Source organism: Heterocephalus glaber, unplaced genomic scaffold (assembly GCF_053883595.1).
Source record: "Heterocephalus glaber isolate CG9 unplaced genomic scaffold, H.glaber_assembly_v1.0 deba00000621, whole genome shotgun sequence".
In the NCBI taxonomy this organism is placed as follows: domain Eukaryota; kingdom Metazoa; phylum Chordata; class Mammalia; order Rodentia; family Bathyergidae; genus Heterocephalus; species Heterocephalus glaber.
Window position 1 is genome coordinate 25,917,007 of NW_028258153.1, and position 142,702 is coordinate 26,059,708.

At 37.3% G+C, this 142,702-nt stretch overlaps 1 protein-coding gene and 1 long non-coding RNA gene across 2 annotated transcripts; one reads left to right on the forward strand and one right to left on the reverse strand.

The window, feature by feature from the left end:
- Positions 1 to 11,736: 11,736 nt before the first annotated feature.
- On the reverse strand, positions 11,737 to 110,119 carry Ptn (pleiotrophin). Its single transcript, XM_004851237.4, has 5 exons — positions 109,419 to 110,119; positions 36,721 to 36,836; positions 35,539 to 35,712; positions 33,323 to 33,484; positions 11,737 to 12,500 (listed from the first exon to the last, which is right to left on the reverse strand). The coding sequence occupies exons 2-5, from the start codon at positions 36,833 to 36,835 to the stop codon at positions 12,448 to 12,450; spliced, it is 504 nt and encodes a 167-aa protein (XP_004851294.1). The 5' UTR covers position 36,836; positions 109,419 to 110,119; the 3' UTR covers positions 11,737 to 12,447.
- On the forward strand, positions 84,568 to 95,097 carry LOC110350516 (uncharacterized). Its single transcript, XR_002397119.2, has 3 exons — positions 84,568 to 84,823; positions 85,015 to 85,101; positions 92,670 to 95,097. It is a non-coding gene; the product is annotated as an uncharacterized LOC110350516 (long non-coding RNA).
- Positions 110,120 to 142,702: the final 32,583 nt, after the last annotated feature.

Below are 142,702 nucleotides of genomic sequence, written 5' to 3' on the forward strand. Positions count from 1 at the left end.
TAAGATGCCATATCAGTGGGCCACGATGTACATCCAAGATCCTCAAACAAATATTTCCTGGGGTAAAAGAAGCTTCCAGATAAACTTTCTCAAACCATTGGGAGAATCATGAGACAATAAAATGACTATTGTTTTAAGCTATTAGCTTGTCTTATTATGCAGCAATAGATAACTATAGGTTTAGTCATTGTCTTTGTCTCCCACAGGAGTGTCAATTCCATGGAAACAAGATTTTTGTCCTATTTATTCTTTGTATCATTCCCAGAACCTATAAAAACAATGAGCATTTAATAAACATGTTAGATAAATGAATGCATGTATTTTTTGATGAATTTAAGCTAGTGTAACCTACAAGAGGCAGTTCATGATTATTATTCTAAAGGAGAAATATACTCAAAGAGATTTTAAGAAACTAATGTGTATGTATATATATATATACATATATAACATCTAATGGTATTTGTTCAAAAACTCTTTGGAGCTGTATTTCCTAACAGAATACAATCTTATTTTAGATACATTTAAATTTCTTGATAAGGCTGTACTTACCAGAAAGACTGAATTACTTTTTCCAGCTCTACTTACATTTCCCCATTTAATGAATGGAACACTAAATCAAATTACCTTAGATGGCTGGGTATCTTCTAGCAGAACATAGAGGGAAACAACTCAACATTTCATAATTGATAAATTGGAATAATGATACTCACATTATGCTCTCTCCTAGTGACCATATTCAGAATAGACCTCTAACATCTCTCCCTTTATTCTTGATATGAGAAAATAATTTGGAAAAAAGCTAAATAAATCAGGAAGAATTTCAATTTTCAACCTTTCCCTTGATCTAGAAAACTTGAAATCTGGAGTGCTAGAAATTCAACTGAGGCTTCAGTTACAATGAGTGCCTTTATCACCAAAGGAAGGAGAGAGACTGCTAATCAAGAACAGGCAGTGAATCACTGAGTTAATGTGGCTTGATAAGCTTAAGAACAGGCCACATGATTAGAGTTTCTTTCACTTGCAGAAGATAGTGCTTCATTTTTACCATAAGGCATAGAAAACTTCAACTTGTTGACCATGTCACAATCTAGTTCATCTAGGCTTTGATCCTCTCAACATACCTCTAAAATGACATAAGTTTACATTTATAAGAGTATGCTAATATAACTTGATATGTTGGAAACAGTAAATATCCCAGACACATTGGTAAGATAAATGCACATGTGCAAAGGGTGGGAGATACATTTTCTAAATATAAAGAATGTCGTGACAAAGATGACAGCCTGACAATAGTCAATAAAATTTTATTTGTAATAATTAAAACTGAAGAGATTCAAAGTATGTTGCTCTCCAGGACAAACTTGATGATTCTTTTATAGATCTTTACTATTCTCTTACCCTAGATAAAGAGTGAAACCCCTTTAAAAATTTGAAATATTTCAATGTTATCCCTTCCTAATCCATGTGTTATTCTTACCCTTTCAAAGAGCACATTTGAAGTATTGTAACTGATGATTGCATGGTGCAATTTTCTCTTCCTTGTTGAGCACCATGTTATCAATCTAAGCTTCTTACTGTGACTGATAATCATGACTGTCAACTTGATTGGAATAAGAAATGCCTAGCAAATAAGTAAAATACACATTTAGGTATGTCTGTGGGGTGCTTCCAGAGATGACTGGCTTATAGGCCAGAAAAATGAGGAGGAAAGACTCATCCCAATTGTGGATGGCACTATCCAATATGTTTGATGCCTGGCTAGAATGAAGGGGAAGAAGGAGGAGGTCAGTGTACATTTGTAAAACTCCATTCTGCTGAAATGTGTATACCTTTTACTACTACCATTGTCTATAGACATCTGACCTCAGCTTTTTAATGTGGACTCATAGTAGCAGATCTCCAGGATCTTCAAGTCGTTCAGCTTTTGACTAGCACTACATACTTATCCCTCTTGCTCTGTAACTTACTGAAATGAGCAGCTACTAGAAACACTGGCTTTCTAGTGTTCAAATACCATTGTGGCTTATTCTTACTTTGATCTTACAAGCCTATCTAATAAAATCCCCATAGAAAGCTATAGATAGATAGATAGACAGATAGATAGCAATATACTTATTTAAGTATCACGATGGCCTACTTTCCCTGTTCTCTGTTGACATACATTAAATCTTTTTGGATTAACATTATACTCAGATAATAACATAAAATCTATAGTTTGAAGTGTGTTACAGTATTTCCAAATCCCTAAATGATAAGAATTTCTACTTACCTTCATCCAATGCAGTTCTTATAAATACAAAAGTATCGATTATGTATTTGAGTTTTGTTGCCCTCCATAGTAAATTTCCCCGACACCAATGACCTAGATCATGGGAGGATATTCCATTCAAAATGAAGGCCAAAGTATGGGTTTTACGACTGTGACAGTTCAGCTTAATGGCCAACATAATTGGCTTGCGAACTGCCTAGACAATTAGTAAGGTACACACTTCTGGGAGTATCTGGTGAGTCACGGAGTCTTGACGTTGGGGCCTATATATGGTTACTTTCCTCTTCTTCTCTGGCATTATTCCTATACCCTGCTTCCCCTTCTCCATGAACTAAGCATATTTGCTCCACTAAACCTTTCTGCCATGATGTTTCTGTCCTGAAGTCAGCTAACCATGGACTGAATTCCCTGAAACTGTGAGCCAAAGTAAACCTCTCCTCCTTTAAGTTCTGAGTGTCAGGTATTTTTTCTCAGCAACAGGAATGCTAACTAATACAGAAAATTTGTACTGAGTACAGGATCATTGCTGTGAATGACTGTGCCTGACCATGTGGTTCAAAAGCCTGAAGAATTGATTTTGAGGAGAAGCTTGGAAGGGTTTGGAGATCCAGGCTAGACAAACTATAGAGTGTTGTAAGCAGAACCTGTTGGGTGATTCTAGTTGGACCTCAGAAGACCAAACTGTTAGTAGGAACATGGACTGTAAGGGCCAGGCTGAGTAGGTTTCAGTTGGGAACAAGGGTTTCATTGCCAGTTGGACAAGAAGGTATGTGTGTTACACTCTAGCAAAAAAGAACAAACCAAAAAATTCTGTATATTTTGCCCACATCCCAAGACTTTGCAAAAGACTGAATTTGAAGGCAGTGATAAATCAGTCTGGCAGAGAAAATTGCTAGGCAGGTCAAATTTCAGATGATGTCATGGGTGCTACTGGCTGCTTTTAGCCAGATTTAATTAAGAATAGGGATCTATTAATGACTTTCTCATCACTGGGACACAATACTCGACAATCATAACTTAAAGGCGGCAAAGTTTATTTTGGCTCAGAGTTTTAGTCTGTGGTTGGTTGGCTCTATGGCAGAAGAGCACAGCAGGAGAAAAAGTGATCACTCATGGATGCTAGAGAACAGAGAGAGACTAGAGAAGGTGAAGAGGGAGACACACCCATTCAGGTCATGCTCCCATTGATTGCCTGTTCTGATCAAGCTTTACCTACTAACAACAATCTAGCTTTGAACTCCTCAATAGATTAACCCACAGATTAGTGTAGTATCCCCATGATCTGATCACCTTCCAAAAGCTTCACCTTTGAACACAAAAAGGGGCCATTCTAGACCTAAATCACAACAGGGAGCAAAAAGCAGAGCAGAAATACTTGAAAAACTTTAATTTTGACCTCAAAAGAACCGTGTTGTATCAGAGGCATGGTTGCTGAAGAGAATAGTGCCAACAAAAAATTTAAAATTAAACAAAACAAACACTATGAACAAAGACAAGCATAAAATGCCTTCAAGGCATCATTAAAAGTGTAAAACTATAAATATTTCATTTGAGAAGAAAGTCCTTGGGCCTCCAGCTCAGGAAGGATCTTCTAGGGAATTGGTTCCCCAGGATTCATTTCACTTGTTCAGATATCTAGGTTCTCAGAGACCAACTGAACCCATGGTTCAAGGGGACTGGCTACTGCTCAAACTGGCAACCAACCTTGGTACTGTCCATGTGATGTTGGCTGGTTGTTCAGGCATGCAGAATGCAAAAGTTGTAGGGTCAAAGAGACTTCAGACAAATTTCAAATTAAGGCCTAGGAACCCAGGCAAGGAGCCCCTGAAAAAGCAATCTGAAGCTGTGGAAATGAAGCCAAAAGGCAACGGAGATCCAAGACAGTAGGAGGTGCTAGGAACATGAAATATCTGCAGGGCAAAATTGGAGACCATGAATGGAGGCACCCTAAGTGAGCCACCAGATGGCCTGCAACCAGCAAGGCCATAGGAGGAAGTCAACTAAGCACCCTGGAACTCACATTTAACCACTGTGCATCTGACATTCAGATATGGAGCTACAGGACTTAATGTTTGCCTTGCTGGGTTTCAGTCTTACTTTGCTCTATTTTCTATCCCTGTATTCCTCCTTTCTAAAAAGAAGATGTTCAAATTGTGCAATAGTACACTGGAATTACAAAACTTCTTTTTTACAGGGGTTCACATCTAAGAACTTGCCTGGAATATCTGAGGAGACTAACTTTGACTTTTTAGTAATAGTGGGCTGTGAAGAGTTGGAGGAAGGGATTATAGCGGTTTGGTCGTTGTATTATGTTTTATAGAATTATAATCTTGTGTTTACTTGGAGATTAAGTGTGATGTAAGAAGGTGCATTTGGATGTTACATTCACAAGGAGTGAGACATGGAGGTGAAGACAAATTGTCAACTTTATTGGCTTGGGAACCACCTAGAGGATAGGTAAAGCACACTTTTGGGTATGTCTGCATAGCTCATAGAGGGATGGCCTTGAGGTTTATATATGAAAACTTGCCCCCTCTCTGGCACTGTTCCCTGCTCTGCTTCTCGGCCACCATGAACTAAGCATCCTTGCTCCACTATGCCCTTCTGCTGTAATGTTTTTGTCTTGGAGTTGGCCAACCACATACTGAATCCACACACTGACATTGTGAACCAAAATTAGCCTCTCCTCTTTTAAGTTGTGGATGTCAGGTATTGTGTCCCAGCAAAATGAAAGGTAATATAAACCCTAATACTAGAAATAAAGCATAATATGTTATAGGCCCCTTTATATTTTAAAGACAACATGAGCAGTACTTGGAAGTTATAATCGATATTTTTTTTATTTGTGTCTGAAAAGCTTCAGGTTTGAATGGCTTCCAAAACAAGACACCTACCCTGTCTTGTATGAGAAGATTTCTCAGGTGTGATGTCACAGAAGCTCCAATAGTGCTGGAAATGTAAATCCCATAGAACTGTGGTGAGAGATCCATGCCGAGACCCAAGAGAATACATAAGCAAAGCACTGTAGAGTTTGGGGATAAAATCATACTCTGTGCTTCAGTCACAGCCCTAGCAGGTGAGAAACAGTACACACACATGAAGAATTTAATCCAGGACACACATTTACAAATTTAAATAGGGTACACAGAGACCACAAGTGATAGTGCAGTAGCATGAAGAGTTACAACAAGAAAGAAAATACCAGAGACAGAGACAGAGAGAGAGAGAGACAGACAGAGAGACAGAGAGACAGAGAGACAGAAAGAGCCAAGAACTTCATTCAAGATATATAGCCGGTGCAACCCCACACGGAAAGCACCTGGGGAATAATGCTCACTAGCTCCTCTCCCTCCCTCATCTTGCTAAGACACCCAACTAGAAGCAGAGGATAAGGTAGCCTGAGTTGGCCTCATAGAACACAGCAGAACGCAGAAGGCAAAAAGTAGGCCTATGTGGACAAATCGAAGCCATCTAACACAATTTAAAATAGAAGCCATTTAATACATTTTTAAAAAAATGTCTCCAGATTACTTTTAAGATTTCATGAAAGCTAAATGACTAAGGGTAGGATATCAGGTAACTGTGAGATGTGAATTGCTCAGAGTCACTTTGGCATGTTCTGGTCCAACTGGCCATGTTGAGAGTGTTAGCAACATCTGCAGTAATAGAAGTAATATCCATATTCACTCACAAGCAGCCATTATTTACCAGAAAGGATAATCAGTAGTTGCTGGACTCTCCCCTCTCCACCTCTCTAGCCTCATGAAGGGAATTCCTTCCAAGAGAAAAGGAAAGTCTTGGTTCTTGCCCATGTTATTTGGTCTCAGTAAGATTGACACTGCAAAACAGTGGAAAATGAAAGTCCTTCCAGTGAGCAGAAGTTGCAGCAGTATATTTATTTCCCTAAAAAAAAGATATCCTGAAATCAGTTTGCACACCCATTCCTGCATAGCAAATAAAATTTTTCCTAGATGTCAAAAATCTTGAAAGTAAAACCTACTCAAACAAGGATTTTGATCAGTCATACATTCGATTTAATGGATTGTGACTAGCTACTTTTTAAAAAATGAGATGAAAGAAAAGATATGAGTGTATAACACAATATAGATAAATATCATTTTATAAAACTTGTATCTCAGTATATATGTATCTGTGTGAGTGTGTGTGCGTGTGCATGCATGTGGTGTGGTGTGGTGTGTGTGTGCGTGTGTGTGTGTGTGTGTTGGAGGAATGCTGCCTCAGCTGCTTAACTCAACTTTACATGATGTTATAAAATGCTTTGGAGATACTACCTCAAACTTTAGGTAAACTGTTTGAGCTAAACTAAACAAATATTGTAAACTGCTAACATTTTGTTTTTAATTTTCTTTTTAAACACCTATAAGCATGTAATTGCACTCATCTGGGGAACTAGCGCATATACTTTTTGCATCTTAGTAATTTTCTCTCCTCTTCCTAACTGCACCTTTTTATCTCCTCCCATCCCTGAATCTCTTTCCTATCTCCACAAAGTCTACCTGCCTATCATCTATCATTTGTTTTTCTCTTGCAATTATTTGTATTTTATATTTTGAGGTTTCTCCATAATAGAAATCATGGAATATTTAACCTTCCATGTTTGATTTATTTCATGTAGCATTCTGGTCTCAGAGTGCATCCATTTTCCTACAAATGACTCAAATTATGTATTTCATGACTTTGCCATTAGAGTTCCCTTATATTTCCTCCAAACACAGTCCACCCTTAAGGAAGCACACTGACCCTTAACTCTTTTCTTTGTAATCCTCTAAGTTCTCCAGCCATCCTAGTGGTTTGTTTGAAATTTTTAGGGTTTGCCTATACTTACTCATTAAAAACATTAGAATTCTATTAAATCATTTTATTGACTATTCTAATTTTAAAATTCTTTGTGTATTTAGAATCTACCAATGAATGAGGTTGAGGGTCATGAACTCCAACTTTTATTTCTTTTCTTCCAGAGTAATTAATATGGCATTATCCAGATAATTATAATTTAATCAAATGTTATTACATAATTAAAACAGTAAAGCAGAAGAATTATTCAGGGCCTGTTAGTAGTTTTACTTTTCTCCTACCTCGTAATGTTGTAATGTTACAGTGAGTCTACCCTTTTACTAAGGTATTTTTCGATTACAGCATACAATTACAAAAAAGTTTTCAAAAGAAACTTACTACATGTTTTAAGTTACATATGGACTTTCTACTAGCAAATCATATTTCCACTGGCATGGCATTATAAATGTTTCACTATGGCATTTTTTCTATTAGAAATGATTATTTCAGTGATTAGTAATTTTCATATATTCTCAAAATGACTAATGTTTACTAGTGCTCTGTAGCATTCAATTAACATGTGAAATACAATTGAGATTAAAAGGAGGGCTCTAAAAGAAAAAGGTTGTTTATGCTGGTGGTTACTGATATAGAAATCATATATACTGCTTTGAATACAATAGCCAAGTCCAAGGATAAGAACAGTAAAGATGAGTTTTTTTCTAGAAGGCAAGAAAAAAGTTTTAACAATAATGTATTTAATCTTGAGATTTAGTTGTGTAATTCCATTGGACTATCATCATGTTATGCTATCCTATGTCTCAGGGAGTAGCATATGCTTCATTCCGTCTCCATTAAGAAACAAAATGTTAAAGGTGCAACATTATTTCTTTATGTTTTTGCGAGTTTTTCTCACCTCAAATCAAGTTCCAGGTTATACACTGGCACACCATCCATTAATCCTGTGACCCATCAGCAACACGTAAGAAAAATTCACAGAGTTAGTATGACAGCAAAAGATAATAACCTCATATCCATGGTGAGACAAATAGTCCTCCAAGAGAAGCTTAAATTATATTTACCATGTTCTTCTAAACAGTAGAGAGATACCAATTTACTTTAAGAAAAATAATCAGGCAAAAATGACTACCTTCAAAACACAACTTTGGGATTTAGAAGTGTAAAATTTATCTCATTGTAAATATCTCAGTCTATTGGCCATTCATAACAAGAGAGGCATTCATGTAATTCTCCCAGAAACTCATAAACTTAGATATTTTAAGCTTTACCCTGTGTTTGATGGAACTGACAATCAGTAGACAGCGGGAGAAAAAAATCACTCTCTGTGATTAGTTGGCTTTATGCAGTATTTCCATCTCCACTGAGAACAAGTTGAAGTGCAGAAGCAATCTGTCTATATCTGTACATTCTCTAAGGCATCCTTTACTCCCAGGAGTTTAAGGATATGATGTCAGGATTTTCCATGTTTTCATTTTCTAATAAGGTATGGCTTTCATGCCCATTTCCAAAGAACAAAGGCAAATGGGTAGCAATAATCAAAGTATATAACCTCCTTGGCAACCCTGCAAGTATCTAATTGCAGTAGTTGTAACAGATACATGTGTAAGAAATAGATCAATATATCCCTATTAAGATTTTGTACTTTTAAAAAATCACTTTACAGAAATTAGATACCATAAGTGAATTCTTCTTTCTCTGCAATAATAATTTTAAAACTGGATAAGCATTATGCTTTTCTGCTTTCATTCATGTTGTAATATTCTAGAATTACACTGATTTCCTTGTGATTCCAATAAGATGGAGTATTTGCCTAGAAGAGTGAAGTATTGGGAAGAACAGAAAAGCAGAGGAAGGGAAAATGTCTCAGGGTATATTTGTCTCTATTACAGTACTCCACATCTTTTATTTATAGAAGGTTTAAAATCACCAAAGTTGAAGTAGGCATTACTTCTGGATGCTCAGTATTGTGCTATGCCTGCTTATTCTTACATAAAAGTATTCCACGATGCCATAAATTTTTAAAAAGCAGATTGAATATTTTCATTAGTTTTGGAAAAGATTAATAGGAAAAAATTCAAAGAAATCCCTTTTGTTTCAGTGCATCAGAAAGCTTCATGTCTAAGTTGATAAAGTTCAAGTTTTTATACTTGGGAACTACTTTTAATGATTCAATTTATCAAAGACAGTACTTTCTACTCCCTCCTTCAGAGGTTTTTAAAAGATGTTCACTTCTGTTCTTCACTGAAAGATGTTACAAAGCAATTTATTTAAGATTTTAAGAATTATGGAGCCTTTATTCAATGTTATAGAAAAATTTATCCTATTCCTAAAGAAATATCGGCCTCCCCAATAGGCAAAAGACAATGGCTTTTCCACTCAATAAGAGTTTTACTATAAAATGAAGTTCTTTAATTTTTTATGCTCATGCCTTCCCACACACCCGAATTTGTATGACTTCCCTTGATAAATATTCAGAGCATGAAACTCCATTGGTGTCAGACTCCAAGAGTTAATAGCAGGTGACAATGTCATTTCTGAAGAGTATGAAGTCACGGTGGGTTTATCTAAGACCCTCTGCTTCACAACCTCTTCACACCTGAGGATACAGCAACCATACATTCAAAAGCTCATGGACAGTGTGAGGAATGCAAATTCTGAGCTGAGCAAGAACACTTGCTACTCACTGGATGGTTGTTTTTACTAAGGGCTTGGGCAGGCTTCTTTGTACCCTCCTTATTATTGTATGGAAAGCTTGCCTTCACCACACATCTATTTGAAAAAATACAGATGACTTTGTCACATTTCCCTTCCAGTCCTACTGAAATTTTGGGTAGCAATCCTAAAACTCAGAATATTTGGGAAGAGACAGTTCATTTGGGAACTCTATGTTGTTCTGATAACAGTCTGGGTTTTTTCCTATTTGTGAGAATCAGTGATTTGGAGGAGGTAGTTCTTTTATATCTATGTTTCAATGCTTCGGTATGATTTAGCAAGATGTTCAAAACTGAGACTGGGGAAGAATAATTTTCAAAACTTCTGGGAAGATGAATTTAAGGGAGAGAGATTAGTATTCCAAACCTGTTCTAATGGAGAATCAAGGAGTTGTTATACAGTTTGCTCAGAATCATAGTTGACATGGCCGAGAAACCTCGCCTTTTTGGCCTCCTGGATGTCCTGTGAATAAAGGAGTCTGCCACGGTTATTTACAGGACTGTCTTTTCCTTGGAAGATTTTGTTCTAGTTCACCTTGACTCATCATTGATTCATGGGCTGTTGTTTTGGGCTAAAAGGCAATAGAAGAGCAACAGTAGCTGAAAGTCTGACAAAATCCGTCCAGACTCTTCCGTCCACTTGGAAGTTTGCTGTTAAAAAGTCCACTTAATACACTTCTTTTCTTTCATCTTTTCCATCCAACCCCCTGAGTACTTTTTCCTATTAAGCACATCTTGTAAAAGGATTATATTTACTATTCATGTTTCTGTCATTTGCACTTTGCCAGAAGCTTTGTTTTCATTAAGCATACTTCCATAAGATGCTTGTACATTCACTCCTTTTGTTATTCCCACTGGCAGGTGGCTTTGATTTACAGGGAGAAATGGACCTCATCAATATTTTAGCCCAAGTGGGTCTTAGACCAGATGGCCAAAGGAGTTTAGCTGCCTTGACATTTTGGCTCCATCCTTAGACCAGTATGTAATTATTTTACAAATAGCCCAGGGATGTGTGGAAACCACCAATTCTGAAAACAGATTGTGATTATCTTGGTAGATAAGAATTTGTTTACTGAGTTTTATAACCTTAGATTTAGAGGTGGGTATGTCAAGAGAATACTTTGCAGCTCATCTCAGCCAACATTCTGAGAGTTTAAATCTTTGAATAGTAGAAGCATTACCATCTCGATAGACTTATTTACTTAGACTGTACTGAAAGACTAGCCAATGAGACAGTTATAGGAATCGTCTTTGGTACCAATGGTACAGCAGAAATTCTTGGTTTATGGATGTTAAGTACAAACTACCACTTTGTATTGCCTTACTTGGATCCTAATTTGTAATATGCTAGCCCAAACTCATTCAGTGTAAGAAGAGCATTTTTGTGTTCCATCAAACCAAGACTACTTTAAGTCTTCAGTTGAATTCAGAAGGACCAGTAAAATCTACTAAACTGATTCAGGTTGATTAGTTCTTATGTGAAATGCTTGGGATGAGAAATGTTTCAGATTTAGAATACTTTTAGAAATTTTGAATATTTGCATATACCTAATGAGATATATGGAGGATAGTCCCCAACTCAACGCTAATTGTGTTTGCCTCACATGTACCTTATACATATAGCCTTAAATTAATTATATACAATATTTTAATTTCTCTGTAACTTGTCATATGACATCAGAAGCAGAATTTTTCCACTTGTGTTGTTAAATTCATGCTTAAAATTTTTCAGATTTTGAAACATTTCATATTTGGGATTATTTTAAATTAGGGAATAATTAGCTTGTAGGAAGTACCCAAATCAAAACAAAATAAAACAAAAACTCTTGTCTAAGATGTGTGTCCAAAAGAAATTTAATTCATTTGTATGGTGAATTCTCACTCCTGACTAAAGGAATCGGGACGCACAGGAGACAAAAGGAAGAGAGTCACAAGATCAAATCATTGCACACAAAAGCACCTTTTATTCAGCATCACCTTGATTTATTTCTCCTAGTATTGTTTTCCTCTGATGGAAAAATAATTTCATCAAGATAACAGATGTTTTTGCCAAAGTGAATTTCACGTTTTAATGATTTTCCTTACAAAGGGAAAGTCAACTCTGCACTGCAACTTTGCTCTGCCTCTTTTCTGCATTTATTTGGATGACTAATTTTTTAAAAAAATTTTCTCAGCAGAAAACAAGATACTTCCCTCAAATAGAGTTATTATATTTTATTGCTGCTTTATTTAGTATATATTTTTCTCAATTGGAAAAAAATCTAGGTGATGAAAAAACATGATAAGAGAAGTAGTTTACATGGTCACAACATTTAAATTGCTGCCAAAAGAAAACAATGTAAAAAATTTAAATGTGAAATATTGTATAACTTCAAAAAAAACTTACCTCAATTGTCTATCATTTATCATGTAGTACAAGTCAACTTCAACTTTCTAAATAGGATGACAATTCTTTATTATAAGCCCCTAGTGGTACTATGGTATACATTTTTTAAAACGCTACTACAAAAATTTCTTGCCTCTTTGTTTTTGCCTATTGTGTACTTAAGCTATACATAATTTTGAATAAAAGCCTACTGTAGGTATAAATGCAATAGTTAACTGATCCTGTTTGCTGATGTCCTGCTCGTATTCCTCAGAAGGTGGCAGCTTTTAATCCAGCATCTTCTCCTGCTTTTTGCCTTCCTTTTTCTTCTTCTTCGATTCTGTTGCAATTAAAAATGGAGAGAAGAGAAAAATAAGCACCCAGATATTGATCTATTGGGAGAGAAAGTCATTTTATTTGTAATCGGCACATAACTACAAGATAAGATCGATAGAAAAGCTGTTTGCTCTTGGTAGTTCTCTTGGTGAATTGAGAGGGGGGTGTGTGTGTGTGTGTGTGTGTGTGTGTGTGTGTGTGTGTGTGTGCTGTTGCCAAGGAAGTACCTCTAAAATTAGGCAGGTGTAACACGCCTACCTCTGTGTGAATACCTACAAATGCCTGTTACCTTGTTGGTCGCTCTATTTGGCATTCAAAATATTGTTTGAATGTCTGCTTAGAAAACAAACACAGCAGGCAGTCATCTCTTAGAGAATTAAACAGGTTGCTGCTCAGTGAAGAGCTTAAAGAGCTCTTCTTAGCCCCTCACTTCTCACTTAACTGTTTAGAAGCATTAGCACTTTCTTTCTGAGCAAACAATTCCAGAGTGTTCCCCCTTTGGATGCCCCATCTGTTTATATATTCAGTTAGTGATTTACAGAGAGCAAGAAGCAGCTGTGAACCCTACATAGCCTGTCTAGAGCCTTGCCTAGAGGCCTCCTGATCTTGCAGGAAGCAAACAGAAGGTGCCGACCTGTGTTAAACTAAACAAGTAAAATCCCAAGGATTTAAATTAAAACTCTCCATCCTTTTCCACTCAATCATCTTGCCTTTCCTTTTTCTCTAATAGAAAAATGTAAGAGAGAACAGGATACATCTGTTTTAGCTCCAAAGACAAAAATAGTGAGGATTGCAGGGCTGGCAAGTGAAAAGATACTCCTAATTGTTTCTGTGCTGCCTCCTCCATTTGGTCCACAGCAATGGCAGAATTGTGCTGGACAGGCCCAGACTCTGGAGACAGGCTGCTGGGGTTTAAATGCAGACTGCATCACTAAGTTACTGTGACACTTTGGGAAAGCTAATTCATACATCTGTGTTTCAGATTAATCATTTTTGAATGGGCATAACAATGGTACCAAAACATCTGATGGCAAACAGAATTACTATCCAAATTTATATAGTTGTGTAAAGCCCACAGAGAGCAGAATATGGCAAAATAGCATTTGCTCAATAAAAGTATGGATTTATCCTTACTTGATAATAAATTGAAACTATTTCTGTGTATAACTAAAATACTTCATCATGACCAATGTGAATTGACTGAGCATTCTATGAAATATGATGAACATCAGAGAAATATTGGGACAAAAACAATGCCCAACAGAAATTAGGGCATTGTTCAGGAGATCATAAAACTTAAGTCCAAGAAGATGCCCTGGCTTATGGTGAGAGAAGACATGACATGATTTCAATCAGAAATATTGTACATTTTTCAAATAACACTTAAATAGAGCTAGAGACCCTTTAATTCTTATGTACTCTCCTCAGCAGTAGGTTCCAAAGTCTACTGCACACTGGTTAAGAGGTATTGGTGTTCATTATAATTTTCCCAAACCTCTGGCATTCAGGTTTCTCTGGTACACCATATGCAGTTTGGCCAGCAGTTTCCAAAATCCTGATTAATCGTTGTCTTTATATATAGCCATTCTGTTCATGGCTATCCTCAGCTTACCCCATTTCTAAATTTAAGAGGCTTGATCTTTCATTCCTTCTATATTTTCTTATTTTTATGAATGTCTCATTAACATAGGAAGAGTGTGATGACATGTTCTTAGTTCAAAGATGGCTGTAAGGTTAAAGAAGGTGTTCTATTTAATATCTGAGCAAACAGTCAGTGTTTAAACATTTCATGATTCTTAGACTTTGGTTGACATTTTAGGCAGTAGCTGTTTATCAGGAGGATACCCTTAGGGAACAATCTGGATGTCAAGTGTGATCTAACTCTGGGTTCTCTTGTCTCAATTTCTTCATGTCACCTACTAGGGACGTCTCAGTAATTTTCAGTCCTTTATCTCTCAAGTAGAGAATAGTTTGTGGCAATATTTTCATATTTTGGCTAAAATCTATTTCATACATAAGACTGAAAGGAGGCCACTGTAATTAGGTGTTTTATATAGATTTATTTCATCAAACATGAAGTTATTTTTAGTATTATGCACTATTTGATTGAGCTCATGTAGGCTGTCATCTTTATGGGCACTTGAGCATGGGGATCTCTCCCCAAACCCATTGCAGTTAAAGGCATGGGCAGCCCTTTTGCCTGTTGTCTAGGCCTAATGTTTCTTTTTCATTAAGTAACGTGTCAAATGCCAGCAGATCAAACACTTGCCCCTTTAATCTGCACAAGGACAATTAACTTATTCTTTTGACACAACTGGCAAATCATCACAGCATCATACAAACACACTGTAGACACTAACCACCCTGTGTTCAATCCAGATTCAAAGGTGAAAAAGCCTTCAGAAAAAGTCAAAGAAAAGTAAGAAGAATTTGCATTTACAGTGAGTCAGTTTGACTCCTCACATAAGGAAGTGTTTGACTTTTTGCAAATAAAAAAAATGTTGCTTACAATCAAAAGCACAGTTTTCTGACTCTTATTTACCCTTAACTGGCAGACTAAAAGAGCTTTGTCATTGTTCATCCCTGTTGCCTGAAAATTTATTAACAACCTCTCAATTTTCATCTCGTATATGTTTGGAATTTAAAATAGTATTGTGTGGGGCCGGGGATGTAGCTCAGTGGCACAGCACCTGCCTGGCAAGAGCGAGGTCCTGAGTTTGATCACGGATGTGCTCCCCCCCAAAAAAAAACCAGTGAGTAAAATAGTATTGTGAAATCTATGTTCTAGAAAAACTTGGTCCAACTCTTTAATAACAAATGAAGAAGCAGACACAATGGAAGAAGGTCAATTTGCTTCAGTCTCCAAACTGGGGCTGATTTCAATTTCCCAAGTCTGCCTTTTTCCCCCTCTCTGGCCTTTGACCTTCAAGACCACTCTTCACAGCAACCCTACGCTTCCACCCTTAATTTGTCTTGCTGGTTCACCCCATCCTTCAGGTGCCAACTTTGGCATATCTAGTTTATTGGCCTCATGGTTTGAGTTAGAACCTTTTCTCTTCAGTTCCCTTAGTATAGTGCTTATCATTGGTATTGCAATTGACAGTGAAGTATAAGATACAAGGGGACAGACTATTGCTACTGTACCTCCAGGCTGTGCACAGGGTCTTGTGCATGGATACTGATTAATAATACTTCAATGAAATAAAAAAAATGTTTAACCACACAAACCTATCTCATGCATTTTCTTTGCGGAGTTTCTTTGAATTCCTTTATTTTTCGTGTGTGTTCCTCTTTCTATATCAGCCTGCACCTATGCCTGAGTGTTTTTTTTCCTATCGTCTCTATTCTGTTTAGCCAATCCCTGTTTATCCTTAGGATCTTAGCTCAATTTTACTTCCTCTGAGAAAACTTCCCAAAGACTCCCAGACTAAGCAGATTCCCTCACAGACATGTTTATTGTGACTTTCATTGCTTTTTGCAAAATTGGAACTGAAGTATTAATTGAGTTTCAAATAAATATGCTTTTTCCTCTTTCTGTGAAGGTAGAGACCCTTTTCTCTATTTTGCATCTGTATCTTCTGTGCCTGGCCCATGACAAGTATTCATGAAATATGCATTGATGCAGACAAGACAAATGAATATTTGAGTGAGAAATTGAGTACCCACTCATCACTATATAGAAAAATAGTATTTTTCATAGAAAGCAAGCAGTGTCAATTCATTCAGAATCTTAGAATATCTTTAAAGATGAGTATTTTATGAAGAAGAAAATCACAAACATACACACAGGCAATGTATTTGTATTTCTTAACACATTTTCTTGTTTTTAAAACAGATGCCTGAACTAGTTCTGTGGGTAAAACTAATGTTCCATTTTGGGGCTTTTTAAGGTGACTGCCAGAGAAACTCTGCTATGAGCATGAGAGTCATGAATTGTCCTAGAGCAGGGCAAAGTCAAGTGCTTTATATAATGCAGTCAAGAAGTGGCTATTCTTCCAGGTATGAAGAGCCACAAGGATCCCAGCTCTGATGTGAAACTGTAAGAACTTTCATTCCCACTGAACAGAGCCAAGTCAAGTGACAGGCCACACAGAAAGCAACTCCCCAGGCATCGTGTCACTCTTCTCCTGGACTGAGGCCGTGAAGCAGAAATGAATGCAGGCAGGAAGCGAGCCCTTGTCAAATGTGAGAGTAAAGAGTTCCTGCCCATAAAGTGACTTCTTCTCCTGGCATAGTCCTGATGAGGACATTGTCACTGTGCAGCACAGTCTCTGTGGCATGTTTCAGTTCCCTGGAATTCAAAATTTCAACCTTTCTTTGTCCAGACTTGAGCTGACAGTACTCATAATAATTCCGATATATACATGAGAGAGAATGGTAGGTACTGAAAACTTGGCATTATTTGAAAAAAAATAGTTTTCTTTAAAGATACATTTCAAAGTATTCAGAAAGCCCTAAGACTTTCCAAAAAAAATTACTCTAGTAAGAATTCATTATTTTTATTTAAATATTAGCATTTTTCCAAATGAGAGAAACCTTGTAATGTTTACGCTGGTATGTGTCTGATTTCATTCACTTAACATTATGGTCTCAGGGTGCATACATTTTTCTACAAGTGACTCAAGTTTATTATTCTTCATGGCAGAGTAGTACTCCATTGTATATAAAGGACAGATTTATTTTTTTATCCATTCATCTCCTGATCATCATCTATTCATCACCTTGGACATACAGGCCACTTCCAAGACTTAGCTTCTATGAATCATGCTGCTATAAACGTGGATATGCATAGGTCACTGTTATATGATGTCTTTAGCTCTTTTGGGAAGATACCTAGAAAGGGAATTTCTGGGTAAAATGGAATTTCTACTTTTAGTTTCCTGAGGAATCTCTATACTGATTTCAGTAGGGATTGTGTCAGTTTACATTCCCACCAAGAAAAGATAGATAGCAGGAAACAGGGAGACAGAGCCTCTGCAAAAATGGAGAGGACTAAGAGGGGGACAAAGGAAACAAGGGAGGGGAAGAAGATTAAACAAAAGAATTGAGATGGGTTATTTCAGGTACCAAGTCCCCATGAAAAATGTAATCATTACGTCCTACAAACATGTACTAATCAAAATAAAAATTTATTTAAAAAGAAGCCATTGTCTTTCATTACAAGATCTCAAGTGTCACCGTTACCATATTCTCCAGAAAACTCAAAATTTAAATTCAAACAGATTCTATCAGTGCATAGCAACTTCTGAATGAAAAGAAGAAAGGCACCGCAAGGAATGAGTAAGAATGTAAGCCACGCTACAATAAATTCTGAGTCTCCCTATTTATTCTAAAGAGAAAACAAAATCTTGATGAACAGTGAAGTAGTAAGTGGCATGAAGTCTATGGTTCAGTGAGACAATGAGGAAAGAGTGAAGCTTTGTTAGGATCATCAGGAGGAACAATTTCTATCTTAGAGAATTGATCCTAATGGACATCTACCACTTATTAGCTCTGTGATTTGGAGGAAACCAATCATTCTGTATCTGGTTCCTATAAACTTGTGGTAATAAAACCAATAACTTCTCATAGTGCCACAGGGAGGACCATGCGAGATGGTAACCTTTCAAATCCCATTTACCATTGATGCCTCCCCCAAATTCAGGTATTGATTAAGAAACTATGACTCAATCTCCATTATGCATCAGGTAAAATTCTAAATACTGGCATATAATGATGAACAAAACAAAATTGTGCTTTCATAGAGCTGATATTGCAAGTAATGTGTTCAAGATTGCTCTATGTGAGTCTTTTGAAACCATAAAGTATTTAAAAGCATATATTTATCTTAAAGATCATGGATAAGTAGCTGCTATTTTTATGGCTTGAGGCCCAGTTTTCTTGCTGCAGATTTATTATTATAATCCAGATGCATGTGATATAAAAGATAGAATATCCACAGGAAGAAAAATGATAGCCTAAAAGAATAATTGATAGCCTAAAGAAAAAATAATTTCTCCTCACTGAGTTTTCTTCTTTTTAAAAATATGAATTACTTTTCTGTTTGAAATGTAAAAGTCATACAGAAAATATATACATATATTAAAATAAATCACCTATAATTTCATAATATAAGAACATGTTTACCAAGTGTGTTCTACTTATATTTTCTTTCTATGACTTTAATTAGGAATATATTGACAGTTGATGTATTTTATTTTAAAAATTCAACTGCATTGATTTTCCATGCTATTGCCTATATTCTAAAACATAACTAAGAAGGACTCCTTTATGTCATCTATGCTGTATATTCTTGGTAACCTTTCTTCTTTGGTAGGTCATTTGAACTGCTCTCATATGTTGTTATAAATAATGGTGCAGTGCTGTTTTGGCTGTCAAATTATTGTATATTTTTTTTAGTATATAGATGACTACAAGAAGATTTACTAAGTCGAAGACTACGGTGTTTATAACTCTCTACATTTATATTAGCAAGTTTATTTTTTGAAGGAAATACTAATGTGAATTCTTATTAGCAATTTATATGACAGCCTGTAACAGCAAACTTGCTCTAGAAAGGCAATTAATCAAACAATAGGCATCATCTCTTTTCCAACTATCCTCCATCCTTTAACAACAGGGTTATTATGCAACTGGCACAAATTAAAATCTAGAACTAGGGAACTCTGGAAGAAATCAGGTTGAATGTGGGTGGGCCTAGAGAGAATGACATCAATTTAAATGTGTTTTGAAGGGTGATGCTTTTCCAAGAAGTGGAAGGGCTGAGAATTCTGGAACAAGCTTATCTTGTTTTCTTAGCAAAAGGTCTTCCTTTGATTTTTTTTTTCCAGAGGGCCTGCTGTATACACAGAAAATAAAAAGAGAAACTAGAAGATAAAATGATTGAGAGCTCAGATGTTTACTGAGTCAGACACTGTTTGCTGCTGATTTAAGTTTAATAGCTGTGGGTCATTAAAGCAGTGGGAGGAAATACTGATTAGAATAGAAATAAGAGATTTGCTCAATCTAGGGGGTAAAAATTTATATTTTGAGGAAGCTAAAAACACTCAGAAATGCAACCCTGATTTTCAGAGGTCAAGGGACCCATGGATGAGGACATTGGAGGTCTGCCATAGACACCACACAAGTTCATTCTGGGGATGGTTGAATAGGGCATAAGACTGAAGGAAAAGGATCAAGTCATTACCAAACACAAAAATCACAATGTAAACACATTCCATTGCCTGGATAGCATCAAGATCCTTTTCATGTTAATTAGCTGCATAGTCACCCAAAAATACTTAAACTCTCATACCACAGCACCTTTGTCTCAGAACGGTAAGTCCCGTTGAGTCATAAATGTATCCACTCTGAGATGCACCTAGAATTCAAGTACTAATTGGCTAGTCTTGACATGCATTATATTTCCAATATTTCCACTTAAACTGAAGTAGCATATAGCAAATGTCACAACATAGGAAAAAAGTTCTATCTACTTGGAGCCAAGGATTAACTCAGTGGTTCCATAGCCTGCCTTGGAAGCACAAGGTCCCAAGTTTGATCCCTGGTACCAAAAATAAAATAAAATAAAATTCTATCTACTTGAAAATCAAAAGAATAGTATTTTTTAAATTTCTTAAATATGTTCTTAAATATGTTCTTCAAAGATATGGTTGTGTCCAATGCCTGTGTGATCATTTTGCTTCTTCTTTGATTTCTTATGTTGCAGTACTAGCTCCATTTCCTCTGTATCCCTTCTATCCATTGACTTCTAGGAGTATAAATAGAATACATGCAGCATGTATACATATATAAATACATACACATGATACATGATCAAATATACAATGAATGTTCAAATAAAAATGTCTACAGTAAAAGATACATTGGTATCAATCCCCCTCAAAACACACCCCCTCACTTCCCATCCTTCTTGCACTTCTGAAGCAGTTCTGGAAGTCCTCTTTCCTGAGTGTCTTCAGGAGACATGATCAAAAATACAGGGAATGCTCCTGCTCAGTGCCATTCATTTCAAAGGCAGGCTTATAAAACCTTTAGTGTGTCCTTCGCCAGCTGTGTGTACTCTAGCATTTTGAGACTTCTGGCTTTGCTCCAAAGTAAAAATGACTGTGAAAGGTAAATGTTTTGAACTGATTCAGGACATCGAGGCATCCATGACAGCACAACTAAGGACACTCATGAAAGAGGACTTCTAGAACTGCTTCAGAAAGTGGTGACAAGCAAGAAGTCTTTCCAAGTGTGTTTGAAGTAAAGGGCAGTATTCTCAAGGGGATTAATTCCAATGTGTCTTTTACTGTAACAATTTTTTTAAAGTAAACATTCACTGTATTTTTTATCACACCTCATACATACAGGATTGACCTGTACATACAGTAGGATTGACCCTCAGTGCTACCCATGGGCTGATGTCCTCCCACACACCTGTTCTTTCCCTCAACAGCCATGTGTCTTGTCACTCATTTACTATTTCCTAACACCTTTCACATCTTCTCAACTATCTGCTCTTCTACACGTGTTTGTTTTCTGCTAAGTGTATGCGATTAAAAAGAGTCGTCTATGTCTAGACACAAACTAAACATATTTTTACCATTTTAGGAACCTCTATTTTGCTTCTACTTGTTTCTCTTTGAAAGATGCCTCAGCTTTTAACAGCATCTTCTCAAAATAGAAAGTTCAGCTGTGTGAGTGTCGGTAAGTAATGCAAATATAACTGAAATTTTAGTGGAGGAAATGAAGAGATGTATTTCATCAACCAAATAGCATAAATTTAAAAGTCCCCAAACATGTCAGTTGCATTCCAAAGCAACTCACCCAGCATCAATAAACTAATGTAAGGACATAATAACCCATATATAATAATAGTAACAAATAATAAATAATAATAATAAATGAATCAACTAATGGAAAGTCAAGTAAACTTTGGGTAACCCGATTCCTGTCTACCACCTTTTGGGCCCCTTTCTCCTCAAGTCTCTCCATTTTCCTTTCTTTAGGGAGAACACTTGAAGTACCTTTTTGCTCTTCTAGTTCTTCATGATACACTGCTTTCATGCGGTAGATTCAGGAGCAGACAAACCAGCCATGCTTAGGTGTGTTGGTAGAAGGTTAGAAAAATCACCAAGTTAGAGGGAGGAGGATCATGAGTTTGAACCCAACCTGGGGAACTTAGCTACTTAGCAAGATCCTGTCTCAAAATTTAAAAAAAAAGGAAAGAAATTAAAGTCTGGAGATGGAGCTCGGTAAGAAGGCCCTGGGATCCAGCCCCAGTACTACAAAAAGAAAAGAAGAAAAAATTACCAAGTTAAGCTCCCATTTTTAGTTCAACACATTCACATCATCCATATATGTTAGTCACACCTGTACACAAGTACCGACACGCGCACGTGCTATAGATGATAAATTAATGCTTGGGTTCTCTTACCCTGCAAAAGCCTGTGCCACTTCCTCAATCTTTGGGTCCCTCTAGAGACTTTCCCTTGTTGACAGTGACCTCCTAGGGAACACTCATTGACTTCTTCCACCTCCAAAAGAATGATTATCTCTGATATGACATCTAAATATTTAAGAAATTACTTCTGTAATAATAAGGACATGGGTAGAAAATTTGCCTTTTATATATTAGAAATTATATGGTAGCCTGTCTTAGGAAATGTGTTATAATCCATAACAAGTAGTTCACACTTACACATCATTGTTTGCATTTATCATGCTTAATGCTCACTTCAATATAACAGGAGCAGTGTTACTGGGAAAGGCTTGTATAAAATTTTAGTAAGTATAGCGTCATAAATTGTCCCTTTTTGCTTCCAAATTGAATGTTTGAAAACTTAAAGATATAGAATCAGTTGCTATGGCTAAATTAGTCCCTCCCCAAATTCTGTGCCAAAATCTTAACTCTTGTACTTCACTTTGTGAATGTACAAGAAAGATACTTTGTAGAGATAATTAAGTTAAAACAAAGTCATCAGGATGAGCTACAGTCCAGCAGGGCTGGTGTCCTCAGACGAGAAAATCTAAGCCCAGACACACATATTTGGAGAAACACAAGGAGAGGATGGGATGGGCCGTCTGCAAGCCAAAGGGAGAGTCCTTGGCACACCAGCCCTGCCGACCCCTTGATCTTGTACTTCTGTCTCTAGAAAGCTGAAGAAATACATGTGTGTTGTTTAAGACGTCCAGTCGGTGATGCCTAGCAAACTCATACAGCAGTGCATTAGATTTCAGACCATCTTCTTTTTGTACATCTTTCAATCCTCATTTATTTCTAAAGTACTTATTCATCATTTCTTATTTGTGCTCCAAAATTTGCACAATTTAAAATTTCTAATCTTTTAAATGTGAGAGTGGCACTATATAATAAAGACTTTGTGCTCATGAATGGCATCCTAAATGCATGCCACATTAATCCTTTCAGCCATTGACACACCTGTCCTCCACACCTGTTCCAAGCAGGAGAGATGCCCAGTGCTGTCCACAGCAGCAGCACAAGCTACCCAGGAAGGGCTTTCCCCGAGCTTCCTCACAGTCTTTCCACAGAGGTTGAAATTATGAATTTATTATCCTTGTGTGTCTGGGTGAAGTTCTGAAAACAATGTTTTTCTATTTTCTGTAGAATGAAAATGATTCCTGAAAGCCTTGCTGGAAAGAGTGGTGTGGATGGGTTAACAGTCTATAAATATCTCTGGGTCTCATCTCCTACGTGTCTGAACAATGGGCCCCAGGAAAATCTTTACCTGCTTCTCATCCTTTGTATATTCGATGAGCTCTTCTACCAATATTGTTTACTCTTCTAGAAAAAGTCTTTAGTTTTTTTCACTGCCTCTGTGAGCTGAGCACCAGCCAGAAGCCAGCTTTGATTTCCCTGTGGGCTGCTGGCGGCTGTGCTCCCATGCAGAGCTAAGGGAGGAGGTGCACCGTCCCCCTCGGCAGCACTAGTTACCAGGACAGTGGTGCCTCAGGTCCTAGTGAAGCACCTGAGTCAGGGTGAACCTCACAGAGGAGAGGAGACAATCACAATTCCAGCCCAGTGTCCAACTTGGGAGGACCCGGGGTGAAACCGTGTGCTCACACCAATGTTTCCTACTTTGAAGAAATGTAGACCGCTTGTAGGAACTCAGCTTGAGAAATAAAGCATCAAAAGTTGTCATATGACTTCAAAGCAATTGTTATACAACTGTAAAGGTGAGCCAGGAATTATCCTATAGGATTTAATAGTACATGACCCCAGCATATGAAAGTTTAAGGATTATAATTGAAACAAAACTCAATTATTATTATTTTTTTAAATATCCAAAGAGACTCTCAGGAAGCATTCAGCTTTGGAAGCATTGATATAAGAGGGGAAAAAAACCCCTGAAAACCATCAGTCCTGACTTCAGGTCTGAGTGAACTTGTACAGGTTGCGATCTTAGTGTCCTATATTCTAAAATATGAGTAAGATTCCTCTGAGCTACCCTAATGAATGATTAAGAGAGATGATGCCTTCTAAGTGCTGAACTTAGATGCCTGTCTCATTGTAAATATTTAGTAACTAAGAGCTAATTTTTTTTGATGTTCAATAAATGAAAATAGACACTATCTACAACAACAGGAGAAATTCTCAATTCAGAAGTTAGAAGGAAGATATGCAAAAGCTGTGGGGAAGAAAAATCAGCTTCAACAACTTCACAAGTAATTAGTGTGAACATTGTTCTATTACACTGCCTTCCTTATTACTAATTATTATATAGCTGTTTTCTGTGTGCACAGATAATGAGCCTCCAAGCATGGAATTTTCCCAGGGAGATGAAAGCAGACAGTGTGAAGTGAACCCTACAAATATTTAGAGTTCTTAATTCTCATATCTACCCTGAAAATTAGGACCAAAAATTTTTTACTAAGGATGGAAAGGAAACACCCAGATAATTTATTATAGTTTAGATCTAAAATACTCCTTGAAGGTCTCATGTGTTCAGAGGTGGGCTTTTGGAAAGTGATTGGGCTATGGGGCACTATGCTCATCAATGGATTAATCCATTGAAAAGTTCAGAGATCAATGAAGTGTTAGGAAGTGGGGCTTGGTAACGGGGAGCATGACTTGAAAGGGTGCTTCCTTGTTCCTCGCTATACCCTTCTCTCTCCACTTCCTTACTGTCAAGGGTTGAAGAGCTTTCCTCTGCCATGCCCCTCTGCCATACTCTCTACCTTGGAGCCAGCTAACCATGGACTATTCTCTCCAAAACTATGAGCCAAAAATCCTTCAAATCATGGGTGATGGATATTTTGTCCCAGCAACAGGAAAGTGACTAATACATGATTCTTTTCCTGATGAACTCCTGAACTTTAACACTGAATTATCAACACATATTTGAAGCCTGTGAATGAATAATGTGCTCTTAAGAGCCAGATCAGGACAATTTAGCTGGATATGTTATTCATTCATTCATTCATTCATTCAAGTCAGTACCCTTCATTGAGTTCCTCTCATGGACTACAGCCTGAGGCATAGTAATTTCACAGAATCTCCAAGTTACGTGAGGCAAATATGCCATAATACAGTATAGAGAAGGCCTTATCCAAGGAGTGATCTCTCTCAGAGAAGGTAGTGACTTTATGTTTGGAAAGAGAAGTCCGGCAAGTTTTAATTCTGATCTCTTTTTTAGTCCTTGATCAAAAAGCTTTTTTTGGCTTTAGGGACTTTGAACTTTCCATTGTTTCATCCACATTAGCATGGCCATCCTTTCTCTACCTTTGAGAAGTTCAAAAGTTACTTTCTCAAAAAAAAGACTTTCTCTGGTTACTCTCTCTAAACTACTCCTTCCCAGCACTCTATGGCTTGGCCCAGTTTAGATTTTAAGGTTTCTCATTCTAATAAGAAACCTTATCATTGTGATTATTAATAATTTCCTTTGATTTTCATTGTCTACCTACCACCCCTGGAAAATAGCAGTCAGAGGAAAAGACAGTTGTTTGATTAATATCACTAACACTTGGTGCACTTCATGTGGAATATTGGGATACATTCCTCTGCTTCTGCTGCTGCACTTTAAATCCATGAAGGTCATTAAAGCTGACGTTAGAACAGAGCACTCACGTGGTAAGTATTTAATGATTGAACAAGTAGGTCTTATAGATTCTGCAAGGAGGTATGAAGAATAAAAGGAAAACAGTTCCTGATTGTGAGAACTACAGGTAGAAAAAGATAGATCTCAAAGACATCATGGTCTATTCATGAATCTCCTGAAGGTTGAGCTTAGTAGAGAAGAATATACCAACAGTGGGTCCAGTCAGCATGACTGATGAGCAGCTGTTCCACTACAGATTCAAGATGCATCTGAAACTCATGACCATTTTTGAATAAGAAACCTGATATCCATATTGGATAGAATCAGGGAAAGGAGTGGTATATAATGCAGGAGATTCAGAGTCAGCTTGCCTGTGTTGAAACCCTGTGCTCTCTCATCATTAGCTGCACAACCTTGCCCTAGGCAGGTAGTTTCTCCAAAGCTTCCGTTTCCTCATAGAAAAAGTACAGATGACAACAGTAACTATTTTAGAATTTTGTGAATATTTGGTGATACCATGTATAAGCAATGTTCTAAAATATTCACACATTAGAGTCTCAAAAAGTATTGACTATGGTTAATATTGTTGTGAGCATCATAAATTCTTTTGCCTGAAAGGGACTGAAACACCTACCTCAAGAAATTCACTTGGCAAAAAGGAAGGAATCTCAGAAACACTGCACATTTACTAAGCATTTTAACCTACAGTCCTATAGTTCATCTTAACAACCATACAAGGAGGGATTCATTGTCAATTCTAATTTACAAAAGAAAAAACATATTCAGGTAAGAAAGGAACTGGATTCGATGCTCTCCTTTTAAACATAATATCATAGGACAGGAAATAAACTATAAGGGCCAAAAGACATCTTCTAGGCAGATGTCCAAAACACAACAGTGAGATGGCAAAACTTTTAGAAATAGTTGGGCAGGGCCGGGGGTGGGTAGGGTTACTGTGAGCAGTAACATTCAGCAGGGATGATTGTAGCCTAAGTATTGTGGATAACAAGAAGGGTGAACATTCATTCCTGACCCACGGTAACAAAGACATCCGTCCATGTTCTCCCACCTCCGCCTGTCCCAGGAACCATTTGGGAATGTCCCTTTGTCAGAGACAATCAAAAAAAATACAAACTTTGAGTCCAAATGGAGAAAGAGTTTTCCCTCTGATCAAGAAGAACAGAACAAAGTACATTGTTGCTGACTCTTCCGTCTAATGCAAGGTCAGAAGACATCCAGCACCCCTCATCCCACTCCTACTCAGGGGCAAGGGGAAGATCCTGGGTTAGCCTTTGCTAGGGCTCTGCCACCTCAGCTCTCCGCACAGTCCCCCAACTTAGCATAATCATCTACATAGTGCTACCATGTTCCTTCCCAAAGAACATCAGTCCCCAGAACATAGAACAGAATGTTAGAGAACATCTTTTATGTTTAAAAGAACTAACAAAGTAGTCTATTTAGTGGGGAAAGAACTGAGGATGCTGGGAATATTCCTTGTCTGGACCCTTTGCCCATTTAATAGTTAGCTGCCAAAAGCTGTGTCCCACATGCAGTGAAGCCTTGCACTGAAACTTGCTGTTCTTTTGATCTTTAAAAATGAATCCACAAACCTCTGAGAGGGCTAGGCAGCTGTCCAAAACAGAGCAGCAAGATGGCAAAACTTTTAGAAATAGCCGGGGGGGGGGGGGGGGATAATGGGATCAGGGACATTTAACAAGGATGATTGTAGCTTAAGTGTTGTGGATAGCAAGAAGGGTGAACATTCATTCCTGACCCAGAGTAACACAGACATCTGTCCATGTGCTTCCACCTCTCCCTGTCCCAGGAACCACTTGGGAATGTGCCTTTGCCAGACAATCCTAGAGGCTAACATACACACTGTTCTGGCTTTTCAAAACTAAAAGGAGCTTCACAAATACCCCTTAGTTATACATCTTACAAGTTGTACATCTTATTTTAAAAAGCAACAACCAATAACTCCCATGTGAACAATAATAGAAAACCCTAGGATGTTCTGAGACAATCATGGGGCAACAGCCCTTGTGGTGCCAGGAAAAATCTGGGTTCCTTGGAGCTCTCCCAGGAAGCCCAGCTCCAGTCCCAGCGTGGCTTTGCACTGGGTATGTCTGCTCCAAGAGCTGCAAGGGCCACAAACATGGGGCTGGCTGGGGAGCTGTGGGTCCCCTGCACATGAGTCCTTCCTAGAAGCCTGCTTGTCCCACTCATTTTCTAACTCCACAGTGTATGCATCTTCTAAGAGAACAACCGTGAGATATGTGTTGCTTGGAAAAGAGTTATTTGCCCTCCAAAGAGTCCTCTACTTCTACAGAGCTGCCAGTATAGACTACTTTTGTTTTCAATTTTCTTCACTCCACAGATCATTTAGCCCCACAGGGAAAAAAAATATTGGTTTCCCAAAAAGAAGAAACCTAACTCTCTCTACAGTGGGGTACTCAACTGTTCCAATAAAACTCCTTTGGACAGCTTTTCCCTTTACGGTTACAGAAATGCTGCATCTGGTCCAAGGAAGGCAGTTAAGTCTGCTACATATATTAATTAGCAATGCTGCCCACTCTGGCAGATCAGCTCACTATAGCAAATCAAGACTCTTTCAGTACCCTTTCTTCTGCTTAGAGATGTAGTCTGGAAAGTCAAATACACATGCCCCAGCTCCTCTTCAGCAGGATTTCCTATAAGGCCTGGTTTCTATCAAAAAGGTATCCATAAATACAGGGATCTGAAGATGATAAAAGTGAGAAGTGTACGTTATGATCCAAATTTGGAAATACTAGATATTTTGGCAAGAAAGGAAGTGAAAGTGTCTGGGTAGGAGGGATAGCTATGGTGGAAATTGCAGTGTTTGGTTCTTTACATTGTACTGCTGAGTGGTGGGTAGTTTCAGCAGAAGGGTTTCTGCTAGAGCAGTCACATATGATGTGATTCAATATTTCCTCTGAATCTGTTGCCTTTGGCTGCATTATTCCTAGCCTTGATGTATCCAAGTGAGATCCTCTGGTCCTCCTGGAGAGTCTTTGAACTATATGATAACCTTAAATGGACCCCCTTCTACTTAACTAGCTAGCGTTTATCTTGCTGCACCGAAAAACCTTTGATTAATTAAAACTCTTCATCTCTTTTCCTAAGAAGATAAATGGTGCAGTTTCTAGCACAATGATTCACTAATTTGTCCATGCTAGACTTTTTTAATAATTAAGCAAATTCTGGTTATACTCTATCTGTCAAACATTGATTCTTCCTAAGACCAATATTGCCTTGATTCAGAGGAAAGCTATAGGCCTCTTCCTGTTGTTATTTCTAAATTTCTATATTTAGAAATTTCCCAGTATTTAGATGGCAACTCTAGATATTGAGCTTCCCTCTATTCCTAACCAAGTCTTTTAAATTTTTACCTTATTAGTAGTAGTCAAGTCACAAATAATCTGTTCAGTCTTCCCTCAGTGTAATGTGGAATACTCACAACTTACTAATATCTTTATATTCCATTTTAAAAGTATATGTTTCACACTGGAAATCAAGCAATTTTCATATTAATCCAGTTCCATTTCCCAAAATGAAAGGGGTATAAAGTAAAATAGGTAAATCTTACGAATTTTCTAAAACAAAAACAAACAAACAAAAAATACAAACAAAACTGAGCATAATCATGTGTTTAAAAGGACAGTTAATGATATTGGGATAGGGTGGGACTTTTAGTTATGAATCTATATCTAGATTATATCAAAGAATTAACCTTATATAATAATAATAGTAATAATAATAATTGGTGATTTTCTTCAAGATCATAATATCTTAAAATGTTTACTTTGGAAAGTCTGACAGCTGTGAAAAGTGCCCTTCTAGTATAGTAGATGCCATGTATGAAATATGACAAAAAAGAAAGTAAATCCCACCAAACAGAACAAAACTTGGAACAGACTCTACCACTACACAGCAAGATGGGCCTGGCTAATTCACTGGCTTTCTCTGTCCTCATTTGTGTAAGAGCATTAGATCCGATAACAGACAAGCTCTAGAAGCTGGACCATACAATGATTCTAAGAAAAAGACCTAGAAATTTTGTCATTTAACATGTCAAAAGTTTCATGAGTTTATAGTTCCAGAGGTAGTATGGTGTTATTGAAAAATCACAAGGTCTTTGACATCAGTCTGACTATGGATTCAAATCATGGATCTGTCAGGTACGAGAAGTGTAAGCCCCTGATAAGTTGCTAAACCTCTCTGAGTCTATGCTTTCTCATCCTAAGTAGGATAAATATAATTTACTCCACACAGTTACATAGAGATGTATTTATTTACAATTTACTGCATAGAGACATAAGTTAAATGATAAGGAGCTCATATCACAGGGCCAATATGAAGTCAGTGCATTTCTGCTTCTATCTTCTTCCTGTACTGAATGAGAGGAAATAAGCGAAGACATTGATAATTTATTCTTTCCTCCATAAAGAGAGAAAAATCATTTGTAATTGTATCACTTTGTGAAAAGTTTGGTAAATGGATATTGCAGTTTCTACTAGGCTTTGGTAGATTTCATGAGCAGAACTTTTTCCATTTAGCATTTATTTATTACATAAACATTTTTCAGCACCTCCTCTGTGTTACTACTTGTTCTAGGCACAAAGGACACAATAAAGAATAGAACAGTCCAGGCCCTGTTGTTGTGAAACTTAAAATCTGCAGCTGTCTCCCAAAATTGTCTTAGAAAAAATACAGAAAATGTCTTCTTCAAAAAAATAAAATAAAATGAAATAAATTTTAAAAAAAGAAAATGTCTTCTTCCATTTGGCCTACCAATACTGGGCTTCAGAAAGCTCACTTTCTCCTGCTTCAGAAGAAAAGAATACCCACTGAAGTCAGCTCTTAGCAATATGAGCTGTCAGTAAGACATTAGCAGTGTAAAAAGGAGAATATAAGTTTAAAGATAGCTAAATCTTGGCTCTTGTTTATTACAGATAGACCCATAGGCAAATAAATTAACCAGTTGTCCTCAATTTCTTTATGATGAGATTAACCTGTAAGTATATATGAGTCTTTATGAGATAATATCTGTAATAAACATAAAAGAAATGTACAGAAGTAGAAACAGAATCATGATAAGGACAATACTTTTCTATGTTAGCTTTATTTTCCTTTCCACTGATTGGAAGAAAATGAGCCATTTCAAGATTACAGACTCACAAAAAGAAAACTGTTATATCCATCCAGAGTTACTTGTACAGAAATATGTACAATTCACATATGCCACCTGTTGCAATTTATTTAAAATACAAAAAAGTTATCAAGCAATGAATGTGCTATCATTAAGAAAATCTGATACATCCTTCTGGCTTAATTTGTACAATAATATTATTCTTTTTGCAGACTGTTTAGTGTCAAAATGACACTTATAAAGCCCTCCACTGTTGAGAGGGAAACACTGGTTACTTTTAACAAAGGTATATTATGCACCGAAGGAAGATTACATTTTAATTACCTATACAATGCATAACTGGTCGTTTGAAACATTGTATTCACTCAAGCTAATCCATTTTTTCAATTAATTATACACCTTCCTTAATATGTGTGAACTTTACAGAATCTCTACTCACTTGAATATTTTTAACCATCATTTTCAAGCTGAAAGTGTAAAATGGATTCTAACCTTCATTAAATATTACTAGATGGGAAAATGTACAAAGATGATATATCTACCATTCCAATTAAAAGGAAGAGTTTATCTAATGTATTTACCAGATATTTTTGTAGGTCTTTATTAGTCATTTCCTGTTTATTCCAAACTTTTTAATATTTTCCATAGTCACTGAACTCTACCATCCCCACCCAGTGACTTTATCACTTTTCCCCCCTCTTAGCCAGTGACTTTACCACTTTCCCTCCCTCTTATTCGTCTACAATCTTTCTTTCTTACTGTCCTAAAGACACTGTGTCTGTGTGTGTGTGTGTGTGTGTGTGTGTATGTGTGTGTGTGTTCTCTTGCCAATGGATAGCCTACTAGAACATTAGTAGTTCTCAATTTTTGCCTGCATATTGAAACTTTCTAGGGAACATTTAAGTTTTTAAAACCACTGATGATGATTTTGCTGGTCTGGTTATACCTAGGCACTGGGAATGTTTCCATTAAAAAAAAATGAATTTTATAGCTGAGGTTGAGAACCACTGTCCTAGAACATGGAGACGTCCTTAATTTGTTTTATGTTCTATACGTATGTTGAATTTTTTGACTCAACACCTGATTTGAAAATAAATTAACTTGAAGGGTATCTCTGAGTTTTTCCATTTATGGAAGTGTTTTGCTGAATGACTATTGCTCCTGATTTTAATACAATCTATGTTGTTGCTTCTGGGTAAGTGACACTTAGAAAGTTGTCCCAAGTCCCACCACACTGATCCCAGACATGATCTATGTCTTGCAAACACACAGTGCAACAGAGATTTCTGCAATCTGCAAAGGGCAGCCTGAGTCCTAGATTCATCATCTGCAGGTCCTGCCTGTTCCTGGCAAACTTGAAGTTGAAGGTAACCACTTGCATGGACAATTGGCTCAGAGGACAGAGAGTCAAACACGTGAAAAGAACACTTTTTTACCGTCAACAGGAAACCAGCCAATCAACCTCAGCTTCCAAAGGGTTTCTTTTCTTATTTTCACTTATTATTAGCATTTACTACATAGTCACTGTTCTAATTTCTCCTTAAAATTAATCTGGAAGCATGAATTCCCAGGTTTATTTTAAGGCCTCAAATATAAGGCCAAGAGGGTATTTAGGTTTAGAGTTAATTGAGGCTTAACGCACTAGTTACATAGGGCTGCCATAACAAACTACCACAGATTTGGTGGCTTAAAGATAGACATTTGTTTTCTTAGAGTTCTAGAGGCTGGAAGTCTGAGATCAAGGTATCAGGATGATCAAATTCCCTCTGAGGTTTCTCTCCACAGCTTGGAGATGGCTGTCTTCCTGTGTCCTCACAACTGTGGTGTCCTAATCTCCTCTTCTTGAAGAATACCAATTCTGTCTCATTAGGGCCTGTTCATATTTATTTTAACTGAGTAACCTCTTCCCAGACCCTATTTTGAGATCCCCTTCCCATTTGAAAAAGGTCTATTTCCTCGACTTCTCTCAGCTATAATTGTATTTGTATGAAACCACATCCATATTTTCTGGTTTACCTTCTCCAGCATGAGAACAGATTCTGACCTTCTGGAAAAGAGTACTGTACATAATTTTTGAACTCTGTGATGGATATATTTGTTAAACTAAACCATTTCACAAAAATTTGTGAATCTCCAAAATAAGGTTCAGAAATATGGAACTTATCAAGTCATGTGATGAAGGAAGGAAGGAAAATGTCAAATAATTTTTTAAGCTCATGAAAATAATATTTCAGATAATCTTGAAGAGGTTGGATCTAAAATTTTCCGCCTCATGAACTCCTTAAGTTCGTTTGTCTGGTCAGCATCTATTTCCCATTTAGGATTCAGAACACAGGTTCATCCTACAACAACTATCTAAATTGCTACATCTTACTAAGTTGTATATTTGTATTAGAACACCACACCCATACCCCTAGGCAGAGGACTTCCATTTGAACTCTTTGGACTCATAGACTGCCTGTTATAAAGTACATTTGTGATGCTCCATACACAATTTTTCAATCACGTTTTTAAGGTAAATTGCCTACTATTTCCTTCTAGAAAATGTGGGCTTCCTCATACTGCATGAGTCCATCATCCCACTTGAATTGTGGCATAATGGCAGGAACCCACCTTGAGGCTTGGGCTTGGTCAGTTTGCCGCAGGGCTTGGAGATGGTGACTGTCTTCTGGCAGTCAGCATTGTGGAGGGCTCGCTTCAGACTCCCAGTTCTGGTCTTCAAGGCCGTATTCAGGTCACATTCTCCCCAGGCCTGGAACTGGTATTTGCACTCCGCTAAAGTCAGGAGAAGATCAAAAAGAAATCTTTGAGATGGCCAATTATGGTGGCACTATAATAGCAGCACACTTTTGTTCTTAACCTTTTGTATTTAGATAATTGTAGATATCCATGAAGTTATATATATATATATATATATATATATATATATATATATATATATATAAACACGTACTCCATACATTCTTCACCCCTTGCCCCCAGCCAGCTGTGGTGTCTTGCATAGCTATTGCCCAATAGCACCACCATGAAATTGACATTGACACATTCCAAGAACTTGCTGAGATTTCATAAGTTTCATATGCACTCATTTGTGCATTAGAGTGTACATTTGCTTCTGCACAGTTTTTTATGTGTAGAAGCACACGATCGTCAAATATTCAGAACCATTACAACACAAGGATCCATAGTCTTCCCACCTCCTTCATCCATGACAACCAAAACTCTGTTCTCTGTATCTATAGTTTCATCATCTTAATTATGCAGTATGTGAACTTTTGAGATTAACATCTTTTAACTTAGCACAATTTCCTGCAGGTTCACCCAAACCAAGAGTATCAACAGTCATTCTTTTGCATTTGTGAGGACTATCACATAAAATGGGTATACTACAATTTTTTTAACTACATTTGGTTTATTTCTAGCTTTTGAGTATAACAAATAAAACTGCTATCTACACTCATGTATGGGTTTTTATGGAAATATGAGTTTTCCTTTCTCTGGGACAAATGCCCAAGAAATTACTGGATTGCATGGTAAACTCATGTTTCGTTCTGCAAAACACTGGCATCCATTTTTCCAGCACAGCTGTGCCATTGTACATCTCTGGCAGTACATGAGGGATCTAATTCTGTTTGTTCTCCCTAGCATCTTATCACATTTTTTGTCTAGCCACTATGCTAGGTTTATAGCAATCTCACTATAGTTTTAATTTCCATTTTCCTAATGGGGAAAAGAAGTTGAACACCCTTTCACATATTTGTTTGCTTTCTATAGATCAGTGATAGTGAAACTTTTAGAACTTTCAATGATAACCAACAGCCTTTTGCAGCATGTATGCCATTGGTTCGCATCTTTTAAGACACATCATAAAAACAAACATTGTATAGGTAGGTCTTGAAGATGCCCATATACAATTTAGGAGCAAATGTATCTGAATAATATTTAGGGTCACTCAAAAACATGTCCCAAAGTTTGTAGAGCATGAAAAAGATTCATATGGACATACCCATAGTCCTGTCTCACTTGCCAGCAGGCCATAATGCACTTCCTTATAGCTGAGGTAGAATATTTGGAGCATAACGTCCCACCACGGCCAAGAAAGGCAAAAAGACTGGAATGCAGGAGAAAAGGTTATCTAGGAGTTGAATATTGATTTAAAGTTGGAAGTTTTGAGAGAACTTGTCTCTCATGGGTAGATCAGGCCATCCCGAGGCTGACAGTGGTCAGTGAGAGAAAGAGAGGTCTCTCAAAAATGACTGTAACCAGCCCTGCTGGGGTCAGCAAGTAAATCCACAAATGTGTGTGGATGGTGGGGAAGAAACAAAAGAGAGGAGGCTTGAAAGTGACATAGATAATGGCAAGGATGAGAAAAGTGGAAAGGAAAATATAAGGAATTTGGAAATAGAAGGAAAGAAAAGGGAGAGAACATAGACAAACAAATATTACTGGGAGGAATTACATGCATATGTCCCTCCAAGGTAATGGTTCTCAATCCAGGACAGTTTTGACATTCGGGGGACATTCGCTCAGAAATATTTTTAGTTTTCACAACTAGTGTGGGTGGGAGTGTTACTGGAAACTAGCTCACAGAAGCCAGGGATGGTGCTAAATATCCTGCAGCTCAGAAGACAGAACCTTATGTAGCCCAAAATGTCACCAGTGCTGAAACTGGGAAACCCCAGGGTTAGGTGAAGTATCTGCTCACCTTTTGTATAACAAAATTAACTTATTTAAAATAAGTAGTACTGATTCCAAAAAGACATTTGGTGGAAACATTGCAGAATTGCCTCAGAGAGGGAAACTGACTCAATGGACAGGGTGAGACTTACCTCCGAACTGCTTTTTCCAGTTGCAGGGAATCTTGCACCTCTGGGTCTTCATGGTTTGTTTGCACTCAGCTCCAGTGCGGGTGCCCTCCCGGGTGCCCAGCCCACAGTCACCACTGGTGGGCACACACACGCTCCACTGCCATTCCCCACAGTCCGACTTCTTCACCTTTTTTTCTAGAAGGAAGTAAGCAAAAACAACCAACATTTAGACAACTCCAACTTCTGGTTATAATCAAGTCCATTCTTGAGCACCGTGATTATAGTGTGTGGTTCTCCCATTCTCCTTACTGTTCAATAAACAGCAGGGAGGATACAGAGATCAGGCAAATGACTGAATGAATAACCCATCAGGAGGAAGGAGAAGAAAAACTAAGGAAGGAACTAGAACCAAAAGTAATTTAACTTTTATATGGGCCAAAACTGTTCTAATTTACTGACATCTCCTTTCAGGACCAATCGTTTCCATGAAAAAATGTTTAAAAATAATTCTACCTAAAAAAATGAGAAAATATTCTATTAGAAGTAATAATAATAATCAAATCAGCTCTTTCCATGTAAATATAAAATCCTTTCTTTGTCTTGAAAAATAGAAGAACATAATAGAAATATGATTCATCATAAACTTAAACAGAATCCTAACTTCACAGATTACATATGGCTGTGGGAAGGGCATAGATAGGATGCTTTGTATCCATTTCTTCCTTTGTAAAGCTAAGATTAAAAAAAAGTCTTTGAATGACATAATTTGAGGAAGAGATGTAACACAAGCAAATGGCTAATCTAACCACTATTATTTCTAACAGAGTGTTTTCTCATTATTTTTAGGCTTAACTATTTTTGCATATCTCTTCTTTAACAGAATCACCTGATTGTCAGTCAATAGTGTCTATATAGTAGACTCTAACATGATCACACTCCAGGACTTACAGTGGCAAAAAATTAAGAGGGCTGTTTCTTGGGTTTCTCAAAATAATGAGAAGGAAGGAAGGGAGAAGGAGGGAGAAGATGGAAGGAAGGAAGGAAGGAAGGAAGGAAGGAAGGAAGGAAGGAAGGAAGGGAGAAAGGAAGGAGGGAGGGAAGGAAGGAGAGAGGAGGGATGGAGGGAAGGAAGGATTAAAAGCATGTATCTGGGCTAGATAGACACTAAGCACCAAAGCATCCCTTTACAACTCTGCTGCTTACCTGCTTTTTCTTTCTTTCCTGCCTCGGCAGTGTCCACAGTTGCCAAAATGAAAATGAATGCCAAGAAGACAGCTGCAAATTTTCGATGCTGCTGCTGGGACTGCTGGGACTGCATTCTAGGGATAAACAGAAAAAGAGGTACTGTCAGCCTAAGTTAGTGCAGAAGACTCACTTATCTCCTTGATGAAGAGCTCCACTTTGCACTTCCAGAATGCTGAGTTTTGGGAAGAGTTATATCAATTATCCTAAATAAAATGTTATCTTTTCCCCTGAACAGTCACCAACATGAGTGCTCTTCTGCAATTAGTCACATATTCACTGACAAAATGTAACAGCTCTCTCCACATAAGACTTCACAGCCACTGGGCAAGTATGACTCTGGGATTACAGAAGCAGAAGAATTTTAAAGGCATGTTTTTAAGCAGTCTACTACAATAAGCCTTGATGGTAGCATTACCTGATAATATCAACAACTATAGCCAATATTCAGAACTCATAATATTTCCTAGAAACCACCAGGGTCTTGCAGTCCACAGACTTCATTTCATCATTATGCATGGGTGGCCTACAGACGAACATGCTTATTGTTTATTTTTAGATGCATTAGTAATGGCTAACTCTCTAGTTTACCACTTTACATGATCATTTCTATCACCATATAATTATTCCACTGTTCACTAGTCAACCACAGGGTGAAGCACAGAACAGCAGCAGAGTTTGCACACCTGTGAAACATCCCAAGCATAATTATAGACTCACATGATCTCAAGATCCTCTAAACTTTAAGACATAGTGAAGAGTCATTATACTCACTCAGAATTTGAACATCTTACATTTAATAGAATCCGAATCTCCAGATAGAGATTAGAAGGCACCCCTGAAGACATGTGTGATAACTTCCTGTCAATATGGCCATCCTGCCAAATGGCCTTGAGGAAGTTTTAGTAAAGCCCCAGAAAACACAATCCCCAGTAGCCTTCCAAGTCACTGACTGTACCTCAGGAACACCCAGAGCCCACTGAAGAGGACATGGTTACCTGGCAGAAGTACAGGGAATACTACCTCCCATCATTAATGCGCACACACACACACACACACACACACACACACATGAGTTATTAACAGAAAGGGGGTTTCTTTGGTGAGTTCTAATCTCAGCATTTCTAGTTTTATATTGCTAAACTCTTACTTTCAGCATTGTTTTTTGAAAAAGGTTTGTCTTACTCAAGTTACATTCATTTCAAGAAAAAAAGCATATAGCCTAGAATTTCCTAATCATGTAAGTTTTTACTTTAAAGGGATCCACTAAACAAGCTATCAAAACTGAACTATGATCTGAATAGAAGGAAGGGAAAGAGAGAATGGGGGTGGAAGTTGGAGAGACAGTAGAATGGAAATGTGCTCTGTCTCCTTCTAATATTGACTCAAAACTATTCAAATATTTAATAAGTAGGTAAGTAGTGATGTACAGCTCTTAAACATTCTGAGGAAAAATGCACACAGGCCCATGCTTACGGTGAGACACTGGTGTAAAATACATTATTGAGCTTTGTGTTGGACAAAGTCTCTCAAATCCGTCTCTCATCACCACCACCACTACCCCGCTCCCCATCATTCTGCTGAAGACTTACATTTTCTGAGTAGAGAAAAGGAATAAAGCTTATGTGAAAGAGGAGAGTAGGTGAATTCAGACACTGGATCATTAAAATAATCGAAAAATTCAAGTGAGCCCAAACAATACCCACTTAGCCTGCTGTTGCCTCTTTGCTAAAGTAAATATTGGAGTAATTAGGATACATGTGGATATCTGGATACCAGTTCCTCTTGCTTGTGATATTTGATTTGTCCTTAGCTTCAAACAAAAGCTAAAGCTCTCCATACACTTTAACCCCACTTGTTTTCCAACAAAGTGGGTGTCAGATGAGTGTGAAGGCAAAAATATTTAATTTAAAAAGTGATTAAGATAGTGATACATTTTCTCATACTGAGGACAAACAGTGAAGAATGAGAAATGAGAGATAGATAGGATGGATAGGTGGGTGGATGAATAGATAGATAGATGATAGATAGATAGATGATTGATAGATAGATAGATAAATAGATAGAAAGAAATACATACATACATACATACATACATAGTCAGAGACAAAGGCCTGAGCACTTAGCTTAGTTGATGCTCATTAAATGTTAACACCAACACAAGACCTTATACAGAAGGATGAATCTAGTCATGCTAATACAGAGTCTTGGCTCTTTGGCAACATCAAATGTGCAATCACTGGAGAAACTGAGCCAAAAGCAACAGTCAGTGTCCACGTGAACAAGAATGATAAGTAAATGATCAGTGATTCTTCTGTATCGTGTGCTCCCATCACTAGACCATTCTGTATATTTTGTGATCTTCTTGCCTAAGCTCTTGTGAAATTGTATTTTTTGGACATTTTTATTATAAAATAAAACTCAAGATATGGAAGATCGATCATTCAAAACTACTGAAGAGCTTAATGAATCATTATAAGACAAAGTACTTTTCCTGTCACATCAGAAGTCTTTGTCTTCCTCATTCCAGTCACAGCCCGCTCTCCTTAAAAGTAACTTATATGAAAATTATTCCTTTGCATTATCTGAGGGCTTTATTCAAGCATGTATCCCTAGACTTGCCTAATTTAAAAATTTTACATGTATTTAATCTGCTTTTAGCTTCTAGGATTATCCTCTATTTCTTTCTTTTTTTTTTACTTTTTATAAAACTCAGAACATTCCATCAAAACTATCCCACATTCTGGATTTTGATGATTGTAAATTCATCAAGAAGAATTTAATATTCTTCTTTTTAGTTGCACATTGACGGTTGCAGGCAGAGACTTACTTGACTCAGGTGCATCTTTGACAAGAATATAAGTGGCACCGCACTCTTTCACCAGGAGCAGCATAATATTTGGTTCTCGCCCTTTTGTCATGTTAACAGCCACTGGTGTGAGATGGGCACTGATGTGGGTTGTAAAATAGTGATATTAGAATTCTATCCTTTTATTTTCATTTATTAATTCAGCTAACACCATAAGGAGATGTTTCCCCCCTCACTGAATATTCTGTCATGCAACTTAGAGTCTGTAAAGAAATATTGGAGAATTGCTTGACTCTTTCCTTTTATTTTTCTCCCTTTCAATATTATGAGTTTGTTCCCTACTATTATTGGAATATGGTCATTTCCTTTTTTAATGCTTCGAATTCATGGATTTGTTCATATTTAATGGTTTCTAAGACATCCCATTTCTTAATCTTTATTAATTCTTCTTAGGAAGCCACTGTAAGCTTCACAAATTGTATCTTACATAAATTCTTATAATTATGGTCTTTATAATCTTTGATGAGGTCATTGGTATCCAGCAGACTAAGATACTCTGGGTCTACTGCACCTCAGATCTGAAATCAGCCATTTATTTAAAAAATCCTTATTTGTTGTTTTGGTAATAAAAGATACTTCAAAACCAAATCCAGGCACTAAAGATGTTCAACTTCATTGAATTGATCTTTATTTCCAGGCTATGTTCTGTGAGCAGAGCTGAGAAAGGACACAGGGAATGACAGAATTAACTAGCATAAAATTAATAATTTGCTTTTTTCATATTGCACAAGAATAGTTTCATAATAACTTATGAATCTTGAAAACAATTAAAATTATTTTGCACTTATTATTTCATTTTAGCCCTCCTTTCAGAGTTGCCTGGTATCTGTGTCATCAGACATGGTAGTTTTCACCTACCATATCATCTCCCTTTGAATTCTCATGAACTTTAGTTTTATGAATGCAACAGTATATTCATGCCCACCATTAGTTCACATATGAATGTTTCTCTAAGAAATTTGTTGGCCAAAAGCTCATTCTCTAGTAAACTCCTTATAAAACTCAAGGAAATATCATTACCCCTGAATATTGACAACACATCAGCCCTTTTGTCCATCCAGTTTTGCTGAATGTAACATCCGAGATCCAGGTATTCGTTCTTTAAAGTACCTAAAATACATTGCTCCATTTTCCCTCATTATAAAATCATTCTGGTGGAAAGTCTAGTAATAATCTAATTTCCTTTCCAGATAGAGTTGTGTTTGCTGAGATGCCTTCCTTCAATTAATTTCTTTATAATGCAATAATTTTGCAAATATACAGCTTGGTTTTGGTCATTTGAAGTCAATATGCTCAGATATTGATGGGCTCCTTTTTCTAATTTTCAGTATTAATTATTTTATCTCAAATCCTTTTTACATATTTTAATTTCAGTGAAAACTGTTATTTTATCTTCTATTAATCTTAAAGCATTACTTGTGTTTATTCACTCCTGCGTTCCTTCCAGTTGCAGCTTCATTTTAAAAATATTTGTCTTTTATTTCTAATTCTTACTTGAGTTTTCTCACATCATTCCTGTGGTTTTCTAATGTAATTTATGATGTTCCTTAATATTTTATCTCATTTCAAAAAATTTTTTAGCTTATTTTGAAATAGTATGTCATTGGGGTTGTGTATCTGTGTGTGTGTATGTGTGTTACCCGAACACATTAAAAATTCCTTTATTCCTTGTAGGGATAAGAGTTCACTACTTATTTTCTTTTTCTTTTTTGGTACCAGGGATCAAACTCAGGACCTTGCACTTTCAAGGCAGGCGCTAGAACCACTGAGCTAAATCCCCCAGCTACTGCTTATTTTCTTTATTCTCTCTTTTTAATAGTCACTTTGTAGGAAAATGGATGCACCTCATGACCATAATCTTAAGTGTAATAGATCAGATGCACAAGTTTAAATATTGCATTGTTTCTCTTGTGTGAGAAACCCAAAAAGTAAATGAGGAGCATAAAGGAGGACAGATATTGGGAAGTAGGAAGAATATGTTCAAGTGGAAAGGGGAGTGGGAAGGGAAGGGGAAAAGGAAAAAAATGAAAACAAACCTTGCATAAAGGGGGAGGGGACAAGTTGAAGGGAGGAGAGGGGAATGGGAAAAAAAAGAATTGACATGTGTTGTGTGTTGTGTACACATCCATTTAATGACTGTGATCAATATGTATGACAAATACGTAGTAATAAAAAGAATAAAGTTGAAAATAGTTACTTTGTACCATATTTTAATTCAGTACATTTCTCTTGTTCATTTTATGTTCAGATAGCTTTCCTACTTGCACACAATTCCTTCCTCTGCCCTCTGATGATTACAATGACAGACATCTTTCTGAGATTTCCTGCTTCTGTTTTCCTCTCCTTGCTTTCCTCTAGACTTTGTTTCTTTTGCTCTGCTCCTCATCAATTTGGATTTCATTCCCAGAATTTCATCCTCGCAGGGTTCCTGCCCTAGAAGGGAGCCTCGGGGGTCACTCTGTCATCTCAGATTGGGTGACCCTGCCTTAGAGTGCTCCCCAGACTGATGGTGCGCTCTCCTGCGGTCTGCTCTGTGACCAGTGCTGTGACTTCCCTGCACCTTCATTTATTCAGACACCCACAGGCTGAAGGGCTTCTGGTTATTAGGGCTTTGTTCTCACTCACTTTTTATCTTCAAGTTTGTCCTGATTTTCACTTCAAATCTTTTCCATTGGTTTGGATTTTGCTGTCCATCAAGCTGCTCTGTTCCTATATGGGGATTCAGGAAACTCCTCACATGATTCTCACACTTCCTTTCTCCCAAAATGAAAATATTTCACCGAATGGGGAGGTGCAGGCACTTACCCTAGGCCAACCACGGGCCTGTGTTCTCAGGATACAGAGCATAAGTGCTAAGTTAGACATTTTGCTTGTCCACATGTAGCTTGCATTCCTATAAAGTGCACAGCGACAAAAAATAGTACACTTACAATACACTGATAAGAGTCACAGAATGTCATGAAGTATAAGCAAAAGGGAACTATTTTACATTTACCTCTCTTTGTTGTGAAATAATTTAAAGCATGTTAGGGCCAAAAGATTTAATTTCCCTGATTTCTCTTTAAGGTAATCAAGTCATTTATAGACAGGAATTCGGATATGGAACACTATTAATTTTTTTTATCATTTTAGCCATAGACTCAGATATACTGTATATATTTTTGTACCTATCAGAAATAATATCAGTTTAATTTAAAGAAAATTGATCATGATTTATAAGTCAGGAAGATATTTATTTAGTTGGTCCAGGTATTTAGCTCAGTGGCACTCCACCTGCCTCACAAGTGCAGGGTCCTGAGTTCAACCCCTAGTACCAAAAAGAAAAGATATTTATTTAGTTAACAAATATATTTGTAGTATTTATTATTTCAAGTACATTTTTTAAGTATTTTACCTATATTGACTTATGTTAAAATTAACATATATTTGAATTATCATCAATAATGTATCCATTCACTCAAGTATTCAAAAACTACGTATACAAAAGTGTTGCATTCTTCTTGCATGAATTTTCCTGGACAACTGGAGATAAGGTATTGAACAAGGTGGACAAGATTTCTGACCTCATGATGCGGATACTCTGTGAACCAGCTAAATAAGAACATGAAAAGCAAATAGATAAGTAAGCACATTAGAAAGATGATTACCCAATTGTGGTAAATTTGTGAAAAAATTAAAATATGTAACAAAGAGTAACTAGAGGACGTACATTTGGGAAGGTTGGTTTGGATAGCATTACATATGTGGCTAAGAAAGAGCCAGGTGCATGGTAACTCTGATTGATACATAGTTGTGGGTTGTTGTTGCTGTTGTTGTTTTATTCATTAAGTTTATCAGTACATTTTAGGTATACAATATGATGACATTCATCATTGGGAATTTGTACCTTTACCCGATACATCTGGGTTCTTATTTTTTTCCCCATTCCCCTTGCCCCCCCTTCGACCCCTCCACCCTTCCGTATTTACAAAGATGTTGTTTCCATTTTTTCTTATTCTCGGATTTATTCCTTTCCCTTTTTTCCCTTCCCTGCCCCCTCCACCTACCCCTCCCCTTCCCCTTTGGACCTTTTCTTCCTATTTCACACTATCTATTATACATTTTGATCCTCATTTACACTTCCAATTTATCACACCAGAGAAACTATTTGGTATTTACACATGTGTGTCCTATTTATTTCACTTAAGAGTATGGCCTCGGGGCCGGGGATTTAGCTCAGTGGTTTCACAGCCTGCTGTGCAAGCGGAAGGACCTGAGTTTGATCCCTGGTACCAAAAAAAAAAAAAAAAAAAAAAAAAGAGCAGGGCCTCAATTTGCATCCATTTAGCCATAAATGTCTCTAGTTTATCATTCTTTATGGCTGAGTAGTACTCCACTTTATTTTTTTTTGAAAAAACATCTTTATCCAATGTCCAGTTGAGAGGCATTTGGGCTGTTTCCAAGATTTAGCTATTACAAACTGTGCCACTATAAATGTGGGTGACCATATATTGCTGTGATATGATTCCTTTAATTCTTTTGGAAAGATACTCAGCAGAGGAATAGCTGGGTCAAATGGGACCTCTAATCCTACTTTTTGAAGAATCTCCGTACTGATTTCCACAGTCACTGCACCAGTCTACACTCCCACCAACAGTGGAGTTTTGTATTACGGGTCCCCAGTTATCACTTTGCCTTCTTCATTATTTTTTTCTGAGTCTCAATAGTCATTTTTTGACTCATCTTTTATAATTCTAGAATTCAATAATTAGCCATCTCTTCTTATTGACCTTGCTCTTCCCTTTCTGCTTGCTATTCCCTAAATCCACTTAATTTTCCTAGATTTAACCAATATATCACTCCTAGTGGTTCACTGATAGTCAACCTAGTCAAACATGAAGGCTTACCAGCTTATATTCTAATAAAAAAATCATAATTTCTAAATTAAAACTAGATTATAGTTGCAAGTAATAGTTACTTTCCCAAAGAAAAATATTGACTACCACTTATTTAATTAAACATTTACCACAGGGTTCTTCTCTAATATTTTCTGACTTGGTAATATAGTTAGAAAATTCACCTTGACTAAAAGGATGTACCATTTTCTTCTAATCTCTTATTAGTCTTTACAAAGATGGGTACATTTATTGAAAATTGCCTTCCATTTCAAACTCCAAATGTGCACAGGCATGTAGAAATGAAGAAGAAAAAAAAATAACTCAACTGAAACAAATATTCAATGGAAATGGATTTTGTTTTCCCTTTATAAGGTGACTGTGATATAAAAGTTTATCTGTTTAGTTATTTTGGGGTGAAAATGAATTGACAAAGAACTCAGGTTGTTTGTATTAGTCCTTTACTGTCGTAACTTAATTATAATCAAATGGAACAGAACATGGTCTTTTAGAACTCTAAAATATTCTAATTTCCTTGTTATCCTTGTAATATCTGTCTGCTTTGATTTATTGAGAAAAAGTAAGAGTTCTGGAGGAGGACAGACCTGGATTAGAATTCCAACCCTATCTGGACAATGTGAAGCAATATATTTAATTTTTCTAACATTTATTTTCCTTGGCAATACACATGGGCATAGTATCTGCCCCACAATATTTTTTGATTAGAAGTCACAAAAAGTAATCAAACTCTTTCTTCTACATGCTTTCCTACCTTATATTATGTCTTCATCTTTAATTATACTAGAGCAACAAATTGACATTTTGTATAGACTTTTCCTATAATAGAATGCAAATGCTGAAATTTCACTGGATAAAAAGAACAATCTAATTTCCCCCTTCTCCAGACTATAGTTCTATCTCCTGATTCACCGTGTTGCCTCTCTTCCTTCATTTTAGTTTGTACTCTTCTGAAACCAAGATTTCCAGACTATCTTAAATCTTCCCTTCTCACAGGCACCCCTTCTACACTGGCCTGTCTCCTCCTCTACCCAATCAATATATCTTTAGCTAGAAAAAAAATACTTATTCTTCAAACCCAGGAAAGTTATTTTAACCACCTTATCTTTGCTCTTGCTGTCCTGCGTAATCAGAGGTCCTTCCCCAGATCCCTCAACCTGCCCTATTTTATTACCTTGGAAGGTTTAGCTCCACAATTTTTCAATTTTAGCTTAAATGAAGGTAATCATGTCTTCTTTATCTTTAAAGCACACTGCTTCATACCCATACCACAGGCTTCCTAGGATTATTAAGTGCATAAGTGGCATTTTATTGATTGCACACTCTACAGTATACAAAGCCGAAAAGAACCTGGCATGAGTTCTCCAGACTACTATATTTGGTAACTTTCACATCTTTGGACTCCTTACATTTCTCTCCTTTCATTACGAGAACTAGCTGTCAACCTTTTTGCTGTTATCTCTTTCTCAAAAACTAAGCTAAAAATAAAATTAAACCAAAAAAAGAGAAAATCACACATTAGAATTGTGATACATCTAACATATATTAAATAGCAAAGCTGTCCCCAAGAGGCAGCTACTGAAAGGCAATTACAGAGCTTTGCTAGCTCATGGACATTGCCTGGGTTCCACACCAGACTCGAGTAACTACCAGCAACCAAGGCATGGACCTTTGAGGTCCTGTAAGAGTCACTGACTTTCAGAATAACCTCTACCGATGGATTTGTAGCAAAGCCTTTGGATAATATATGTGTGAATGGACATGGGGATGTGACTGTGATTCTTAAGTATATATACATAATAAATAGCATGAGTGTGTACACAGACACTTACATATGTCTTCTTTCCACAATCAGTAAGTCCTTCAAGGGGTAGAACACTACCTTTCTGTTCTTACTCATTAGCAAGCTTTAGAACCACATTTGGCACATAGATGTCACCTATGCATTTGTTCAACAAATAAATAATCTAAGTAAAGAAGCAAAAAAATAGCCTGCTATTCAATAAGACAACTGACCATGGCATCCAAAATAGCATTTGCTTCCTCACCTTTGTTCACTCATCTGGCTTTACCTTTTCTGCAGCACAAATTAGTGCTGAACATATTACAGATTTATTTTTATTTGCTAACTATCTCATAGACTAGGATTGTGAGGAACAGTAGTGCACACTGGTGACTGAAATCACACTGATACCTGAAGGTGGGGGCACACAGAATTGTAGGAGGACATCCTGGGGCTCCTCAGCACACTGGGCATTATGTGTCACAGTGCCTAAAATACAATCTAGATTCTTACTCTTTATTTGAAAGCTAAGAAGTCTTCATGTTTCACTGAAGTCCACTTTCTGCATGTTGTTTATGAAGTGCAGAGGATTGTTAGAAGTAGTTTAATTCTAAGTTTACAAAGTCTGTTAGACAAATACAACTTTTTTGTTTTGTCTTTGCACTGCATAAACTTACTGAGTGATAGTAATTTCTTGTTTCCTATGTTACATTTGAGAGACATTTGCTCCTATGAGAGATTTAGTAGTTTCAATTTTAATTTTCCTTACTTATGGATGACTTTGCTTTCTGAATTTCCATTAATTTCATATTGGTTTATTGTCAAATGATTTGACCATTGTGTTAGATTCCTATTATGTTGCATAAACAAGTATGATGTCTGTAATGCAATCTTGCTATATCATCTGTTCATTTTGGTCTTCTTAAACTGCCTTATTTAAATAGCCAGTAAGTCTTGCCAAAAAAAGCAGCTGGCATATATGAGCACACAACCTCAGGTGCACCCTCCAAAGGTACAGAAAGGAATCCAGCAATGTTCCAGCTCTAAGTGCACATCAATTAGACTAATAAAGTAGGGCATTCATTTAAATTTTTAGGGTGCAATGTCTTAAAAGCAGAGAACTTTCAGATAAATATTTCAATGGCATGGTGGCACCTGCTGGAGAGATGTGATAATTTAGGATATTTTTCTTGAACATATATTCACGAACACTTCTGTCATATATGAGTAGCAAGGCCTACACACTGGGGTGGAAATATGAGAAATGACTGGTATAGCCCTTTCTCTAAAAGAGTTCTGTATCATTAATTAGGAGAATAGAAAGGCAAGTGAATTGATGTTTCACCAGAGTAAATATGAAAAAATTATGATACCCACACTGCTACCTGAGCACATAGGCCCAATGTTCACTTTGCTTAGTAGGACGGGGGGTGGTAGAGAATTGGGGTGTACTTTATTTCTTCTTAAGTTCAAATCTTCTAAGAAAAGCAGAAAGAGAAAGAAGGAAACTTCAAGCAGAAGAGACCACATAAGGTCACGTGTCTGCAGGTGGCATTTCTAAAACATTCAGTGACGAAACGTGGTTTCAGTGTAGATAGTAGCAGATAGCAGGGCATAGACACCGAACAGAAAAGAAGAGATGAGTGAAAATGAATGAGTCCTGGGATCTGTGAGACGGAAGATGAGAAGGCAGAGTCCTTAAGCAAGTCCAGAGAAGAGGCAAGGGTGGGTCCTAGAAAGAGGAAAAGGTTGTGCACTGCATCAGATATGGCTGAACCACAAGTCACCACCACAGCATCAGCCACCATGGGCAACAGCTCCATCCAGATAACTTTGCACTGTACTTTTCCTAAGGCTTTGACATTGTTTTTAGTTTTATAAATCAATCTTGTGGGACCGGGGATTTAGCTCAGTGGTTTCTCCGCCTGCTACGCAAGCGCAAGGAACCGAGTTTGATCCCCGGTACCAAAAAAAAGGTAAATCAATCTTGTGACTGGTTTAGAGATTTCTGCTCATCTTCGGTAATTCATTACAAAAATACTGTCATTTGGAATCAAGACAACCCCCAAGGATAAAAAAAATTCACACTTATGCACATACAAAAAATAAATAAATAAATCCCTTCTTCCTCTTTTTTTAGTAATACAAAGTTGGGCTGAAATTGATTTTAGAGCACTGGTGTTTCCGTAGAGATCTCTCATGGGATTCTGGGAAGGATTAAGAGGGTCATGAGTGTTGAAAGACCTGTCTACCCTCCGGCATTCTCTCTCCTTTGTCTCAATTTTTGCTAGAGTAGCCCCTCTTAAACTACTTTAATCATTGACTTCTTTGAAAGCTTTGACTTGTCAAAATAATAAAAATGTATCAAAGTCACTGGTCTATTCGATCTCAAGGTATATTCAGCAAGGCATATGACAATGACACAAAACTATACTTTTAAAAAATAGAGAAAATGCCTCAAGTATAATGAAGTGTGGGAGTCATTCAGAATTCTTCTAACTTGGATTTATCACTTTCTGTATCTGTGATCTGGACAAAGTAATCAATCACTTCTATTATTAGCACCCCACCTGTAGAAGCATAGAGTTTTATAAAGCAGGCTCACAACTTCTGGAAAATTACAATGAGATAGCAGATAAAAATGCCTGCTGTTCTGTCAGACACCCAGTAGTTGCTTCATGTGTGGTAGCTCTGGAAGTTCTTGGAGAAAGAAACCAAAGTGGGAGAAGTGTTCATCTCCCTGAAGGAGGAGATCAGAGGCAGGTTCATCAAAAGGGTGGAAATGCAACTTCTTAAGCTGCTTTGTGTTTCGATAACTAGATCTGCAATGGAAAGTACTTCCAATGGGAACCTAATGGAATACACCAGCTTCAGGAGAGAGATCAAGACACCAATTTGAATTTAATAGTTCAATTTGGTAGTAAAAGAAGTTGGTGTGGTGTACATAAGCCAGCACCATAGCAAGGAGAGCCTCATATAATTGGTCTTTATGAATATTTAGTGATTGCATATTAGATGCAAGGTAATATTCTAAGTGATGAGGGAGACACAGATAGGAACTGTGTCCCATCTCAAGAACCTACAAGATTGCAGACACATTAAGGATAATGAGATAATCATGGCAGAGATCAAATTTTTGTGTGATTCTATAAAAACCCTGTAAAAAATCAAAAGTGTTTATGATAAAAGAAGAAAGTGTAATAGTTTTACCAAAATCTCTTGTAGAAGATTAAAAGGACATGTCTTAATTTGGAGCTGTGAAAACCAAAAGAAAGTCATTGGTACTGGTAACTTTCTCAAAATACAGATTTCTAGTATTAAAAAGTCATGGGTATAGGAGGAAAAAATGGAAACAAAACTTTTGTAAATAAGGCAGGGAAGAGGGGTTGAAGGTAGGGGAGGGGAATAGGAAAAGAGAATCAAGATATATCATTTACAGGTACAAATTCCCCATGATGAATGTGATCATTATGCATATCTACAATGTACCAATAAACTTAATTAATAAAAAAGTCATGGATTGATGCTCCAAGTTTACTGAGAACACAAATCTATACTCACTCAGCCAGCTCAGTAAGAAACCACATGAAAAATCTCAGTTCAAATGAACAGAAATTTCTGTTAAGATTGCTACCACATTTTCATACTCATCAAAACAACTCAGTGCACCTTTATTAACTACTGAGTTGAGGTGGCATTTCTAATAACTGGTGACTTTATTTGGTCAGATGGAGTGACTCAAGTAAAAGCATAATTAAACAAACAGCACATGTATTTCACCACTAAACAAATAAAGAGTGGTGTCCTGTGTTAGCATATATTTGGGAGAAGGAAAAGAATAAATGTTATGAGGCTGATCTTGGTTATGTGAGACATGGGACTGTCTCAGGGATACATCAAGCACCAACTCAGAGAAAAAGCTCTTCTACCTTTACCACAGCATCAAGTAGCCCGTGGAAATACTCCAAGGAGTGACAATTTTGAAAAGGGGTCTAAATCTGTTGATTGTTTTCTTAGAAAATATTAAACTCATATAGAAAAGGTATTGATTATTATAGGATAAGTCCCTGATGGCCCTGGAGGCCCTGCTTTTCCTTCTTTGTCACTTGTAGTACAAGAATAACTGTAAGTCAGATAAATAAGCTTAAATATTGCATGTCCTCTTCTATGAGAAACTCAAAGTATATATGCAAATAAGGGGCAAAATGGGAGAGAGATAAACAGAGAGGTTCAGATGGTTCCCAAATTACCTATTCCATTGTTTCAAAAATATTTTAATACATGGGCCAGGGATTTAGCTCGGTGGTGCCCCTGCCTGCCTTGCAAGCACAAGGTCCTGAGTTTGATCCCTGGCACCAAAAATAAAAATATTTTAATACATATACTAATTTGTTTCACTTATACTACTAGTTTCTCCTAGTTCATTGAAAAGAAAATTTTATGCTAAGTTTTTTCTTTGTAAGACAGAATCTTTTTGTCTATGTCATACTCTGAGTAACTACTTTTAAGATAATGATACACCATGTATTAGGTATTGATTTTCTCTTATTATTTTGTTCTATTGTCTCAGAAAATAAAATTTTTTAAAAAAAGAATAACTGTAAAATGTGATGGCAATACAACCTCCTGAGGTAAGAACTGACCAAAACTACCCAGGCTCTCTTCCCATCCTTCTAGAACATGAGGTTTTGTCGACTATTAACCCAGACAGTCCAGTTGCTTACGTGTGTAAAATCTAGAGAAGGGTGGGTCTTGGGGTCCCTTGCTGGAGCAATGTGGGGCATACATAGATACAGCTCCATCTGCCCCGAACAGTTCTCATGAGCCCTGTGGGATAGGTTTGGCATGAATCCTAGGTTTCTGTTATTCCTTGATGCTATATATAAAAAATAATATTGCTTTGCCAAGGTGAGCAAAATGAAAAACGTGTACACAAATATAAAGTCAAATATAAAATAAATATACAAATATACAAATATATAAATATACATAAATATATAAAAATAATATAAATATATTATAATATATAATATAAAATAATATTAAAATATATAAAGATATACAAATATAAAACTATAAAGTGTTTTTTTAAATATGTAACTTTTTAAAGCAAGGACAATAAATTGAGTGCTTTAAAGCAAGCCTAATAAACACCATGAAAACATTTAAACTCAAACATGGTTAATTGCATTAAATACAAGTGGACTAAATGTATCAATCATAAAACCAGATTGTCAAGGTAGATATACAAGCAAGACTCAACTCTATGCTGTCTAGAAGAGACATATGTTAAATATAAAAATGATTAAAAGTTAAAGGATTGGAAAAGTTATTTTACAGAAGCAGTACTTACAAAAAGCTGGTGTAGCTATAACAATATTACTCAGTTTAGACATCAAGGCAGGGAGACTTAACAAAATAGAATCAAGCTATACTTAGAAAGATTTCTATTGATCTGGAAGACATACTGCTGAAGTTTACAAAGAGCAAAATTTGAAAACACATGAATTAGCCACTTCTAGAACTAAAGAAAGACAAGAACATAACAAGAAGTTGTATCCTGATATCTTAGTGAACACAAACATTAAAATCATTTGCAAATATTATTGAGCCAAATGCAACAAATATAAAACAAAATCTAATACATCATAAACGAGAGGTATTTACTTCAGAATGCACAGTTGGTTTAACAATTGAGTGTAAGCGCATGTCACCACATTCACACCATAGGTGAGTACCCTTTATCCAGAATGCTTAGGATCAGGGATGTTTTGAATTTCAGATTGTTTGGGAATTTGAAATATTTACAGTTACATGATAAGATACCCACTGTGGGCATCCTTTCATAGGAGAATTTGGGCATGCATAGAAAACAAAGATCTCAGCTGAGCAAGGAGGAAGTTTTTTCCCTTTGGATACTGAATAAACTCTGTTCTGCGCTGATATTTTGATAGTGAGCTGTCATGTAAGATTAAATGTGAAATTTGCCACTTATGACATCATGTTAGCATTCAAAAAATTCCCAGGTTTGAAGCATTTTGAATTTCATATTCTGGGATTATAAATACTTGACTGTACCAGAATCATTGGAGAAAATCATGGGATCATCTCATTAGATGAAGAAAGGTAATATGGTCAATTCTAACCATATCTCCTGATAAAATTATGACACACTAAAATGAAAAATTTTCCCAAGAAAATCTCTATTTAAAAAAAATATAGGAATAAAATGTTCCTTAAGCATGTTCCTAGGCTTTAAGGAAAGCTCCCAAAGAAAGTAATCATAAGTTTAGCCTTGGATACCAGATTAAGTGAGGGAAGGAAGAACATTCAGAGAAAAAGATGTGATTCATTCCAGAAATCACCAGTCAGTTAAATGTTGCTGTACTGCCCATGATAAAAGATGGGAAATAAGAAAGGAGCGGTAGAGATAGAAGACACAGATCTTATGTTTCTTGCTTCTCATATACAAGGTGCTACGTGAGAAACTAACTGTTGTGTATACTTCAAGAGATACGGAGCCACAAAACACTGAATAAAGGAAGTCCTGACCAGATGTGAATTTCTGAAAAACCACTCAGCAGACAATAAGGAGAGCAAATGTAGGATGAATCATTTTAAAGCACCCATCTAAGACATTGCAACAATCTAAACTGTGACATATTATTTTTTTGGTACTGGGGATTGAACTCCAGACTTTGGGCTTATGAGGCAGGCTCCGGAACCACTGAGCTAAATCCCGGGCCCTAAACTGTGACATTTTAAGAGTATGAAAAGATGTAAAAAGATAAATTATTTAGGAGATAAAATCTACTGGGCTTTTTAAATAAACTGAATATTCTGTAGGAGGATAAATCTAGACAGTATATAAATAAGATGTCAATATACAGAATGTTGGTTCATAAACAGGTTTAGAAGTAATATGTATAAAGAGGATCTTCCTAACAACAGTTTTCTCAGCATCTGATATATGTTAAATGTGGTTTCATCTTCAGATCTGATTATTTATGCTCTTATACCAACTCTACACTGCAGAAGAGTAACTGAAGCTTTAAAAAGTCGAAGTTAACGTGAAGGAAAAGTGATCAAATTCTGCTTGGATATGTGAAGCTTCAAGTACCAAAATGACACATGGGGTGCAATAGATAATAGAATGGATCTAGAAGAGAGGTCCAGTCTAGAGAGAGAAATTAAACCATAGTCAAAGTAAATTTTAGTAAATAGGAGGATTTGTGATTGCCCCAGGAACTGTAGGACAAGACATAGAGTAAGGACTGAAGAGGTTCGCAAGAGGTCAGAAGTCTCAATTCACATTTTTATGTAAGTAATGGGGCCTCCTTGAAATTAGAAATTTAAGGTGGGAGCTGTTTGTTTCTTTGTTCTCTCATCCCAGCCTCTATCTTTTCTAACCTATTTCTCTGTCCCAGCTTTCACCAGCCATCATCTCCTGCTGAGAACTCAAGTGGAACAGAAAATACTTCCCAAAGACGTAGGGTTGCAGGGGACACAGGATGGGACCAGAATTCCAGGAACAACCAGAATTGTAACATTTCTCTCCTTTGACTTGCAGATCTATAGCATGGCTGAATTTATGTATAGATTATCTATATACATATATACATACACACACACACAGTATATCTATGCCTATACCTATCTACTTATCTATCTATATCTATCTCTAGAGAAACAGACATAGAGACAGAGCTAGATATTTGTGTCTAGATGTCCTCCCAAAGCCTCATATGGTCCTAGGTGGGGCTTTTTCAGAGGTGGCTGGATCTAGCGTGAAATTGTATGAAATAATGTTTATGATATAATTGTATAAATAATTACATATATAATTAACTTGATATCATGTATATAATTTAAATAGACAAATTATATGTAATTGTTTGACTAAGGTTTTATAGTCCAGCTTCTTCTAAGAAAGCATCTTTTAAAGATATGTACACTCTAGAATGATTAAAAAGTTAAAACAAATTCAAGGAGAAAATAGAAAAAGGAAAAGAACCATCATATGTTAAAGGCTTTACTATGTGCTAAGAGCTTTAATTAACTTTATTCTCAAAACTTTAGAAGGCAATCAATATTATATTAATTGTACAAGTGAAAGAAAATGCGTTAGAGAATTAAGATAACTTGCTCAAGACCACAAAGTGCTAGAACTCAGATTTGTTTAACATAAACCTAGACCCATGCCTTTAATCACAAGGCTAAATAGAGAGGTTAAAATATAAAATTCCTGCTATGGACTTTAATATATTTAGTATTGATTTACCCTACATCTGAAAGCTGATATGAGTGGAGAACATAAGTGATTACATTCACAGAGTTTGTATTTAATTTTCTGCCTGTCAAATGTTATTTGTGTGGTAGAGGCAGCTATCACATTTTTAGAGAAGCTATACATCCTTGTAAAAATGACTTATATAAATGCTCAGCAAACTGATATGCATATCAAAGATTTAAGGCCCTATTTCGTAGCTGTGTATATAAAGCATAGCCAGAGAGTTTTCCATATTGTAGTAAAATCTTATACGAACTTTAAAGGGAAGAATGATAATTTATTATTCTGAACTAGAATATGGGGTAGAGTGGAGTAAGTGGCAGTAAAGAAATAGAAAAACTTCTGAAACTAATCTCTCCTAAACATGATGTTGTATCCACTGTTCACTATATTGAGAGTTTCTAGCACAACAGCTTTCCAAAAAGCCACCACAAATATCTGCAGTATGAACAGAGAATATCTTCAAACCCAGACAATAGCAAAAGTGAGGTTAGTGTTTAATAATGGCAACATAACAAAGCATTGTGTCAATTAAAAAAATAATATTAGGCAATCAAAAACTCACTATATCTAAAAACCACTTTTAGATTAGATTTTTATTACTTTGCAGGATTACATTTGGTGATGATCTAGAAATAAATTACTAGAGGAAAATAATTTTTAAAAAGAAACATTGCTGATAGGCTTTACTTTTCACCACATGAGTGTGTGTATGAATGGATTTGTACATACATATAACTCCCCCGAGAATATTAGATGAACCTAACCCTTAGCATAGATATCAAAGTGGATGCCTGTTTCCAGAGCTCCTAGATCACTGTAGTTTGAGCCCTAGGCTAGGCTGAGGCAGAACAGGAAATAGCAGAGCCTGCAAACTGCCCCCACACCCCTAAGTCCACAGATGATGTAAAATCTCTTCCCACACAGTTCCCACAGTGCTGGGAAGAGTTTAGATGGCTACTAAGGCTCCACAAGGTACAGATGAGATGTGTACTTTCTTGGTTTAGTTGGCAAATGCAGAGTTATTAATGTCTGGTTCCATACCAGGAACAATTGCCCAGGAAGCCATTTGGATTGAAGTTAGTCTCTCCTTCAAGAACGGAAGAGCTGAAACTTGCCAACTTTGATTTGCACGCCTTTCAGCTACTATTTCCATCTGATTCAGTCCATACAACTCTAGCTTTCATTTAAGGCTGAGCTCATTGACTAAAAAATAAAGAAGAATGAGGGAGGGGGAAGAGAAGAAAAAGAAAAGAAATCAAGGAAAGGCTTAATAGATTATGCAAAGTGTTGCTTTGGGAAAGGAGAAAATCTTGTTAGAAGCCTGGCAAACTTAATTCATTAGGGACTTAGTGGCATCTTCTAAAACCAGAACATTACATCAGATTAGTTTAAAACATCAAGTGGCATTGAAGTTGGATAGGGTACTCTATCCCCATGGGCTCAGTTGACTACATTCTCTGCGTTCTTCATCTTACTCTTAAAAATGGCAAAAAGTTAGCTAATAAAACTATGTTGTAAATAAATGTGACTTATCGGAAACTAGAGACACTAAAATCAGGGCTGATGATTCTGATCACTTATTCTGGCATCCAAAAGCCTGTGTCTTTCTCTGCAAACATAATCATTCGGCCCTAATTTCCACCTTCCTTTTCTTGTTCACAAATAGCCCACTCAATACCCTTTCCTCTGATGATCCTCTGTATCCAAGGTTGGTAAGTGAATGTGAACATTAGCATAAGATCCCATAATGTTGTGTGAGAATCAATCCCTTCTGATTAGAGATCCTCTGACAATCTCTACAGCTTCCATATTAAAGAATGAGGTTGTTTTCTCTTCCTTTCTTTAGAAGTCTCAAATTCTTCCACTCACTGACCTCCTCCTTATTAGATGTAATGAACCGAAGCACTAATCTCAGTTACTATTGAGATTTAGTAGGCTAAGATTTCAAAGTGATTCCGCCATGTCAGATAAATCCTAATTTTGAGAAAATGGCTAAATAATAATGATTTTCTTGTCACAGAGTATCTGATTTCAGGAAATTGTTTGGCAAACATTTTAAATATATATACCTGAGTACAATGGTAAATTAAGTACAATGGTTATACAACAATAATGTGGTTAAACTTAGATGACTACAGTATAGAGATGTCAACTTGATGAGACTGATGGAAGATTCTCTCCTTAAATTATCTCCTTAAAAGATCTTAATAATTAAAATGAAAGCATCAAAAATTCAATGTGCAGATACTAAAAATTGGAATACATGTGAAGTTACATTGGTGATAGAATCAAGATTAATAGTATTTCAAATGGAATATAATACTGAGTTGAAATAAGTGATGAAAATTTAACAATATCTGTAGTCTTGTAATTGAAAGCATTTAAATCAATAGTTTAAATAACAAATAGAAGATAACTTTATTCACAGTGGTGTACAAGGTATGGCAGAGATTTTACTTGACATCAAGCTTAATAAGTGCAAATGGTAAATGTAGAAAAACAAAGTTAATGAGCAAATCGTACATCCCACATCTGAGAAGCTCAAATTGTGAAGACATTTGTCCTTACATTGAGCTGGAAAATATTCTCTATAAATTTCATTTCATTTTTCTAAGTAAGGAATGAGGTTGGATTCCTGGCACCTAATACATATAGACAATAGAATTCAGAATCAACTGATAATCATGTGTCTGATATGGCTGTGGTGGCAGGGACCTACCCTCAAATAAATTAGAAATCATTAACTTAGAGTTGTAAATTTCAACTGGATTTAAATTGTAGTAGTTGCTAATCTACATACTAGTATTTCCTTAAACGAAAAATAACATGTCTTTTTTAAATTCAGAAACTACACAGACCTAAAAAAAATTGTATTCTATAAAATCTTTTAATCTGTATGGTGAGTAAAGTACCCATTTGGTTGGCAAATATTAAATGGATGAATGAACAAATGAATGGATGAATGAATGAAATTTAAAAGATTGACTGACCAAACCTAATGAAACAATATCCCATGGTTAATACTCTTAGGATGGTCATCATTATTTGAATTTTACATATGATTCTATAACCCTGGATATCTGGCTTTCCACTCTGTAGTAAATTAGAAGTAAGAAAAATAAATATTGTAACTAAGAATGCTGTTATCTACTAAGAAAAGAAAAATATGAAAAAAATTGTTTTTAATATCACATGCACATAATAGAATCAAATACCTCCCCATACCTTCCTTTGTCCTGATGAGAGAACCCAGGACCTTCACTGTAATAATATGCATTGAGATAGCTGAGATAATCAAGATAAATTTTTATTTATAAACCATTCCATACTCAGCAAAATAAGAATATGTGCAATACTTTTACGATGCTTACAAAGTTAATTAATTGAAAAAGCATTAGTACATTAGGCATAACCCCTCAGCTCTCTAAGCAAACAGAACTCTTCATGGTTACTTGCTCCCTCTGGGATACTGACAGATTCAAAATGTTAGGCTTCTGGAAACCCTCATAGCAACTCATGTTACCAGCTTTCAGCAAGAGATCTCCCTCATGAGAAATTCCTGTTTTTACCTCAATGATCATGACAACTCAAAGTGATGAAATGGCATTACATCTAGTTTATGGATAAATAAACCAAATTAACATGAAAAGAATAAAAGAGTTGAAAAATGAGCTACTCTACTCTTCAGAGGTAATGATTTTATTTTGTCACTTTATCATCCATTTAGAATGATTTATGTTATGGATACACACTAAATAGACAATGTTATGATAATGCAGAGGTAATGTAACTCTCTTGGGAAATAAACACATAAATATTTGGAGAAATATTTTCCTAATAAGTTAAGAATAGGAAGGTTTAATATATCCAAAATATCATGTATGTGGTACCAAACTTTCCTCTATAAGTCATGTTTACAAATTTAGTCAGGCTAAATAAGCATTAACTACTTTTCTACCCCAAATAGTATCATTTTGTCTTACTAGTCTAAAAGTCACCATGATGTAAACATGATAGACATTGTTACATTGTTAATATTCAGTTAGTTGACTATAAAATTGAAGATCTAATAGAATGGAAAACTTACTCCAGACCTATAGATGGTTAAAATAGTAAAGCCAGATAAGAAGTTATTTGAATCTAAATTAATAATTATTTATTATATACTGTCTCTCATTCATGTTTCATCATAGTAAACTATCAGCTATTCTACTTCATAGATTGAAATCTCATTCTGTTGGTATGAATGTTGTTCTCCAAATGGTAAAACATTTAATGCTTTGCTACTAAAATTTTTCCGTCTCCTCTTTTGGCATTTCCCATACAGAATTTATGGATCAACTGCTTGTCGCCTCTATTAGAGTGCTTCTTTGAAATAACTGCTGTTTCCAAAAGACTTGCAAAAACATAACTTATGAATACCCCAAGCCTGATTACCATGTATTTTAAAGCTCATCAGCCATGTTTGGTTGGGATAGCATGGAAGTCCTTGGGGTCATTGAAGATATGATCTAACTACCAAAACAATGTTAATTTTTTTCAGAGAATTTTCGAAAGGTGAGTGATATTAAATTCATCCTTAAGTTCCTAATTCATCAACTAGAATTGATTTAATAATATTCAAGATGCCATGGTCATATAAAATCAATATAAGATATAACCTTTGTTTGTAAAGGTTAAATTAAAACCTGGAGGCTTTCATGAAAATGCAGATCCTTCACTCAGTATGACAAAATGTTACATAGGATTAAAAGTCATATAGAGTATGCGTTCACAAAATGTTTATGGTGTGGTCCTTCTGAAGCCAAGGAAATCTATTGATAAATTCTTTTTTAAATAAAGGTGGTTTTTTTCCAGATTTTAGAAGACATATATGGTAATTGTAGTCATCTGTTGACTAACTTTAGCAGAAAACTCTGTTGTCAAAGCAAAGCCAGTTTTAGGGAGCCTTTTGCAGTAAGACTATAACCTTGGTGGCTGTTTATTGTCTCAGGAATAGGTCAAGGTGGACTTTTACAGGGCTTTAGGGTCTGGTTTCATGAGTCTGCATGGATCATTTGAGATGAGGAACTGATTAGGATTGAATATTGAAGTTCATAATATCATCTGAGGAAGGTGTGACAAGTGAACTGCCATTTTATAGGCAAGCTGTTTCCTCACGTAAGTAAGCAAGTGTTTTAATGAGAGAACAATTAACCCAGATGAGTTTGTTTGCTTGGACATTGGTTTTCAGGATTTTTACGAAGGCCAAAGGTATGGACTGGTTCAACTGCCTTATCCTCCTGGCTGAATATCTCCAAGAATAAAGGGAATAAACTCAAGAGCTTAACCTGGCATGAATCTTGGTTTTGTTCCTCAGATCCCAGGTGACAAGGGATGATCCAGTCCACTTGTATGTTAAATGTGATTTATGATTATTGTCTCTCCTTTAAAGGATATCTGACCACCTTCAAGGGGCCTACCAGGTATTTATTTATTTATTTATTTATTTATTTATTGTTGTTGCTTTTTGGGTTTTTTTGGTTTGTTTGTTGGTTGGTTAGTTTGTTTTGAGACAGGATCTCACTTTGTAGTTCAGGTAGGCTGGACCCAGTACCCACAGTGACCTTCTTGCTTCACCCTAACTAGTGTACCATCATGCCCAGATAGGGCATCTAGTTTTAAAAACCATACAACAGGGCTGAGGATTTAGCTCAGTGGTGCAGCGCCTGCCTCACAAGTGCAAGGTCCTGAGTTCAATCCCCAGTACCAAAATAAATAAATAATAAATAGCATACAACAGAGAGTGGTGGTGGATGTTTGTAATCCCAGCATTCTGGGAACCTAAGGTAGGAGATTCTCAAGTTCAAGCCCAGCTTGAGCAAGTTAGCAAGTTAGATAGACCTTTTCTCAAATTAAAAAAATTGGGGTACGTAAATCAGTGTGAAGGCCCTGAGTTCAAACTCCAGTAGCACCAAAATAATAATAATAATTGAAATAAAATAAGAAAGCACTCATTATTTTATTTGTATTAACTTAATTTTACTTAGAGGCAAATATTTTTTTTTTAATTTAGTATGGGGTCCTAACAATCAAAGAATAAATAACTACATAGAGATAGAATGAAATAGTTATTTAGGAGAAACATCTTTTATGTAGAGTTTGGGAAGTTTGGGCCTATCATTCCTCAAGAAAACTGAAATTATACGTAACATATTCACTAATAATGATGTCATTGGCAGTAAAAGCACTAAAAAGGCAAAATCAGTCCTTCTGCTGGATGGTGGATTTAATTTATAAAAGGACAAGAGAAGAAAATAATATAAATGTGAAAATAACATAAACCTCTCCTCTGAATAACAGTATGAGTCTCCCATGAAAACCAATAAGATCACTATTCATTTTTACACCTCTGTGCAGAGCTGAACTAAGCCAAGTCATGTGTGTTATTAGGTCACGGTCACAACCTCTCAGCAGGGCCCGTACTCTCGTCATCATTTTAGAGAAACCAGAGTGGAACGAGTTCAGCCCGCTGCTTAAATACATACAGTGAATGGAAAAAACAAGATTTGAACTTGGTAAATCTTATTTCTAAGCCAAATTACAGTCTTGGTATTGAAATGTGATCTCCCTGCTCCTTAGAACTTGAACTCTCTGATGGCTTTTACATCAGGAGTTCTCCTTTCTTCAGAGGGAAGGAAATAGCAGTATGCTAGGAGAAAGGAGCCTTGGATTTCAGGTGCTTGGCAGGCAGAATTCTAATAAGCCCCCAAGAACATAGACCTTCTCTTCTAGTCATTTAAGCAACCAGTAATCTAAATGTTGCTGTAAAAGAATTTTGTAGATGTAATTAAGGTCCCAATTACTCAACCTTTAAATCAAGCCCTGACCTAATCATATGAAGCCTTTAAATCTGAGTCTTGTGGCCAGAGATAGAGTAAGTCACATTTTGAGATGTGAGAGGCATTTGTCCACAACTTTGAGATGGAGGAATCGAGTGGCAGAGAATGCCAGTGGTCTCGAGGAGCTGGAAGTCCCCATCAGAAAGCAGTAGGGAAGTAGATTCTTCAATCTACAACTCCAAGGAGTTGACGATCTGAATTAGCTAGAAGCAGGTTCTTCTGCAAATCTCCAAAATGAACGAATACTTTCCAGCCAACATCTTGACTTCAGTTGCAAGGCTTTGCCAAAACCCCAACTACATCATGTCTAGATTTCTTACTTACAGATCCAGCCGTGAGCTAACACGGGGTATTGTTTTAGTAATTTGCTACATGGTAATAGAAAAAAAAAAAGAAAGTTTCCAAAAATACATTTATAAGATAACAGTTTAACCTACGATTAAAACTTTAATGAGTGTTTCAAATTAATTTGAAAATGACTTGCTTTATTTGTAAATAGTAAAATTAATTTTCTACAAACACATTTGCAAGAAAATACCAATGATGTATAAGTAAACAGCAGGCCCCTTAAATTCCTCTGATCATATAATCATGTATGTACATTTATAAGTAAATAGTGATAATATTATTAATAATAATATGTAAATAAGGCTTTAGTGTGTTCAACATACTTCCACATTCATTTTATCATTTGAGACTTATCATAACTCAATTGGATAAAAAAAAAATTTACTTTCTTTTCCTAGAGTGCAAGAAATAAATATGAAGAGAGAACAAGTAATTGACTTGAGATCACTCACAAGAATTGGGGGTACGGTGGGGTAGCCAGAAGTGACAATCAGTATCTTTGAATTTCCCTCAAAACTACATTTACTTTCAAGGTTGACATAGTATTTTGAAAAACAAGGAGTTATGTTCTTTCCTCCTCTCTTCTTAATTCAAGAAATAAAAGATAACTATAATACTGTTATAACTGGGAAAGTTGTTTATTTCCCACATCAAACATTCCTACCCCTCACAAAATATAAAACATTTTAAAGATACACCTTTTAATACATTCTAACTAGTTTTGTAAAAGTTTAAACAAAGTTTCAAAATTATTGAAGCTGTATGATGAAAAACTGTCCTCAGCCAATATGGGATTCATTAAATATATCTGTTAAAATGTGATCTATTGTTATCCATATGAAATTTGTGATACTCACATGAGAATTTATTTATTCTATTTGTGCACTACAAACCCATTTTGTTAAAAGAACACACACAACCACACATATTCACACATATGTAATACACCCAAGTTCTGACAGAGGTTATCTATGGAATGTAGTTTATTTTCCCTTTAATAGTTTCATATATTTTCTATATTTTTATAAATATTCTATTTTATATAAAATTGAATATCAGGAAAATGATATCAAACTCAGTTTCATTTTATAGAATAATTGATTAAAAGTGTCCCTCAGAATAATTGTATCAAAGCAACTTGATAATTATTGAAAAAATCAAAGAATCTATATAAGGTTGAGAATTAAGTTTTAGTAGCCAGTGCCTACAATGCTCCAATGCTTCTCTCTCCCTCTCTCTCTCTATTCTTGACTACCTGTTTCAACTCCATTAGCAAGTGAGGTAAGTGCAGACACCATTTTTTCAAACATCCAGGTGAACAAAGTTGAGGGAAAATTTTCCTTCTTCATTTTCTGCTTCGTGAGCTGGAAAATGCCAGGCTCTTTTTTGATCTTCTGGTCAAAATTGCTGAAACCTATATATTTCTAGCAAGAGGCAGTGAGATAAAAATGTGGTGGATTCTTTCCACACACATAAGAAGCAAGAATAACTTATCTGGGGTTTCAAATGCCCACCCTCATTGGGATTCTGGCTGTAGTCATTCCTCTTCTATGTCATTCACTCCCTGTGTTCCTCTCAATAGGGGAGCACAGAATAGAATAGAAATCATGATTCCGACAAAGCATGAGAAGCCTGGGGTCTCTGGCCTGCCCTGAACCTATGAAAGTGTATGTCAATGCTATACCCTCATTTTAATCACCACTGATGGAAAATGCCCCATTTGGGGACAAGCAAGCAGGTAAGTTTTGGCATGTTGGTGGACTCTTCAAAGAGGAGGAAAATATAATCAAAACGTAGAATAATACAATATTTAAAAATTTGAAAAAAACAAAAAACTGAATCCTTAAGCTTAATATGCTCTCAAAATTATTGATTATTTTCAATCTTTTACCCACATACAGCTACAATTTTACAAAACTGCCATCTTATAATATTCACCATTTTACATTCTACTTGAAATTTAGCAAGCCATAAAAATGTTCCCTTACTCCTATGCATTGTCTTAATGTCTACTTTTAATGTTGGTACAATTCATCAAATAAGATATACTACAGTTTGATATATCAATTATTTTCCCCTTTTCACCAACTTCCAAAAATGAATATTCTTGCCCAAACCTTAGGCAAAGTTAGCAAAGCCATATCAGCAGTCCACTTGCCTCAACCTAGCACCTGAGGCTTCTGTTCTTTGTTAGAGATTTCCTGCTCTTATAAATGGGTTAAAATGAGTTAGGTCTTGGGACAGAGCTAAGGAACAAAGCCAAGTGGAGAGATTGTCTTAGTTACTGTTTTTGTTGCTGGGACAAAATACCAAACACCCACAAGTGAGAGGAAGAAAGGTTTATGGTAGCTCACAATTTGTAGAAGTTTCATTTCATAATCAGTTGGGTCCAGAGCAGGATGGAGCATGGCAGAGAGGAATCACAGAGGAGAAGCAGTCCATGGTAGAGCAGGCAGGAGGCAGTAAAGCAGCAAGGCAGCAGCATGGAGCCTCCCTCTCCCTTTTATCCTATCCAGGCTACAAGCCTTTTGGGTGGTGCCACCCACACCCAAAATGGGCCTTCCCATTATCTACCCTCAGATATATGCTAAGACAATCAGTGTACTCATTTAGGTATCCACCCTTAATCTATAGCCCCACACCCTAGGCCCACCCACATCTGAAAATCCCCACCTATGAGCACATGAGGTTTTAGGGGAAGATCTAGATGCAAGCCATAGCAGAGATAAACAAGAAAAGTTCGAATTTATAAATAGATCAACTGGTACCAGCTCCTATTTTTTGACTTATGGACTAGAAATACTACTTTGTATTGAATATGGGGCAGGGATTCATCCACCTCCCAAATCATGTAATTATTTACTGAGGAAGAATCAAAGAGCAATGACCCCTAAATACTTTTATAAGCCATCATCATACAGTTGACAAAACTTCTGCACTACAATATTTGAAATCCTAGGGATTATGGATAGAAATAGTTGTACAAGGTGCTGGGGAAGACAGAAAGATTTTACCTACCATACACAGTGGCACAAAGATGACAAACTAAAAGCTAATTTATTTTTTCTTTTAATATACTTTCTTTATAGAATGATTTTAGGTTCACAGCAAAATTAAGCAGAAAGTATAGAGATTTCCTATACATCTCTCATCTCAAGCATGGACAGCCTCCTCCAATATCAATACTCCCTACCAAAGTGGTCCATTTATTACAGATATTGAATCAATACCAAAACCATTATTACCCAGAGTCCACAGTTTACCTTAGCCTTCACTCTTCCTACTGTGCAGTCTAAAGATTTGGACAAATCCAAATGACATGTATCCACCCGTACAGTGTCATACAGAGTAGTTTCACTGCCCTAAAAATCTTTGCTCTGATATATATATATATATATATATATATATATATATATATATATATTTTTTTTTTTTTTTTTTTATTGTCAGTACTGAGAATTAAACCCAGGGCTTTTGTGCTGAACTATATATCCCAAGTCCCTATTTATATTTTGAGACAGGATCTGACTATGTCACTAAATTGCCCAGACTGGGTTCATCTGATCCTTTTATTTAAACTGAAAAATTTGTTATGGAAATAGAAATAATGCTAAGAAAGTGCAGAACACAGGATGCTGTTTTATTAGTTATAAAAATGGTACCATGACAGCAATTGTTAAAAAGCCTTTATCTTGACATTTTCAGATGAAATAATAAAATGTCTAGAATTTACTTTAAATACTTAAGTAAAAAGTTTGGGTCCACCATGCAAGCAAAAATGTTGACAATATTTCCCATATATCTTGAGCCTGTTCCTGTGCATGCACTTACAGAGTTTCAATGCCCCTTTTTCTGCCTTTATTTTACTTCTTAAAAAGAGGAACTATTTATAGTTTGGCACATGTTCAGGGCTTCCATATTTTAGGCTAGCTGCAAATTAATTTTTTAAAAAAATTATTGTTGTTAGCTGAGCCCAGTAGCACAGGTCTGTAATCCCAGTTACTTGGGAGGGTGAGGTAGCAGGATTATAAAGTTGAGGCCAGGCTGGGCAACTTAGCAAGTCTTCGTCTCACAGCAAGAAATAAAAAGCATTAAGCATAGGGTACAGTGTTAGAGTTCCTCTGGTTTTGGTCCCTAGTACCACAAAAAAAGGGGAAGGAAAAAGAAAAAGAAAAAAAAAGTGTTACTTTCTATGACATAACTAAAGGGAGTTCTTCCTTCTAGTCTACTCATAGCTTGGGTATTGAACACAGTCTTCCCAGGTCCTAAGGAAGGCTGGTAAGGAATACCTAGCACTCTTATTTAACATATAGTGTTCAAATTCAAGAAGGGACCTCTTCCTTCCGGTGAGCTCAAGCACACACAGGGTGCACTGGCGGAGTGCCTTTCTCTCCACTGTCCTGTTGACTTGGGTGTTCTTGGACAGGACACATTTCGCATCACGGGCTGGTGTGCAGCAACCTTGGTCCTGAACATTCAAGTTTCCTTTTTAAAGTTAGTCTCTAGTTACTTTTTGCTTGGCAGTGAAGTGCTAATCAGATGCCAAATTAGGATCACTTGCTCCCCACCAGGACATCTCATACCCCACCAAGAGAGTTTGGCTTGCTAGCAAGTTTCTTTGCCTTCTAACCCAGCCACGAGAAAACAGGCCAAGTTGCAGTTACTGAAAAGCCCATTATCAATTGTGTCTTAAATTCCTCCTCTCAGTGTTTCTAGGTATGTGCTGTTTTGACACTGCACATTGCATAGTTGGAGGAAAGAGAGAATGCAAATGAAAATCTTAGCCCTTTCTATTAGCCAAATTATTTGCATTGATAATAAAGGTAATAGTTAATACATGCATGGCATTGAGTGTATATTTCATTCATTTTTGCTGTTTTCCTTTTTATAAGATGACTCACCAAATTTCAAATTGGAGCTCATCCTTCCAGAGAATTTGGCAATCACTAAAAAGAGAACTTACCCCAGGTCGTCCATCTGGTGATTTATGTTTATATTAGTGTCCGTCCTGCATCCCAAAACTCTAGACCTCTCCTGTCTAATGCAGTAGCCACTGACCACCTATGACTGTGCACATGAAATGAGAGAGGAAGGGATTGAGATGTGCAGTAGGTATGAAATGCATGCTGAAATTTAAGACTTCACATGACCAAAAAGAAATATAAAACTCTCTGTTATTCACTGAATCAATAATTCATTCATTTATTGAAGAGTTGGTCATGTGGTATTCAATAGAAATAGAAGAATGAACCACACAGATTTAGTCCTCAACCCTGCAGTCCTTAAAGATAAATATATGTTACTCAAAATTTTCTTCCTTTATTGCTTAGCCTTTTACACAAATACTCTGACTGCACCCTGATGTTCTCGAAGCAGACACCACCATAGCCGCACTGCAGTGTGAAGTAGAGACCTGAGCTAGGAGGCCACCACCAAGTGCAGCCTGGAAAAGTATAATTTTCATTGCTCTAGACTGGAGGCTCCTTCAATGAAAGAACTAGTCCCGGGTGACTGGACACTTGAAATGAGTCAAAATAAGTATAAGTATAAAAATGCTGTAAGTATAAAAGTACACCCCAATTCTAAAGATTGTATGGAAAAATTAAAATCAAATATCTCATTCATAGATTTATATTGAGTCCATGGTGAAATGATATTACTAAAATTAATTTCACCTGTCTCATTTGAATGTTTTTATAAGGAAAGTTAAGATTATATAGATGGCCTATAGATGTTTGCATTAGGCCATTTTTCCGTGCTAATGTTTTCCAGGCTGTCAGTGCCAATAACCACACTAACAGGAGCTTAGCCCTCTAGGAAACTTGGAACTGATGGAGGAAGTGGTACTCGGCCCCAGTGAGGGAACTATAAACTGCCTCACCCCCACCACCACGTTTTCTTTTCTGCTTAAGGGTCACTTCTCCCTTGGTGATTAGTGAACGTGATTGAAAATATCGAGGTAGCATAATGCATTAGAGAGGGGACATTTGTTAATCAGAAAACCTGATTCCTCTGGTCTTAGAGTCCTCACTACAAGATCATGAGAACATCATGAAATCTTGCAGATTATCTCTTTCACTTTGGATATGAAAGTAAAAATGATCCATCCCCTCTGTTTCAGACAGTATTATAGCAAGTGAGGTAAATCAATGTAAAGTCAGCTGATAAACTGTTAACTCTACTGTCATTATCATCATGTATAATAATCATCATAACTACTTTTATAAGCAAATCAAGAAAAAATGTGCGATGTAGAAGATTAAAATAGAACAGTTCTGGAGAAATTCCAAAACCAACAAAGATTTAAATAAGAATTTTAAAATCCGAATGAGTAAATAGCAAGGCTGCAAAGGAAAGAGAGAATTAAAAGAAGAGGGATATAAGTGGAGGCATATGAAAGAGTACAGGCAGTTTGGTTTTGTAGCTCACATATCCATATCAATTGTCTGATGCTAGCAGAACACTTTGATATTATCTGCCTTTCTGAAGAATATTCTTTCAGAGGAGCCATTAGAATATTGCTGATTAAATACAGCCCCTCTCCTTATCTATACTGTGGTCAGTGGAGAGTTTCTGTGGCAGCAGGGTGTGGAAGGTAGGGCTGTGACTTCACACTAAGTAAGTTGAAGCTTTTGAAACAGAGGGGACTCTGTACAGGTCTCTGGCTGAGCAATACCAGGCATCACACCACTGAGCCCGACATGGCACACTAGCAAAACACAGAGGCATGATTATTTTCCTGAATGTCTGAGCTAGTTGCAACATCCCCAGTCTCCATCAGACCCTGAAAATCAAGGCAGGACAGAGGGCTTCCAAGTCCTACTTTGGTTGTATTTGCTATAGTCTCGGAAATTTACTATAGTGTAGAGAATGTGGCTGTTTTATGTTTACTGGACTGCACAAAAGAGTCAAAGGGATTCCAAACCAGAGGTATTTAACATCAGTGGGTATATTTTCTAATGTGCATGAAGAACACATTCATACCACAAGAAAATGTGTAGAATTGAAAGAAATACCCCACAAGAAGCTCTCCAAAGACACGGGTAATGTCATTCCAAAAGAATAATGTTGAGGAATAAAATATATTTTCATGAAAAAGGCATAGTATAAATTAGTACATGTCATTTTCCCCAAAGAAGCTACCATAATGTCCCTCATGGGAGCATGTCAAAGTGTGGTTTGAATGTGGTTTTGTGGGATGAAAGGGCATGGGACATTGTGCATGAGAGGTGACAAGGCCACATGGGTATTTGGGACCAGTGAGTAAATCTGTCTGATGGACTGGAGATTCCATGTAGTAATTTAGGGACAAGAGTCTCAGTAAGAGGAGATAGCACACTCTGGTGGGTTTAACCCAAAAGGGTTTAATCATTGCATTTTTAAAAATTATGTGAGAAGGGTCACCAAGGAGAGATGTTGGAATAACATAAATGTTTCCCCACCTTTAAGTCTGAGGTGGGAAGTGGAAGATGTAATTGTCAGAACCTGAAGAGAAGAGAAGTGTAGGAGAGCCAGACTGAAATATCCCAGAATCATTCTTTTCCAACTCTTTGATTTCTTTTCAGTGGTTCCCTTTGGCCAATGCCAACTAGAAGCCACATGGCACAAGAATCCATTGATTTTTTCTATAAAGTGCACCTCCTGGTACTCAAAGTGGGTTGAAGGAGGTAGGAATGCAGAGCTAGAAGTGAAATACAGTCTTTCCAGAAGAGCTGACAAATTAGATGTCAAGGATATTTATAAGGCTAGGAGCTTCCAAGTGGTTCATAGAAATGGGGAAATATTCATGGGCACTCCTCACTGTCCCACTTCTGTCACAAGCTTATTCTGACTATCTTCCTTCAGTTGCGTACATGTCAAAGGTAGATCACATTGCATATGAAAGAACTTGGTCAAGAGCAACTGTTCTCCTGAGTTCCAACAGGAAATACCTACAGCAAAGCTTAAGGAACACTGATGGAGAAGACAGAGGCTCACAAGCAACTTTTATGAGAGTACCTAAGAATTCTCAGCTAGAAAAGCATTATTGTTTCTAATCTTGAATATTCTATAATCATGAGATTTGAGCTAATCCAAATTTTGATTAAATTTTGATTGAATTAATCTCCAACTCTGTAATCATTGGCCAAGTAAATATGCTTTAGGTTTGCTTTTTGTTGGCTTAGCTAGATATTGACCCTAACTTTTCAAAAGCTTACTGAGTCTCTAAATAGCCATTAAACAAACAAACAAAAAAATGCATCCCAGACATTTAATATATTAATTTCTTTAATGTGCAAAAAAATCGAATTTCTAATCCTTCCTTAGGATTTCACATACAAATGTGAATAGAAACTTCTTATTAAAATTCATTATTAGAAACGCATGGCCCCTCAATGGCTGGTCATGAGGCACAGTGAGACCTGGGGAATTCTGGACACTTTCGTGGTGGTTCAGCACACTATATTGAGCACAGAGTTTTGTGTGTGTGTGTGTGGTGGCCCCACTTTATTTCCAGCCCTATAACACATAGCTCTTATGAAGCAGGCTCATTTCCTGCCCCATGCAGCAGGAAGCATTTAACTCTGTCAACCCTTGGCCATTGGCAACACCTTCCTGAAGGGGTTGGGTTTCCTGCCAGTAATTTCAAAAAAGAAATTCTGTTTTGGTTTCTTATCCCAAACTCAGCTTCTGAGCAAATAAAGGGAACAAGATTTGTAATACACACAGGGATTCAGAGGAGGGATATGGCTGCAGGCCTAGTTAGCAGCACTGAGCTGGGGCAAGACAACACCTCTGCCTCTCCCATACTCAGTCTCTCCTAGACTCAGGAGCTTCATATTAGACTCCCTGAGCTTCAGATTCTTTGGAAACAACTGTGGAATGCTGGGGGTTAGTGAAAATCTGCTCTGAGCTTTTCTACATGCTTCATCCATGGGTCTTTGCTGCTGACACATGAGTGTTCACAGCCATACCACCACGCACCAACAGTGTGTCACAGCATCACACCAGAGTCACGAGGAGGATGCAGCATGATGTTATCCTTAAGTAAATCATAGGCTGGTGGATGAAACTGATCAATACCCTAAGGAAACCTCCCAATATTATGGAAGGGGACAGGAGCAAGAACCCAGGTCTTTCTTAAGAATGGAGATGAGTTGGAAAGGCTTTTCAGAGGCAGTAAAGTGGGGTGGCACCTGGAAGGACAGTCAGTCTTTAGCTGACATGATGGTGTGCTTGGGCCTGCACCTACTCAGCACGGTGGGCTTCCTGACTGTAACGGGCTCCGGGGAGCTTCGAGAAGGCTGTTGCACTGAGAATGTGACAGCAGATCTTCTCTGTGTCTCAACTCATCATAAGAGGGATTTGGTTTTTCTCTGAATCCATCCTGCCTCAGCTCTGAGGAACTGTAACTCCCTACAATTGCTGAGCACTCCCCTGCTCAATGGAAGTTTTCCCTTGAAAAATACCACTCTGAACATCGACCTACTCATTAGTGATTAGCCCTTTTAGGTCTTCCTCCTCCTACCTATACCTTGAGATGAATTCTCATTCATCCTCCACTTAAAATGCTATGCAAACCAGCTCTAAAGGGAAGTTTGGGATAATTCAAAGAAATCAGAGCTGGGTTTCAGAGTACAAAAGCTAAAATAGAATGTCTGGGAAAATGTGGCTCCTATAAGCAGCATCTTTAGATGACCAATGTCTCCTGAACAATGTTCTGAAAACTTGTCGCATTCGCCAAAGAAAGTAATAAACCAAAGCAACTTGGGAGAATCTGAAGTGGGATTGTAGGAAAGGCAGATATCGGGGGAATACAAGAGGGCAGGCCCTGACTGTCCACGAGGAACACTCGGGCATTGCAAAGTCAACTGGAAATGTCAGCTAGGATGAGCTGGTCATAGCAACTCTCTACATGCCACAAACCCACCTGGAGAGGGCGCAGTGAGAGTTGTAATGGTGCAGAAGGTGAACCAGCTCACATAAAGATGTTTAAAAAGAGAGGAATAATGTACATATTAGGTCGGTTCAGATAGCTAAGAGTTACCAACAGAAGGATCCAGCTTGTTAGGACAGACAGAATGGTGCCTGTGCCTGTCTAGTGAACAACAATGCATAGCAAGCTTACTTAGTACAGAAAAGCAGGTGAGAGGGAAGCTTAAACTGTGAGATCTCATGGAAAAGCAAGAATAAGGTCTCTTGCTAAATGAGCAGCACTCTGGGAAGTCAGATTAAAACAAACAAAAATGCAAGACAACAGTTTTCTTGTCCTTTGGACTCAATAGAAGTATGCTTTGTCCACTCTGTTTTTTGTTAACTAAATCATAATTGACAAATGTATGTCGCCATTTGAAGATGGCGATCTAGCAAGGTAGAAGAAACCCCAAGCCTCTTCACTCTTGCATGTCAAAAATTTGGAATAATAATTACAGTGTAAGTATATGTTCCCTAAGAGTACTAGTTGCTTATTATTGTTGCTATTTTTGTTTTTCAACAATATATCTTAAAAGTATTCTTTTAAGAAATAAATATTGTATTCTGCACAAAATAAAAGTTATCTGGAGATTTGAGAAGTCATAATGATGAAGAAAGTCTAGCAACTCTATATTTAAATAGTAATTTATGGTTTGCCAATTTATTGTTATGGTTTGGCCAGAATGTTATGCATATTTTTGTAGTGGGTGCCAATCATTTTGTGAAGAAAGCAGGACGGTTTGAGTTATCCCTATCTTTCAGACGAGAAACTGAATCCTCGGTGATGCTAAATGTCATCAAGAAGTAAGAAATAAAGCCGAGGCAATGCACCATACACTCTGATCCTTGGTTACTAGACTGTTAGAATGTTGTTGGTGTGGTGATAGGATGCACAACTGCTCGTGAAAGGAAAAAATGTGTTGCTTTTAAAAGGCCAATAAGCCAAGTGAAATTCAGTGAAAGCAAGTCAGAGGGGTAGGCTAGAAACAGCAAAGAAATCAGAAGTGATGCAAGGAGTTGTATTCACCACAAACCTACACAGGGTATTCCATGGAAGGTCCTGGAGCACCAGCAGCCCCTCCTCCAATCACTGCCAAGAGTGTTCTCCAACTTAGCATTTTGATAAGGAATTTCAGGAAGTGTCCGATGTTGCTGTTGCATTTATTATAATGCAATTTTGTGAACAAGTTAGTCAGAGTGGACCCAATTTATGTTTTTCTGATGCTTTTAAAACTCTAAGGCCTTTCTATCAGAATTATTTCATTTTATTGTCTAGATGGGGATAGATAGAATATATCACTTAATGGTAGAACACAATTGCATAAAGAGTTCAAAATAACTCAGAGGGGCATCAGCTGAGACCTGCTCTCCCTGTCCTCCACGTAAACTGTGTGCACTTTAGTTCCTTCATGAAACAATGCCTACTACTTATATGGCCTCAATAAGAAAGCACTTGATGTTCATGTTTATTCATTGTATAGTATTTATTGTAATCATATCAATAAAGCACTGTTTCTATGTGCCAGCTGCATGAGGCATGGAAATCTCTTTGTTTTACAACACTCATGTTGTATTTTTTTGTCATAATGAAATTTTGTTCTATTAAGCATTTTGGACTTGGAGAATTTATTTGCAAGACATATTTCCTCTTTACTTTCCTTGTCCCGCACCAGTAGTTTACAAAATGAGTCACATATCAGAATACTCTGAAGCCCATGAAGAAAATGTTTCCCAGGTAATTCTGATGAGACACTCTACTTTAATGAGTTATTTTGTGTAAAAATCTTTTATTTCATTGTAGACTCAGTTTGAATTTTTGTATTTTGAGGAATCAATCAGACTATTATTATTTTATTAGATTGCAAACTTTTCCCCAGACAAAACTAGAAGCTAATCACATGAACACATCTCTTTTTGTATTCACAATTGGTATTAGAATTACTGGCTATAAAGCAAGTCACTTGTGTGGGGATCTTTTGATACAAACCATGTACTGTAATTTTCTGGTATATAAAGAGTATTTAAAATGCCCTATGAAAATTTAAATTTCCCTTGTTCATCATCCACACTTTTCACACACAATTAGAGAATACTGCAAAGGTGTGGGGTAGAGGGATAAAGACAAAGAAAATAGAGATTGACACTTTAAAAATTCAGTAGGAAGCCGGGGATTTAGCTTAGTTTAGCTCAGTGGTTCTGGCACCTGCCTCGCAAGTGCAACGTCTTGAGTTCAATCCCCGGTACAAAAAAAAAAAAAGTTCAGTAGGAAAATTATATTTCATTGAAAGTGTCAAAACAGCACATAGGACTGAAAAACCAACAAAATCTCATTCTCTAACTCTTTCTATAGAATTGCTTTCACTTTCGCCATGAGAACATCATTAAGACACTAAATCACTAGCTTACTGTATATGTAGTTCCCAATAGGATTCAGCCTCTTGAGTGTTGGCCTTGCAAAATATCTGAGGAGTGATAATAAATTTCATATACAGCAGCACAATTGCTGTTCTATAAAAGAAAGGTTTTAATGTTAAACCACAATTTTCCACCTAAACTGTTTTAAATAAAGTTGTCTATAAGGGGGAAAGCTTAAATCCTGTGTATGTAGATGACACAAGGTATGCCAAGTCAGACTCTTGTGAAGATATTGAAGTGATTCAATGCACAAAGACTCTCAAATGAACTCACCAAACACTATCTTGAATAACACTGCAAATGATGTGAACTGACCCCGGGATTTGTATTCCACCCTCCTCTTCCTCTGATCTTTCTTCCTTCTTTGGCTCCTCCCTCCCTTTGTGCTGAGCCTTCTGAGAGCCAAGTACTTGCATAGTTACTTTGGGTTACAATATTTTATCCTCAGTGGAAATCAGAAGCTTTAATTCAAAATGTGACCACTCTTGACCTCTGACCCTGGTGCCTCCCACCCTGTGGCTCCTCTCCATTTTCTGTCTCCATGGAACTGAGTAACCAAGTGAAAAAATGGGAGCAGGCAGAGTCTCTAGCTATTCATAGACTACCCCGCTCCCACCTCCCTCCAATAAAAAGAGAGAGAGAGAGAAAGATGAATGAAACTCATTCATCAATAAGCAGGAGATGAAGAAGAAAGCCCTACTGGCTGAAAAGTAAGCTGAGAAATGGGGAGGGAAAAAGAGAAAAGGTGCCAAGAAAAAAGACAGAGGGGCATGAGGAAGTTAAGGTGGAACGCAAGTTATAAGTCAAAATTAAAAATTTACAAGATGATAAGCTGTATTGCTTATTTCTCCAAATTGAGTATCTGTAAAGATCCAGCAGTTTCAAAAGAAAGCTAAATCTGAGTTATTTATAGGAAAATAGATGCACCTTGAGACCATAATATTAAGTGAAATAAATTAGACCGCAAGCTTAAATAGTACAAAGTTTTTCTTATATGAGAAACCGAAAGTATAAAGAAAGATTAAAATAAAAAATAATGATAGTAGCAGGGAAATAGATCAAGAGATGGAAGGAGGGAGAGGGAAGAGAGGGAAAGGGGAAGTAAAAATAATTAAGATGTGTTATGTACATGTACCAACTCCCATAAATGTAATTATTATGTACTGCAAATATACACTGATAAAAATTTTTAAAATTGAGTGTCTATAATTGTGTTATACTTTCTTAAAAGAAAGTAGTGCACCTAACAGAGAACCAGAAGGAAACTCCACCAAGCTTCTGGGGTTGTCTTTTCCTAAGTTGTACAGTGGCACCATTTGAGATCTGGTAGGTATGGAACCAAGACACCTGCTCAGAGAGTCAGGAATGAAGAAAATCCAACACTTCTGCAGGAAATATTTCTGCATCTCAGAGAGCCAGATATGGCAGACATATTCGTTAGGTCACTCACCTAGTCAATCTGTATTCCAGTCAATGTGAATGTTAAACATTTCAGTGTGCCTAGAACCAAACCACAATATAAGAAAGTGATCCAAAATATAAGAAAGTGTCCAGTGGTCTCGCAGTCAACCAATTTGGTAACAACATAGAGGCTAACAAGGTATTTCCTCCTAGTTTAAGAATGTTGGGTGTGAAAAGTAAAAACATCATTAAATTCAGATCAAACTCAAAGCTCAGTAGATTTCAATAAGTCTTCAGCATTTACTATATCTCCTCTTTCCCCATAAAAATATAAATTAATGTATTGGTCATATATCTAAAGCCATATTTTTATCAAATGAAAGCTAGTTCTGACATTAGTATTCTAAAGAATTTTCATTTCATATGAATCAAAGCAACCACAACATACTTCAGATCAAATATGTTGAGGCACGAAGATATTTGCATTCCCTTTCAATCTTTCTCTTACACCAAAAGGACATCATTTACACCATTATAGGTTGAAAAGGATCGTGCTAGGGAGAAACAAATCCACCTGTTTCCTTACTGACATATTCCAGCTACATTTACGTAGAACTCTAAAATTATTTCCCAGGAAATTTGGCATTGATCCCAAATGTCTGTTTGCACTTTCCCTTTTACTTAATCTCTCATGTCACTTTGCTGACTACATTTTCTAAGACTGTCAGATTTCAAGCAGAAGAATATGCATGAAGGAGTTGATGTATTGTGATCGAAAAAAAAAAAAATAAAAGGCTTACAGTCAGATTGGTAAATGCACTCAAGCCTGACTCAAGTGAAGACCTCATGGACTTCAAATATATATACCTACCACTGTCAGGGACAAGAACCTTAAGCACCTCTAAAAAATCACAAAACGAGACACAGAAATAAAAATGAAAGAATTCCTCATAGAAGAAATGATCAGAGGCTCTATGCATTCCTCCTGTACTATCAAGGACACAGAGATAAATCTATAACAGAGATGAACTCATAGATGAACCCTTCAGATTATCCCCTGCCTGCACTCTTTGCTTACCTCCTCCCCTTCATTTCTGCAGATTCCCATGAAAAGTGCAGAAATGGAGACCCGAATACACTGCCAAGTAGATTCAACTGCTTTTGGGTCTCTGCCAGATTCTCATTAGGTCTTGGACATGTGAGCCAATGCTGATTTCCATGGTTGATCTACCCTAAATCTGCCCTTCCTGAAACACTAGTCTTTATCTTTCCACTCATAGCCTTTAAATGGAGATTTGGATGACAGCAATACCAAGGAGACCATCATTATTCACCCATTATTATGAAATTGATGGGCTCTAAGTCTCTCTGGCTGAAAGCTCTGACAGGGTGAGATCACATTGGATTGCAGAGTCATTCCTTTCCCTGGTAAATGGGCTTGCAAATGAGAACTAGATTTGGAAGGGGGGTAGGAAGGAGGATAAAGGGAGAATGTTTTTCCTCAAATTCACCTCACTTCATGCTGGAGTGAGAGGCCATCTATACTCACGAAAGGCTAATTATATAAATCAGATGCCCTGGCCGAGTTTCCAACCCCCTGGGAGCAGGGAGAGCTAGGAATAAATGATGTCTTCTGCAAAATGAAAGAAACCCTTTGAAAAAATGCCAAAGCCAATACAGCTTAACTCACCATTTTTTTTTTAATAGAAGCAGAAAACTCTGGACCAAGAATAACAGAAATAGCTGAGTTTTCATCTTCCAGCAGATTTGGAAATGTATTCACAATTTATTTACCTCCTTGCTAGTATCTACTTATCTTTACTTTGCACTGCTAAATATGACAACTCCTGAACTATTCAGATATGTAAATACCTCCTCAAAATGAAAACTAACATTCCTTCAGAAGACCATATTCAGTGTAGAAGATTAGGGTAATAAGCCTTTGCTAGGTATCCAGGGCTATGTGTGATGGGAAACAGTTACAGGACTAAGAAATAGTCACCATTAGTTTGGGCTCTGCCTCTCACTAGCACAAAATCTGGATAGGCATTTCATTTTCTGGGGCCTCAGATTCCTCCTATGAAAATAATGGATCTGACACACACTAGCAACTAGCACCTCTGAAGCATGATTTCACTTTTCTATGCATCCCCCAAACAGTCAACACTCAGCTGCAAACCTGAAATCCAATCCAGATATCCATGGCACACACACCAGCTACTTTGAATACCAGATTTAAATACTGAATTTTGGTGCTGAATTTTTAAATTCCCTCTGGATAGTCTCAGATTCCATGGAAGTTCATTCATGTTCTTATCGCTCTTCGCTCACCTTACCTCACACTGGACCCACTGCGGTGAGAGCTCTTTGACCCCTGTCAATGTTAAGTTTCTTTTTATCATAGATCAGGAAGGGCTATTCATTTTACCAGGAAAGGTACCATTCACTAAATTTCCAAACCTGGCAGCTGGAAGTTATTCAACAGTTGTCCGATAGGATAAATAATTACAAAAACTTTTGAAGATAAAGGACACACATTATAAAGAATACCTCTAACTAGATGGAAAGCTGAGTAATTTATACCAATTCATCTTTCCAACAAGTTTTTCTAACTCTTATTTATGATCCGAACCAGCAAATTAAAATTCGTTCTTGCCTGATTAAAGAAGCAGACTAAATCTATTTAATGTGGGTAGTCCAGGTTGGGACATTCTGTACATGATATGGGTTATAGTTCTGAGATTAGAGTACAAAGTATACTTTAACAAACACCATCTATACCAATGCTGCCACTCAATAGAATGGGATGGTGAGGGATTTGCCAAGTCACTGGAGCAGAAGCAGAAGAACACATGCTGGATCCCTCTGCTCCCACCTGCATAGCTACTTCTCTTGTTCCATGAAAAGTGCTCTGAGTTGGAGCAAAAAAAAAATTAATATTCTCACTGTCTTCTTTGGCAATGAGATTCAGCTTCATCTGTCAAGGAACCTCTAAAGTGTGTAGGATTTTGTTTTCTGTTCCTTTTCACCCAAAGAGAGATGGACAGGGTCCCTGCTGAGGAACCCAACCATGTTTTTACATTTTTGCACTTACTTGCTTTTTCTTGCAGCCCATAAAATTTTTATCTAGTCCAGGGTGAGAACTACCTGTCACTGAGCCAGTTCATTGCTTATTATTACGATTTTTATGCCCTGAGTCCTCCGCGGCTTTGGAAGCTCCAAAATTTATTGTTATTCAAAATTCATGAATTTCATTCTCTTTTCCTATATTTTGCTACAACCTCTTTCTCCCCCTCTCTCTCCAAGCTTACATTATAGTTTTATCTAGCTACTCAAAGGAAGAATGGCGAAAAAGAAACTGGCTTTATAAGTACAAAAAAAGAAAACCCAGTACAGAGCCCATCCTGGAGTTTCACATCTCTATGCCCCAGAAGTGCAGGCATGCATGCACACATGCAGACTCCCAGTAGCCAACAGCTTCTCCAATGCAGTTGACCAAAACCTGTGCCATCAGGGCCATCTGCCATAGCCATTTTCCTTGCTTTCTTTCAGAGATCACATCAAGGTGATCTGATCAATCTGTATCCTAAACATATTTTAAATGTAAAGGGTAAAATTTTTGTGATAAGCAGATGAAGGCCTGGGACTAGATGTTCCTGATCCAATCTCCATCTCTTCATTACTATCCAGCATGCTGGTATTCCATAAATCCCAGAAGCATAAAGAGTATTCTAGAGACTGTAAAAAGTGAAGAAGGGAAAGCAGATTGAATCCATTAGATAAGTCTAAGTTGACTGGCTCACTCTAAATCATCTAAGATGGATATTTTGGTGCCTAATAGGCTCAAATGGAAATCATGTTACCTCTGGAACTTAGAGTTGAATTTTCCTATCTGTTCAAAAGGCCACATGAAGCTGGATTGAGGGAGAAAATAAGAAAGATGGGATTCAAAACAAAACACTGAAATGGATCACAGATCAGAGTACAGAATAAGGGTTGAATATCATTTCTTTGTAATCTGAAGAATGCCCAGGACAACTAGTCTACATCATCACTAGTCCATGTCATAGAAAGGTAGACAGGGTTTAAGATAGGGTGGCTTTTGAAGCACATTATCTATAAAACCTACCAGACTTTGTCAATACAAGAAAATCATGGTGTTTCCCTGTTTAAAGACTGGGATACTAATTATTGTGTTTTTGTAATCAATTGCAAAGACAAATTTTAAAATCATACATCTGTAATCATTTTCCAGTGAAAATGTATAGAAATTCAGATGTGCAGCCATGAAGCAGCCCAACAAATCCATCTCTTCCTATTTTGGGAGTCTCTAGGGTGCACATTTCTTAGAATTTTGTTCAAAATTGCTTCCCTTGCTTTTTTCCCTATGACAAAGAGGACAAAGAGACAAGGAAGGGACAGTGGCAGAGGAAATCTATTAACAGGAGAAGTAGAAAATGCTTTTGTCAAGGTAGTTTATTCTGCCCCTTTGCTTCCTTGAGTTGATGCTTAATTGGAATCATTGCTGTTTCCGAGCCACATTTTCATTTTTTTATCTCAACCTTCAAATTCTGTTAAATGCCTACTTTTTGGAGAATTGTTGCTATTTAATTTTTTAACCAGTTCCCCATCCCTCCCATATATAGAATGAAAGTATGGACCACTGCAGAGATTTCCAACAGCTCAAGGGAAGACAAAAAACTATGCTAAAGAATAAAACTAGTAAATTCTCCCTGCTATCAAACAAATGTTTAAAACATATGAATTGGAAGTGAAGGAATTAGTTGGCATTGAAACCAATCTAAACTCAACAGTTTACCTATGACACAGGATTGTTGTGATAATTAATGAAAAATGATTCACCATAATAAAAAATGAAAAATAATTTTGTGCTATGATAGTTAATTGATATTTCCCACAATTTGTTAAGTGATATGTATAATGTGATATTATTGCAAAGAACTTGTAGATGCTTCACTAATGTGTTTTAGTGACTTCTTTTCCTTCCTACCTTCTGGTTCCCCCATGCCTCACCCAATTTGCAGGATTCCTGTCCACCTATTTGCCCTCACTCCCTGTGTATGTCTCCACAGAGACTCTTTTGAGGGCCATCTATCCAACATCCTCATTTCCAAGTCTACATCATGCACTGGCTTGCTCAGTCACTCCAACTCTCTTCCAGCAAGGAGAATATAGAAAGAAAAAAAAAAATGTAAACAGGGCCGGGATTTAGCTCAGTGGCACCGCAGCTGCCTGGCAAGTGCAAGGTCCTGAGTTCAATCCCGGCACACACACAAAAAAAGTAAACAACTCTATTTTCCAACCACTTTTATAATAATTTTGGAGGTGATTTAGGAAATTGCCAGTTAGATGTATTCACAAGAGATGTGGGGAACAGTCACAAGGAGACAAAAGCAAGATGTGCGGTGCTTGGTGTGTAGCTGAGGTCTGCAGCTCTCAGTCTGGAAAGAGCAGTGTGTCTGTGGCCCTGAGACTCAGCCAGGGGTCTCTTACTCCCCACTCATGATAGAAATAACGTAGCAACAGCTCTGGTAACAATTTCCTGAGTCTAAACTTTCTGACCATGGCAAAGTCAGCAACCCTTGTGAGATCCAGCTCTACAGTGTGTTCTTAGGAGCCATTGCAGTAGCTCAGCATAGAATCTATTTCTTGAGCTCTCTCAATAATTGTGGGAACTATCGCTACTCCTTAATCAATTTCTCAAGGCTTAAACTAGCCAGAGGGGATTTTGCTGTTTTCAATTTTAAAATATTGACTTGTATTCATTCTTGCCCTTATTACCAAATTCTGCTCTCATGCAAATCTTTCATAAATGACAAAGGATGAAATAAATTCTAACTTTTTAAATTTTAACTCACACATGTGTAACAATTCACCAAGTTTTAAAGCAAGATTCTCTCTATCTCTGGAAAGGTTATAAAATCTAATGTACTACAGATGTTCTATCTATTGGATTGAAAAGCTTTACTTAACCCACTCAAGAGCCCACAAGAGCTATACTCTCTGGAGCAGAACATCTCCTCAGGGTTGGAGGATCACCATGGACTGGGCCAGAGGTAGTTTTATTATTCAGCCTTTTAAATCAGCTGCTGGATTATATGAGCAGAAGCCAGGAAATCACATTTGGAAATTTTAAAATAATCATTTATTTTATTTTAATTCATTTGTTATTTCATTTTCTTATATTTTCTATTATTCAGCTGCTGGATCACCAACAGGAGTGGAAAATCCCACTAGAATAGCTGAAGAAAATTCTTATTTTAGAGGCATTGAGGCTCAAATTTGAGCTACAAACCAGAGCCAAAGTTTTCAGAAGACTGCCCAGTGCATTACATGACACAATTCCAAGACAGGCTTTCTAGCCCTGAATGTGCATTAAGTCCTCCATTAACTAAAGCCATTTCGGCGGTACCATGGCTCATTATTCTTTTCCGTATTATGCTACTTCATGCCATGTTTGGGGATGTGAATATGCTGTATATCTGCCAGGAGTGAACAGGGGTTATCGATGAGGTTCCCATAGTTAACATAAGGAAGTCATGTATAAAATTATTTATAGCCCAACTCAATGTATACATTCTGAACGGAAAAGAGCTGTAGGCACAGACTCTGCCTAGGGAGGATAGACAGTCATAGGAATCGGGGAAATTATATACACAGATGTACAGTATACTTCATGATTATTTTTAAGTTATCCCTCATGTCCATACCTAGCTATCTCTATGCTACCTTGTGATACTTTATAACTCCTCAGTGTTTTCAGCTGCTTAATTGATAATTTCATGCATTATTAGCTTATCTGTGTTTATCTTTTCTTTTAAAATGATTGAAATTGTTTACTTCTTGGTTGATAAATGAGGTCAGGAATCAGACCCCAAAGCTAGGAGTCAAGGATTGGCTCAGTGGTATCATTAGACTTGAACACAGGGATGGGCTCCTTACCACTGGAAAATAGGATGCTAATGGTTGATTATGCAATAAAGTGACATTATTGCTAAACCGAGGAACACCCATGCTTAACTGTGATAAAGGCCTGCTGATGAAAGTGCATGAGCCCAGCACAGTCAGAAAGAAACTGACCTTGACCGTCACAGAAGTAAAGGTAACTGAGGACTGTGAAGTGCACTGTGGCTTTTAAATACCCTGGAGCAAGCACTTACAGCATGAAGAACAAGCTCTCTGCTAAATTCCTCTGGAACATCATAGAAAAGAGTTTAGGTGGCAGCCCTAAAAGAATTTTATTCCTTGTAGCACTTGGGCTGAGACTGTTGAAAATTAAGCACAATATTTAACTGTGTTTGTTACAGAACTACATGCTAAATTGATCTCATGCTTCACCAATTCTCTCATGTGACGATTAGGACAGTTTTTGGAAAAGAAAGTTCCTAACACTCGGAAAGGGCAGATTTAGCTGGATTTAGATAAAAACCAGGGTCTTAGACCACGGAGTCCCTTTGAGTTTCCCTCTAGATACCCTTATTGACAGCCAACTTTGGAGCCAACTGATACAAGAGGAATATAGTCTGCAGTGTCTTCACCACAGACTCAAAAGGTAGAGAGGAGCAGGGATGATCTGGAGCAGAGAGATTAGTTCATGATATCATGCATCCAAGTTCTGTAGATTATGGGAAGCAACACCATATGTTGGAAAGACCTAGTTATGCCCTTCTGTCATTTTAGCTCTACTCCTGTTTCTGCATCTGCATGTAAACAAAATAATGTACTAGACTGGTAGCCTCACTTTTATTTAAGTAGCAAAACTTCCCTCAAATAAAATGGCACTGTAAAACTTTAATATATAAAACAAATAAAAATAAGCTGGAGTCTCCTGAGAATGAACACTTAGGGTTCTGAACTCATACTGCCTCAGTTCAGCTCAGTCTGCCCTGCTTTGCTGTGTAAACATGGAGGGAGATGGGCCCCTTGCTTCAGTTTCTACCCTGGAATCTCCATTTTGAGCCCATTCTCTGTATTAAGGGAATCCATCTCATTAAAAAATCCCAGCAGAGGACAACCAAATGTTCCTGAGAAATTCACATTGAAGAATTTTCTGTGATCATATTTGTAAAGTGACACAATGGGAAAGAATTTTCCAAAACCAGGCTAAGGTCACCCACCTTTCATTAATAGCAAGTGCTTCCTGTCTTTCCAACAGGAGGGGCTGCCTTAGAAATGACCCAGGTGGGAAGCCCCAGGAACAACCAGCCCCCAATGAGAGCAAAGAGTGCTTTCTTTGTAATAGAAAATGGCCAGACTTTTCTACAACCACGGAAGAGGAGACCAAAGCCCTCCTGGGGAGCATCGGGTTGCAGACCAGGCTCCTGAACCCTTACATTTGCTGCAAACTAGCCAGCTGCAGACCTGGTGAACGTCTTAAATCTCTAAGAACACCACTGCACTCTTGAGTGAGCCCAGGTGTTTGACCATCTAAGGTGTTGAAATATGCAAGGCCAGCCCCGCCGGTGCCAACTGGGTCACAGGCACCCCTCTGTGCTCGAGTTTCCCAGGCCCCTGAGCGGAACTGCTCACAATTAGCTGCTTTGTTTGTCCCCAAGCCCAGCCTCTCTGGACGTGCAGTTCTTCTCAGGTTGGTTGTCTCCCCTCTCTCTCTTCTCTCTGTCCCCACCCCACCCCCACCCCCCACACCTGCACAGTAATCCTACCCAGAAGGCACAGGCATCACCTGCCCTGTGCTGTTCCTGCTCTGAGGCTGTCAGTGGCTCCGTCTCTCAGGCTGTCAGCCTCCATCAGCAGCAGGGGCCCAAGGGCATGTGGAGAGCAGGCAGTGGGGGTGCATATCCTGCCTCTGCTTGCTCTCCTCCTCTCTTACCCTCTTGCTGCCAGACATTCGTCTTTCCACCCTTTGGTCTCAGCTCAGGAATCAGAATATGATTTTTTAGGTTTCTTCCCAGGGGACTTGTGAGGGTTAAATTGGAATAGCAAGAATGTCATATATGTCCAAGCGCTGCCAGAGTCATAATTTCTTCTTGACATCTTCCAGCCTAGCTGTGGATGTGAGCCTGGGGATCAGAGTGGAGGAGGAATCCCAGAGGTCCCCGAAGGGACAAGCCCTGTACCTCAAATCCCTGCCCACATACCTGGGGTCCCATCTTTGAGAAAGCCTATAGATTCTGAACTTTACTCACTCCCTTTTCATCTTAGGAACCTGAAAATATTCCAGTTCAACATCAATAAATGCTTTAACAGGTAACCAGGTCTTTATCTTCTGTTTCTGAATTTCATGGGATGTTCTTGAAAGAATGCCTTACTTAGATATAGTAAAGGCAATTATACACAGGAAACTCAATCTGTAAATTAAAAATGTTGTCTGAAAAAGTGCTGTCCTATACTGGGGGGAAAGCCATAACCTTTCCCTCAAATAAATTATAATCTTGCAGGAAGAAGACACTGACTGATCCAGGGCGTATGAGTAGCACACCTGTGAGCAAGAGTCCCAGAGCACTGGGTAGAGCAGCAGATGCCAGGTAGGCCGCAGTATTTAGTCTTCCTAGATGAAATGCATATGGGCTTTCCTCACTAGATACAAGTCATCTGGTGGCAGATAACCCCCCAGAGAGCAAGCTTTGAGATGTATAGAGGATTTCTGCAACTTCTCCTTTCCCTGTTGGCTCTGATAGGAAGTCAGCAATTTCAGAGACCTCAAGGAATAGCAAAGTTGGGTAGAACCCTACAGATTCTTTCATATACTATTTTATTGTCTGGGTCTCCACATTAGATATTAACTTTCTAAAAAGGCAGTACTGGGATTGAACATAGGGCTTTTTCCAATTGAGAGCTATATCCCCAGTACTTTTTTAGATTTTACTTTGAGACGGAGTCTCGCTAAATTGCTGATGTCCAGACTGGGCTTGAATTTTCAATCCTCCTGTCATAGCTTCTCAGTGTGCTTGGTGTATAGGTATGCATCATCATGCCTGGCTCAGATAGCAACTTTTTAAAAATACATGTTTTTAGCTTATTGTATGTAATTTTAAAGCAACAAATGGTAGGCTCTAGGTTTCATTTAACTCTGTATTCCCAGACACCAGACTAATAAACTGTGCTAATCTCCAGGATTTTTCTGAATGGTGTGAGCCCTCATCCATCTCTTAGGTGTTTGCCCTCACCAGCCTTGACATTATAAATGACTGAGCTTTGGAGACAGACAACCTGAGTTCAAATCTAGCCTTTGCTAACTACTGGCTGAAATCTACTTAACCTGTAGAACTTGTTTCCTTCTCTGTAAAATAGAACAGTAAAGTTTCGAGTGACATAAGCCATAAGAAAGCAGTAAACATAGCACCCCCTAAATAGAATTAACTGCCTCTTATGGGTTCCCAGGTTTCCTTATTTTCCTTATTTGATCTCTAGCTTTTTAGTAAACGATGTCCTGTGTCTCCCCTTTTGCGTCATTGTAATCTGATTTATCTATCTACTATCTATTTTTCTATCAGTTTGACCCCATATCTAAGTCCTTTCTACTGATTTTGCATAACCACAGACTACTTGATTTCTAGAAGTGATAGAAACACCTGATTGTCAAAGTGTTTATTTGTCAACCTTGTGCAGTTTCCTTGATACCTTTCAGCCTCAATTTCCTCAGGTATAAAATGGGATTAATTAATTTCCACACATTAAAAAAATTTGTAAGGATTAAGTCACACACATAAGGCATTTACCAGAGTTTCTGCCTCAAAAAAGTTAAGTATTACAAAGTAACCCTTTCCTCCCTTCCATTTGATCTCAGGAAGCTGAAGTCTCCAAAAGGGACATCACTTTGTTACCCATAACTGAGAGTTCTTACTTATATTTCCTAAAACTTGACATTCAATTAAGAGGCTCCGTGGGGCTGAAAGCAAGCCTCTCTGTCATTTTTCCAAGACCGAAGTCCTTCCTCATTCACCTCAGTTCTTTTTCTTGGCTGTTCCATTTGCTCTGTAGTCATTGAAATGGAAAACCCAAAATTTCTCCCCTGGGGCTTTGCTTTCCATTATATCAGAATGCAACTGACTCTCAGATTTTCAGTGCCCACAGGGGGTATTCAAACCTGTGCAGATGGGGTTAAGATCAAGCTGCCCAGTCCTGGGGTCTCAGGGACATTGCACAAGACTGGTGTTCTTTTGCTGGGATGAGCCAGGACCTCTGCCTGTTCTCTGGCTTCAGGCAGCTTTGCTAGGACTCCTGGACTTCACTGCTTTTCACCTTTAGGATGGTATTTAAGTAGCTTGCAGTCTGATGTCCAGGGGTCAAAGGAACCATAGTGGTCTAGGCCCCTTTTCCTTGTCGACCCTCCAACTATGGCCCTCCTCCACACACCCCTCTAGAACACTCCTCTCAGAGTCCACACCTCTGTGCTCCTGTGCTGTCTGAAAAATTAGCAAGTATCTCCCTCTTTCCAGCTGCACATTCCCTAGCACAATTTATATGTGCTCAATACATGCCTGTTAATTTTGAAGATATACAGATATACACATTCATGTTTAAACAACTGCTGGGCAACTTCAATTTTATTATTATTATTTTATTCCTTGAGGGAGTAGAATCAGCTTTTCTTTTCTTTTTCTGCTTATCTTTCACTGTAATTTACCCCCACACTCACATGCACCCTTTCCAGCAATGCTCAGACTCACTCCTCACTTATCTGGTAGAGTAAGAGCCACAGTAGGGGCTGTAAAATCTTTCTGCAAAGCAGAACACTTCACAAATGAAGACTACAATCCAACTGTCTGATCTGCCATACTGCAGCTCTAACTAGATCCTTTCACACCTAGGAAATTTAGCACTGCTGTCTTTCTCTCAGACTTTAATATCTGGCCTTATGTGAATAGTACATAATGAATTGTATTTCTTAGAGATTAAGAATAATTTCCCTCTGTGTCAAACTTAAAGCAATTGCTGAGAGAGATAAAGAGGGAAGAAAAAAAAAATCCCTTGAAGGTATTTTAGATAATAGAAAAGAACCAAGGCAGGATTCAGGAGTATTGTAGAGAATTTAATATGACTTTGGACATTGAATAGAGAAAAATAAACAAACATGTATGGCACTGTGGGCTTTTTTTTTCTTCAAGCTCATATTATACACTTGTGCTTGATTTTTTGACATTCATTTGTCAAATGAATTTCAATCCTACCTGAAGTTGCCTTACATAAACCAGCCCTCTGCCTTCTCTGGTCCTGCAGCTCATTGTCAATCTACCCCATAGGACTCCTTGTTATTCCTCTTCACATCTCTGGATGTGGCAATTATTCTTCTTGCAGAGCAAGCTGGGGTTGATCTAGGTTATAACTTATGATTTTATTTTTCACACACTCAACGTGAGCTCTTCCCTGGACCACATGTGGGGTGGCTCTATAATAAGCATTCTGCAATGTACCTTGTGCCCACAGTTGTGCCATTCAAAGTACCCAGGCTAGTAGACAGTTAAGGAAATGACCCACCAGCTGTTAGGACTCCCTTGCCATAGCTGATGTTGTTTTCATGCTTCAAGTGCTATCAAATTATGTAACACAGGCACAGCTAAACAACTAAAGAAGCTTCGAGGTCATACTCTCTCCCTCCGGGGAGCTCTGAGGTTAATGCCATTTATCAAACTTGCTTACGGCTAAGCTTTATACCTGCTTGCAAGTTGGCTAGCAATCAAAAAGCTGTTTCCTTTGTAAGAATAAAACCCTTTAAACCAAATATGACTTGGATTTCACTTTGGTTTTAAAATGATTTTTAACTCAGTACTTTTACATAGATTTCTCTTTCTCACAGTTCACAATTTGTATCTCATCACGTAACTCAATTGCCTGTAATCATACCTACATAGTAATTACAAAACTAGTTAATAGCAGGATTTCTGCTGTAACTGACAGTTTAACCACTATCAATTTCCAGTTCTTAGATGATTGGTGCTAAAAGACATTCTACATATGTATTTATAATTTCTCTAACTGCTATTTTTGCTTGGTAGTGCCAAAAGTTTGAGACTTTTATTTTTTTTTAGTCAACAGTAGAACATAATTTCTTCTTGTTCCAACACTATTTAATACTCATTTCTTAATTGAGCTATGACTACACCCTTTGGAATTCAAATGCATGACTCCAAACTTTAAAATATGTCAACAGCAAAAATAAAATACTGTTTAATGTTTAAATTATGAAAGAAAAAGTTATCAGCCCTAAAATAATTAGCGTTTTTTATTTGTTTTACTTAAAAAAGGCTATCCAGCTGGGAATTTAGCTGAGTGGTTCTGGTGTTGGCCTCGCAAGTGCAAGGTCCTGAGTTGGATCCCCGGTACAAAAAAAAAAGGCTATCCATTAGTGACTAAGAAAAAAACAATATTTTTAATTTCCATAATATTTATTTAATTTTCATAAATATACTGTATTGCAAGTTCAAAATAAGAAATTTGGACTTTGTCACTGAAATTGTATGACATAGTTTTGTTTTGTTTTTTAGTACCAGGGCTCGAACTTAGGACCTTGCACTTTTGAGGCAGGCAGGGTGCCACTGAGCTAAATCCCCCGCCCTGTATGATATAGATTTAAGAATGGTTTCTTCCTGTCCTAGGAGTAGAAGCAGCCTTGCTTGAAGCTCAGAGGTCTCCTGATACCTCCTTCCTAACCCAGACTCCTTCCCACACAGCCACTCTCAACCTCATTACCTTATTCTTTGTAACCCACTACTAACTGAAATTGTGTCTACTTATTTGCTTTTCATATACTGAGAATGAAAGCAGGAGCCCTTTGTGTTTTTATCCCGTGTTGTCAGGGCTTAAAATAGTATGTGGGTATTCCATAAATATTTCATGGCTGGGTAAATGGATGGATGTTTTCAACTGATGACCTCTGCATCCTATTGTAAACATGTAAAAATTGTATAGTTGTTTTTCAGAAGTGATATTTAGATAAATGTATGAGGGTAGTGTGAAACCATAGAAATGATCATGAAAACCAACTTTAGTAATTAATGGAGAAAATTATGATTGTTTTGTGACCTTTTAAAGTTTTTCTGCAAACATTAAAAAATCTCCTATACTTATAAATTTACAAATTAAAATATAGTAAAATTAAATCTATTTTCTGTACTGTTGTATAAAACATTAGAAATATGGAAATTTAAGCATTTTATGGATTTTTGTTTGGTAACATCTTCATCAAGAGCAGTTTGGACAGCTTGCTTTCTCTTGTTCTTGAGGTACACGTCACAATACAGAGTAGGCTCCATTTCTATGCTTTGGAAAATTATTATACACTCTCCCAGGTTTGGTTAACTTCCAACATTTTACTCTTTCCTCTCATAAAGCTGTTAAAATAATTCTGAGAGTGCCATTAAAAGATGATTTTGTTGCCAGCCTCAGTCCCTTTGGTAGAAGTCTGTCTTGCTTGCATATCCACTTTCTACACTGCATGGATCAGCGGCACCTCCTAAGCACCTTGGCAGCACAAGGACATCCCTCTGAGGGCAGCACAGCCACCCTTCTGACCCGCATTTACGTCTTCCCTGAGTCCATTTATGTTTGATTTGCATTTCATTTCTAGCATTCGATTATGCCTCATTTCTTGTCTGCACTTTCAGTTTTGTTAGCCAGTTTCTTCTTGAATTATTCATTTTTAAAAGATGTCTTGCAGGTTTATCACCAGGAGGCAAGAAGGCAACCCAATCACCCACTTTGCACTTGTTCAGTTTGTCTGATGTCAAGCCATACTGACAATTGTCGACATGAAGGCCCTGAAGCCCCCAATTCTCTTGTAAAGCAGGTTACTTACTATAGACGGGAACCTTAAATAAGATAAACATGTGTTTCTGCTCTAATCATTTTTACTCAGAATCCTTGGGATAGAAAAAAGTTAATCTTTTCAAGGAAACATCTTATTTTTTTATTTTTTATTTTTTTGGTACCGGGGATCAAACTCGGGTCCTTGCGCTTGCGAGGCAGGCAGTGGAAGGAAACTTTTTAAAAATACTATATTTTGAAAAAAATTGAAGCTCATCAAATGTAATTCAACAATGTGAGTGTAAAAATTAAATCCTTGTGGGAGGGGAAATTATTAGTAAAATGCCTAATGTGAATAACAGATATGCAGTGATCAATTGCAGACAGATGATACAAGAAGTGACATAATGGGTCACTGACTATGAAGCACTTCGGTCATTCATTGAGTGATGTGAGACTTAGTAGCTTGCAGTGCACTGTGTACATTAGGCAAATGCTTTACCTTACACACTAACAATTGAACTCCACGGTTGAAGGACTGGTGTTAGTCAATTCAACTGTGGTAACTACAAGGAAGGTATACTAGAGTCATGCAGAATCCAGATGTCTGATAACTTGAGACTTCATTTGTCTGCCAAGCTTCAGATGATCTCTGAATATTGTTATGTATGGAAGAAACTAGACACGTGTGAAATTGAGTTCTTACACTTGAAAGTCATGTATTAAAAACAAAGATTAACTCTCTTTATGGGTCTGAGACACAGAGTAGGTCTTTAGTCACAGCCAGAATAAAGTGTGGGAAAATAAAATGTAATTATAGTTACGTATTTGCATTTACTGAGCAGGATCGAGAATGTTTCAATCAGTGGTTCTCACAGCTTCTCAGCTTCTTATCTTGTAGAACGGGGAGGGCTTACTAAATCACAGATTGTTGCCTTACTCTGAGAGTCTGGGGTGCCCTCCAAGGACATTTCCAGTAAGCTTCTAGGTAGAGCTGATGCTGCAGTTCTGGGAACCACATTTTGAGAACCACTAATGTACACAGTCAGAAGGGAAGTATGGAGGGAAGGAAGAAAGAATTGGAGATTCCAGGGCAAGAGCATGAACATAGAGTCAGAGACTAAAGGGATCTTTTAATGTGGGCCTTTGTTTCACAAATAAGATGTGAAATCTTGAAAAGTTCAAGTGACTTTAATTAAAATACAAAGTTAGTGATGCAATCTGCTTCTTTCTCTAGAATCTGTTTTAAACAATATCAAGAGATTGCTAGTGATGGAGTAGGCTCTCTCTATTTTTAATAGATATATGATAGAAATGTCAGAGAGAGAGCTATAGAGAGAGGAAAAACAGGTTCTCAAACTTTACCATTCATGAAAGTTCTATGGTAGTAAAAATTAGCATTCACGGAGCCTGCCTTGCAAGCGCAAGGTCCTGAGTTTGATCCCCGGTACCAAAAAACCACAAACATAAAAATTAGCATTCCTCAACTCTCACCAGGGAGTTTGGATTTTGTGGAGGATTTACTCCATTGATTCTAATGCAAGTAAACTGTTCTTTAAGAAATAAGACTCTTAAATTGTGTAAGCAAAGTTTTAAGCCACTGAATCTATACTCAAGAAAGAACACAATGCCAACGTTTGATTTTTTTGTTTTACAAAATACTTCCACAGTCTATGATAGTTCTACCCAAAGATTCTATGGGTGAATGAAGCAATGCCACTTTGCCTCCTTGGAGAAACCTTGAGTGAATCCCCTCCATTTCAAAACCTTATCTTTCTCAGCTAGAGGGTAATTACAATAAAACTGATCTCTTGGAATTCTTTTGAGAATAAAATAAGATATACAAAAGTAAATTGCAAATAGCAAAATATTAGATGGATCTTTGTTGTCAAAGTCACTAAAGAAAAGACTAAACAGAGTATGAATTTCTTTTTAATATATCAAATGGGTTATTTACAATTAAAATTTTCTTGATTATGTTATAGTAGACTCAGCCTGGCTGAAGATTAGTCAAAGGAAAGAAAGGAGGCAACCCTTTGATAAATCACAATATTGTACCCTCCTGGGCCCCAAATTACCTGCACCAGGAAATGTTGGCTAAACTCTTCCATGTGGGACAATATTAAATTTATATATACTGAGCTAAATGGCTTTCTTAGAAAATATCTTGTCTAATCTCTATCTGCAGGATATTTCCTGCCTCTTCTGATTCACAATTAAATTGGGGATTGGAAACCAGACAATTTTGACTTACAGAGCTTTCTTTTCTTTTAGCACACCTGAAAACATTATTTTAAGGAAGATAAATGAAAATGATCCATTTGCCCTCAATTCTGCCCTCTCCATATAGGAAAATCCCTAGAGTGGAATGAAAAAATACCGAAAAGTAAAAGAGCTTTGCATGTCCCAGGAAGACCAGCAAGGAAGCCACCGCCTTTGAAAAGATGGTTCCAGGACAGGAGTCTTTTCAACTGAGAACAGAAGAGACCTTTTCTGCCTTGGAGAGAGAACCCAGCACTTTGTTTATCTCACATGTTGTAATCAATATTTATTGAGCCATAACCATCTGGCTTTTACTGTCACTCTGGGGTTGAGTTTCATGAGTAACTAACTCCCTCTTCCACTGGCTGCTGAAGTAATGACTCTATACATGTCTGGCAGTGGATCATTCATCTAAGTGTAGGAAAATGAGCAATTTCAAGGAAAAGCTGGCATCTCCATTTGAGTGAATCAATGACCAGCTAAAGTGTGGTTCCTTAAAATGCAGAAGGCTCTCCTCAGCCAACTGGCTTCTTTTGAAAGATGAGGCCTCAAGCCACCCACATGCATCTTAAATGTGCATGTTACACCTAATTACAGTTTTCTTGAGAGTCCATGCATCTGAGTACTCCCTAACTAAGGAACAAAGTCATAAAAACAATCCTCCAGAAATAAAGTGGTTTTATCTTGTTCTACAGAAAGTATGTTCCAAGAGCTTTTGTGGAGAAAGGTAAAGATTGAGCCTGAAAACTTGGAGATTAAGTGGATGCTGGTTCATGACTGACAGTGCTACTTGCCTGAGGCTGCTTCTCATCACAAGGTCCCAGGCATTGAGGATGACCAAGTACCATGATAGCAGAATTCCCCTAAATTTCTATATGTCCTTTTTTGACTCATCCTATGTGCACCTACCTTCTATTATAACATCTAGAATCCAGACAGCTTTTATTTTCTTCAGAAAGGATCCTTCTTAACTACCTACTTATACTCAAGCATCAGAAAGTCCTTCCTTTGTTCATTTACTCACTCAATGTTAGTGTGCAAACCACTGGGCTAAAAGCCATAGACAACTACAGAAAGCGGATTGTTTAAAATATATGTTATATGAAAAGGACGAGGTAAGAATTCACACCATTCCTTTGACCTAGAGCTCACACTTTCTCTTTTATAGTCTTCAATATTTAAACACAAGTTGGAAGATACTTCCTGCTAGAGGCCTGCCCTGAATCCACCCTCTCTGGCTTAGATGTCTTTCCTACATGCTATTAAAATGCATATCTAGAGCACTGCACTGATTAGCTCTTATGTGCCTATCTGTTCCCTGCAACTGGACCATGTGATTTAAAGACAGAAGCACTGTCGTATTTGTCTCCATATTCCTGATATTCAATATAGGGCCTGGCATGTTGTGCTCATTACATAGTTTTGAATGGATGGATAGAAAACTATAAAAGGAAAATCATAGGAAGTTATAGAACAGAAAAATGAGTAAGTATTCATTCTAACAAAGTTAAAAAAGAAAATTTTTATGGAGGAGATAATATTTAAGCAAAGCACTGAAGCATGATCAGGATGTCCAGAATTCAAAAAGATCTAGGGCTTGGGGAAAGGGGTGGTACACAGAGGATTACTTTCCATAGCCCAATTCTTTCCACCTCTAATTTGTTACTTTAAACATAATCTTTCATATACCCTAATTTTAACCAAGTTTTTTCTGTTTTCTTGTGAAGGACCTTCAGTGATTCCTTACTAACATAATAATATTCAAGTAGGTTAGCTTGCACTTGAAGGGTCTTCTTATTATTATCCAACGTTTATCCCTAACTCTTAACATCCATTTGGGGCCATTCTACACAAATCAGGCCAATCTGTCCTCTACTCCCCAAGGTCTTGCTTGACATCATCTCATTATTCATCCCTGGTCTGAGAAGCTTTGCCCTACCTTTTTGCCATTTATAACATAGCTTCATCTTTGAAAATCCTGTCCCCTTCAGTAACCCTCCCTTTTCCATGCTACAAGGCCATCATCTCTAGAAACTGATTGTACAATGTGCTTGTACCCTGTAAACATACGCTATGGTTTCTAACTGTAAATTTTCTCTGTCTGTCTTGTGAGATGCCCATAATTGCATCTACAGGCTGGGGTAATAGATGGGGTCTTGTTGTAACATGTACAGTGTCTTAGCAAAGGTTCTGTGAACTAACAGTCCTCACCAACTAAAACTATCCTGATAGGATAGAGGAAGTGTTTTTTTTTTCAAGCAGATACTTCATTATTTAGCTTCCAGAAGATAGAGGCTACTTATAGTAGATTTAAGACTTAGTTCAGTGAAAAGAATGAAAATTTTACTATCAGTTTGTCTAGAAATCCCTAACTTTGTCTGTTATAAAATAATTTCCCTTCCTAAACTGGTGTGTTCTTACACAGCAGGGTGTCCATAGATAATGGCAGTGTGCTGTGTATTTCAGAAAAAGCTGCAAGAAAGGGCCTTGAATGTTTTCGCCATCTATAAAGAATACATGCTTAAAAGATGTGTTTGTTTTGTCTTTTTTGGTACCGGGGATCAAACTCGGGACCGTGCGCTGGCGAGGCAGGTGCTGGAACCACTGAGCTAAATCCCCAGCCCAAGATAGATATGTTTAATGTGATTTAAACATCACATAATATATCCATTATTGAAACATCATATGGTACCCCCAAAATATGAACAACTTTTATGCTTTTATGTATCTGTTAAAATAAATTTAAATTACAAAGAAACAACCTTCCTACTTCCCTGCTTCATTGATAGAATGATAGCTGTAGCTATTTTACCTCTTCTGGGCAGCCAGACTAGTGTCACTTTTTACCTATGTGACTAGCGCTTTGTGCTAGTGGCTTCATTTTCACTGCTTTTGCCCTAGTTCTCGCCATCCCGGGGTTTCTTCATGCTTTTCAGCCCTCCCGGTTTTGCCCCTCATCAAATGCCGTTAATATCAGTCTCCACCCTGAATCATCAAAGACATTTCGAGGGACAGAGGCTTCACGCTTACGCAAAGGAGTGACATCCTTTGCACCAGGCTGCAGAGCATGGAGTATCCGTTGCCTAACCTTTCCCAGCCTCTGTTCCCGTGTGTCCCACTGTTGGGTGTCCAGGCTTGATAGTGAATGCTTTCCAATGGGAAACTGTAGCAGGATTTTTTTCCATCCTCTGGTCTCTATTGTATGCTCAGCTGCACTGGAGCTAGCTGCTAATCAAAGCAAGAGACTCTCATACACAAACAAATACAGCATTGTGGCCTCCCTCAGGGCTGGAACTCAGCAGTTCAATAAACAATTTAGTCAGGTGATAGGAGGCTGGAGGATCAGACCTAGCAGCTCCTAAACTCCCTCCTGCCCACACTCCCCACTGAGCCAGTTCCCTGGCACTGGCAGGTTAAACCACTGTGCCTGGCAAACTGATGCTTGGAAGATAATGGGGAATAAAGCAATGTGCAGTAACTTGAAAGCAAACAGATCCAGTCTGATGATAGCATTCATTACCCAAGAGTGCATACCCAGACTGTGAGGAGGTAGTAATAAATGACATAGTGTGAGTGTAGTCCTGGGTACTGGCTGAGGGGAAGAAAGAAGGATTGAACCAAAACATCTTCAAATACTCACTGGACCCTTGTCACTGAATAGGGGGAGGAAAGTCAGAAAGAATATGCTATTGAAGAGGTCGTGGTTAGATGTATTTGAGCTACAAACTCATTTCTATTCCTTATTAGCTTATGATCTTAAATAACTTACTTAAACATCCTAAAATTCAGTTCTCTCATTTTAGGGGAAAAATATTTTTACCTCATAAGGTTGTTGAGAGCATTACCCCAGTACTGGATGTAAAGTTCTAGGAGAATGACACTGTCAGTATAGAAAATAAATACTATTACAACTAATGTTGGTGAATAGAATGCAGAAAGGAAAAGGGCCACAGAGTCAAACAAACAAAAAAAAAAGTAAGGTCTTCACTTTCTAGACATAGCTGGTAAGGGACAGTCTCCTAATTGTTCCTGGTAGCTCCTAGGTACAACGTGGAAGGGCACCAGGGGCCCCTCAATGTTTGCTTTCTGTCACAGGTTCCCAGAGCATAGCAAGGGAACTAGAGATGACAGCATGAAGGCAGGATGCATTCTCATGTAATAAGAAGAGAATGGGTTCAAGACACCTGAGCAATGAAAATGGAAATATCTTCTACAAAGGATAGAGTGTGTGTAGGAGGGCATGTCAAAGAATGAGTGTGCCTGTCCTCATTTTTGGCTACAGCAGCCAGGCAATATTTTATGTTTCCAATGTTGGTGAAGAGCTAGGGTGAGTGGGGTGAGAGATTAAAAAACTAAGTAAAAAGTTACACCCATTCTATGCAACAACAAGCATTAACTGAGCATCTCCCATGTGTTCCATTTCAGAAGGTGGCCCAGTGAAAGAACTAGATGCAATTTGGTAGCCATACAGTAGAAACAATGAGCTTCATTGAAAAGGTACATGGGCACTGGACCTCTTAATCAACACAGTGACTTCCTTTAAATAAGAAAGGTCAATAAGCAAAGATTATTTAGCAATCAAAGTAGCTTCATATACAAGTTTCCAAATGGAAATAGCACCAGTTAAATTCTATCTGGTGGATATATTCTGAGATCTGCAGATAAATTTTAGGAAACACCAATGAACACTTCTATGCTTTACTCTTTCTAGTATGTACATTGAATTCTACTCAGATGCACATGATGTTCCTCACTGGGTTTTCCCTCATCTTTATTTCAGTAAAAGTCATACTTATCTTATAAGCCAGTCCTATAGTTTCTCTACTTACATCGTTAAAGCAATTTTATTACTTGTTCCTTAAAGACTTCCTAATTGTTCCCTATACTTCTCTACTCCTCCAATTCAGAGTCTCAAGCTCTGTTTGGATCTAAAAGACACTCCAATCTCTCAGCACTATGATGATGAGTAGACACCAGTTTATGAACATTGTCCAGGGAGAACATGTGATTTTTCTTAAATGCCACCAAGAGCCCAGATCAGCAATCTCATGCCAAGATAGAAGAGCAATGGAATGCACTCCTGTTTGAGGAAAACAACCTCTAACACTTATGCTGGTCTCCATTGCTAAAGCAACACTAAAATTACCCTAAGATGACAAGTTGCACCTTCTCCTACACTGTACTTATGTCCAATTGCTGTTGCTGGTAGTCTCCTGGATAATAATGATGAACTTACGTACATCTCGGTATGGACTTGGATATCAAACAAGGAAGGAGTTGATTTGAGATCAGAAGAAGATAAGATAGTAATACTCATTCTTCAAAATGATATCAGATGCCTAAATAGAAATGGCCAAGCATAAATTATTTCTGAATTGAAACAAGATGTTTCACATTATGCATTACAGCTGGAAAACAGCAGTGAAGGCAGAAAACCAGAAAGCCCTGGCAGCTCACAGCCAGGATGCAGCTGAGCCCTGAGCTGAAGGGACCCTGCTGTGCTCAAGATCCTCTGCTGGGGGGTGGGAAACACCTGGATGAAAGTGATGGTTAGAAGGTGGGCAGCCCTGGGGAAGAGCTGGCTCCACAGACCCAACTATCTAACTCCAAGTCCCACACCCATGATTGTACCGGTCCTCTTTGGGGCAGAAACTCTTTGCTGAAGCAGCTGATGTGGCATTGCCTCCAAACACTCCTTGTATAGAGAACAAGGAAAGCTTGAGGTTGCTCCACAGTTGGATCAACTTCATGAGATTGTTGCACAAGAGGCATCTGGAGCTCAGGGGACTAAAAAAGTGAACAAGGCAGAGAAATTTCCCAAGGAACATTCCCACAGGTAGAAGGGACCAAAGGACTCAAGGACATTGGCCCAATTGTTCATCATGCTAGAGGAAGTCACCCTCATCACTATCTAATAAAATTTTCTCTGGAGTCTGAAATGCCTCTCTCCAAGCAAAGAGCTTGCACCCTCTCCTACATATTCTTGGATGTTTTCCATAAGCCTTATTTCAAGTCCACTTTTATTTCTTTTGTCTTCTTCTTTCAGCTGCCTTTGAAGTTAAGAACTCTTATTTAACCTCTTGCAAGAGAACATCACTGGATGAGACATTAGAAACCCACAGATTTAGCATGCAGTGAGGAAATGTGGATCTGTTTAGCAAAAACATTGGTAGAAATCCACATCTCCCCACTTATTCTTGCTCAGTAGCTTTTGATCTACTTCTGCAAACCAAATTTGTTTATGACAGCCTTGAAGTACATGTTCAAATCCCCAGATATCACATAACAGAAGGCCAACTCTGTGACTTCCTCACCACTAGATTCAAAACCGCTATTTAAAAAAGGCTAAAAATCACTTCAGGCTAAAGTTGGTGGGAACCCTAATACTGGCATAGACAATAAAGGCATTTGACTTTCACCCCTCCTCTGTGATCAAGAATGTGATTGTCAAACCCAAATTTGATCTGACTTACTTTCAACTAGAGCCAACTGTACACTAAGTCATTCCAAATAATAACAGAGCAAATAAATAACTCCCCAAAGGGTGCCAAGCCCTAGAGCGACCTGCATCAAAGAAGTCTGCTGGCCCTGCAGCTTTCCCACCTGCAGTGAGTTAGGCCCCCTCCCTTGAACCCCAGAGGAGCTCAGACATTTCCCAGGCTCTTGGGACCAGCTGAGCAGTTAGATGGCACTAGGGAGGACCAGCAGCTGTGTCTTCCTGGGGGAGATTTTTACCCTTGTCTATATGCATGTCTCCTCCTGGGTAAGAAGGGAAGACTGTTTACTCAGCTTGACCTTTAATTGGAACATACTAATCCTTCTAGATTATTTGTTCCCATCTAAACAAGATATCCTTTGCTGAGGCAAAGACATTATTTTATGCATGGGATGTTTATTTGGTCTTTTTTGTTTGATTTTTGTTTTGGGTTTTTTTTCTGTTTTCTATTTCCAGCTTTTTAATGAGAATCCATGACATTACTAAGCATTTTTTTGTGATTCTAATCTACCCTTATAAATCTAGATAAATTGAATTTCCATCTTAATTGGTTCATTTGGTAGAAACAAATGCACATGTTAATGTGTATATTACTCTTAAAAATTCTTCATGCATCCATTAAAATATCGATAGAAATGAAGGACACACACACACACACACACACACACACACACGCATAACTGTCTTTTAAAGTTACACCAGAAAAGGTGTAAAAGCATATCAGTGTTAATGGTGATATCTATTTTGAGGAAGTTTATTTTTCATAAATTTGAAAATCTTTTATCATGAACAATACATATCTAGAATGGAAAAAAATACACTGTTTCCTCAAATATATGTGTGCTCCCTTTCATTATTTTTCATAGAGTTTTTCATTATATGTGTGTATTTATGTATTTTTCATTATACATGTGTAAATGTAAACTCTTTCATTATTTTTCATGGAGTTAACATTAATCATACTATTCACAATTTTGATATGCACTGAGCTCTATTTGCGATTCTGCATTTTCCCAGAGATATTATTCAATAATGAAACATATATTGCTAGCCAAAAAAGAAAGCCTTTATTTTATTGTTGCAAGACTTAAGCACATACACTTGTTTTAAAATAATCTAATAAATTACCTGCTTTCTTCAGCCTTCCTCATTTGACGCCTTCTAAGGAAATGCATTGCACACATAAGGCAGTTTTGTAGTAAATATTTTTTGAAGAATTAAAGTAACTACTAAAATCTGATTCTCCAAAGTTGCAGGGCTTTTTCCTAAAACTAAAGATCCAAGTTCTAGCTTACCACGGACACCTCGTCTGGTTAGTTAACAGATGCTCACTATGTGTTCTCAAGATTTTATGAAGGTCACTGCAGGTTAATTCCTCAGCCATAATTGTACTGTTGGAAGCAGTGATCCCACAGCTAGGCCTAGAAAAGGCCATACTGTCAGCAACCAAGGAAGCCATTATAAAAAAATACAGTTCTCAGTTTTGTACGGTTTTCATTTGTTTTAGCCTGAATGAAGACGTTCTCTGTTACCGAGATTGTTAGCAAACTAAGTTCCTTATGAATTAAATCTGGATTCTGAGACAAAAAGCTCTGGCTTTCTCTGGGAAGCCCAATGTCTAGAGCCCATCTGCTCTTTTTAGTTATGGTATGGAAGGGGACTGTTGAACAAGGTAATAGGTGTTAAAACCCAGAAGATAATAACACTAAGAACTTATCCTTTTGGTACTAAAAACGAAGTCTCCCAAACACTTTTCATCAGCTTTTAAGGCAAATTAAGAAGGCAACATTTGGATCCTGTCCACCCTGTCCAGGGAGAGATCTCACCAAAGCAAAGGTAAGAAAGCCCCTTGCACACTGAGCCAGGGGCCCTGCAATCTTAGGTGGTTTCAGTTATGTCAGGACCAAATCAGGAGGTGTCTGCAATTTTCTTTCATAAACAATCAAACATTTTAAATATTAGAACATAAAGATAGAAATGGAAGTAGCTTTTGCATGTGGTAAAAAGTGTTATTACCAATGACTCTCCTAGCTTTTATTAAGCTATGCAGATTGTGACTGATCTTTGTTCTTTCCACTTCACTGAACTAAACTGCTGCTTTGCTCCTCTAAGTGAGGTCTCCAGGACAATAATGTGCTATCACCCTGAGCCTGTGGAAAATGTAGACTCTGAGAGTTCCTGGGAGACCTACTGAATCAGAATCTCCAGGCTTGCAGGTGAAAGGCAGAGAATCACAACTATTGTGTAGACAGGTACCACTCAACAATTATATAGATCTGAATTTAGTGAAGATAAACAACAGAAAAATTGGTATGTGCTTTTTTAGACTCTAGAGAAGGAAGTGTAAAACAGTATTTAATTTTTTAAAAGTCATAACTGCTTTAGCTTAGCCTTACTTAGAATCATCTTCTCATTTAAAAAAAAATATGACTCAGACTTCTTTTTCTTCATTCCTGTCACACATCTTTTCTCCTCCTCGCTTCACTGGGTCAAACTTACCTTTGGGCATCTTAAGTAATCTCTAGGTATCCTGAGAAAATAACAGTGACAGAAGCACAATTGAGGAATGAGAAAGACAGAACTTGCCCCATTGGATTTTAATAGTAGTAGCTCATGTTCAGTACAATGATTTACAGTTTAAAAATGTTACATTGTAGCAATTTATCTTTACCACCAACTTGTCAGGTATCCAAAGCAGGTAACATCATCATGATTTCAAATTTAGAGCTAAGAACACAAGTTTCCAGAAGACTCGGTGGCACACTCAGCTTTATATTCTGAACAACAGGCAGAATGGTGGAGAAATGCTGGTTCCTGAATGCAAACCCAAATTCCCTCCTCTAGATTGAAGCCTCCAGGAGCAGAGTCAAAGAGAAGGTGGTTATGGGTATTAACAGTGTCAGCCATAAGAGAGCTGCATGTTGCATGGGGAGTCCCCTGTACACAAAATGTTCTCCAAGACTTTATGGGAATGGTCAAGGTCAAACAATTTGCACAGGAGATTTTATGTGTCAACCCTGTAGGCCTTATATATGTTTATATATTCTGTGCATTTTTTTTCAGAACAAAAGAATTTTTGATTTGCACTTAGGAAGGGAGTAAATGACCTAGGAGAATGGAGGGGTGAGAACTTTCAAGAAGCAGGGAGCTTCAAATAGGTTTCTGCTTCTGTGTTTGTTAGAGAACTGGGAATGAAAAAAAGCAGTAGAGAAATCTGGGGAAGGGAGAAACTTTCACCCAGTGCTGGTTCACTATAATCATGATTTTGATCATCACATTAGATAACACCAGCAATCAGACTCTATGCTAGGGATTTTAATTTAGTTGCCTCCATTAATAGTCATGTGTTAATCCTAGAGGGCACGCATAGGTGCCTCTATGATAACACAAAAGGACATTGGAATGAGAAAGACCACAGTATTTGCTCATGTTCACACACCTAATATGCTATAGTGGTTTGTACCTCAATTTCTTTGAGGCCTTACAGTTTGAACATTGGACTATATGGACTAAGATTTCTAATGGGTCCTCTGCATCCAGATTTTCTGTCATATGTCCAAGTTCCTTGATACCATCTCTTAAGTGAGAATCTCAGGTGGACCCCAGGCATCTGGATCTCAGACATGACACTACTTAATCTGTTCAACATTGCAGACAGGGTTATTTGGCCTCTTAGTCCACATACATTGATTTTAGATTTGAGGTGAGAGGAAACTGGGATATACAATCAATTTATTAGCCAAAGAGAGTGAGATGGTGCTGTGTAATAGAAGAAGAAAAAACACCCCAAATAGGAATATGAAGTTTTTAATTTTATTATCCATATTATGGAATGGGGCCACTTTATGTTTTCTAAGACCAAGTTTCTTTATCAATGTTTTTAAAATTCCAAATTAGCCTGAGTGCACAGTTGTTATGTGGAAATACGATGGGAAGTAAACATGGAAAATTTTGAGATGCAAAGGCTTCATAATTACTTCAATGTGATGATGAAAATAATCCTTCAAATAACCAGTCCTGTCACTTTATTTAATTTTTTTAATTTTTAATTTAAAAAAAAATTTTTTTTTTTGGTACCGGAGATCAAACTCAGGACCTTGTGCTTGCGAGGCAGGCACCGGAACCACTGAGCTAAATCCCCGGCGCCTCCTGTCACTTAAAATAATATAGTTTGTTCTGGAAGAGGGAGGTTTCTCTCTCCATTCTGGAGGTAGCTGTGAGTCTGAAACCTTGAAAATTTCAGAGTGATCAAGGTGTATGGAATGTGATCAGGAGATTCATGGCATTTGAAACAAAAAAACAAAGCTAGAAAACTTTCCTCTGGCGGTCTTGGGCCTCACTGGAAAAGTAGTACCAGATGGTGTTTGTTAAGGCGGGAAGACAGGGTACTCAAGGAAGATGCTCAAGGGAGTGGATCATGGCGGCTGAGGAGAATGAATGGTATTCAGAATCATCTATGTATTGTTTCGTTCATTTGGTCGACATTCACGGGGCACCTCCAGTGGCCCTGTGGCAGATACTCTGGAGTCCTTGGGATGAATGAGAGAGGCTCTGTTGTCAAGGGATGCATGGCACAGGTGGTGGAACTGGCACCGATGGAGTCCTAGGGTAAATAAGCCACATGCTCCTCCAGTGTCTGACCTGTTGGGAGAGGAGCTAAGAATGGAGACAGAAAGGCTTACAGAAGGGAGGAAATCACAGAGCTCTGAATAAAGAGAGCCTTTGCCTTGGAGATTGGCACCTTCAGTTTCTGGCTCACTCACAGTTCACCCAAATCCCAGGGCCTGAGCAGAAGGACTTGCCTTCTCTTCTTCCCTGTCCATGGTTCACCCGAAGGACATTCATCTCATGTCTTAAATTTCCTGAAAAGGACATCAAGGTTAACATGACATCCCTTTGAAATTGTATTTATTCTAAATAGACTCAGGGTGAATTGTTCATAAATTGCCTAATAAACTTTTTCTGTTCCATTATGTGGCAGACGGGAAATGATAACACCAAGAAACTGAGAGTTTAATCTTTCTTTTAGAAATAAATACTTTAAAGAAACAAAAAGATGGTGATGCTTCTGAAATATTTAGTGTCACTGAATCTTTCATGAGTTCTATTTATCTTCCTTTTTATTTTAATAAAGCAGAATATTTCTTTTCTATTTTGATCTTCTTACACATACACTAAGTGGATCATAAGCTACCTAAAAGTATATTTAGTTATCGTTATATTCCCTATCAGTAAGATAATCAATATCTGTAGAAGTCTTTTGGGGATAAAAATAAAATTATAAAAAGCCCTTTACTTCCATCTCTTCCACCAAATAGGATTGCATCCAAATGATTCCCTCCAATATTTCAAAACTGAAAGACCAAAAAATTTCAAATGCAAGTCTAGAGCTCAGTAGCGAGAATGGAGGTGTTTGAGGGTTTTCCTAATCCAAGTTAGGGGTGAAGTATCGAGGAACTGGGTTGGATTTAGAAATGCATGTCCACATTTGGAGGTTGAGGAAAGAAGGGTGAGAATATGAGTGCCCAAAGAAATTAGCAACAAAATAAGGTACTAATATGTCAAAGTAGATAGAGGGATAGAACATCGTGAGGAGGCAGAGTAGTGGCACCACTGCTGTGTGGTATATAAAGAAGAAATGCATAAGAGTCATTGGCTTCATGAAATGACATATAATTATTTTTTTCCAGTACTAGGGATGAAATGCAGGCCTTCATAGTGAGCTACATTCCCAGCCCTATCTTATTTTTAATTTTTGAGACAAGGTCTCGATAATTTGCCCAGGTTGGACTGGAACTTGCAATCCTCTTATGTGTTACTTTTAAAGCCTTTTTTTTTTCCTTTGCTTTGCTTTTTCTTTTTCCTGGAGGTATGTGAAGGAATTAACAGACTGTTAATACCTCTTTGAGGTATCTTTCAAATTAATTTCTAATAAAGGATTTTACAAGTTGACACCACTTATCAAACATAGAAATGTTTGATGTTATAAAACTGTGAGCTTCCAGAGAAAAATGTTAAATTTCTTAAATATGCTAAATTGTCCAGCACAGTATCAGGCACCCAACAAAGACATAATAAATATTGTTAAGTCAGCTGCTTACATCAGCAAGAAAAACGGTAATGTCTGATTAGAACCTGGATGGGCATGATGGAAATTAGCAACCTTCTGTGCTCCTCATCTGAAGTTGGGATGCCAGAGGAGAATGAAGTTAATGTTTACTGCCCTGATGAAAGTGTGCGCTTACCTTACCAGAATTTGAATCAAAAAGAGAAAATCTGGTTGAGTAGCAAGAAAGTGCTTTGGTGTTAAAAACAGAATTGAGGGCTGGGGATTTAGCTCAGTGGTTCTGGTGCCTGCCTTGCAAGTGCAAGGTCCCAAGTTTGATCCCCGGTACCAGAAAAAAAAAAACAGAATTGAGTGGACCAGTGTAAAAACAAAAATGTCAAAATGTTAGGTAGCAACTTCCAATCTCCATGAATCCCAAATACAAACAGACATTCCTGACTGATATCTACATAAAGTGATATATGCCATCACAAACATGAGAAAAGGCTTGGGAAAGACCTTGTGACACATGCTACATAGAAAATAATGGCCAACTGCTTAACGAAGGAGGAATGAGAAAAGGAAAGAGAAGTAAGGGTAGAAGTTGGAAGAAATGAGAAGAAAAGCTTGGAGCCACCATACTATGTATGTTTTAAATGATGTTTTCATTTTTGCTAAAAATGGCTCTTAGAACTAAGATCCCATTCCTTTTATTACTACAACTCACTTCTTTCATGATTAATATACACCAATACATTTCCTGTTATGCTTTCAAGAATCTCACTATCATGAGTTTTCTTTTCTATTTGCAATGTTACTTTGTGTAAACCTACCATAAAATTTCCAAAATAAAAAAAAATTAGAATAAATTAAGATGTATTTTTCAAAATATCTCAAGGATGAACTATTCACCTTATCTGCTGCCTATTCTTAAGTCACGGGGTTTTATGGTTAGTGTGATCTACATAATTAAAACAACAATATGAGCATCACTTTAATTCCCTTCGAACATGTTTCATCATAGCTCCTCCTTTAAGCTACAGAAACCTAAATTCTTTTCAAAGGTTTCTCATATTTTACCTCTAGATTGTAATGACAACATGAAAACTACACCATATATGAGACTGGCTTGAAGTGGATGGAAAAATGGTCTGGTGAGTAAAAACTTGAATTGGCAATGGACATCAAGAATGGGGAGAGGGCTGGGGATTTAGCTTAGTGGTTCTTTGTGCCTTTGCAAGCACAAGGTCCTGAGTTTGATCCACGCTACCAAAAAGAGAAAAAAAAAAAAAAAGAATGGGGAGAATGGCTTTCCAACATGAGCCCACAGCCCAAATTCCACTCGAGCCAACTGAAAAAGGCAGTCCCAGCTCCCAAAGAAGGTTTGTATCTGAATATTACTTTACCCCTCCTCTCAGAGCAATGTTATGGCCTCATGCCAAGAGGAGATGAAAGCATTTCAAAGCGCTTCAATTAAATAACTCCAACACAGCCAGAGGAGATAACATTCCCCACCCTTATAGAGAAGCCCAACTCAGCATGCGCAGCACACCAGGGAAGAAAGGCAGTTGGCTTGGCGGGCTCTCACTCTGCCTGGCCCAGATCAGCCAGGCCTCCAAATGGGGAGGCGCACTGCAGGTGGAACACCTCTGCTCTCCCATCATGCTGGCCAGTCCCAACCTGGACATGACCTCCAGGACAGAAGCCAAGGACAGCTCTCCAGTCACCATGCTGCCCTGCTATGGAGCATCAGTATTTGCAGAACTTCAGTTTCTTATTTGCATTTCTGGCACTGGCCTTCAATGTACCAATAACTTATCACACCATGTTCAACATGCCAACCAGAGTCAGTTTGCCCAGAAAATTTTGAGCAGTAAGAAAACTACAACATCACAAATAGGAGTCGGAGCAGAATTTGTGTGAGAATGTCATTTAAATGAGAGGAATATCTTCAAAGGAAAATAAAATATCTAAGCCTCAAATACTTGATTTCTAAGACTAGTTTTATTGGTAAAAGTGGTGAAAAGTGTTTGCTAATCTTATTTCTCTCATGCTATTTTCAATGATCAGTTTTTGTGAAAATTCAAACCAGGCCATCGGCTTTTCTGGATCTAAAAAAAAAAGCACATTAAGAAAAAAAGTGCAGGTTTTGCTACATATTGCTATATGTGAAGATCAAGTAAGGTACATGGAAATGTTTGATACATTCAATAAATAAAATTCGATAAATTAGTTTCTTATTCCAAATCACATAGAAAGAGGGCCCAGGAAAACAGAAATGTATGCATTATATAAGACACATGATGAATTATACCATGTATGTATTATACCATATACTAATACATATAATATATTCTACCATATATCCTCAGATATGCTTTACTATCCTCAGTCTCTGTAGTACTTCGTTTAAGAGCCAGATAAGAAAAAGTCCAGTGTTGACAGTAGCTTCAATACTTTCACTTCTATGCCTTTGACAACCTAATGCAAAGGGCTGGAATCCAGCGCCTAAGGGGGCTACACAGGGCTTCAGGAAGGTTTCCTTACACAGGAGGGTTTCCTTACACAGGTGGGTCTCTAAATGCAGGGGAAATTGTCCGGGAAGGGGTCTGTGAGCAACAGGAAAAGAAAGACCACCTTCTAAAAATTTAAAGTACAATTAAAGAAGTTAAAGCTCAAAAGTTTCTTAAAGCACAAAAAAGTGGCAGTAGAGTTTTTAAAAATAAATTAATGTAAAAGGGAAAGTATAAACCTCACCAGTCTGAAATAATTCAGGCCACAAAGGGAATGGGGGAGGAGATAATATCCACTTTAATTTCCTTTGAATTTAGCTAGACTATAAGTATTTTTAATGATTTGGTCTTTAAGGTACATCATTTACTTTAAAGGGGACATAATGGAAAGGGAAATGGAAAAGTCAAGCTTTATCTTCCATGTTGGCAGAGTTCTCTTTTGTTTCATCCCCATTACCTTTTAATATTCCTACAAATCAATTCATTCCCAGATTATCAAAAGGCCAACAGTCTGTGCTGTTTCATCAATTCCATATTTGCCTGCGATCATAAAATTGTTCCATTATGCTATTAGTTCAAAAGATTTTCATGGTAGTTCCTGAATCTCCTCCCAGGCCCTTCTCTCCAGTACAAACACACACACACACACACACACACACACACACACACACGCGCGCACACACACACACCTTTTCTCAAGCTGCTGAAGCAAAATGCCTTGATAACCCTTAAAACCAGAGAAGCTTTGCTATTCCATCCTGTTGTTTGTTCCCTCCTCAGGGCCCACCCACCCTGTCCTCTTTTATTGCTCTATCTCTAGATCTAGGAAGCCACAGTTAGCAGAGACAAGGATGAGTTCACCGTGGAGGGCAGATAAACTCCACATGTGTTCTCGTGTTTGTGGAGGTTGTCATGTTTCAGCGTGTGTGGTGTGTGTGTGTGGTGTGTGTGTGGGGGGGTGTGTAGACAGGAAGTTTTCTGTTTTGTGCATGAAGGAAGAAATTGGATGCATTCCACTGGACAATACTTTGTTGGTTTAATAGAAACATCGACTCAGAAATCTAAGTATATGGTAAAGTAGTAACATCAGGCCCCAGGTTTATGGGGGTGAATTTAAAAGTTCAAGGGCTCTTGAAAAGAACAGTTATCAAAATCAGCATTCCAGTGAGACAAGGAATCCCAAGTGTGTCTTTGAAAGTTTGGACTGAAGTGTATCCAGAAGCGTTCCTGGACTGCCACGCAGGACAAGGAGTGCCAGCTGCCAGAGAAGTGCTGGGGGGCAGGCATGGAGGAAGGGCCCCCGCCGGTCCCCCCTAAGGTACTGCCAGCTAAGGCGTCCTTGGCAAGCCTGGAGCAATCAGAGCGGGATGCCTGTGTGCCGGCTGCCTTCCTCTCTCCCTTTCTCTTCTACCCGCAGCCACAGACACACCTACCTAGCAAAGCTTCCGATTTTGCAAAGAGCAAACCCGCACTCGCCACCAGCTACCTGGCACACACCACACCGCGCACAAGCACGCTGCTCAACCTTACCAAAGCGTTTTTCTTTCCACGCATCTCAGGGCACCCTGACCAGCCCGACCTGACTCCCCCAGAGTGCGCCTGTTTTGCCTCTGGATCAAGGCAGTTTTGAAAACCGTCCGGCCTATCAGCAAAGAGACCCGGCACCTTCTCTCCCACTTCTACCACGCTCAGCCTCTGCCAGACACTAACCGGGCCAGGGTGGCTGCAGACCCAGTCCGGGACGCCTCGGAGGGCACCAGGACCCCGCGCACTGCCACTTACTTGGAGTCGCAGGTGTCCACGCCAGCTGCGCTCGGCTGCCTTTGTCGCGGGAGAGGTTGGGTTCGGTCCGCGGCTCCGGTCCAGGTGCGGCGCGGGGCTGCTCCTGCCTGGGCGGCGGCTGCTCTCCCGCCTCGGCACCGATGACTCACTGGTTTCTTTCTTCCCCTCTCTCCACTTCGGATTTTCCTGTGCTCTGGGGTTCCCTTGGCGGGATTTTTGGACTGGAAGGCGGGGAACCTGATCCTGCCTTGGACTCAATTACGCCCAGCCAGGGAGGGAACGGAGGGAAATGGAAAGTGGGAGGGAGTAGAGGAGCGAGGGCAGGGAGGACTCGGGCTGGGCTGGGCTGGGCTGGGCTGCGCGAGGGAGGAGAGCGCGATACCCCTGAGCGTCTGGGAAGCCTAAGAAAAGCAGAATGCTCCAGGGGCAGCCTCTCCCCGCAGAGCGAGAAGACGGGCTTGAACCAGGATGCAGGGAATGGAAGATCGCTTTGTTTTTAGCAGAAACCCAACCTGCCCTTTCTTTTCCAAACTTCACCATGATCTTGGGCACATGACTCGATTTAGCAAGTAGCATATCTTAAATGGACAATTGATAGCTACAGTTTTGACCTCACACAAATTTTAAAATGATATTCAGGATGGAAAAAAAACAAAAACAACCTTCAAACCAACTGTTCCTTCCTCCCCACCCCCTACACCCTCCCTGTGCCAAGCCCGTTTGCTAACGTCAGCTGTCAGTCCTAGCCCACCTGCAGTCACAAAACCTGCAAAGTGCTTTTTCTGGATTGTCAAGAAAAGTGACAGATGCCTGAAAGTTCCCAATTGAGTGCTACTTTCCTTTAGGGGGCTTTTTTTTTTTTTTCCTTTTTTGGCTTCCATGGTGTCTTTACCGACCTATTTAGTGAGGTATTTTTGAGACCCAAGAATTTAGGGGATTAATCCATGTGGCTCAAACCCCAGGTTTGTAAAACTAGGAGGCTGGACTCTGGCTTTCTGCAGTATGCATCTGATTCAACTGAGGAAAGATGTTAACATAATAGATCAAGAGTTGAGTCTCATGGATGAATATTTATGATATAGATTACATAGTTATTATGTAAAGTGAACTATAAAGCCAATCTACTCACTTTTGAAATAGAAATTTTGCATTTTCTCCCATTCACCAGTTCTTTCTTGCTTCACAAATTCCCTTTGACTTGATCCTTAAACTTCCTTTCAGCTTAAAAGTTGATGGCATCTACTTCAAATTTGTAAAATATATTTCCATTTCCCAGAGTTCTCAGGTTACATTGTTACCAATTTCTGACCCCAATTTTCCTCCTCGAAATTGGGCAACCAGCAAATGATTGAACACTGCTTGAACAACAGCAAAGGAGGCATTTATTTTTTTACCAAGAAAAGAATTGGGAAATAAAATTCACAAATCAACTTTTCAATCCACTGGGTTCAGGGTTTATAGATAGATATAGGATGAAAGAAATGAATGAGAGGGAGTGATAGCCTAACAAAGTGGAGAGATGGTCACGTCTTTTCTGGGAATTTGGGTGGCACCTCTTTCTACTCCATAAAAATGATTCTTTGGAGTCTTTGTTATGACAACTATCAACTGCCACGGCGTGGGGGGATTGTGTGCAGATGGGATTATAATGAAGTAGAGGATTTCTGGTGGTCCCTCCAGCAACCATTTTAGATCCAACCATTTTAGGTTTTACAGGCTTAGGTGTTACATGTTTCCTGTCCTGACAGATAAACAAGATTGGCTGGCAGGTGGGGCAGGCATTCAGCTTGGTCTAACAGGTAGTACAAGATTGGGGCAGGATAAGAACATCTCTTTTGATTCAACTTGACAAGTATTTGTTAAGCACTTAATATCACTCTTAAAATTTACATTTCTCATGATCATTTCTAAGTCCCTGAATTAAAAGTATTGTTTTGTGGTAAGTAGTTTTTAAGGACTCCTTGCTCTTACATTGACTCCTACATTGGCAAATGTCCCATGGAAGAGTCAACCAGGGTACAAAGAGGGGGCTCTGCAAATGAAGCTTCAAATAAACCATAAACCAACCAGTTAATCAATTTTCAGAAGGATGAGCATTAGAAATTCATTTACATAGCTCAGATCCAGTCCTCTAGGCTAACTCCCCATACACAAATCACCCTCAAATAAGACAATTAAATAAGGAACTGTTTTCCTTCTAAACACCAATATCAGGACACCTGTTTTCCTTTTGAGTCCATTTCCCTGTGAAGTAAGTAATCTGTTTTAACCTAATATCACCTTTATAAAGTGTGGAGCATTACATGCTATGATTTTTATTATTATTTTCCCAGGCCTTTTACCAAAAGGGATATCCCAGCATTTTTCTATCATTTCATAGTGGTGACACTTCAAGGCCATTAAATAAAGATTTATCTATTTTTTTCTCTTCCTAAATTTTGTATCTACTACCATAGTATGTTGGTACCAGTTAGGTGAACAATGCTGACTTGATTGTGAAGTTTGGGTCCATAAAAAAAATCAGATTTCCATGGTTTCCATTCAATTTCCTGTGTTGTATCAAAAATACAACTTTTTATTTGACCCAAATAGACATACGTGAAAATTATTTACATCAGTGGACTTCAAGTGGGAGTGGTTTTCCCTCCAGGAGGACCATGATGCTGTCTGGAGATCGTTTTGGCTGCCACAACTTGGGGGAAGCAACTGCCCTGGGATCTAGTGTATCTGGGAGATAGAGGCCAATGATACTGCTAAACACCCTGCAACAAACATGCCCAGGCCTCCCCACTTGGTTCAAAATATTATTAGGATCAAAGCTAAAAACGCTATTTCTACTTACTACTCTATTTTAAAAATACAAAAGAAGACAAAAGTCAGTCTGATGTTAACAAACAGAAATGCATGACAATGACATTAGTCATAAATTTAATTTAACCAGTATTTTCACCAAAGTTTCAGTAGAACATAAGAGGTGTAATCAAAGTATACAGTGAGTGTTTAAATAATTACAGTAAAAGACACATTGCCATTAATTTCCCTCAGAATACCTGCCCCTCTTCTTGGAACACATTTATCCCATAGTTCTTGCCACTTTTGGAAGCAGTCCTGGAAGTCTTCTTTTGTGGGTGTCTTTTTGTGGCTGAATCCCTTTATATCTTTATGGCAGTTTTTGTCAAATAAAAACATTACACTGTGTTCTCCTACACCTTATTCACCAGATCTGGAACCATGCAACTTTTTGGTCTTCCCTAAAATCAAAATGACCATGAAAAATAAATGTTTTGAATTGACTTGGGACATCCAGGTAGGAGCCTGGATAGCACAACTACTGAGGCTCACAAAAGAGGACCTCAGACCTGTTTCAGAAAGTGGAAAGAATGGCAGGATGGCTGTGTTGGAAGCGAGGAGTAGCATTTTGAGGGAGATTAATGGTAATGTGTCTTTTACTGTAATAAAAAGTTTTAAATTCAATCATTCACTGTAACATTTTAATCATATCTTCTGGTAAACCCGTGGCACACAAGTCACAGCCAGCTATTTGTTTTCATTGAAAGCTCTAAAATGTTCACCATCACTGCCTTATACCTTTTAATATATCCTGAAATGCTTAACATTAAATCCAAACTTTAACCTAGGGTATACTAATATTTCATGTCATTTCACTCATTTAGTCAACATTCTTTGAATATGTCAGTTTTTGTGTGGTTGGTTTTTTTGGTACTGGGAATCGAACTCGGGTCCTTGCGCTTGCGCAGCAAGCAGCAAAACCACTGAGCTAAATCCCTGGCCCTGAATATGTAAGTTTTTAAGTAAATAGAAGCATACAGAAAAAATTCCTGAGTCAGCTTTCAAGTTTTTTATTAGTTAATTAAGTTTAGAAAAAAAGTTGTGATGAATATCACCTAAAAGATAGACAGTAGGAGAAGGTAATAATGGAGATTTGGGGCTAGGAAAATTCCCCTGGGGGTAAAATTTAAGTAAAATGTGTTATTTTTGAGAGACTTCAGGTCAAGGAATCAGTAACTTGGAAGGGTCTGAGGTCTGACCTTAGGAGGCCACAGTGGTGGGGGCTTAGTGGTAGGTGTCAGGGACATGAGGAGCCAGATCCTGTTCAACCTGCATCCACTGTGAGGAGTTCCATTTCCCTCTACATGACCTGGGAGAACATTAAACAGGGACAAAAGCTGACTATGATTTCACATGGTCTCTCTGCTGAGCGAAATAGAGATGGGAGGGCAAAGTTGGCTGTGGAGATCCCAGTAGGAGGCTACAGCAATAATCGCCTGAGCAAACGTCTTCCCCCAGGCCTTCTTGGGAAGAATAACCATCTCATACTTGCCCTTTGACACTCGCTCTCCTAGGAAGTCCCTGCCAGTTATTTTAGTTGACTCCTGGTCCCTCTCCCCAGTGCTCAGCCTTTTCAGGGTAATTAATGAGCTCCCTACATGAGTGTTCCCAGGCTAAAGTATAAGTAATGCAAAGGAATTTGAAATCATAGAAATTATAACATGTCCTAAGGGTGTTTTGAAAATGAGGGCACAGATTCTGCAGGGACAAATACAAAAAGAAGGTGATCAGCCTGGAAGTTTAAAACTGAAGGCATCTGATGGAAAATTCATCAGCATGTCTCTTGGACTGCCTACTTAGCACGATGTTTAGATCCTTGGTTACTACTTCCAGTTCTTCAGTCTCTAGAATGCAAAAGCACAATTCTTTGAGGTATCAGTTTGATAGAACCCTCATCCTTACATTTCTTTTCTTCTCTCTGAAATATTTTAAAGGTAATAAAAAAGAAAAAAATCTTTTGCTTTATTTTTATTACTGTGATGACATTATAAAACTAACTTCTATATTAAATGTATTTTTCATAATGATTATGTTATTTTTTATTTGAAAAAGACAAAAAATGCAAATAAAAATGGCTCAAATAATTCATAAATTTATCTCACAAACAACATGGGTTGGTAAAACCAGTCCTTCAAAATTTTCGAGAACTTAGGTCTTTCTGTCTTTTGCCTGTGCACTTTTGATTTACAAACCAAGGCTCTTTAATATGGTTTCAAGGCTCTTTAGACATATTTGACTTAAAAGTAAAGAAAAGAACCCAAATCCTGGCAAAAAGTAGTTCAGCTCCCCTAGTCATTTAGCCATATAAGCAATGACAGTAAAAAAAGACATAAAAAGGATTTGGGAAACAACCAGCAACACCTGCTATAATTGCTCCCTGAAATTTTATACATTTTCACTTTATCAGTCAGTCTTTTAAGAATCTATGCAGTTTGACTAAAGCCCCTCAATCTTATCCTTCTGGACAAAACCCACTAAAATCAAGCTTTCAAATTGTCAAAGCAATTCAGAAGAGCAGGACTTGGATGATGATCTCACTCAAAGTTGGACAGAGAATCAGGCCTAAAATACCCAAAGCAACTTGGTCACACATTGTAAGAGAACAAAATCTACAGAGCAATATCCCTCATGAACATGGGTACAAAAACTCTTTAACAAACATTATCAAATCAATGCCAACAATTTATGAAAAGAATAATACTGTACATTATATTGAATATACTAGAAATGTAAGTTTGTTCTTACATGTGAAAATCAAGGATTAAGTAACACAGAAGTATACAGAGGACAAGCATTTGACAAAATCCAGCACCCTTTTATAATAAAAATGCTCAGCAACTTAAGAATATCAATGAATATCCTTATTTTGATTAAAGATAGAAAGCATCTAGCTAATGTGATACTTAATAGTGAAAGTGAATGCTTTGATCTCAAATCAAGAGCAAGGCAAGAATGATCATGTTCACTTCTGTTATTGAATATTGTATTAGTGATCTCAGCCAATAAAATAAGGCTAGGAAAAGAACTGAAAAGAATGGAGGCAAAGGTAGAATTGTTTTTATTCTCAGTAACTTGAGTATGTACATAGAAAATGATCAGGAATGTATAGAAAATGTTCTACAAATAATAAGTGATTTTAGCTGGATGCAAGTTAAAATTATAAAAGATCAATTTTATTTCTATATTCTAACAATAAATAAGTGGAAAATAAAATACTGAAATATGTAGATCAAAAACAACAAACATATAATTTTACACAGTAGGCCATGGTTTAAACACAGAAGAGTAGCAGGCATTTCTGAGAGAAGAAAGAATGTACCTAAAGAAATGAGCTCGATTCATCAGGTTGTTCAATTTGAAAAGGTAAGATGCAAATTATTTCCATATTTATCTTAAATTTAATGCAATACAAACCAAATCCTAGTGGATATTTTATTTTTTTGGTACCAGGGATCGAACTCAGGTCCTTGCACTTGTGCAGCAGGAGGCGAAACCACTGAGCTAAATCCCTGGCCCTCCTAGTGGATAGTTTAATAAAAATTAACAACCTGATATCAAAATTTGTTTAGAAATACAAAACATATAGAGTAGAAAATATGCTTTTGAAAGAAAGAATAAAATTGAAAAACTCACATTACTTGGTCTGGCTATAAAGCTACAGCAATCAAGATTATAGCATAGCAAAGGCATAAAAGTAGACTTATAGATCAATGGGAAAATGATCACTCACAAAAAGCTATTTCACAAAAACCTATTTCAAGGGCGAAGGATAGCATTTGCACAAAATGGTGCTGAAAAAATTGGACACCCACATGGAAAGAAATACACCTCAACACCATTGAGAAAAATTAATTTAAATATGCCATACACCCAAATGTGAAAGCACAGGCTATAAAAATTTTAGAAAATAGCAGTCAAAATTCTTTGTTACCTTGGAGTATGCAAAGATTTCTTAGGACAATGTTATTAAAATATAGATGTTTCTGGGCTGGGGATTTAGCTCAATGGTTTCACCGCCTGCTGCACAAGCGCAAGGACCCGAGTTCGACCCCCGGTACTGAAAAAAGAAAAAAACTAAAATATAGATGTTTACCTGTATTAAAATTAAATTTTGTTCTCTGAAAGTTATAATTTAAAGTAATAACAAAAGAATTCCAATAATTCAAATAAATATTCTCAAAATACTGTGATCAAAATATTGTGCTCAAAGATAATGATCCAGGATATTTATATATCTTATACAACTCAATAATCAGAAATCGATCAACCCAATAAAAATAGGCAAAGGATCTTAACAGATGCTTACAAAAACTAGATAATTCCCAGTAAAAAAAACTAAAAAATATTTTACAACATTTGTCCCATCAAGGAAATGCAAACTAAAACCCCCTGATAAACTACCACTACATACCTTTTTAATGAGTAAAATTTAAAAGACTGGCAATTGTAAGTATTGGTGAGAATCATAAGTATTGGTAAGTATTTGAAAATCAGTTTGACAGTACTCAAATTAAATATAGATCTAGTGTATGATTAGACATTTCTAGACGTGTAAGATTTTTCACTCTCAAATACTTAAGAAAAAAATGTGATCTACATATAGAGTTCTACACAAATGTCCATGGCAGTTTTTTATTCATAACAGTTTCAAATTGGAAACTGATGAATATATTAACAAAATGTAGCAGATCCATCCAATGTGACATTATTCAACAATAAAAGAGTAAACTACTGGTACATGCAACAAAATGAATTGCTTCAAAAATGGGACAAGAATGGGAAAAAAATAAAAACCAAGATATATCATATAAAGGTACAAAATCCCAATGATGAATGTCATCATATTGTATACCTAAAATGTACCAATAAACTTAATGAATAAAAATAAAAGAAAAAAACAAGGCAAATATAAGCACATGATGTATATGATTCTCATATAAAATTGTAGAAAAACTTTAATTGTGCTGCTAAAAATCAGATCACTGGTTGCCTGGGCTTGCAAGTTATCCTTGGGGAGAAATTGAAGGAATCACTAAATATTCTTCTGATGTGGTGGTTCCATGGAATATACATTTATCAAAAGTCATCAAAGTACATCTTTAAATGGGTACATTTGAACATGACTAAAAATTCTTTACTGGACCTCAATAAATCTCTTTTTAAGATAAAATAAAGAGACTGATGGTTTAAAGGCTAAGTGGTGTTGACTGTGTGGTCAGGTCACTGGCTGCCATGTGACCTTTAGCAAGTTACTTAAGCCCTGTGTGCTGTGGGTTTTGCAGTTGCAAGGTAAAGATAATGAAACAGTGTCTGCCCCATGAATTGTTTAGAAAAATAAACTTTTATCACGTTTATAACATTATAATTATTATTTAGTAAGTTAATACAGAATCCTTAAAAGCACTGAATTAAATTGGGACTAGGCCCATGAAACAGGAAAATTCAGGCTCTGAAGTAACAATTCCTTTAAGTATAGACATTCTCTTAATAAAAGTTACATTCTAAGACTTTCAAAAGAAACTCCTTCACTTTTAAGAAATCAGATTTCTTTATTTCATAAAGTAGATAGCTAACTTTTGTTATAAACAGATACTGTCAACTAGGAAGGGTGTCTACAATAGTAGGATCCCTAGTAGTCGGGCCTCTGAGATCTGTGAATACTAGCTCAGCCAACATGCCCTGCGGCCTGTCCCCCAGAGGTTATGTATGAGGCATTACGGACAAATGCTTATGGGACTAGAGTGAAAAGTTGTTTCTTCTGTTCAGAGGGAAAACATCCACATGGAAAATTAAGAAAAAGTAGCCAACAAAAAATGAGTTTAGAAAAGGGCCAGGGGTTTAGCTCAGTGGTGCCGCCTCCTGCCTTGCCATCAAAAGGCCCTAAATTTGATCCCTGGTAGCAAAAACAAAAACAAAAAACAAACAAACAAAAAAAAAAAGTTTAGAAAAAAAAATGTGATAAGTGTAGTCAGGAATAGTAATTATTCTAGATAAGGAAGACCAAGAAGCCCAGGGGAAATTCTGGGAATAGTTGATCCATCATTTGGGGAATGGTTCTTATGAAGCAGAGGGATCACATCCAGGAGCAAACCAGTTGGGGGCGGGGGGGATCCACTCTGTAGCCAATCTTGAATTTGCTTTTATTTTAGACACTACAGAGACACAAGAAGCTTCCAAATATATTGATGTAAAGCAAAGTATATTTGGGAAGATCAATGTGTCAAATACATAAAGCATCGAGACAGCCCAAAAGAAAGAAAATGAATTATGTACCTGTCAATCTGTCAAGTCTTTCATTTTGAACTCTAAACAGTGACAACATCAAGTAAAATTTACTTGAAAAGCATCATGTAAAATTTGGCCTTTATTAATGCACTCACTTTCTTACAGTTCCCCATGTGTTATTTCTGTTATAGCCAGGTAACTTGCTAATGCTCTCTGGGCACTCCATGCTTTTCGACGCCTGTCAGGGCTCACCTGGAAATTTTCTGCAGCTATAAATTCTTCCTAGATCTATTATATTTACTCAAATCCTACTCTTTAGCCAAGTTCCTCCTACACTATGGCATCTTCCTAGGGTCAGGCATACAGAGTGACCCCAACACGAGCACCGCTTCTCTCACAATCAATGTTTATTTAGCAAAACAAACAAAGAAAGCACTGTCATACAGAAAAAATGTAGACACGAGAATTTGGAATTAAAAATGGACAGAGTTCGATTTTCTTTATCTGATACTGAGTTATTTTCTGGTGTCACCAATGACTCTTGATCTATAGGGTTTTTTCTCTCAAACCTTTAAGATTAACAATCTTTAAGATTCCTGCTGGATTAGGTATACAATTAGATATTTTATTGTGATTTTAGGAATTTAGACACCTGTAGATAAGATATATTCATAAAAACCAATATCCACCTTAAATACAGCATCTTCCAGCACTACAGCAGTGTTACTTTCTCTGAATGATGTTAAGTTTTCAAGGTCTTTCCAACATATTTTATTATTTCCTACCCATCATGGATCTGATATGGATGGATACTATCATTACTACTTCATCGGTGAGAAAGCTGAAGTGTAATCCTCTGAGGAGAGTACTAAGTTTTAATAGGGAATTTATATGTTTTATATATATATGAGACTTCTCAACCTGATTTTCCTTCTTCAGTGGTTTTAGAAAATGTACAGACTTTATACCTGAGATCAACAGGTTTCTTACTAACGGCCATTGTGTAATGTAACAAAAAGGAGTGAGGTTATGCCCATGTACTCAATTTTAACTTCTTTTAAGACATTAATCTTCTTTACTTTCTAGTATCACTACATATTTTTTTAGGAAAATTGGGTAAAGAGACATGAACCTGAGTCATTTTGTGTTGATGTGTGGGGGATCTTTGATTTACCTTAAATCAGTTGCTATTTAGTTATAGTCTTCATTTTGTTTTGGAAATGACTTAGTTTTCACTGGGCATGAATAAATAAGACATAATTAGTATTATTTGAGTCCAAATTTATCCTATGAAACTGAAAAGAAAATTTTCCAAGACTGAAGCAGAATGTGGTTTTAGGACATATTACAGATGTATCCTGCAAAGCATACACAATGTACATGTACACAAATACACAATTACATGCTTACTCACAAAGGAAGGAATCAGAAGAAATCTGTTAACAAATGATGTATTACACATGGCCTTTTGCAAAGGCTGTACACACACACACACACACACACACACACACACACACACACTCCTAGGAGTTGAAGGAAACATTCCCACAAACTATTCTTTGAGATAAAGTTTCAGAAGTTATTAGTTCATTAAAGTAGGAAAAGGACATTGAGGGAGAAAGAAAAAAAGAAGAGTTTACATACTGAATATCTTGTTTGTCCAAGGCTAACTTACGGTACCTTATATCGATTTTCCTTGCAAGGCCATACCAGTCTATCCATTTCCTGCTAAATGTGCATAACAAAATAGATACAGATGTTGGATAAATGAGTTGGAAATGGACATTTTCTTCTTATACCTGGGGTATAAGAGTTCAGAGTTAACAGCGATTTCTGCTTCTGCCTTCTTCCCTTGCTCCTGGTACTGGTTTGGGTTGTGCATGAAAAGGGAGATTCTGTGACTAATATCAATGAGACAAAGAAATGAAAGCTCTCTAATCCCTGGGCCTAGCGCCAGCCATCCCACTGTATGGGGCCACTGGCCAGAAATCCCACTGTATGCTGGGCCCGAAGCTAACCAGGATCGGATACAATGGATCTCACAGCCTCCTTTTCAGGGCTGACAGCAAATGTCGGGTACCAACAGCCTTTGATGAGAGCTCCAACTTTGTCTCTAACATTTCTACCAAATAATAATAAAGCTCTTTTTATTTATAAAGCGGTACTCTCTTGAAGATTTCTCAGTGCTTTTATTTAGAGACTCAAGCTCATTCATTTTAATACTTATAGTGAGAAGAGATGGGGCTGTTGGCCAAGCCTGGAAAATCAATATTCTCTTCCTGTTGAGAGAGAGAGAGAGAGAGAGAGAGAGAGAGAGAGAGAGAGAGAGAACACTATGCAATATATTTCATTATATTACTAAAATTTGAGGACAAAAATCTCATAGGGATATTCTTCTTTAAATGAAATGTGTTTGTCATGAGCTAAGCAAATCTGGCTATGATTACTAAGGCATTGTTCACTTAGAATTCTTCCTGTCTTCTTAAAACCAGGGGCTTTTGAAAGGCCAAACACATACACAAACCACTTAATACTGGCATCCCTCCTTGGACTTTCCACTGTTTCAGATTTAAATATTGATTTCTGTCTCTCACCCGCCCTGTCTTTTCACAATGGCAGCAGCTGCTAGGAAGTTGGGAACTTCATGCCAAGAAAGCACCCAAGAGGATATGAATGCCATTAAAATATTTTTTACCTTATCCTTTACTGTTGTTCTCTAAAGCCCTGGAGTAGCTAGCTGAATACTGGGTAACGGGGAAGGGCTGCTTCTCTACTGGGTAAACAGTGCATCTGATTCCATTACGGTCTGAATTATTTAGTGGGAACTGAGTACCCCAATCACTTACCTCTTAGTATCCATTCACATCTGGTTGTATTAATGCCTTCTTCTCTTGAAAACAGAGCATGTGTAATTTATAACTTATTAGTTTTAATTCTGAGTACTTTGGAAAAATTCACTTTCTAAGAATTAGGTTGAATATAGCACACATCTAGTATGTAAAGTAAGGCTTAGTGTATTCAAACTTAAAAGAATTACAAATGCTTCATTTAATCACAACCTGTTCTCATTTCCAAATCTCATTATACTGTCTCCTGACATACACTTTTCAGATTTTGAATTTTTAAAAATTTTATTATTTTTTAAAAATTCTTTTATTGGTACATTTTAGGTATACAATACATTTACATTTATCATTGGATGCTTGTACCTGTACATGATGTATCTTGGTTCTTATTTTTTTCCCCCATCACCTGTGCACCCTTCACCCCCTCCACCCTCCATTATTTATGTAGATTTCGTTTCCATTTTTTTTCTTTTCTCATAATTTTTCCTTTCCCTTCTTCCCTTTCCCCTTCCCCTCCCACCACCCCTACACCTTCGGACCTTTTCTTATTTCAAATTATCAATTATTCGTTTTAATCATTTTAATCCTTATTTACACTTTCAGTTTCTCACACTAGAGAAACTATTCGGTATTTACACATGTGTGTCCTACTTATTTCACTTAAGAGAATGGCCTCAATATGCATCCATTTAGCGATAAATGTCTCTAGTTTCTCGTTCTTTATGGCTGAGTAGTACTCCATTTTATTAAAAAAAACCACATCTTCTTTATCCAGTCTGCAGTTGATGGACACTTGGGCTGTTTCCAAGCTTTAGCTATTACAGATTTTGAATTTTTTCAAAGTATAAATAAAAGTTAGTATTACAGTCAAATTTCTATCACTTACATCAGGTTGCTGACTATTTTATATGAAATGGATTGCCATCCTTAACACTCATAGAGATTACAGTGGATGTCTAGTTGAGAAAATACAAAATTGAATTGAAGGAACAAGTTAAGGTAGAGACGCACTTGCATCTTTTCTACCCCACTACATGTATAAAAGAGTAATCAAAATGGAAAAAATGTCACAGACCAATCTTATAGATTTGTCATTGTTTTCATTACATAGCACACTAGAAAGAAATCCTAGGCCCTAGGGGGTGGACCTAAACAGGTGAACATGAGTCAGATATGTGTATAGCTTTGGCAGCATTATGAAGGAAGTTAAACTTTATGGTTACAGGCATGTTTTGATATGGTTTAAGCCATGGAGTACTATATATTACATTTGCTTTCTAAAATATTTCCACTCTGGTCATTGAGTAGAGTACAAAGGGTAAAAGATGTAGTACAGTTATCAGTTGAGATAACCCAGGTGGGAAATAATGGTGATCTAAATTAAACAAGCAATAGTGAAGGAGGGATGGCAGGTTGGAGAAAAAAGTATTTACTAGAAGTAGTAGACGGTTCACTATGAATAGTGAAAGGCCAAAATGACAAAAAGTCACCATGAAGATTCCAGCTGTGTGGATGATGATGCCAGTCTTTGGCTGAAGGAACAGAATTGGATGACTACAATTACATCTACATTTATGAATGTTGAATTTGAAGGTTTGTACAAGATACAAGTGGTCGATGTATTATTTAGCAAGATATAAAAGAATTATATACCATGGCACAAACTGGTAATTTTAAATTCAAGTTTTATGTATATTTTCAAAGAACAATCTAAAATTATGGGCCAATTAATTAATCCCTTTATCATCCCACTTTAAATCAATTTATGAAAGAAGTTATTGACCCTATATTAAAAATATTTTCAATACTGGCATTTTCCCTTTTAAAAGGGATCTCTTGATGCTCCTGTTCTATATCTAAGTGAATAAAAAATTTATTAATACATAATATTTTTATTTCTTCCTAATTCTGAGAGGTAGTCATATTTTTGGGATTCCTCACATGCCTTTGTTAGCCAAAATATCTAGTTACTTGCTATTTAAGTGACAAAGTCAGTAGCTTAACTAAGCCTTGTTTTTCACCCTAATCGACATCCACCTTTTTTTTTTTTTTTCATTCTTTTATTGGTACATTTTAGGTATACAACACAATTACATTTCTCATTGGGAATTGTACCTTTACATATGCATCTTGGTTCTTATTTTTTCACCATTTCTAGCCCTCCCTTCACCCTCTCCACCCTTCCCTATTTACAAAGACTTTGTTTCCATTTTTTCCATATCTTATCATTGTTCCTTTCCGTTCTTTCCTTTCCCTTGCCCCTCCCACTACCCCTACCCCTTTGGACCTTTTCTTCCTATTTTGCATTATCGATTATTCATTCTAATCATTGGTACATTTTAGGTATACAATATAATGACATTCATCATTGGAGATTTGTACCTTTATATAATTTCTCTTGGTTCTTATTTTTCACCCTTGCCCACCCCTCCCTTCAACACCTCCATCCCTCCCTATTTACAAAGATTTTATTTCCATTTTCCATCTCATATTAATTCCATTCCCTTCTTTTCTTTCCCCTACCCCTCACACTTCCCCTTCCCCTTTGCCCCTTTTCTTCCTATTTCACATTGTCTATTATACCTTTTAGTCCTTATTTACACTTGCAGTTTCTCACACTAGAGAAACTATTCAATATTTATACATGTGTGTCCTATTTATTTCACTTAAGAGTATCACCTCACTGGGGATCCATTTAGCTATAAATGTCTCTAATTTCTCATTTTTTATGGCTGAGTAGTACTCCATTTTATTTAAAAACCACATTTTCTTTTTCCAGTCTCCAGTTGATGGGCATTTGGGCTGTTTCCAAGTTGTAGCTATTACAAAATGTGCTGCTATGGACATGGGTGCACATATATCACTGTGGTATGATTCTTTTAATTCTTTGGGGAAGATCCCCAGCAGGGGAATAGCTGGGTCAAATGGGACTTCCAGTCCTAGTTCTTTCAGATATCTCCATACTGATTTCCACAGTGGTTGCACCAGTCTACACTCCCACCAGCAGTGGAGCAGGGTTCCTCTTTCCACACAGCCCCTCCAGCATTTGTTATTGGTTGATTTCATGATAGCAGCCATTCTTCCTGGAGTGAGGTGGAATCTCAGCGTTGTTTTCATTTGCATCTCTCGAATGACCAGTGATGTTGAACATTTTTTCATGTATTTATTTGCTATTTCTACTTCTTTGTGTGAGAAATGTCTGTTCATTTCAGATGCCCATTTTCAGATTGGGTCTTTAAATTTGGGAGGTCTGATCTTTTTAAGTTCTTTATAGATTCAAGATAGTAGACCTTTGTCTGAGGAAGAGCAGGTGAAGATTTTTTCCCACATTGTGAGTTGTCTCTTCACACTGCTGGTGGTTTCTCTTGATGTGCAGGAGTTTTTTAATAAGAAGAGATCCCACTTGTTGATTGTTTGTGCTAGTTCATGGGCAACTAAGGTTTTGTTCATAAAATCTTTTCCTACATCAATGTCTTCAAGAGTTCTACCTAACCTGTGTTCCAGCTGGTTCAGTGTTTCTATTTTAATATTTAGATCTTTAATCCATTTTGATTTTAGTTTAGTGCATGGTGAGAGACATAGGTCTAGTTTTAATCTTTGGCAAGTTGAAACCCAATTTTTCCAGCACCATTTATTAAAGAGGCTATCTTTCCTCCAGTGAGGGTGTTTGCCTCCTTTGTCAAAGATGAGGTGGCTGAGAGTGTCTGGAGTTGTTTCTGCATCTTCTCATCTCTTCCACTGGTCCTCAGGTCTGTTTCTTTGCCAGTACCATGCTGTTTTATCACAGTAGCTTTGTAGTAGAGTTGCAGGTTGGGGATTGTGATACCCACTGTCATGTCTCTGCTACCTAGAATTGCTTTTGCTATTCTGGGTCTCTTCTTGTTCCAAGTGAATTTTTGGATTGTTTTCTCAAGGCCCCCGAAGTATGCTGCTGGGGTCTCAATTGTAATTGCATTGAATCTATATAGCAGTTTCGGAAGTATGGCCATTTTCACTATATTGATCCTTCCTACCCAAGAGCAGGGGATGTCTGTTCATTTTCTGATATCATCTTCAATCTCTCTTTTCAGAGTGCCATAGTTTTCAGAGAAAGGGTCTTTGATTTCTTTCATTAGGTTGATTCCTAGGTATTTCCTTTTTTTGCATGCTATTGTGAAAGGAACTATTTGCCCTATTTCTCTCTCAGTGAGTCTGTTGTTCATGTAGAGGAAAACTATTGATTTTTGTGTGTTGACCTTGTATCCAGCTACTTGACTGAATTTGGTTATTAGGTCTAGAAGATTTTTAGTGGAATTTTTGGGGTTTTCTATATACAGTATTATGTCATCTGCAAATAATGACAATTTGACTTCTTCATTTTCCATCTTTATTCCTTTATTTCTTTCTCTTGTCTAATTGCCACGGCTAATGTTTCCAAAACTGTATTGAACAAGAGTGTGGATAATGGACATCCTTGTCTTGTTCCTGATTTTAGTGTGAAAGATTTCTGTTTTGACCATTTAGTATGATACTGGCTGTTGGTTTTCCATAGATGGATTTTATAAGTTTGAGGTAGAGACCATCTATTCCAATTTTTTGTAAGGTTTTTATCACAAATGCATGTTGGATTTTGTCAAATGCTTTTTCTGTGTCTATGGAGATAATCACATGGTTTTTGTGCTTGGCTCTATTGATATAGTGTATTACATTGATTTATTTGCATATGTTGAACCATCCCTGCATCCCTGGGATGAGTCCCACTTGATCAGGGTGTATGATCTTCTTGATGATCTTTTGCATTCTGTTTTCCAGTAACTTATTAAGGACTTTTGCATCTATGTTCATTAGTGAGATTGGCCTATAATTCTCTTTTTCAGTTGGGTCTTTCTCTGCTTTGGGGATCAAGGTGATGCTTGATTCCAGAAATGAATTTGGGAATAATGCTTCCCTTTCAATTTCATTGAAGAGTTTAAACAGTAATGGCAGTAGTTCCTCTCAAAATGTCTTGTAGAATTCAGCAGTGAAGCCATCAGGGCCCGGGCTTTTCTTAGTTAATAAGTTTTTAATTACACTTTCAATTTCATTGGTTGATATTGGGTAGTTTAGAATTGTTAGGTCTTCTTCTTTCAACTTTTGTAATTCATATGTATCTAGGAATCTGTCCATTTCTTCTGTGTTGTCCATCTTTTTGGCATATAGGTTCTGGAAGTAGGTATTGATGATCCTCTGGATTTCTGCTGGGTCTGTTGTCATTTCACCCTTTTCATTCCTTATTGCATGGATTTGGGCCTTTTCTTTCCTTTTTCTGATAAGGTTGGCTAAGGGTTTTTCAATTTTTTAAATTCTTTCAAAGAACCAACTCTTAGCTTCATTGATTTTTTGTATCGTTCTCTTAGTCTCCATTGCATTGATTTCTGTTCTGATCTTTATAATTTCCTCCCTTGTATGAGCTTTGGGTTTGTCCTATTCTTCTTTTTCTAGAAGCTTGAGATTCAACATCAGGTTGTTTAATTGGGCTTGCTCCATTTTCCTAATATGTGTATTCACTGCTATGAATTTCCCTCTTAAGACTGCTTTCTTTGTGTCCCATAGATTCCAATATATGTTGTATTGTCATTATCATTTAATTGAAGGAACTGTCTGATTTCTTCTTTAATTTCCTCTGTGATCCATTGGCTATTCATAAGGTGTTGTTCAATTTCCATGTTTTTATGAAGTTTTTCCAGTTTCTTTTGCTATGGATCTCCAATTTCATCACATTATGATCTGATAATATACAGGGGATAACTTCAATTCCTTTGCACTTACTTAAACATGTTATATGCAAGAGTATGTGGTCTATTTTGGAGAAGGACCCACGAGCAGCTGAAAAGAATGTATATTCTGATTTTGTGGGTTGAATCACTCTGCAAACATCTGGTAAGTTCATGTGTTCAGGAGTTCAATTGAGTTCTAGTATTTAATTACTTATTTTTTGTCTAGTTGATCTATTTGGAACAGTGTTGTATTGAGTTCCCCCACTACTATTGTATTAGTGCATATATGACTTTTCATGTCCATTAGTATTTTTTTTATATAGTTGGGCACACTAGTGTTTGGTGCATAGATATTTATGATTGTCAACTCTTCCTGTTGGATTGTTCCCTTTACAAGGATGTAGTGTCCTTCTTTGTCTCTCTTAATCAGTGTTGGTTTGAAATCTACTTGATCTGCAAAGAGGATAGCTACTCCTGCTTTTTTTCAGGTTCCCGTTGCATGGAGTATTGTTTTCCACCGTTTAACTTTCAGTCTGTGAGTTTCCTTTTGAATTAAATGTGTTTCTTGTATGCAGCATATTGTTGGATCTTGCTTCTTGACCCATTCTGCCAGTCTATTTCTTTGGATTGGTGAATTAAGACCATTAACATTGATTGTTATAACTGATACATATTGACTTATCATTGTCATGACTTTTTCTTTTTGTTGGATTCTCCCCCTTTACATTTAATTTCTTGTTTCACCCAATGGGTTCATTCTGCTGTGCTTCCTGGGGTTGTGATGCTCATTGTCTGTTCCTAGGACATTGTCTAAAATTTTTTGGAGTGCTGGTTTGGTATTCATGAAATTCCTAAGGTGTTCTTTGTCATCAAAGTATCTTATTTCTCCATCCATTTTGAAAGATAGTTTTGCAGGGTACATCAATCTGGGTTGGAGGATGTTTTCCTTTAGGGCTTGGAATATGTCGCTCCAAGCTCTTCTTGCCTTGATGGTTTGTGTTGAGAAGTCTGCTGTGATTCTGATGGGCTTTCCTTTGTATGTGATTTGTTTCTTTTCTCTAACTGCTTGTAGAACTTTGTTCTTCTGTTGAGTTTCTGGAATCTTAACAATTATATGCCTATGTATAGATTTTTTTTTGATCAAGCCTATTTGGACTCCTATATGCCTCACTTATCTGTATGTCAAGCTCTTTCCCCCTGCTTGGGAAGTTTTCTGCCATTACTTCTGTGAACAGGTTTTTTATGTCATCTTTACTGTTTCCTGTTTCTTCGTTGACTTCAGTCAGCCTTATGTTATTCTTCTTTGCATCGTCTAGCAGGTGCTGGATTGATTTCTCATTGTCCCTTACAATTTTGAAGCAATTTTTCTTTTCCTGGTCATTAATTGCAATCTTATCTTCTATATCTGAAATTCTGTCCTCACATTGGCTCATTCTGCTGTGTAGACTTTCAGTGGAGTTTTTGTTCTCCTGGAAATCTATTTGCATCTGTTTTATGGATTCCATTTCTTTCCTATGTTGGGATTCCATCATGTTCCTCAGTTCCTCTCTAGATTTATTAATCATGTCTTGCACTATGGGCACAATCTCTGCTCTTATGTGAGAAATTATTTCTGATTTCATTTTTTCCAGATCCCCTTTTGTTGCCAGTTCAGTGTGTCCAGGTGGTTGAGTATCAGATTGTTCCATCTCATTTCCCTTTGGGGTTGCTTTAGGTGATCTGAAAGTCTGGTTTTGAGACTTGTTTATGTGTCTTCTCAATTCGATCTGGTGTGGGGGGGGTTGCTGTTGGCCCCTGTGTAGCTCACCTCCTCTGCGCTGGGAGTGGTGGGATAATGGCTCAGAAGCCCCTTCCTTTGGGCCGGAATGGAGGGAGGGATGGTGGCCCAGAAGCCCCTTCCTCTGGGCTGGGAGAGGCGGGTCACCCTCCACGTTTATCCTTCCCACTACCAATGCCCTTTGCCTAACCACTTTTATAGTTTTTATAACACATAGTTGATCCAGCATATTTTTGCTATTACCAAAGGTCTGCAGTTTCAAAATACCTTCAAATTTTTGTTTTGTTTCACATATTTATCAGTATTCTTTTTCTTTTTGTTTTATTTTGGCTCCCTGTTTGTATGTGTATGACGGTCGATGGTACCCTAACTTCTACTTCATTCCCCAGCCCAGGATAGTTGCAGTTTTTCTGACATTGCTCATCCTTCTGCTAGGCTAGATGCCTCCCCAGCTTAATTTTACACTTCATCCTAGAGTCTTCTCTACCCCACCTTTGCTCTGCTCCACTAATCTTGCTTGCTTCCTCACAGGACACTGCTATGACTGGTGTATGCATTATCCCTAGAGGATAGGAATAACCAGTCAAAAAAAATGATAATCAACAGGCATTTTATCCCAATAGGAAAAATTAGTGTATTTGAGAAGTAATTGCAGAATAAAAAATTCTTGGAAAACCTGAAAGAAAGAGATTTGACACTACTATGAACTTGAACATTTATTTTGTCAATAAATTCAGGAGCATAAAAGAACAATAAGCACTGGTACTGTTATAGCTTATATGTAGATGTCTCCACAATGCCTCATGCACTTATAAGTGGGGCTTTTGGGAAGTGGCAGGATCATGGCCATGTGATAATAGATTATAGGTGTGTCATAATTGGATTAGCCCACTGATGGATTTAGCATAGTTGTGGGTGGTTTGATTATTGAAAAGGGAAGCCACAACCTGGATGTGGGTGGCACCAACCAATAGGCTCCTAGTCTGAATGAAATAGAGGGAAAGGAAGGCTCACTGCTTCTTGCCTGCAACACCATGAGCTCTTTCTCCTCTGCCATACTCCTCTGCCTTGGGGCCATCTGACTATGGCTGAAACTTCTTAAATAAACCTTTGAACTAAAATAAACCTTTCCTCCTTTAACTGTTTGGTATCAGGTATTTTATTCCAAGAACAAGAAAGTAACTAAAATAAGGGTAGACAATAAAAACATCACAATGTAATCTTCACAACACCCTGTAAGGTTCACAATACCCTAACGGCCCTTTCTATCATTGTTTTTCAGGATGGATCACATAGTTAGAAATTTCAAGTTAAGTTTAGAAGCAGGGTTGATCAAGAAAGTACTCTGTTTTGGGTATTTTAGTCACCCATATTCCCAAATTTTCATTAGATTTTCACCACATCATATAAAATTTTGATCGGTGAGAAATGGATCATTATGATTATATTCCTTCCAAAACAGTAAGATAGATGTTCATCCCATTGCAACTTTCAATTTTAGGAATACAACACTTTCAGTTTCATATGACATGTCTCATATAAAAGGAGTCCTGGAAATCAATGTCTTAAAGACCTCAGAGCCTGGGTGGTGTCTTTGCTCTGGTGTTCTGTATGGTTACAAGGTGGCTCTATTGGCAATGGGGAGTCACTTTTGGAAAATGGTTTCTCCTCAAGTATCTCTTTCTCCTGAGGAAAGGAGAAATCCTTTCAAAGTTTCCTCCTTACACACTATACAGCCACAACAGAGTCACAAGTGACTTTGCCTGGAAGGGACATTGGAAAATGAGTTCATTGCATATATGATTTATTCCCTTCTGTAATGGAGTACAGTTGGTCAAAATGGGGACTGGAGGTGGCTTTGTGACAGCCAACATTTGCTACAATTGTTGCATGGCACATGTAGATTTTTCTCTACAATATGATGAACAAATTGGAATTATACATGTCTTTTTCAAAACTCCAATCATAGGTGCTTGCATCTACCTGAGTTTTTTTGCTTTTAATATTGAGTTTCAGTCTTTTTTCTGTACCTGTTTCAGGTACAGAAAATTTTAATTTTCTTTAACTCCCAGGGACTTAATAAGAAGTGATTGCAATGAACAATAGTTATTTTCCTCTTTATTTCCATTGGCTTGCTTACTTCATTACTTCTGCCTGTGCCAGCATTCTTTAAAAAACCCTACTCTTTCCCTTTCATTTTCTACTTTAACCTCCTTAGAGTTTCAGGGTTTATCTCACCATCATATAAACTCAGAATTCCTTAGCAAAACCTATTGTTAACTAATTTGTGTACACTAAATTTGACTGCATTTTTGGTAATAATATTTTTGTTTCTCCAACTCAAGGAAGAGAAGTTAAAAGTAGTAGGTGAAAAATACACTATTTTAAGCACATTTTTCATCATAATGTTTAGAATAAGAAAATACTAAGAGCATAAGATATGTTCTCAGTAAGTTACACTAATGCCATTCAGCCAAATATTTTACCTCTAATTGTGGGTAAAAAAGGTATATATGGCAAATTTGTTATTAAAGATGAAATATAAGCTAAAGAGTCTTCACTTTTGCTTATCAGCAAATCATAAGTGTCTTTTTGGCTGAAAAGTTGAGCAAAAAGTTGTGTGTGTTATTTATTGGGTTATTCTTAAATGTGATCAGTAAGTAACTTAGAAATATAATTCCTTTTCTTTCATACAAGAGCTATTTGACTTTATATAAGCTACTTAATTTCTAAGCCTTAGTTTCTTCGTCTATAAAATAAGATTATTGTTGCTACTGATTGCAGAAGATTGCTATGAGGATTAATTATGAAGAAATAAGCATAATGCATGGAATTTTAAATCAGAATTTTAAAAAATATTCAATAAGTGGTCTTCTCCTACTATCTTTAATATATATCTAAATTTAATTTATAATTATATAATATGTGTGTAATATATAATGTTATATAATATATATGCAATATATAATGTTACTATATGAGTAAGAGTTTCTTTATCTGAGAATAATTAGACCCTGGAAAATATCTATTCATAAAATAGCTATTCATAAGAATAAAACAAAATATTGTATATTATTTAATAAATTTAGATTATAATTACAAATAAACACTGATTAACTAAAAGAATAAGTCAAATATTAATTTATTTTCTACTTTAATTTCTGTTTACCAACTAAATTATATGATAGGATATCATATGCTTCATTTCACATTTTAATTCTCCAGAATCATCATATTTATACGATAAATCCTTAGTCAATATTTTTCAAAATTCTTTCTTATTCTTTGCTATTCAAATTATTTTCACTGCCATTGCTTTCCATCTTTTAAAAGGTCTATGATTTATCTCCTCAATTTGTTTTCTTCATACTACCTTGTGTTGTCAGGACAGTAGGGCATTCAAAACATCAGTGAGTGACTAACCAATAAGATCTTTTTTTTTTTTTTTGGTACTGGGGATCGAACTCAGGTCCTTGCCCTTGCAAGGCAGGTGGCAGAACCACTGAACTAAATCCCTGGCCCAATAAGTTCTTGATTGAACAACGAATACAGATGCTAATGTCAGCAACAGAAAGTTCTTGGGAGACTAATTTTATTAATCATGTGATCGAAAGTGAATGGTTCTACACTATGGCAAATTTGATTCAAGTTTCTATGCATCTTTGAAACTATAAAGACATAATTAGAATTTGAGGAACTAGTATATTACTGGTCATTTAAGTTAAGTTTATACTAAACTTGAGAAAATATTTCATAACATGAATTTTTAAACAAGGTGTAATTAAAATATACTGTGAACATTTAAATTTAAAATTTATTATACTAAGACACATTGCCATTAATCCTCCTCAAAATACTACCCCTCACTTCAAACATACTTATCTCATCATTCTCGTGACTTTCTGAAGCAGTTCTGGAAATCCTCTTTCTTGAGTGTCTTTACAAGGTGTAATTAAAAAATACAATGAATACTGCTGCCCAGTGCCATCCATTGGAAAGGCAGGCACATAAAAACATCACAGTTTGTCTTCATCCACTTTACTGGCTGGATCTGTGACTGTGGCACTTCCAGGTTTTCTCTAAAGTCAAAATGACTATGAAAGGTAAACAGTTTGAATCAACTTAGGATACCCAGGCAGCAATGATAGTGTAATTAAATACACTTGTGGAAAAAAACTTTCCAAAGCTGCTTCAGAAAGTATTTGAAGTGTTTGAAGACAAGTGTTTGAAGTGAAGGTGACTATTTTGAGGAGGATTAATGTCAATAAGTCTTTATTGTAATAATGTTTAAAGTTTATATATTCACTGTATTTTTTATCACATCTCATATATTCTAACAATTGACATAGAATCTGGAATAGCTTTTAGTAACTTCAAATGTTGTGGTTCTTTGTATCCATCACTAGAGGCTGACAAGACTTGCATATGTGGGCTTCAGAAACTCAGGAGTGAGAGCTGTTTCCTGCCTCTCTGAAAGGCCTAAAGTAGGTCTCCATTAGGTACCCCATGCTTTCAAGTCATTCATTTATTGTTTTTCTATCAAAGAAAGAGATGGACAGAGGCAGAGAGGGAGAGAGAGGGAGGGATGGGACTGGAGAGAGAAACAGAGAGACAGAGAAAAAAGGGAGAGGGGAGAGGGAAGAGGGAAGAGGGAGAGAGGGAGAGGGAGAGAGAGAGAGAGAACAAACCATGAAGTCAACCCAGTGCCTAAAGTGCAACCCAAAACCCACTTATTTATCTCAAAGTGCCAATACCGCAATTAAATCTGAACACTGAGGTCTTAGTTTAGAAAAAAACAACTGTTATTCGATGCTTGGCTGCTGGGGCAACTTGGTTCCTGTGCCAACAGAGAGGGTCCTGTGTGCTCGCTGTGGCACATGTGCCGTAGGTTAACCACTACTGCTCTAAGTGATCTAAAAGCATAAGACCCCTAAATTATCATCGAGACTTGAGGCAGAGTCCTCAAATCAGATTATGGAAATTGAAACATTCTGTTTTAGGGAGCAACTATTAAAGTAGCTGCTGCTTTGACAAGGAGAGAAAGAATATATCCTACTGATACACTCTTGACTGAGCATCTTATCCTTTTCCTGTGGGTATTACCATGAAGGTAGAATTTTAGATTAACATTAGCCATGATATACAATAATGATTACAAATTAATTTGTATTAGCTTAGCATTTATTATGATTCAGGTGTTACTAATAGTAGTTTACTTCCACAAGTGTTGGATATCACTGGTATCAATTTGGCAGGTGGTGAAAATAATCATAAGACATGAATTTTAATCCCACTCTAATTTCTTGTTTTGTTTTTCTTCAGTTTGCAAAATGGAGAGTTCAAAATGCTGAATACGAGCTTTTTGCAAGGACTTTCCAACTCCGTAGTTCTATGATTACACAGCATAGTTTCAGACACTCCAATGGCACAAATGTAATAATTGGTCAGGCTAAAAAAGTGTAATATTCCTTTTCTTTGTCCCACTAACATAATTGGATGTTAAGTCAAATCCACTGAGGTTTCCCTTTTCAGACCCTAAGACTGATTCGATTACCTATTGCCAGGTTACAAACCATACCAAAGTTAATGGCTTCAAAAATCAGCAATCACTTATTCACTTACCATCTTGCAGTTTAGATGAAGCTTACCACAGCAATCTTACTCCCCTACATACTAAGACTGGAACAACCAAAAAAGCTTACTCAATCACTCCTGTGATAGAGGCCTCAGATAGGACCACTAATGTAGGTGAGGTCTGGTCAGGGATCTCCCTCTCCCTCTCCTTCTCCTTCTCTCTCTCCCTTTCCATGCTTCTCCATGTGACCATCTGGGCTTTTCATAGAAGTAGTCCATAGACTACCTGGGTTGCAAGAAGCAGCATATATGAAGTTCGAGCCCTTAGGTGCTCATTAAAACCGTCACTTGAGTCACACCAGCTCAAGTCCCATTGGCAAAAGGAAAAAATTCAAAGTCAATGTGGGGGAAGACTACACAGGACATTGATAATCAGAAGCCATGATGCATTGGGGCCATGAATTAACCATCAGTCAGACTCATCAACACAGCATTTCTAGTCAAACAATTTATACCACTGAGTAAGCTAACCCAACTTCTGAACTAGGCTCCTTCAGCATCTGTGCTGTGCTTTGAAAATGAAAATTACAATAGAACTGATAAATTTCTGAGAAATCAAGTTTTCTTAAGTGTACCTATTAAATCAAATGAGGAGTACATTAGTCTACTGAGACCCACATGCATGATATTTAGTATTTTTTGTTCATTCAATGTTTACTCTCAACTTCCTTTAAGACAAGTTAAATAAGATAGAAAACATGAGTTGGGTTTGGGTTAGGGTTAGAGAATTCCACTCTTTCAGCATCACTATTATCTTGGCAACTGCAATGATCATTTTGGCTTGACTGTTACCAGAAGCCCCTGCTGAGGGAATAGGGATCTCACTCCTGATTGCCTTTGTCAGGGGAATGAGTGTGGCACTGGCAGGCAGAGCAGCTGAAACCTCTCCCCACTAAATGCTGGCAGCTCACTGAGCCAGGACAAATTGCTGCCATTGATTTTCTATACAGATAATTGAAAACAGCTCATAAGCCTGAATCTCCTACTCATCAATGATGACGATGAAAAGGCCCTAATTTATACCACTACATCATGGTTCTCCTTGCAAACCTTTGGCTTGGGTGGAAGAAGTATTTTTCTTTCTATAAAAGTACAAAAGTCTAAAGTCAGAGAAATCAGGTCAAATATAATTTCAGAGCTGAGATTAAATGCTATGGACAGAGAACATTCGAGGATAGGCTCCAAACAATGGGATGAGGTGAGAAACAGGAACCGCACCAATGGGACAGCTGGACAAGATACAGAATGTTAGGATAACTTAAATGTGGTCAGAGGTTTTCATGTCATGAAAGTGTCTTTGAATGTTTGGTTCTCTGCCGTCAGAGTTTGGAAAGCTGGTGATTTGCAGAAAAAGCACATTTCAAATAGGAAAGATATCCAAAGACTTCAAAATTAAACTGATCATGTCTGCTGTGTGTGCAGGCCTCTGCCAAAAGGAAAGCAGCCCAGTGGTTTCTTCTCAAATTGACAGTGCCCACAAAATGATGTAATACAAAACTAGATTTAGGACACAATCATGGTTTTCTTTTTCCATTTTAATTTCAAACTTTCAAGTATATTCACTCCACATTTCTTTCTGCACTTAAGTCTGCAGAATTATGCCTTCTTTATTGCTGTCAAAGTTTATAAATCTTTAATTTGAAAGACATTCCTACAATATAGAAGTAGAAAAAATATTAAGGCAAACTTTAGAACTTCAAAGTCAGAACAAAGAGGTTGAGAAAATGTCACTAAGCCAAGATAAGACCCTTCAGGCACCTCTCTCTCTGCTTAGCCCCAGCCTGACTGAGAACAATGCTAAAAGTAAAATAAGAATTTCATCAGTGTCATCATTTACAGAATAGTTTGCAAATAACATTTTGTTGAATATTTAGCATGTACAAAGCTTTATTCTAAGTATTTTTCCACCAATATCTCTTTTAATTTGCATATCAACTCCACTTGGTTAGTAGTATGGTTTCCTATTTCCAAATGAGGAAACTGAGGCTCTCAACTAGTCAGCTTTCCATGGCTGGGACAAAATACCTGACATACATAGCTTGAAGGATGGAAGGCTTATTTTGGTTCACAGTTTCAAAGGTTTCAGTCCATGTCAGCTGGTTCCATTGTTGTAGCCCTGAGATAAGGTAAAAAGTGGTAGCAGAAGAAACTACTCACTTCATGGCAGCTGGGAAGAGAGAAAGTGAAAGAGCCAGAGAAGAAGGAGGCCCAGGAACTTTATGCCCTTCAAAGGCCCATCGCTAGTGACTAGCTTCCTCCAACTGGGCCTGGCTCCTAATAGCCCATTGAGCTATGAACTCATCAATGAGCCACCGATGAGAGTAGTGCTCTTGTAATCCAATCCCCTCTCTAGGGCTCATCTCTAGACAGTTCTGCACTGAGAATCAAGCCCTCTCTATATAAGTCTTTGGGAATACTTCCTGTTCAAACCATAAGGGGTTCAGGAAGAGGAACAGAGTTACATGACCAAGTGCACCTGGTTCGTGATCAGCAATAGGACTGCCAAATTTAAGGTAGCCATATTGATGCAGAAAATGCCAAGCAGAGGAGAAACTGCTCTAAGTAGATCCATCCATGAAGGAGAAAGAAACATCCTTCCTTGTTATCATTATCAGATCTTAATGGAGTTACAAGACTTAATACTTATTAAGCATCTGTACTCTGTATAAGTTCTGGCCCTTCCCATCTGTATGAAACTGAGGAAAGAAGCCTTTGAAGTATTATCCTAGAGTCAATGAACTAGTACCATGTGATTGACTGTCTCTGGTCTCTGAAAATGAGCACATACAAGAAATTCTCAAGGAGTTTGCAATCTACAAAAAGCTGTAGGGCTCAAGGTATAGATATCTTACTGAAAAGACATTTGATGTTTTAAAAAATATGAAGTTATAAATGCTATGACAGATATTTCCCAAATGATATACATTAGGGATGGCATTAGTAAAGATTTCCAAAGTTAGGGTTTTAAGTGTAAATATGTTGAAGGTTTTCAAAAGTGTTTCTCATTAAAATATCACCTTCAGAGAATTCTGCCATTTAAAAGAAGAAAGTATGCCAGTGACTCTTACTCCTACATTGTCATTTCATTGATAAAGACATTTGGACCCAAGGAAAGGACAAAAGACACCTAGATCTTTGGAGCACAGCTGGGGCTGCAATCTAGATCTCCTCTGGCATAATATAATCTCCTCCACCACAAATTGCTCTTCATTTCATCCTAGTAGTGTGTTCAGGTAGAATCCAAAGTGTGGTGTCGTGAGACAAGCTGCAGATGAAGAGCCTCTCAGAACTGTGAAGTCTCTACCACAAGCCAGCTGTGTGATTCTGGGAAGTTTTTAGTCTTTTCAAATTGCAGTTTTCTCTTCCAAATAATGACGTTGTTCAACATGACTTCTAGGGCCATTTTCCTGTCATAACATTGGGCTTTGTGATTTGGGTCTGTTATATTTGTGAATTAGTTTCTACTTTTCACAAAGCACTCAGGCCCTCTTTTTCCTCAGTAAATTTCTCTGGATTTCTCATGATTAATGATGTTGAAGCCAGAATTTCAAAGTCAGATAAGTAAAAGCCTTGCTAGACATTTTCAGACAAGCAAGAACTCAGAAGAATTTATTTCCCTAATACCTAGTTTTAAAAAGTAATTTGTGGCTAGACTCTAGCAAATCAGAAACCTGAGACATATATGAGAGCCAAGAAGTGATAAGAGAAATGCAAAAGTTCAAAGAAGAAAATCTCAAGGTGATAATTATGTGGCATGCCTATGAAACAATTAATCAAAATGATAAGAAAAAGAACAGAGGAATGGAATAGATTCCAAAAATGATTAGAGAGCTAGGTAATACTAATTGTGTGTTTAAAAATTACTCATTTCCAAGTGTTTGTTTTATCTTTCAAAAATTATTTGTTTGCTAGGTGTAAGACAATAATCAAACACCAGAACAAAAAAAATATGAAAGTGTCAAAAGGTAAAAATGTGGTATAGTTTAGAACCAAAAAAAAAAAAAAATCTAAGAAACAAAATATTATTTGACATGAATGATAGAAACAATTTTTTATTGACACTGAAGTCATGGCTTTGAAAGATTTCAGAAAAAAAAATGTAATTGTAGCATACTACTTACCTCTTTGGTACATATTAACATGCCACACTAGTCAAGTCCCATGTTATTGGCTTTCAACTCTTACAATAAAACAAAAATTGACAACACTTAGACATTTTAATATTGGTATAAAATAGAGTAAAATTTTACAACTGTAACAAAGAGTGTAATGTAAGCTGAAGCTCTGAAGAAAGGAAAGGAGAAGATGGTGATACCTTTGTGGTGATTGCTCCTGTGGCCTGAGGGAGACACACAGGAAACTGTAATATCTGACTCATAAATAAAAGCCTTTGGGTGGAAAAATCAAAGAGCTGTAAATGAAGAAGCACAAATGGAATTAAATATTAAAAAACATAGATTAACTAGTTTCACATAATATCCATGTAAGGACACACAGCTATGAGGGAGCTTTTGCTCAAAGGTTTCTCTTCTTGTCATTTTTCCCCTCCTGAATCTGACAAAGGCTTATATATTTAATCATATTGACCATGGCATTCAATTATTCCTAAAATAAGGTCTACTGAATATTGTTAAATGGCCTACCGCATCATTTCATTTCCCTTCTTTTGTGTTAAGGCAGTGGTTCTCAAACTTTGATGTGTATCAGAATCTCCTGGAAGACCTGGTAACATGTCAAGGGTGGGACCAGAGAATCTAGATTTCTAATAGTCTCCCAGATGATGCTGATCTTGCAGGCCTGAACTCTACTTTGAGAACTTCTGAGCTGGGAATGTCTGAGTGGCTTCATCCCGTTCCACTGAAAAGAAGTTTCTAGATGATTTCTTAGTGTGAGCAACATGACTTAAAATAAACTGGATTACACTCAAGGTTTGAACTCTACTATGATCCTAACATGGAGAGATAAAAAATCTTCAAGCTTCAAGTTTCCATAACCTTTCAATAACTATTGGGCTTCTGGGATACAGGTACATGGAGATATTCTAGTGGCTATTAATGTTGTCAAAGAGCTTTTGCATTTGGTTTCATGGTTGTGTGTGTACATCATATTTACAGAAATAAAACTATACACACACACACACACACACACACACACACACATATATACATGATGGCTGTTCTTTACTCCTTTACAATTTTAAAAGTCCAAAGCTTTGCAAGAAGTGTTCTTAGAGAAAGAAGAATAGTGAAAAAGTGTTTTATGAAAAAGTGTTTTGTAAAAAAGTTACTTTTTCACCTACTTCTTTTTTAGTTTTAAATACTTTTGCAAAGGAAATATATCTCTTTCAATGAGTCAAAAGTTTTTACTTCACAACCCCCCTGGCCTCTTCTCTAAGCACCTCTAAGCTAGACGTTGGAAGTGCATTTTGGGAGATGTAATTTATTGCATGCTTTCCATCCTTAGTCCATTTCTGTTACAAAGTCCTTAAAGACATCTCTAAAGAAGGATTTCTGTATGATTTGTGAGGATAATAGTACATCATTGATTCCCAAGTCTAACCATATGGAAGCAAAGGAAAAGCACACTAGCATGAATGCAACTATAATCCAAGAAAACATTAATAGTAGGAAGGCCTATTTAGAAAGAAACTTCATTCTTCTCACAGGGCATTTGCTTTTAGCTATTTTTAAATTTCATTTTATCTTCTGATCCTAGAATTAAACTTTTAGTAAACTTTCAAAATGAGAAAACAGATGTCAAACTCTGCCTGATAAATGGATAGTCATGTCTCCTGATGTTTTCCTTAAGTCTGGAAATGTGACAGCCAGGTGTTCCCCTCATATCTGAGTTGGATTTGGGTTTTATATTCACTCCTTACTTGAACTTTGCAGTTCATTTGTATCAGGGCTGACAGCCTATTTGAGAACTGCTACTTATCTACAAAGGAGATTTGGCTTTCATAAACCAAAAGGCACCTTTAAAGTGGATAATGCCAATAAATTTATTGTAGCTAAATACAAAGTCTATCTCTTGATTTTTAAAACAAAGTTGAGGTATAATTGACAGTCATTAAATCAAGTGTTAGGTGGTAAAACGTATCAGTTTTGACATGTTTTTACACTAATAAGACCATCATCAAAATCAGGGTAATGAACAAATCCGTCATCATTCTTTTTCTAGTAACTGAGATCGAACTCAGGATCTTCTTGCAAGGCAGGCAAGGCACCACTTAGCTAAATCCCCTGCCTACAAATCCATCGTCTTTACCCTATGTAATTCCTCCCTTATTTCCCATACCACTTCCAACTCTTTAAATTTGATGAATTTGCATCCTGCACCTGTAGATCTGTTTGTATTTTCTAGTTTATATAAATGGAATCTTACGGTATATATTTCATGCTTTCACTCCCCCTTCTCTTAGTCTGGCTTCTTTAAATCAGCATAATTATTTTGACATTTATCCACGTTGGTTTGTATAAATGTTTCATTCTTTTTTATTGTTTATTCCTTTCTATGGCTGATTTATATTCCATAGTTTGGATATGGGAAAATTTGATTATTCATCCACTTGTTGATTAATGTTTGGAATTTTTCTACCTTGTGGGTGTTACAAATGAATTTACCAGAAATGCCCATGCACAAACTTTTCCTTTTCTCCTATCAATTAGTGAAGGATATTGAAATTCCCAAATATAATTTGAATTTGTCAATTTCCTCTTGCAATTTTATCAGCTTTTCCTTTAAGGTAGACATTTGCAGTTTTAAATTTCCCTCTGAGTACTGTTTTCACTACATCTAATAATTTTTGGCTATCGTGTGTTAATTTTCATTGCTCTCGTGGTATTTTCTAATTTTTCTCTTGATTTCTTCCTTTACCCATTTCTTATTTAAGAATGTTCACATAGTCATGAGTTCTCCAGTTTTGCTTTTATTAACAGCTTCTCTGTTTATTGTATTGCACTACAAAAGGATGTTTTGTATGATTTCAATATTTTAAAATTTGCTGAAACTTGTACAGTACTCTGATCTAATATACAGTGCATACTGGAGAATAATCCATGTGCTTCTCTGAGGAAAGCACATTCTACTCTTGTCAGGTGGAATGCTCTTATGGCTATTATCTAGTAAATTCATAGTGTTTTCACATCCTTTATTTCTCTATTGATCTGTCTGGTAATCACTGCATTACTCAAAGTGTAATATAAAGTATCCAACTACTTTTGTAGGAATTATGTTAAATTTTCCTTTATATGTAGCTTTGTTTTTGCAGTTAGATGTATATATCTTCTTGATGGATTCAAATTTTTATAATATGTACTGTTTTTCTTTGTCTCTTGTAACATTTTTGATGAAAAATTATTTACCTGATGATACCATAACCTCCATTGTTTTTTAGTTATTATTTTCATGAGATTTTTTTCCCATTTGTTTACTTTCAGTTTCTTTGTGTCTTCATATTTGAAATATCTTGTTGCAGCACAAGGATGGATCATTTTTTAAATTCATTTGGCTGACATTTCCCTTTTAACTGAGGCTTAATCCATTTATATTTAAAGTGATCACTAATAAGGAAGGGATTACTTTTTCCATTTATCTATTCACTTTCTAAAGTTCTTATATAATTTTGCTCCTCAATTCTTCCATTACTGCCATTAAAAATAATATTTAATTGATTTCATATATCTTTCAGTTTCTGCCTAGCATACTATCTCTTTTTTTTTCAGTACTACTAAGAATTGAACTCAGGCCTCAAGCATGCCAGCCAAGTATTCTACTACTGAACAATACCCCCAGCCTTGTACTATCCTTTATTTACAGCCTATAAGATTGTGTTTAGAATTTCTTATACAGCAGGTATACTCTTAGCTGTTGAGCAATAGGTTCTGTCTTAATTTCTCCTTAATTCTTAAATGATAGCTTCATCAGATACAGACAATATTAATTGACCGGTTGTTTAGTTTCTTTGTTTGCTTCAGTGTCTTCCAATTGCCTTCTGGGCTCCAAAGTTTCTCATAAGATATCAACCCTTAATCTTACTGACCATCCCTTCTATGTGAAAATTCTTTCAGTTTTGTTGTGTTCAAGACTGTTTGTCAGTGCGTAATTTGACTGTACTGCATCTTGGTAGAGATACCAAGATGTACTGCTTGAGTTACTTTGATGTGTATGTTATTTTTCATCAAAAGCTTTAAGTCATTAAAACTTAAAAGATATATT

Coding starts and splice junctions, on each gene's coding strand:
- Ptn (XM_004851237.4), bottom strand. CDS start 36,835: ATGCAGTCCCAGCAGTCCCAGCAGCAGCATCGAAAATTTGCAGCTGTC. Junction 33,485..35,538: donor CTGGAAAAAGCAGTTCGGAG/GTAAGTCTCACC, acceptor TCCTGACTTTAG/CGGAGTGCAAATACCAGTTC. Junction 12,501..33,322: donor GACCAAGCCCAAGCCTCAAG/GTGGGTTCCTGC, acceptor TAATTGCAACAG/AATCGAAGAAGAAGAAAAAG.